General features: G+C 48.1%; 8 protein-coding genes and 1 long non-coding RNA gene across 16 annotated transcripts in view; 4 read left to right on the top strand and 5 right to left on the bottom strand.

The window, feature by feature from the left end:
- Window positions 1–14993, bottom strand: part of LOC130523361 (uncharacterized) — a 15736-nt gene extending 743 nt beyond the window's left edge. Inside the window, exons 1-2 of the long non-coding RNA XR_008949874.1 lie at window positions 14809–14993; window positions 14594–14671 (exon numbers count right to left, since the gene is read on the bottom strand). This is a non-coding gene — a long non-coding RNA (uncharacterized LOC130523361). The remainder of the gene's footprint in view (window positions 1–14593; window positions 14672–14808) is intronic.
- A 19732-nt stretch (window positions 14994–34725) lies between these two features.
- Window positions 34726–96876, bottom strand: efnb3b (ephrin-B3b). Its single transcript, XM_057026953.1, has 5 exons — window positions 95667–96876; window positions 65937–66226; window positions 45172–45264; window positions 42325–42387; window positions 34726–39067 (listed from the first exon to the last, which is right to left on the bottom strand). Exons 1-5 carry the CDS (start codon window positions 95813–95815, stop codon window positions 38634–38636), a joined length of 1029 nt encoding a protein of 342 aa, XP_056882933.1. The 5' UTR covers window positions 95816–96876; the 3' UTR covers window positions 34726–38633.
- Window positions 96877–103186: 6310 nt separating this feature from the next.
- On the bottom strand, window positions 103187–110926 carry wrap53 (WD repeat containing, antisense to TP53). Of its 2 annotated transcripts, none has more exons than XM_057028668.1 (11): window positions 110694–110926; window positions 109931–110345; window positions 109659–109839; window positions 108809–108904; window positions 108554–108662; window positions 107853–107941; window positions 106210–106433; window positions 104643–104854; window positions 103971–104074; window positions 103762–103905; window positions 103187–103684 (listed from the first exon to the last, which is right to left on the bottom strand). In XM_057028668.1, the coding sequence occupies exons 2-11, from the start codon at window positions 110202–110204 to the stop codon at window positions 103480–103482; spliced, it is 1638 nt and encodes a 545-aa protein (XP_056884648.1). In that variant the 5' UTR covers window positions 110205–110345; window positions 110694–110926; the 3' UTR covers window positions 103187–103479. The 2 variants fall into 2 exon arrangements, with proteins under 2 accessions (XP_056884648.1, XP_056884649.1); XM_057028669.1 differs by having other exon boundaries at window positions 110638–110883.
- A 323-nt stretch (window positions 110927–111249) lies between these two features.
- Window positions 111250–129110, bottom strand: gigyf1a (GRB10 interacting GYF protein 1a). 2 transcript variants are annotated; one of them, XM_057028666.1, is made up of 26 exons: window positions 128823–129110; window positions 125753–126361; window positions 125608–125671; window positions 123825–123954; window positions 123618–123713; window positions 123337–123454; window positions 122793–122901; window positions 122468–122667; window positions 121966–122192; window positions 121772–121883; window positions 121440–121628; window positions 120380–120546; window positions 120131–120296; window positions 119819–120042; window positions 119395–119498; window positions 119200–119300; window positions 119050–119123; window positions 118781–118918; window positions 118473–118688; window positions 118164–118384; window positions 117928–118085; window positions 117671–117837; window positions 117455–117499; window positions 117180–117324; window positions 113412–116478; window positions 111250–113307 (listed from the first exon to the last, which is right to left on the bottom strand). In XM_057028666.1, exons 3-25 carry the CDS (start codon window positions 125640–125642, stop codon window positions 116411–116413), a joined length of 3210 nt encoding a protein of 1069 aa, XP_056884646.1. In that variant the 5' UTR covers window positions 125643–125671; window positions 125753–126361; window positions 128823–129110; the 3' UTR covers window positions 111250–113307; window positions 113412–116410. The 2 variants fall into 2 exon arrangements, with proteins under 2 accessions (XP_056884646.1, XP_056884647.1); XM_057028667.1 differs by having other exon boundaries at window positions 117455–117501; window positions 117676–117837; window positions 128823–129109.
- A 60-nt stretch (window positions 129111–129170) lies between these two features.
- LOC130523396 (endonuclease domain-containing 1 protein-like) lies at window positions 129171–131610 on the top strand. The gene is made up of 2 exons (XM_057028670.1): window positions 129171–130468; window positions 130763–131610. The coding sequence occupies exons 1-2, from the start codon at window positions 130172–130174 to the stop codon at window positions 131375–131377; spliced, it is 912 nt and encodes a 303-aa protein (XP_056884650.1). The 5' UTR covers window positions 129171–130171; the 3' UTR covers window positions 131378–131610.
- A 370-nt stretch (window positions 131611–131980) lies between these two features.
- LOC130523398 (endonuclease domain-containing 1 protein-like) lies at window positions 131981–133257 on the top strand. The gene is made up of 2 exons (XM_057028673.1): window positions 131981–132446; window positions 132525–133257. The coding sequence occupies exons 1-2, from the start codon at window positions 132153–132155 to the stop codon at window positions 133104–133106; spliced, it is 876 nt and encodes a 291-aa protein (XP_056884653.1). The 5' UTR covers window positions 131981–132152; the 3' UTR covers window positions 133107–133257.
- A 139-nt stretch (window positions 133258–133396) lies between these two features.
- LOC130523397 (endonuclease domain-containing 1 protein-like) lies at window positions 133397–134782 on the top strand. The gene is made up of 2 exons (XM_057028672.1): window positions 133397–133910; window positions 134092–134782. Exons 1-2 carry the CDS (start codon window positions 133584–133586, stop codon window positions 134662–134664), a joined length of 900 nt encoding a protein of 299 aa, XP_056884652.1. The 5' UTR covers window positions 133397–133583; the 3' UTR covers window positions 134665–134782.
- On the bottom strand, window positions 134660–141300 carry ufsp1 (UFM1-specific peptidase 1 (non-functional)). Of its 6 annotated transcripts, none has more exons than XM_057028677.1 (4): window positions 141142–141300; window positions 140035–140350; window positions 137614–138586; window positions 134660–135898 (listed from the first exon to the last, which is right to left on the bottom strand). In XM_057028677.1, exon 4 carries the CDS (start codon window positions 135847–135849, stop codon window positions 135115–135117), a length of 735 nt encoding a protein of 244 aa, XP_056884657.1. In that variant the 5' UTR covers window positions 135850–135898; window positions 137614–138586; window positions 140035–140350; window positions 141142–141300; the 3' UTR covers window positions 134660–135114. The 6 variants fall into 6 exon arrangements, with proteins under 6 accessions (XP_056884657.1, XP_056884654.1, XP_056884658.1 ...); XM_057028674.1 differs by having other exon boundaries at window positions 134660–137496; window positions 137622–138586; XM_057028678.1 differs by having other exon boundaries at window positions 137622–138586.
- epoa (erythropoietin a) overlaps window positions 141145–141305 on the top strand; it is a 6066-nt gene continuing 5905 nt past the window's right edge. The window contains exon 1 of the mRNA XM_057028680.1: window positions 141145–141264. Within this exon, the coding sequence (XP_056884660.1) occupies window positions 141186–141264 (79 nt within the window). The 5' untranslated portion in view covers window positions 141145–141185. The remainder of the gene's footprint in view (window positions 141265–141305) is intronic.

Here is a 141305-nt window from a genome sequence, read left to right as displayed (position 1 = left end):
CCACAAGCTTTATGAGAACAAAACGCGCTTTAAAACTGGGCCACGTTGCTTCCAGTTCTTAAAAAAATAAAGATCTTAACTCCAGGAAATGTTGTTTTTTCTTTGACACATAATCTGATGTCCAAACTGCACTCCCTTTCACACATTTGTACGACTATTTGCACCCATTAGTGAGGCATATGTTGAAGTCTGTCAGTCACTTTAACTGCCAAGACCTTATTATTCCAATGCAGAAGGGAATTTTTCCCCCCATTTTTAGAAGCAATAAAAACAGGGGGGCGGGCATCTAAGAAGGGGAAGACTTTTCAGGCACAATGCATGCTTCCCACATGAGGGAAAGGCTGACGCGGGGCACATGCTGAGCAGGTACATAGCAGATGAGGTAGAGGCACAAAGACACCCTGAGACACGCAGAGGGCCGTAAAAGGGAGGAAGAAAGAGGGCGAAGCACAATGATGGTCCAAAAAGAGGGAGAAACAAAGAGAGGGAAAAGAGGGGGCAGAGGGGAATGTAGCTGTGGCTTAAAGAATTCCCGGAGCGAGCATTATATATTGAAAGGTGGATAAAGTGCAGAATTGCATCCTCTCTTTGTGGTGTTTCCAGCAGAATGAACACAGTGTCACCGCTCTGAAAGCTCTTCACGGTGTTATCAGGATTACACTGCTCGGCAGTGTCAAGCTAAACACATGTTAGCCTGTAGAGTACAGAGAAAAATACTATTCAAACATTAGATTTACTTTCCTGCCATTCAACAACAGCTAAAAAAGAGCAATATCCACTGTGTGCTGCGTGAAATCAGCTTGTTATGATAGCACAGCTCATAATCGCGCACTTTAAAAGTTGAGCTGAGGATAAATCGCTGCCGTTCTGCTCACATTTGATTGAATTAATTGGGCTTATTGATCAACAGGAGCCGGAGTTGCAACCTTTTTGGTTTTTAATCATTACAGCAACTGTCTTTTCGGAGATATCAATAGCATGAATGCTAGCTTTTGGGCGTCTCTAAATGCCATCGACCGTTTTTCCTCGAGGGAAATGAAACGTGTTTGCGGAACGCTACTTATAACGTTGCGGTGCTTTAGCACAAACACCAGACTGGAATCTTTTTAATTGACGGTAGGTGGAAACCAAAAAAGGAATCACCTGGAAATGGACACATCTATTAGCTAACAGGCCTTCACGCTACTGCGTGCACTATTTTTCTATTTGTTGTGCACATACTTAGGTTACCATAATCTGTACTCCAAACAAAGTTCAAGGCAACTAGTAAAGTTTAGTATGCCAACTCCTTTAGTATTTATAAATGAACTCATTTTCAAATATTACTTCCTCATATCATTGCAAACTTTAGCTTATTGTGTTGAACTGGTTGGTTTGGTTCATTTGTCTGAGCGTTGGAGATTTACCTGATTGTAATTTGCTAAATTCTGGTTACTTTTTGAGTCGCACTATATTAGAATATACTCACAATACTGTGTGCAGCGAACAGTGAGCTAGCGTGACTCGATAAGTCCCAAAAATGCTTCAATTTTGAAATCAATTGTAACAGAAAGCATAGCTGAAACATAGCATGAGGAGCCTGTGCGTCACTGAAGAAAGAAATTTAAACACAATGTAACACAGTGATCAGAATTCTTTTTTACTTAACTTGTGTTATATTTTATAAATGGTTACCTTTGTGCATTTTCCTCTGTCCAAAATCACCCTCTACATCCTAAATAGTGCACTAACTAGGGAGTATGCCATTGTGTTATTGATTAGTGGGAACAGTAGCACTTTAACAAATAAATATCCTATTTATTTATTGGCAAAGAAATGACACCCACTGGATTTACACTTTATCGGTGAGCTCACTAAACAGTCTACGCAACCCTGCTCCCCGTCTAGTGAGTAGGGAACAGGAAGTGAGTTTGTGATTCAGGACACACAGCACAGCATTTATAATGCATCAGCCCTGCAGACATCTCTCTCTTATATGTTGTCTGTGTCATATGTGTCAGTAGCACTTCAACAGTACACAGGAAATGGCTGATAGCATCGCGTGTGTGACGTCAGAAACACATACAGTGGCAAACCTGGGAAAGGAACATGGAAGGCAGCATGGAAGCTCGTGGCAGCACGTGATTTTCCGGAGCCAAACTCAATGTCTGAGCGTTGCTCGCACGTCTTGGCTGAGTTGGCAGATCAGGGTGGCGTGATGGCAGCTATGTATGTCATCCATCATCACTGGGAAAGGGTCTGAAACTCCCAGATTTTGCTCATTCCCGTCATGAAAAGGGCCATATATTAGCAGGTGTTAGCGAGGTTACCGGGGGTATAAAGGAGGAGTCACGAGGAAGAAACAAGCATTGTTTCAGATATGTAGCATACAGCATAGTAGCAAAACAACGGCATTAGACCTCAAAATTGAAGATGGACGGATATTTATGGGCTATAATGCGTCATCACACCCCAAACAACAAGCAGACGGGCTGATAGAACAGGGAAATATTGGAGTGACAGGGACAGGAACTCAAAGGAACACATATTCAGAGACGGAAGATTATGTTCTAAGACAGACGCACGCAAACGCGCACGGCACACCGCGCAAGTAATAAATGCTGTGACAAACGCAGCCGTCGTGGGACGGAGCTACACACACACTTCGCTAGCGTTAGGCTGACTTATGAAATCCCAACTGTGGCTCAACGCCGCAATATTGTCTGAAAATGTCAAGGCTCCGATGCGAGTCCCATCGGGATAAAATGTCCTGTCAACACACACGAGGCTCAATCCGCTCTCGTGGAGGCATATGGCTCTCATTTATCACGTTGCGCGGCGAGACAAATTGTTTTTCCCCCTAAACCCTGTGCGGCACAACGGGAACAGCGAAGATGGGGTAAAGTAGAAATGTCACGAGGAGAGACAGGGGGACGCCGAGCGGGACGAGATTATGTGGAGACTAATGAGCTTTATTTTGGTGCGCGCTGCAGGTGCACAAAAGGTTCAAAGACAATTATTAAAGAAAACCAACCGCTAAACTAAGTATCCAAACAAATAAGTTGCGTCTGAGCCTTAAGGAACAAAACAAATTTGATTCTAATCTCCTAAAGCTCAACAGAGCATAATGGGTTTGTGGTTGTATAATTAACCTCTGTTATTTCCAAAAAAGCTCAAATACACAAACAGGAAATCTTACTTTCTATTATGCTTCCAAACCTGGCTTTGAGACATAATATTCTGGTCTCGGTGTGCCCATAAACTTGTGTTCCAAAGCAATTTCCTGCTGAGATTAGCCCCGCGCTCCTATCTCAACGTGCTGGAAGTTGGATGTTAGACGGGAGAGAGCGAGCTGCCTTTTAAGGTGCGCTGGAAAGTTTAACAGTGTTAGGAATAAAAAATATAGAGAGACTTTTTAAGGTGTCACGGGATATTTTCAGGGTTCCGGAAAACTGCATGAACTTTGCAGAATAAGGCTTTAAACTGTTGTTTTTTGACTTCTGGAGAAGTATTTATCATTTTAGGATAAAATCTGGCAGCAACAGTGACATATAAACATTTAATATACATATATATATTTATTTTTTAACTCAGTGACAGTTAAGGGTGAACACCCGGTGGAATCGTACATCCCCAATATTTTATGAAACAATTTTCCCCTCTCGTGATTCTTTCCAGCTGCCGTGCCTCGACGTCTGACAGCTTTATTTGCTGCTAACCTAATAAACACAGGAAGCCTGGAATAAAATGCAACCTAAACAACAAAAACAGGAACCGGTCGCGTCGCTGCGGCTACTGGCAGCCGTGTCGGTCCACGCTGGGTTCCAGATCGCGGATTACTCGCAGTGTCTGGGTGGATGTGATTTGATGGCGGTGCGGTTTGGGCCCATGGCGAAAATTATGAACATTAAATGTGATAATTGCTACCCAATTATTATCCTAAAGAGGATTTGTTTTTTCCTTACCGCGTGTAGCCAAAAGTATGGCATTAAACACCAGAAAAAGACATGTAATTGGACCTTAAATACCAGGCACATTCATTGTCAGAGGGAAAAAACCCACAAAAATGTAAAAAAAAACAATCCAAAAAGCCTAAAAATAACATATAAAAACATTCGTTTGCAGACACAATCAAAGCACGATTTATTCTGCTGGTCGTACTGAACTATTAGGATGAAAATCTAAAAAGGGCTTAAATTACAGTCAGCAGCAACAGGAAACCTGGGGTGTGAATCAGGCGCTACCGAACACGTGCAGCACCAGTACCGGCTTTACCTGGAACACCCGACACGTGCTGAGAGCAATAAATGCACCATATGTGCACGTCTAAGTTTAATGACAGTCGCCTGGATTTTTCTACTGTGTCACACTAATTAGACTAAAGTGGTCTGTAGCGAGGTAAACGATCCCATGTGGCACTCTTGTTTTGAATGGAACAGCATCGCACCCACGCTTTTGGCACAAACACACACACACAGACACACACACACACACAGAATCAAGAAAGCAGTCACGTGATTGTGTACATGTGTCTTAAACTGTCATTCAAGATAAAGATGAGCCCATGAGCGTGCACGCGCTCTTTGCTAACGAGCGCGTGGCGATTCCAGCGTGAGTGGAACCTGGGCTTCCTGTTCGGGAGGTTTTATAGGATGTCGGAGCAGGGAGGTGAGGCGCGGTGGATGTCTGAGGCCAGGCTCATAAGGCTCACCGCGGCGCTGCCACCGTCGCCACCGGCCCGTAACCTGGAAATTTTATCCCTGTGCGGCGGCCGCAGGACCGCGCCCTCTCCTGTGCCTGTGTTTATAGAAGGCCACTAGGCACTTTCATCCCCCAAAAAAGCCTCCATCTCCTGAGGTGCAGTCTTACAATGTGACTCCAACCTTGTGAAAACCTGTGGTGTGGTGTGGTGGTGGTGGGGGGGTGGGGGGGCACCAGGGACTCTGAAATGGCCCTGGCACTTTTATTTGCCCTCAAATTGATTCAAGCTGTTTTTCCGAAGATTCCTTACGGAGCAGATGTGAGCTACTGCCGTTCATTAGCAGAGGCCATATTAGTTAAGCTTCAGGTTAAAGCGTAAGGATATTAATTTTAGGGTCCTTTTCAGAGGGGTCTTAACCTCCCCCCACCTCCCCCACTCGTCCGTCTATTTCATTCTTCCCTTTCTCCTGACCCGTCCCTGTTGGCAGTTTCACTTCACTTGACCCCTGACCCCAACCCCGCCAATAGCGGGGTCCTCCTGGTCAAACGCCGTCTGTGAAAACAGTGGTCAGATAAGCTGACAGGAGCGCTCCAATAATCAGAAGAAAGCCTTCTCCAAACCACAGCGGGGGTGCAGAGACCCCACAGCCCCCTCCCAAGGTGGACGGCACGGCCAGATAAGCCTGGTGAAGTATCGCCACGGCGACAAAACTGATTCAATTTTAAGGAAACGCCGCGGTGCGATAAGATGAACAAACCGCCGCACATTACGACTGTGTTTATATTCAAGACACTGATAACGAGATGGTGCTGAAGGGAAGATAAGCTAGCGCTGGCGAACATGTGCCTCCGAGCCTGTACGCATGATGACAGGACAGTGGAGCGCGGCGGGAAGAGCTCGTAGCCACTTACCTGACAAAAGAAACCTCATTGCCAAGTTTATTCAGCATCTTCACCTTGGTTTCACGCGGAATGTTAGCCACACCGGGTATCAAATCTTCCACTGAGGAGAATTGTCCCCTATGGCTCCTGATGTATCCCATAATTTACTGTGAAGATTAGCGTACAACCACTGCTCTTTTGTGGTGGGATAAGGCAAACAGCTGTTTGTCTTTGCACCCATTTTCAACGAGGATGAGGCAGAATTATGCGTAAAGAGACGCCAAGTTTGACTTTGCTAACTCCTTGAAATGTAATATAGTTTATTCACTATTACTAACTATGCATTCCCGCCGTCTTTTCCCACCGTTTCTCTTGATTTTCTGCATTTTCTCTAAAGAATTACAATGAAAACACATCTGCGAGGCTGTCTTAGTTACCAGGAACGCTATTGCCTTTCAGGTTTATAAACTTGTCGGCATTTTGTGTCATCCATAAAAAAATGTGCTGCTCTATCACTCTGGCTGAGGAGATCCTTTTAAAACCCCTGACAAAGAGGAAGAGAAAACAAGGGGGGTGGGGGTGGGGGTGGGGGCAAACAACAGAAAAGGAGACATAAAGGGGGGGAAGGAGGAGAATGCTGTAAAATGGAGAGGATAACGAAGGAGTGCGTCGCTCAGAGGGAGCCTTAATGATGTCGACGTGATAAGTCTAAAACGAGGTGAAAATTGAAACGAGTGCCGCCGCCGCCACCGCCGCGGTGATCGGCGGAGGGAGAGAATAGAGAGCCGGGGCGGCCGTCGCTGCATTCATTTACTTAGATTAGCTGAGAGAGAAAATAGAAGTGAGGTGACAAAGGAGAGTGAAGGACAGATAGTCTGAATGGGAAATGAAAAAGAAGAGTGACAAGTAGGGGACACGGGGGAGACTGGTACAGAGGCACAGATGGTCCAACTAGAACCAGGACAAATGCACAGTATTATGGTTCTAACAATGGTTTAACCCCTGTCATCATCACTGGTAGCCAGGCTCCATGACAAAAACTACAATGCTGTGGCAACAATCGGTACTCGCGCTTTACACCGGTGCAAGTAAAGATTCCGTGGGGGAAATAGTTCACCTTTGTTGCCTGACAGCCTGGGATAAACTGCAATCTTTATCGCGGCTAACGTTGTGGAAGCAGAAGCTGCATAGCTGAAGGTTCGCACTCTCGAGGTCGGTAATTCCGTCAGAAAGGAATAAAGACCTGAACCGTGAACTCGAATGAAAATCTTGGCCTTTTTTGGACATCACAAGACTACTCATCTGCTTTGCTTTAGCACTTTGCTACCAGAACACACAAATAAATGGTGTTGTCGACAGATTTCCCACCTTTAATCAGTGTAAACAGTCACCCATGGTTATCTCCTGATGTGCACTGGGATGAAATGTCACAGAGCTAATTTTTGTTAAAAGAAAATATTGGTAGCTCTCAAAATACGCAGTGAAAATCTGAAATGCTAATATGAGTTAGGTGCAAATTCTTTGAGGACACATAAATCACAGTGTATTCCGTAGCCGGTGAGCAGGCTAATCCCAGCAAATGTCACCAAATCCCCAGGAATCGCACATGCTTGTGCAGAGGGTTTATTGTGCAAAGGTTTTAACGTCTCAAAAGGTTCTAAAGCAACTGGTCCGGTTTTAGACTATCCTCGAAGTCTTTCCGACTAACGGTAGCGTTGAATGACGCCAATTTCTTCTCCAATGAACGAAAGAAAGAAGAGTGGGAGTCCAAGCTAAAGTCAAGTGAACAAATAATGCGCATCGATTTGTTGCCTCTACTTTTGCTCTTTGGGGACTGAGTGACATTTTAAAGGCACATTTTATTATTTGCAAGGGGGCGGGGCCTCTCGCTTGGCGGGGGTGCTGACAGCCCGTTGACAGCTGAACAGAACACACTGAAATACGGCGAACGGCCTGGGTGCACTCCGGTGTTTTCTGTGTCTGCTGAGCTGTCGGAGTGTGTGTGAGGTGTCAGATAAGATACGGACGCAGAGTGCAAGGGGGCGCCGCCCCTGAGGTGCGCGTCGCTCTTGCATAAGAACCGGGCTTTTGTGTGTTTATGTACACCCTAAATATTGCAAATGGCCGGCGTGTCTCTGGACGCGCTCTGTCATTATTAAACACGTGTGTTTGTGTGTGTATCAGACATATTATATTAGCCGCTAGGCTTCATGTGTCTGTGTGCTTGAGTGCATGCGCGTGTCTACGCATATTTGAGCGCCTTCTCCGAGAATAATTCATGGCACCGAGCGAGTGAAATGCTGCGGCCGTCCACGGGCGTCCTGGAGTTCCGCCAACGCGGAGGGGCCGGCATTAATAATTAAAACCACTTTTGCGGGGAGGATCTCGATGGCGTCTGTTGCCGGCTGCACTTTTCAAGGGCAGGTTCGGGACAATCGCGGGAGGGAAAGTTTGCACGGGGAAAAAAAACCCACGCCAACTGTTCAGACCCGATTGTTATTATTACGCCTTCATTGGCGACCCCAGGCATTCAGCAGGTGACATTTATTTCAAAGAGGTGGCACGTGGGTGTGCTCAGGAGCAAGGACCTACATTCAAAAGCAGGGCGACAAACTAAATAATTGAATGACAGCGACGCGGCGACCTTATCTCTCGGCGTCCTTTGGTGGGAATCCACCGAGTGCATGTGTAATCCTCAGAAGTAGTCCTCCAGAAATCCTGCTGCGCTAAGGAACGGATCAAAACAAATAAACAAACATAGCTGCTTACCAGCATGGCCGCAGTCCAAGCCAAAGGAATCGTCCCTAAGCCCAAACGGCTGGCCAGGCACCAGCTCTGGGCCAACCCGCAGTTTATTGGAAGCACTAATGTCTAGCAAGGGAAATCAGCTTTTGCCTACGACAAGTTCAGAATCCCGCACACACACGTTACTGCACGCCGCCGATGCATCGGAATTATCTTTTGATTTGCGGCGGATCAAATTTGGAACATAGCGTCCTGCCTGATGGCAAGGAAGTTTATTTTGCATTAAAAACCTCAAAGAAGGCCCACACAAATTATTAATTACACCGCAAATATTAAAAGTGACTCAGATCTGGGCAGTAAATCAACTGTGACCTTAGTCCTATCTGAAATTATTTAAGTAAGTAGGTCAAAGACTTGTTTAAGCCATGTTTCAGCCTGGAAAGCAGAGCAGCCACATTCAGTTTGCCAACCAGTCTAAGCGAGCTCACTGTGGTCTGGAGATGTTGAGACGATAAAGCCCTGTGGAGCTACAGCAGCCAGGGCTAACAGCTAAAAACGTCAAGGTTCAGAAATGCAGATCGCATAGAATTACGGATATCCTGATCACACTTCTCTGCCCCCGAGTCCTTCGTTATCGAGTATCCGCCGATACAGAGTCCAAATCCGATACTTTAGCAATGCACATGCAAGTTAGCCTTTAAAGTTGATTATTATTGATGTTGTTGTGCATCACGATGAAGCCATACTTATATTACATAGAGGTTTACTTGCTTAAAGCTACTAGAGCACTTGAAAAACGTAGGCAACTGTATAGTTCTGTGTCCACTCTCCACAGATGTGTAGTGCTTCTAACACGGACACAACACAACGTTCCCTTTCTGATACATTTCTGATCTTTTCCACCCGATTCTTTAAAAATAAAGTGACTGACCCCCAATTTTGGATCAACTGATCAGATTAGGGACATCTTTACTGCATCGTTACAAAAATGTTGCATTCAACACATGGGCCATGTCCAGTGAACCTAAGAATCACAGACCACAACTACAGGCATCAGCCGCTAGCATTTAACATGAAGTGTGTCTCTTCATCCACCCAACAACAAGAGAACCCCAACATCCTCTTAACAATTTTAGGTCTGTAGACATGGAGCACAGCTCGAGGGCATGCACAGAACCCCCCCAGTTCAACTGGTGTACAAATGCAGGAGTTAACTGCCTTTCAATCAATTATCTCGGTGTATTGGCTTCAGTCTAGCTTCAGTCAAGCTAACATGTTTAGATCCACTGTTAAAGTCCAGTTTAGTCGGACTACCATGAACATCCATCCATTTTCTACCCTTTATCCATTAGCGGGGGTCACAAGGGGGTTACGTTTCAGCTCCCTCAGGTGAGAGACAGGGGACACCCTGGACAGGTCGCCAGCTGTCAGGGCTAACATACAGAAACCAACAAACACTCACACCTAAGGTCAATGTAAGTTTGCCAATTCACCTTTTCCTCTAATAAAATAGCCGTCGCGTACAATAAATGACACACAACTGTTGACAAAGCAGCTGTCAGATTCAATAAAATATACAAGTGCATTCCAAAGATAGTATGTAACCACGACGACAGTTTTTAATACTTTTACAATAGAAATGGGTAAAATACAAACACACATTCTGTGGATCCCTGAGTAATTGAGACAAATTGAGTTCATTCTGATTCATGACTGCTTTAGAAAAATATTGCTTTTAATATTAACCATATTTTTTTTTAAAAAGCCAGCAGCCTGTCAACCTCTCGACACCAGCGTTTCTGGGATGTGCATATCTGGGGAGGAAACACACAAGAAAACAAATATGCCAACATGTCAGTGCTCAGAGGGGTGTGTTGGAGAGGCTGAAGATGAAGTCCTGTTTGCATACACACACACACACACACACACACACACATGCAGCCCCGCCACCTCCACCATCTCCCTGTTCTCGTGGGTGTCGGAGTGAGAAATTAAATTTTTCTGATGAGGAAGTTTTTTTTCCTCTGCCCCCATTTCCATCCTCCCTCACTCTCCTCCCATCCATTCTTTAATTCATTTGCTTATTTATGAACTATTAATTTATGTACTAGCAGAGAAATTAATGCCACTCACAATTGGCGATCAGTGGCAGGTGACTGGCGCTAGCTTCACAGACACGAACATGGAAAAACGGGAAGTCACTCCAGGAGACAACACGGCAGGTGTTGTAAAACACTTAACCTACGCTGATCCGATTCATTCTGCTCAAAGCTACGACAAAAACAACAAAAAACGCTGCGCAACTGCTTGGTATTAACATAAAAACCAAATATTTCCTGACTCTCTTCTACCCTGAAGCTACTAAAACAATTCTGCCTTTCATAATTAAAACTTTAAACAACTCCTAACCATTTCTTCCCAGGAATAAAAATCGTTACACAGTGACTAGAGGACAAATGCTAGAACTTTAGAGGTCAAAGGTCCCTCTACCCAATGGTAGAAATACATGGTCATATAGATTCTTCCCCTGCTCTACACCCACAAGCTGCACTTAAATTTCCCACGCCCACGCATCACAGCATGCTACGTGTTTGTCCCATCGGGCACCCAGACGGCCAGTTGCTAATTCAGTCGGTCAATTAGGTGCGGCAGTCCATCAGGCGGTCGGCGTGGGCGAAAATAAAATGTGCAGCCTTGTCATCCGGCCCCACGGGGGCAGCGGAACACGACACGACCGATGCCGCCTCATTAGCAGGTTAACTGGCACGTGTGGGTGGTCAATGACTGTGTTTATGTGGAGGCAGAGCGGTGGGGCGGGGCTAGGAGTGAGCGACAGCGGCGTGGGCGGTGGGCCGCGCTCCGGCGGGCTATAAAGAACCCCAGCGACGGCTGACGGGTGTGTTAACGCGGCAGCGGCGTCTACAAGGTTTTCAGTGGCAAAAAGGGCCGTGGGTGGACAAGCTGTTTGTCGAACACTCTGCTTCCATTTAGTTGGGACAAGGAGATCACAGGGCAGCAAATTGAACACGAGGACTGAGCGCTGACACCTTCTGTGTCACGCCGGGGTCAAAGGTCAGGCTCAACGGCTGCAGATACTGTGTAATCAGAACCCCCACTGGTCAGGAGTTCCAGCTCGTCTCCTTTGCATTTAAATCCTCCCCAATTTTACAGCCTTGTTTCAAACAGGGTGTTGTCGTCGACTCACAAAAGCAGCCTTGTTTTAAAGAACAAAAAGGAAAGCCGAGACCTGACAAACGCACCTCCAACCCGGAGCCAAGGTGCCGGCAGAAGCAGCGGAGTCGTGCTTTAAATTACCGTTCTAAATCATCTGCGGTTTGCTGGGTTACAGATTTAACCTGCAGCCAAGCCTCTACGTTATTGTTTAAACATCACGCTTTGGATCACTTCTAGGAGAATTAACAATGAGCCCTTGTCGTGTTGGAGCACAAAGCCGCTTTTATCACCGTCAAACATCATTTATCCTCTTTTTAAAGCTGTAGCTCGCCTGATGTTTTTTTTTTAATTGTTTCAATCGTTGCCATTACTGCACTACAGAAGACAAATTGGATGATAAAACACTCTCCACAGCTCACAATTTATGTCAAAGTACCCTTGAGCACAACAGGTACCCTAACATACACTGGGCACCTCCGGCTGTACTGGTGGAATCATCCAACTTATCCCGGCAAATATATTCACTATAAATTAACTAAAAGCAAAACTACAACAGCAGTGTGGGTTTTTGACATTGTTATATGTAGTAAATTCTGTCCGCTACACTGTCAACAGTAACCCCCCACCATTATTGGCAGACATGGCAGGGAAGAATAACTAATGAGCACCCATGTATAAGACAGATGGAGCGAGCGGACACATTATATTCCATAAGCCCCCACCTCATTCTCTGAGTTGGGCTGGGCCAGACTGGGCTAGTTTCTGCTTCCAGGATTCCAGGCTTGGCATCGCCGCACTGCTTCAAACTTCTGTGCATGTGTCTGCGAGCGTGCGTGTGCAAGGGGAGCCTCAGGGAGGGGCTGGCTAAGTCAGTTATCGATCCACACTGGCCCCTGAAGGCTTGGGATCAAATGAGACGGACACAGGGAGGGGAGGGGGGGGTGAGGCTCTTGAAAGTTTGTCAAGCTTCCCGGACACACGCGCGCGTGAGCGATCTGTCGGTCTGTTGTTCTGTTTGCTAGCTGTGTGTGCGCGTGCCTACACCCACCGTGACAGAAGATTCGTATCTCCGGGGCGTCCGTCAGCCCAGGTGACGGATGGGTTCAGTTCGGCCCCCCCTCCCCTCCCCTCCCACCCCAACCCAACCCCTCCGTCCACAGATGGACTTTTCAAAGTCGCCAAAGTCCACAGGGAGAAAGCTTCGCCGGAGCAGGCCTCCGAGGAAAGCTGGGTGTCTGGACGGGAGCCTCGGAGCTACAGAGCATAATTAGGACCCAGAGAGGGATCGATTTCAGAAACAAACAAACACGAGGATGTATATCATAACGCGCCTTTGTGTCACAGACTGGCCGTAAATGAAATCACGCTATCGTTTAAGCAAAGACGTCCCAATTGCAGGGGACGACTGAGCTTTCTCTCGACTACAGAAGAAAAGGCTGACAATAACCTCCAAAGAACAGCAAATTGCAGCTATTTGAAGGAGCTGCCCCGCATGCAGCAGCGAGCCAGGGCGTGCGCCATTAATACAGCACAATCACTGTTCCCACATCTGTTGCCAGGGTTAATCAATGGCTATACAGTGATGGCGAATAGACTGCTGATTCCATATGCCCGGCAAAAGAATAGACAATCATCGACTAATCAGAACTTGATGGAGGCCACACGGGGTGGGGAACAGCTGCTGAGCGCACTAAGCCGGTCTGTAATCACATTATATATTATTGATCTGCTAAACTGAGGATTATGGGTTCTGATATTTCTGCTGGGAGCGAGAACAGTCGCAGCGTTCAAGGTCAGCGGCGCTGCGATGGGACTGGACCAGTGAGATTATCAATATGCAGGCAAAGCTCTAATCCATGCGTCCATTCTCTGTTGCCCACGTCCCAGTAAGGGTGGGTGGGGGTACAGTAGTGGGGCCCCTGGCGTTGCAACTGTAGCAGACTGTCCATACTGCACTGCAGAGATATTGACGTCTTAATACAATAAAAAGCAAAATAAACATTATTATCCTGATCATTATAATTATCTTCAGCCCAGAGGCTCCAGATGAATAATTCATAGGGTGCTTAATTAAATGGGAAGTCTGGCTTGGGAGTGTGAGCGCCTGAATTCGTGAATATGTGAATCCGCGTTGCTTAGCGCCTTTTGGACTGATAAAATCCTTCTAGGACTGGCTGTAAAAAGAAAAGACATGTAAGATAGTTCAGATATGGATTGACTATTTTAAATTTTTCTTGAATCTAATCATTCCCCAGTGTAATGAGGCTGGATTTGAGAAAGAATTCTACGCAACCGAATGACCACACTCACATGATTGATGATGAATAATAACACAAATAAAACTCACCATCAGTGCACAATTCACGAGACCTTAATTCACACAGGGACGCACACAAACGTGCGTGTAATCAGGCCTAACGCGATGCCTTTAATGAAGAAAATAGTAAAGTCAAGGCCGTGGTTAAGCAGCCGTTATTGTGTATCACTTACTGCGATTATGGGATCAAACACTGAATAAGAGGATCTAATCTGCTATTGTTATCACTCTTGGAAGATAAGGTCACAGATCCAGTCACTCTAGATGTGCATTCGGATCTTCACGCACGCTTGGACGTGCATGCAGGACCATAGCAGGGATGCACATAAAGACCTCCCACACAAATACCATATGTTTCCCAGCAATAACATGAACACTGTGGTAATTAAAAACCTCCATGAATCCAGCACTGACTTTTCATTGCACATTAATGACGGCTCTTGATCAGAATTGCATGACCCCTGACCCCTGCAGCCTGTGCAGGGTCATGTCTGGACCTACTGGCTGGTGCTGGAGCATCTGGGAGCTTCGCAGAAAGACGTTTAAAACACATTATTTATGTAGCGTGTATATAGGCTGTCACAGAATAGCCATACAGTACATTTCTTGGATGAAAGCTGAGCACTACCGTACAAAAGTATACGTTTGAAGCGCCGCACGGTGACGACATACGCCACAATGCAAATAAGTGCGCGAAACAATGCGAAAAATACACCTAGACACGCCGTCATAAAGGCTGTCGGTCAAACAATAGTTAATAAACCAATGTCAACAAACATGTGTTGGTTTGTTTACCTTTCAGACGCGTCGTCTCTCACAGAGCTCGTTGTGCTGCCGCAGCTAGCCGCTTAGCTAATGCTAGCTCGGATCTTCCTGATTAAAAATGATTAAAAATATATTAATAATCTTAATCGACAAGCTCTTGGTTCATTTCGGTAACTTTCACTTTAGCTTCTATTTCCATTTCCTTCGATGTTATGTCAGTATTATTTTTGCGAACATTAAGTCACCTTATGCTGTTGTCGCAGCCTTGTTCCCTGATTTTAAAGTTCCCGTACACGAAAGATTCTTTTGTTTGCTGGGCTTAAACAAAAAATACCCCAAGCTCTTAATAGCACATTTGTACATGATGAAGACAAAACTATACATGTAGTACTTCAATTATGTAATGCGGTGTTGTCAAAGTTGGGTCAAAACCCAGCATGGATTTATGGACATAAAATATTAATAATGGAAGTCATACATGGTGTGTGTGTGTGTGTGTGTGTGTGTGTGTGTGTGTGTGTGTGTGTGTGTGTGTGTGTGTGTACATATATATGATTCAGTTTACCACAGCTCTGCACATAAGTCTTTATTATAGTGAAGAGAAGGAACACTTCCTCTTATATAAACAGGCATGCAAACTTCCCTTTGTGCATGTGAAAAACAAATGTGTGGAGGGATTACTGTCAACTGTCAACCGCTATTGAACACTGAGTGATAAGGTGTTGAGTTTCAACTGCAAGGCAACATTGAAGCGCTGTGACTGTGTTTGATTGTGACTATTGTGGCCAGACGGGCCCGCACGCCAAGGCCGGGTGTGTTGTTTTAACCCTGAAGTGTTTACATGGAAAAAAAAAAATCACGTGTCGGCTGCTACCTGAAAGCTCTTGAAATTGTTTCCAACACTTTCTGATAATCACATGGAGAGAATACATCATTTCGAGGGCAATTTCACCAGTAGTGGGGGACCAAGGACGTCCTCTTATCCTGTTTTTTTTACTGTGCTGCCCTCTTTGTTGTCGTCATTCACTGTCGTGTCTCTGACAGTAATATGAGCACTAAATATTGTTTTGGCTTTTAACACTTTCCAGAAGTGACTAATGTTATTACTTTCTGTCAATAACATACTGTAGATCTCTGCTGTTAAATTGAACGTTTTGTTCTGTTGAAAACAGTTTCAACCTGTGACAGAAAGATCTACTGTGTATTTTTACTTTATAAATGAAACATGCAGACATTTTACCCTCATCACGGACCTTATTATAGCATTTGTCTGCAAAATGGTCTGCTTTGAAACAAGATTTAATTCGGTTTCAGCAGAAAGATGACGATTACCAGCTTAACATTTACTCAGTTTATACCTTTTCTACCCATAATGCACATTTTTTTTATTATGCTCACATACTATTGATGTAATTGAATATTAGCTTTACTAAGTGGAGGTGGATGAGCTTTATAGTCAGGGTATTTTTAGTCTGCCATGGTCTGATCGGCTAATGGTGTATGTACAGGCCGAGCAAGTAGACAAAAAAGCTTCATTGGATACCTAATGGTGGCTGTTTAATCAAATTCTTTTTCACTCTTCCTAATTCCTTGTGTTTTATTTCCACGAGTAATGCTTTGCAAGAGGAAATACTTCATTCTGAGCAGTGAGAACCCGATGGCGGAGGGAACCAGATGTATATTTTTTTGAGGTTGGGTGTGTATGGGGCCCCTGAGGCTCAAGGAATAAGACTTGGATAAGACAATGGTGTTTGCTACTGGCACTACAGGCACACCGCGGGCGGGCCCTGATGAGCAGACCCACACAAACACCAATGAACCATGTGCACAAAGGGAAACACACACTCCAGCTGGGACGGTACCCCGTGACAGGCTCTGAGACTCACAGATGCCCAGGTGGTGCAGGAAACCCTGGAGCTATGCCCAGCCTGGCAGAGAAGAGAGCGCTAACACACTTAAAAGAAATCAGCCAGCACACACACACACACACACACACACACACACACACACACCCTCACACATACAAACACAAGGATGCACACATATACATTTGTGATGGCTTATGTAGACATGAAACACTCCTGAACCCATGAACTGGCCCACATACACAAAAGCACATCCTTGCTCATTCCCCACCTTCTTGCAATTAACACTGCTTCTGTAGCTTGAGGCACAAAGGAAATGAGGTTTTGCTGTGTGTGTGTGTGTGTGTGTGTGTGTGTGTGTGTGTGTGTGCGCGCTACTGCTATATGCTACATATTGGCACCAAAATATTCATTCTTCTAGCAAGATAGTACAATTTTGTGAAGTGGGCCAGACTGACTCTTTTGGAAAGTCCTGACAACTTCATTGGATGGTTTGGGGGTTAAGACATGGTTTTAAGGTCGAGGGGAAAATTGGTTTTAGGTCAGTGTTAGGGTTCGGGGGCTAGTTGGGATGGTTTGGTTTAGGGTAGAGAGCTGGGTTAAGTACTGTATCTTCCTTATGAATGTCCCACAAAGACACAAATGTAGGTGTAGGTGTGTGTGTGTGTGGTGTGTGTGTGTGTGTGTGAGTGTGAGAGTGGGTGTGTGTGTGACAGAGAGAGACAGAGTTGTGAGGATTAAAGAAGTGGTTTGAGGGCTATGGTTGGCAAAAGAAGTACAATGCACGACATGGAGGTATGCACTTAGGCTAAGCTAATGGCTGCGCATGAGAGGTTGCATGTGTCAGTACATGCATGTGCACCCCTCCGTGTGCCTGCATACGTGCGCCTGCATTAAGCTGTTCCCGCCTGTCCCTCCTGTGTGAGTATCATGTTCCGAGGCTGCAGTTCATCCCCGTCTCTCTGATTGTGTTGTTGTGCAGTCATGGCTAATTACCTTGATAGTCTGTTGACAGCGCTGAGACAATTAAACAGCCAAATGGAAAACAGGAGGGGGAACTTGTCTGAAAGGTCCTCTCGGAGAGGCGAACCAAAGTGCAATTCATCTCCAACATGTGTTTGTAATAGGTAATCGTTCGCAGGCAGAAGGGATGGCGTTTGTTCAGCAAACTGTGGGACACCCGCTCAGATGCCTCGGCTTCACAGGCAGCCGATTACGGATTTGTTTGCCCAGACGTCTCACGTGCATACATTCTGAGCTCGCAGAGGGGGTGGTTTATTCAACACAGCCATGAACTGTCATATCAAGACTAATGCTAACCATTACATTATCCTGTCCACCAGAAGATAAGGTGTGCAATTGGGCACCAGTGCTGTTTGGGCTTTTCTTTGGTAGCCAAGCAATTTGGGTTCATATAATATTATTATTGGGTAAATTTCAGTTTTTCATTTCACATTAAATTTATTACTGATCATATTTTTAATGTCATAAAACTATCTAAAACAGCATTATTCACAATGGCTATTGTCCAAGGTTAATTTCTTCATTTTCTTGACCTCTTTATCCCTGTCAGCATCAAGGGGAGGGTGCACATCTGGGTGAAGCATTTTTGGGTGAGCATTTTTGGGTTCGGGTTGCTCAAGGGTACCTCAGTAGAGCTCTTATGGTGTTTAGGTGGTAGTGGAAGGTGTCAGAACACCTTTGGGGTTTTATCCGCACCATGAAGCACATGAATACAATTTTGATTGCAATGGCCACTACATAGATAAAGTTTATTGAGATGGACTGAACCAAGCCACCATCTGTTAACAATTATTACCCCTTACAAACATGTACCTATGCAATTAAAGATAATAAAATCTCTCTTCTCTCGCCAACATAGTTTTCTTTTCAAGTATTTCACCTGCCAATAATTCCAGACTTCTGGAGCTGAGTTTTTAATCCGCAAAATTAGCCAGCAGGAAACGTCATCAGATGCTGATGATTTGTCTGCTCTGGGCTACTGTAGAACTCTAGTAGCGCAATTAGCAATTTCATGGTTTACATTTATGGACAGCGTAGATGCACCTTAGCTCTCTTAGAAAAACATCATTTGGCAACATTGTCAACAAAAGGTGACCGTAATCCAGTTTTAGAAAAAATCTTTCCGGGCATGATTATTTCCCCAACTTATCTTTAAACATGAATTTACAAAGCACCTCCAGCTGCACTCGAACCTTTGCATAATCAGATTTAGAAGCCGAGTATGTCTGAAATATGAAAAAAACCCATAAATTTGCCATCTGCAGACTCCTTACATAAGCTTGATCAGCCCGCCTGTCTTACAGAAACCTGCATATATAAAGCCCGTCTGTCCCATAGGTGATAGCGGCGTCTATTATGTACACGTGTTACATACAAATGGAATTTGCATATACATGATTAGGGAACTAAAATGGTTAGGGGTTCGTCTGCCTGGCAGTGGGGGGCAGGGCAGAGGGGAGGTTTAAAGATGCATTGAGGGATTTCTAACAAGGATTCTTTTTAAAGAATTTCTCCTTAGATGGCATACATTTGATATATAGACTGACATCAGCTCTAAATGATACAATCCGTGCTGGGGACATCGCTGCCTCGCCAAGGATAATGGCTGCCTATGGAAAACAGTCCCTCCACAACTTACCGCCCCCAGCACTATACATCTGAATCGATTTCCCGCTACAGCTTTAAGATACCCCAAGACAACTTGCAGCTCAAAAACAGTTTTAGTGCTGAGACAGCAGTCGGGGGTAAGGGTTCGACACTGCAGACAGATTCCAGATTGGGGCTCTGGGAGGTGAGGGGGAACGGTGAATGGGTGATGAAACTATAGTTGGCAGGACTGTTGGTAAAACGTAAGGCCAAGCCTGGAGCATGTGTGTGTGTGTGCGGGTGTGGGTGGGTGTGTGTTGGCAGGAGATCTGCTGGCACCACCCATGTCTGACACTATGGTTAGTCCCCTCTGGATAACCTTCACGCCCCAACTGACCTTCTTCCCCTTTTCTTCCTGTCTTCTTCTTGGGGAGGAGGCCCCAACGACCTCATCCCACCCCCTCTTCTCCTCCTCACGTCCGAGCTGCACTGCTGCCGCGACACCCAGAATGTCACCATCCAACACTTTATAGCCACAACTGGCATTTAAATGGAGAATTAATTTGCGAAATATATAACTCAGCAGTAAAATAATGAAATACTCTGCACAGAAAGTAAAATTTTATGACTGGTTTAACGGGCTGTTTTCAGCCAGCTCTGGTCAGAGAGGAAGCACAAGCATATTGGCAATTCCAATAAATGAGAAGTAATAAAAAAACATGGAACAAATGAAGATAATAGTTGTAATATCTTCCTAAGTACTCACCCATCCCGCTTTTCTGTCTCTGCATGGTGCTTGTCTGTTAGAAAGTTTCAGGAGAATGAAGAGAGCAATTCGTAAGTAAACATAAAGTCACCATCACTGCCTCAAAATTAAAGACATTCTTAAAAAAACTAACTTTAAAAATGCAGTTAGTGCCTAGGTGCTTTTATCATACTATCTTTGGGAGGTATAGCAATGTATGCATGTTGGAAATTGGAGGAACTAGATTTACAAAACATGGAAAATATATAGTTTAAGAAACGTTCAGACTGGAGAATGCAAAGGATACTTTGCCTTTCCCCATCGAGCCTCCCTCGCCTCAGCCATCTGTGTTCCACACATTGACTGGAAGATCATATAGACTATATATAGTGGGTTCTTCATCTGTTTCCCAGTGTTCCGCCTGCTTCCCAGAGTATTTTATTTACCACTGGAAGCCTGAACCTGAGGTTTAAAGAGACAGGCAGATGGTTCTGGGAAAGCTCAGCTCCAGGCTACAGGAGAACGCTCTGTTCCTATAGCCTGTCTAGTGTCGGTGAGGTGGGGGGTTGAGGCGTGTAGCAACAATAAAGAGCTGGATGTGGTGGTGTTGGTGAATGAGGCTCGAAAACCGCTGAAACTTCACACATCTGTGCAAAGGCTAACCCAAAATGTACCATGAAGGCACATTCTTTCTTCCCTCTCTTCTGTCCGGAGTTGCTCCGCCCACCCCCATCACTGGGAGCACTTAACGCCAAATCTAATCTTCCCCTCCCCTCCAGGTGCCCCCATCCTTCCCCACCTCCCTCTGTGCCTCTCTGTGGCAGATGGGCACTGTGTGTGACAGCAGGGTCATTGGGTCACATCCACATGGGGTAGGGCTCTGCTATTGTGTGTGTGTGTGCGTGTGTGTGTGTGTGTCTGTAATTTGACCTTCTGCGTGCACACGTAATTGTGAGCGATTTTGTGTATGGTGGGATCAACACACATGACTATTGAAGTGTGTTTTTTCTGCGCTGCATGCGTACACGTGTCGTCGCACTGTGGTATCTGTGTGTGCATCTGTGTGTGTGTGATTGCGTGTCCTTGTATTTTGTACACAACAAGCACTACGATACTCTTTCTACTAGCGGTGAGGACATATTTGCAAGTCATTTTAGCTGGGCTCCACAACTTCAAAGGACTGTTTGAGACCTAAGAGACCTGTTTAAGATAAGACCGGCTTTTAAAGCTCGGGGTTGGAATCAGGTGTCGTCAGGGTTACGTTAAGGGATGGTTAAGGTTGGGGTTGGGAGCTGGGTCTTGTCTCAGCAAGTCCCACAAAGACAGAAATCTAAGGATGTATGTGAGTGAATGTGCGTGTGGGGGCAATGCGAGGTCCAGTTCAGCTTCACAGGGAAATAGAGGGTCAGGGTCTATATCCTTAAGCACCGTCCTTCAGCCTACACACACACACACACACACACACGACCTCCCATGCCTTCAGTCTCCATGTGCCACAGTCACGCATGTTTTCATGAGTGTCTGAGCAAGTGTGTGTGGGTGAAGCAGACACAGGGTGCAAGGCTGATATTTATATGCGACGGTGCACATGTGACAGAGCTGATGTGTGTGTTATTGTGTGTGAGACAGAAGCCTGAGGGCACGCTCATCAACGGAGAAACATTGATTTGCATAATGAAATCCCCTCTATGGCACAACCAGGGAGGACAAAATAAAACACGGCCCTCAACAAACCCTACATAAACCTCGGTGAATGCAACAAAAGTGCTCACAAATACACCTGCACTTATCCTTTAGGCCCCCGATTGTACCTCCAGCCCGGTGAGAGGCTTTGAAATTTCGTTACTATAGGTACGGATGCTCTCGTGTGTGCGAGTGCGTGTCCCTTCTTTTCTGGTAGACACTTGTTTGGCTCAGCGTGACAATATAAACAGCACTACACCGCTCTGCGATTGTTCTGCTCTTCACAACTGTATGTGAATAGCCTTTGTGGTGCGCGGGAGCGTGTGCGTCGATTTGATTACTTCTATTATCAAGATGGGCACCTGAATGAGGAGCATATCTGACCTTTTATGGCTCTTTCAGAAACGATTTCAGCGTGAATAGAATCATAAGCACATATAAACCAATGCACCACAGAGGAAATTACACTCCCTGGTTCAACGAGTGTACATAGTAATTAACAGGTATCTCCTAAACAGTATTTAAAGCATTAATAAGCGGGTTTCATCAGTGGGTGTGGCAACAATTCATTTATTTTTCACTTCAACTTTATTAATAAAGCATCTGATCCAGTGGTTTCTATAAACACAGAACCCCCGAACAAGCAAGAGCGGGAAGGAAAAACCCCCATTTAATGGGAACAAATCTGGAGCAGGACCAGGCTCCATGGGCAGGACCCGCCCAATGAAGATCCATTCAGTATTTTAGAATAATTAAGCTTGCCGACAATGCATTCACCCTTTTATCATTTAGTTACTTGTAAAACACAAAAGAAGGGATTCCTTTTTTGTTGTGCTTTGTTTGCATGCTTCAATGGGCGCAAATGTTTGCAAGTAGTAAGTTAGTCATTACCATTTAGGGAAACTGTTAATAATAAAAAGGAGGTGATTTATTGCACTAATGTCTACTTTAAGCTACAGCAACTTTCACGCAACATTTCGAGCAATTATTTGTGTGTACATACATGTATGAGCATGGTTGTGGCCACAAAGATGGGAGTCTGAATGGGAAAATACACCCCAATAGGGTCAGCTGCAGGGGGGTTAGCCACTGCCCCAACCCCCCACCCCCCCGCTGGGAGATGCACTGGAAAGTGGGCGAAACATCAGTGATCAGTGGCTCCAGCTGACCAAGAAGCCACTGGACAGGCAATATGCCTAATAGGTCCAAGATCACCTGCTCGTTAAACGGATCTAATGTAAAGATCTGTAACTGCATCAGACCATTTTGATTATCTACGCTCACGTCCATGAGATCAGGTTGAGGGGAAAAATTGAGCCAGATGAAGATTACTGTGCAGAGCTTCACGTGAACCCCAGTCAGGGCTGTCTGCGCGTGACTGAGCGAGGGTGCTTACATACACCACGCCGCTACCGATGTACCTGTCAGACCAGATGATAAAGGCGACCTGGGACCTTCACATGCGTGGGAGGAATCCTCCATCATCCCTTTCCTCTGATTGCAGGTACGCCCATCAAGTGCAGTGAAGGGGAACCGGTGATGGTTGATGGAGGAAGGGAGGGCACAGAGGAAGAGCTAACAATGGCCAGGAAGATGTGGGAAACCGGTTAGTGTAGCTGCTTCGCTATATTATCGCTAGCTGCTTCGCTGTATTATTATTAGGACTGAAAAGGAGACATGAATGTCAAATTTACCTGGACAAAACTCGAGATGCTAAACAGACGTATTGGAACATTTACCGTCTTACTGCAGTTTTTACGCTACATCTGCCAGACTAATTACTGAAATGTAACATTAACTTTTTGATTAGGATATGCTCTTAACAGAATTCCATTTTATTCACATAGTTTTCACGAGGACACAAAACTCCTGCGGCGCTCGAGAGTTCCACTGGTACCCCTCACACCTTCAAAAGAGGAGAATGGCAGCTGCTGTGTGGAATTGTGAAGGGTGAGGAGGGGGGAAGGAACCGGAGAATGAGTGTAAAGGAGAAATCAGGGAATGTTGAGGGGGGGATGCCACGAAAGCACGGGGGAAGAAAAGCATCCTTTAGCTATTATGGAGGAAACCTAAAGGGAGCTGGACCGTGTGTGTGTGTGTGTGTGGGGGGGGGGGGTGTTGGAGCTATACAGAGACCACCTGTTCCACCAGGAGAGGAGGAAGAAAAAGAAAAGAAAAACAAAAACACAGATCGAGCATGTCGGCAAATAAGGGCAGAAGCGGTGGAGGATTTCACAGGTCTCAGGGATGTTATTCTTCTTTCTGCTTGTTTAGCTGCCGCTGGTCTGCTAGGGGAGGCTTTCCATAGGTCCTCTGACGGCATGTTGCAGCTCCAGATTGGGAATCTAAACCAGGCTGCACAGCAGGAGGAAGAGAGGGGATTCTAGTGAAGACAAACAGCTTAGTCCTTTAATTACAGGTACACTTTAGTAAATATCTGGAGTTCTTGGTCTTTGATCAGACAGACAGACAGACAGACAGACAGACAGACAGACAGACAGACAGACAGACAGACAGACAGGCAGGCAGGCAGGCAGGCAGGCAGGCAGGCAGGCAGGCAGGCAGGCAGACAGGCAGGCAGGCAGGCAGACAGACAGATACTGTATGTAAGTTTGGTTCTGAAGGTAAGATGCAGGTGATTCCCACTTGTAAATATTGTATTTTAGAATTCTGAAAGCTATTTACAAACTACAAAAATCGCACACTCCAATTAGTGCTCATTCTGTGGCCCAATCAAGCCGATCCCGAGGCCCCTGAGCAGGAATTCAGAAACCACAACGAGACGGTGTCCAAACCAAAATCAAGTGAATGCGAGAAAAAAAATGTGGCCTCAATTATTTCATCAAGGTCGACAAGTTCACACATCATGGTGGCGGTGGGGGGGGAAGAAAAGCGTCCAATCAAGCATTTCTGGAAAGTGAGGCAACGATTGCAGCGGTTTAGTGTACATAAATCCTCCCGTGAACGGCACAAGCTTTTCAAACTCTCTCGTGTATTCCAGAGACCTCCATTAAATGAAAACTAAATGGAACTGGGCTTGTAGCTGTTTAATTCATTGCAACTAGACAGGAGGCATCTGATCTTTGAGAGGAAGCACAGAGCTTCTTATAAGAAAAGCTAACTCGATTTAGCCGTTTTCATGGCCCCGCTCCTGGGTCCCTCTGCAGACAGAGAGGACGGCCTGCTCTTGAGAGTGTGCATGTAACACGCGTGCAGCCATGTGCTGTAAAGCTTGTGTGTCTGTGTAATTATGAAACCGCTCAGCAATTTAGTGACTGCATAATGCGCTCATGTTTTTGCATAATGTGTTTAATAGCACAACAACGGTGTGTGCCACGTGGAACTTTTGCCATGCTGCCTCTGCCTCCAGCACTTGATGTGCATTAAGACTTCAGGGTATAATGTGCTTTGTGTGAATAGAAGGCATTCAGAGCCGCAGATATGGATGGATCGGGACTACTAACAGCATGTATAAAGTCTGTTTTTTGCGTCACAATGAAGCACAGCTATCTGATTTGTTGTGTATTCCAGAGTATTTTTATTTGCCCCACCCCCCAAAAAAATCCCTCATTCCCATTTAGAGACACCAAAGTCTCTTTTTTAACCCTCATCTCATCTCATTTAAGCTGTTCCCCGAGCCCACAGATAAGAAAAACTCCCCCAGCAGCTAAACCCGCACCACTTCACTAAACTCCACTCCTGCTATTACCGACCACTTACCTCGCGCGCTAGCTTCAAAATCAATACTTTGAATGCGTTTGTGCGTACTGGTGTGGCGGCAGTAGTGGTGGTGTTGGGGGAAGGGGCATCTCAAAGCAAAACACCCTATTATTGAGCACCTCACCACCACTATCTCTCTCTCAGCTCCCATCACCCCCGCTCTCTTCCGCCCCTGCTGCTATTCAAACGCGTGTGCTCGTACCCACGTCTCTGAAACAAAGGGCGGCGAACTCCTTTGTCTGCAGCCAGCTGCGTGTTCACTGGAACCGTTTGAGCACACATGTGAAGACAACACACACACTTATCCAGATGCTTCTAATGAGGACTTCGCAAATGTGCGCGTCACCACCCACACTGATGTCACTGATACAGCAATGAGCCAGAGCCCCCCCCCTTAGTTGTGGTTTGGTGATGATGGTTTGCCTTCCATTAGTTGTGTTTAACCTCGCCCTGATATAACCCCTTTTTCTTACCATAGTTTTCAATTGGAGTCCACAAAAAATACACCAAATTTCCATCTAAGGAGGGCAAAGTCCCAAAAAGTTACATTCTTTTTATAGCCAGGGTCCCCAGCAGGTAAGGAAAATGTTTATCTAAACACACACACACACACACACACACTAATTCTGGGCCTTCAGTTCAAGGGAAACCCAAGGAAATCCAGCATTTAAAAGCAGTGAAGACAAAACCAAACCCCCTCTGCACTCCTCTCCCTCTCCGGCTTTCTCCCTTGCTTCTCCCCTCTTGCTCTCACCCCTCCCTTCCCTCATCATATGCATGTGTCCACATACTTTATGATTTTCCTTCGCATCAGCTTCCTTATGCCTCCATATTGGCCCTAACCAGATTCTCTTGCGCGTGCGCTCTATTCCTCTCTCTCCTGCCCTCTCGCCGGCCGGTTCGCTAACCAACACGGCTCAGTGCCTCCCTGGACACACACCATTCTCCGCGCTCATTGTTCACCCTGACAGCTTTTGTCGCACACAGAGAATAATCAAAAAAAAGTGACCTCTCCCTCCCTCCAACTCCCAAATTTACTCCCGCCTCCCTTTCTCTCCATCTTCACCAGCCTTCACCCCATCTTCCTCCCCCCTTTGCCACCGGCCCTCGCCGCCGCCGATCCACGCACATTCCACAGGCGTAGAGGTCAAAGGGTGCAGCTGCCTCAATAAAGCAGTGGAGGGGATGGGGTGGGGAGAAAAAAGGGGGAGGTGGGTGACTCATTTACTTTCGTCTCTCTCTGCAGTGGACAGAAAGCGAGCTTGGGCGTCAGGGGCTGCGTTCGGGGTTGGCAAGCGGGAGAATCAGATGGGTGGTCGGCTTGTTATTTGTGGTGTTTTTTGCCACATTAATGGCAGTGGCGGTTGTTATGGGCTGCTGCAGGTGTCAACACACGGCTGGTTACAGCTATTTACCAAAGCAGATCCCCGGCCGTTCCTCCTTCCCGCCGTACGAGGACCAACGTGCTGGATGTGCTGGATCGGTTCATGCAATTAGGCTTTTCCCTTCAGGAGGGAACCGATAGAGATTCACACAAAAAACCCCAACAACCCCTCTCATGCTGAATACGGGAACAGCAGGAACAGGAATCAGGAATGAATCCATAATTATCCAGGAGAATTCCAGTAATTTGCTGTTACAGTAAGATTTGCAACAGAGGCTTGGGTGGCCTTTCTGGAGAGGCACCATGTAATTCAGCCATGGGGCCTTTTTCTTTCATTTTAAACATCCCACAGAAAGGATGGTACATGTGTAAATAGTAAAATTAATCTAGTCTCTGGGCTCAGTCTGTCGCACACACACACACACACACACACACACACTGAATGACTGGGCCCCAGTCCTACTGTTGGCTGCCTGCTTTTATGGAGCAACCTCGGCATACAATCAAGGTGCCTTTAGGACCAATTTTGCCATTTTGATGGTGCAATTAGCACGGCTACATCAGTGGATTGCTTTAAAAGGGTTGGACTGTCAGGCTTAATTAAAAGCATGTGTTTGGGGTGGAACATAACTAAACTAGGGCCCCCTCCCATTCTTTATAAAAGGCATTTGAGCTGGCAATTAGATTTGATGCATTTTCCATTGCTTACTGGTGTAAATAAGTAAATAAGTGCAAGAAGAAAACGTGGTTTTAGGTTCAAGATTTTACACCATGTAGAGGGACTTTCTTGTTAATCAGTCAAACTGTTAATATTTTGGTTTGTTTGATATTCAGAAACACTGACTTTTAGTCTCCTGTTTGCAAGAAAATGTTTTAGGTACTACTCACACGTGAAAAACAGGTTTTTGGAGAGGTTGTTTAAATAGATGAAATATAACATTCAACAAAAATCTTATCAGCTTTGGAGACTTTGGAGACCTAACCTGTCCCTCTTCTTTCCAATATAAACATGTTCTGGGACAGAAGAGAAAGATAAGGGAGTTTAAATAACATGAAGTGGTAGAAGAAAGGCAGGATTCCCAGGGCCAAGGCCTTTTTTATGTGGAGTCTGCATGTTTTCCCCGTGTCTCTGCTTCTCTCCGGGTGCTTGGCTTCCTCTTACATTCCAAAGACATACATTTGAGACATAGGCAAATTGGCATCTTATCCAGTCACCTGGAATTGTCCTGCTACTGGCCGACTTTATTTTTTGGTTGACAACTGGGACTCCAGAAACCAGAAACCCTCCAGCTTCCAGCCTAGTCCACTACAGACTATTGCCCCACCATTAAGGGAGCAAGTTGAGCAGCAGAGACACATATAGCAGAAAAGCTACAACACCAAAACAACAAAAAACCATTCAATTTGACTTATTTTGTTGTAAAAATGTAAGAGCGATTGCCCTCTATGGGTTGAAACCTGCTACTACAACCAAATTCTATGGCTGGGATGGCTGCTGATGTTTCGGAGGCTGATTTCAACACGGACCACCACTGTTTGCCACCCCGCTCCTTTAAAAACCAGCACCTGTCGACAATCTGTGGCGAGTAGGTTGGATTGAGAGAGTTGCTGGGGTAACAGCTGGTGCCCCATGCCGCCGTTTCAGGAGCCCCGCCCATAATCAAGGCATTTTTTTAAATTTCCAGCATAGAAGCACATCAGCCGCAGCCCAAGAGAGTAGTTAAACTAAAAGGAAGCACATTCTTTCTGTCTGTAGTGGTTTGGAAATGGCATGCTAACCTTCTCACCTGCACTGGCGCGGTGATTGATTTAGGTAATACAAAAAACACGATAGGATCCTGCCAAAGACCATCCCTGTGGATCACACTCACTGTCTGGAGAGCCAAAAGTTTGCGAATCTGCTTCCTACCTGTAAAAGGCTAATGCTAGAGCACAAGTGGTGTGAAATCCATCCTGATGGATTGTCAAGCGTCTTTAGAGGGCCTAAAGCTCCAATAAATTGAACGGCATGGCGCTAACCGGGTTTACTTTGGCGTGATCAAACTTTGAGCCTCGACCGAGAAAAAGTGAAATCAGATTCCCTTTGAACGGGAGTTGCTTTGAACTTCGGCCGACGTTTAGAGAAAGGTTTCATGGCGCAATTTGATCGCGTAAATGTATGCAGGTAGAAATCCACCTGCCTGTGGTTAGTCTTAGTCTCTAAACTTTGAACTCAACATGAAACCCTTCCCAGTTCACCAGGCAGCCGCTTATTCTGTTAAGAAGATGCTTCCTCTGGGGGAGGGGTGGGGGGTAGTTTCAAGACTTGGAACAGGTGTAACAGTTGGTATGATGAAAACGGTCTCTATCTTACGTATTACAAAAAAGTGTTTCATTAATTAGGTCGGCATTACAACACGAAAACTTCAGAACAAGTGCAGCAGATGCTGATCGTAAGGTCACACTCCAGGTTCCGTCTCCAGAGATTCGAATCCAAAATCGCCAAGATTGCCTGGCGAGCCGCTATCTGCATATTTTTTGCGCTTCAGCGAGTCGTACCGCGAGTGGGGACTTCTCATTCCGGTCCACGAAATGTATGCAAATCAAGTTGTGGCACAAACAAACCCGAGAAGACGAGCGCCGCTCATCCGAAAAGCCCCCCCCCCCTTCATCAGCAGACGAGCGAACCTCAAGCTTCAGCTGTTAAGACTAATCCAGCGAGTCTGGCACACTAAAACCCCTCGCCTAACCGTGGCCCTTTTTTTTGTTTAAATCTGGTCTCAGAACCTTTTCCAATGCTTCTATATCAGTCCAAAGCGAAGGTTTAGAATCTTAGAGGAAGCCTTGAGGTGAAACCAGTCTACTTAACTTTGAAACATGACACCTATAAGTGCTCAATATTCAGCCTTATTTTTATTTAAGGCTGGCCACCTCTTTAAGCGCCCCACAAAAGTCACGTAAAAGGCTGAAAGAAGTACATCTTCTGCGCAATCGGATGAAACCACTTCACGTCAATTTGTGAATGCTCACGCACGTCTGCCCACGGTCTTCCTTAATGATTGGTAAATCTTCGGAAACATCCACAGTCCCCTCGCCCCCGGACCACCCCGATGCAACACAGCTCCTTTGTCCAAAAGCATTCCTCCGGCGCTACCATGAACTTGACATCTCGGTGGATTTGTTTTAATAAAGTGTTGGCTGATACAATAGGTCTCCGCTTCGGTCCCAACGCTCGCAACACACCCAAATATCTGCTTGTTTTGTTTGGCCGGATTGGAATTGCTCTGAAAATCCAGTTTATGTCGAGCGTACATTGGTTTGTTGATCTACGCTGTGTGTCTTTGTCTGGAATGCACTGGAGTACAATATCCCGCCGTGCTTGAGTTGGTGTATTGTTCCTGTCAGTGTGAGAAACCGACGTCTGGAAACGTGCCTTAGAGGAGTCAACCCTAAAGGTGACTGAAGGGATAATCTATTTGTTTTATTCGCTAAATCCTTCAAAGTCCAATGAAACTTGATAGCCTGCAACAGGACTGGAACCTGAGTTACATTTGGAGCCTTCTGTGTTGCAGGAACCATCACTGGTGTTTATTTAAGTTGGGGCACAAATCCTACTTCAGTTTGTTCTGTTTTGGGAATGTCTGGTGCCTGTTTTTTCTTAGATGAAATGACTTTAGATGGCAATTGAGCCCTCTTATCTTTCCACCAATCGCCATAGCAGTGTCATCTCATGTCAAAGGTCAACCTGTAGTGTCAGTATCTTACTTGAGAATCTTTTTCTTTCAGGTTGCACAACATGTTGCTCAGTATAGCCAATGTACAGGCTAGTTTAAAAAAAGGGGTAAACACTTACAGAGGAGGTAAGTTCCAGCAACAGTTTAAGGGCAAAGCAATGGCAGAAGGTTCGGTATGCTAAAGTAGTACTTCAGAGGTCCTTACAGTCCAGCGAATCGCCCTCTTCACCTGTATTTCATCTGAAGAATGCAAGTGTACAGGAAATACAAGAAAATGCATTGAATGAAGGTCGCCAAGTTATATTATGACTGTTCAACACTAGAAAATGCACATCATTTATTTGTATGTGTCTGTTGAACTCTTTCTGTCCTTGCACTGCGTCCAGTCCCCTTTTCATCTTTTACCCGACTGGCCATCAGCAGGTGGGTCCCTTCACATGAGCTTGGTACTGCTCAGAGGGTTCTTCCTGTTAAAAGGAGATTTTTGTCGCTCATTTTGGAGCCAGGGCCTGGGTTTTTGTGAAGGGCCCTGAGGCAATCCTGACTGTAAAAGATGCTACATGCATTAGAACTTGGGTTAAGGGTTAGAAATCTGTGCACGTGGCAAGGTGGTGCATAATGAGGAGAGGATGTAACAGTAAGCTGCACAAGAGGAACTAAGTCTGGCTAGCAATAACAACATAGGCAACAGACTACAAGCTAGTTGGAATTTGATATCAAAGATAGGCCAGCTAATACTATTAACACTTACCAGAGCCACATGCAACCAGACTGAGAGCTCGTGGCTATTTGTGATGGCCCAGTTATGACTGGACGATGAGCGCTCAGGGGATCGGTTAGCAAACGGCGTCCCTTCCCTACAGAACAGAATGTTTTTGGCAGCAGAGAAAGACGGGCACATTATGACAGTGTCAGACAGATTATTGAGAGGCAAAGCTCTAGAACAGAACACAATAACTTCGTCCCACGGCATCGGTCGTACGCACGCGTAATTGCTCGCCCGCACGTGTGCGCGAGCGCTAGGGGAGTCGTCCGTCCGACAAGCAGATGCGTTATGGAACTTTTGTTCATTTCTAAACATGAGAGCTGCAATATTACATCCTCTGAGGAATACTAACAAGTTAATCAGAAAAAAATTAACGCTGCCGTGTCCCCAAGTCAAATCATAACGTACGACTCCCCCCCACACACACACACCTTCATTCATCTCTCTGACTCAGATCACAGCTGCACTTGTCATCATGCCTGTTATTAACAGCAACTTTTTTTCTCTTCCTCGCATGCTGAGAACAGAAAGGTGCAGCGAGGGAAAGATTGGTGAAGGTGGGGAGAGACAGCGGGAGGGGGAAAAAGAAATGAAGACAAAAAAGGAGTCAGAGCCAGGTGGTGAAAAGAGGACAGAGATTGGGTTGGAAGGCAAAAAAGAAAAAAATAGATGCAATCTTGAAGGAAAGCGGGGGGCGAAATCTTGGTAAACCTACATTTTCCTCGGATAATTCCTCCGTAGTCCTGGTTTAATTACTCCGGGCCGGAACCTTCCTTCTGGCTGCGGGCCGACAGGCCTTTGCATCCAATCAAATAGCTTGCCCTTTTGACCCCTCGTTTCTTTTGTAATCACGACTTGACATTTCAGGTGTCGGGTGCGGGCCGTCGAAGCATTCCACGCCGGAGCCCCCACGGGCCTTTAGAACATCACACTGTGTTAATTCGGCTTCCTCCAGTATGTAGATTCCAGGCTAAGTTTCTCTAGTTCCGAGCAAGCCCCACTTCGCCATCCCTCTCTGCGTATGCTTGACCTTCGCTCATTATTCCCATGGTAACTGCGTCTTGCTGGAGGATTGTTTTGCCGGCGATTCAAGTGGGTGTTTCAGTTGCGCTTCGGCGCCAAAGCTTTTCAAAATCTAATTTAGGGGATTATCTCTCTATTGATTTCACTTAAAACTGATTCTTTTCCTTTTTCCTCCCCTTCTTTCCTTCTGTCGCTGCGATAAAGTATCAGGAAAGGAAGTGGAAAGTGTGCGCGCCCGTCTGTGCCCGCGTCACGTCAAAAGCCTTCCCGCCTCCGCGGAGGTGGAGAGGCGGTTCCCTCGTCTCACCTGGCAAAGCAAGGAGTAGCTCACATGTGTGTGTGTGTGTGTGTGTGTGCTCCATCTTTGAGTGCTGCTCCAACTTCTGGAGCCTATCTGCATCGGCGTGTGTGTTCATGCAACACGCGGGACTATCATCCTCCACGGCATTAATATTCATCCGCGTGTGCATTGAGCAGAACAGATTAGCGAGGAGTAATGATAAGCATGTAATGATAAGGGGACCACAGCCACACCGATCAGTCTGAACAGGCCTCCGTTAAACTCCGCTGGTAAGAGGCATCCAAACTCATTAAGGTTTAACAGCCATTAGATTAGCATTAGTTCCTCTTTGAAGGGAATATTGCTGCCGGGTTCCATGGATTAGCAACAGTGCGAGTGATTCGAGCCGTTTGTTTTGCATCTTGGTTTGCAAGCCATTGTTAGCGATTCGCGTCTCTATTTCTAGTTGAAACATCTGGCCTCGCTCATTAGATCATTTGAAAATATGGCTCAAAGGCTAATTTGTATCATTTGCTTTCAGTCAGTGTGTATCATTTTGATGAGACGTAAAACATGCCCTGTTATGCCAACAACCGCTTTCTTTTGAAACCTGGTTTCTGTGCTATTCATTTATTTTTCTTGAAATTCAAATTACCCGCTATTATTTCATCATATTTTACATGAGAAATTATGACTGTTCCGTACATTTTAAAGGTAGGCATCACCTTCCCTATAGTGCCGTTAAACTCCTGATTTTAGATGTTTGTGGCTAAATTACAGGTGTTTTTCTTTTTTAAATTACAGGGTTTAAAAGCAATTTACTGATATCTATCAAACATAATATTCTTATTCTGACTTTTACTTAGAAAGGTACTTTATAGCTTTTCATAGAACCGTTAAACGAGTGGAAAAATGAACAAAAAAAGGTTTAGCGTCACAGTGGTCTTTAAGGTTTTTGGTGGCAGCTCACAAAGAAACCCTGACGATGTTGAATTTGTAAACAATCAAGCTAATCAGGGCTGAATTCCATTTAATCACTTCCATGTGGTCATTTCTCCATCCCTGGTTTGATTTACCGGGACACTTGGGTTGACACCTGGGCTGTTCCTGCCGTGACCAATTACATCGCCTGCTGCCAAAAAGGCTGACAGCAGGAACCGGTTTAAATTGGGCACGAGTTTAATTAGGAAAATGTCTCATTTCCCAACCTGACTCGGGGTAAATAACCTGCTTTGTTTTCCTTGTTTTGTGCCCAGTGGGACCACAGTTTAAAACCTGCTCCTTGAGGTATTTAAACCGGAGAGATAACATTATTGCAGAGGAAATGCTGAGCTGAAGATAAACAGTTGATTACTAAGTGTGTTCCCTGGAATATTATACAGATTTTACAAATGTGTAAACTGTACTCCAGGTATGAGGTAAAGTGAGAAATTAACACAAGGAAAATGATACTTTACTGCTATATATCTCAAGCATTTTAGCTTTGAGCTGCAAGAATTTACCAGAAAGGGAATGAAAAAAATACCAAGTCTTGTAGAGTTCTGGAGATAAAGATGGGCAGGTTTGACCACTTAAATAGAAATCAAACAGCTATTGATACAATTCCGGTCATGGAAGCACATCTGTCACCTCTGGATTGGCTTCCAAAAGTTCGCCAGTAGGTTTTTAGGTTTTTTTTGCGCATGGTCACAGTTAGTGGCGGGTTGTCATGGCGGAGGCAGTGACAAACGTCAGCGAGCATCAGTGCACATGGGTGCACTTGTTTGTGCAGTAGGAGGTCAGTGAATGTGTGTGTTTGCACGGCAACTCATGCGCCGCAGATCAAAAGGGTAAAAAGCAGTGCCTGGTCATCTGAGCGAGGGCCACCCTGGTTGGAGGCAGACACGCATGCACAAGCGCGTGTAATGGAAGTAAGCGAAAGGTGCTAACAGTTACAAAAGAAATTGGAGCGATGGGGGGGAATCAAATGGGCTCCCTCGTGTGTGTGTGTTGCCGAGCAACCCTTGTGATGAAGCTGGGGTTGATCACGTGCTGGTGACATCAGGTAGCGTGTGTGTCGAGAGCATTACCAACAAAGGCTGTGGAAGAATCCCTGCTGTGATGACCCTAAACCCGGGATAAGCACAGGACTTTTGTTAAAGGGGTCTCGCACACACAAACACACAACCTTGCACTTCTATCCTTGTGAGGACTTTTGTAGACACTATGCATTATCCAGGTCCTAATCCTAACCCTTACCAAAACCCAATTCTAACCTTTAAACCTTATCTTAACCCTTAATCAATGTTGTGAAGACCAGCCAAAATAACCTCAATTCAAACAAATGACCTTTGACCCTCAAACAGTAATGAATCACACTGGACCCCAAAAAAGTGGTGCTTAAACATTTTTATTTTTTTATTCAACCTTTTTTTTCCAAACCAGGAATGTACTAGTTTTTCCTCTCTTTAGAGGTGTGTTGGGGGGGAGGGGAAAAGGCTAAGGAGGGGGAGGGTCAGGGGTGATGAGTAGACAAGGCAGAGGAGGAGGAGGAGGAGGAGGAGGAGAGGACACACACAAAAAAATCCTTCTCACACCGAGGCGTCCCAAATACAAAGTCTCAACGCAGAAACGCATGACAGCCATCTTGCCTGGCTCGGCGGCCTCCACCCGCTGTCTATTGGCACAAGGAAACGCACACTCACATGTACACACACATACACACTTACACCAACAGAGTGGTGAGGGAGCTCGGTGATGGCTGCTCGGTTCCTTTGCCCTGGTCCGTACAAACTTTTTCTTTTCAACAACAACTGTGTCGGCAGGTTTCTACAAAAGCACGTTTTTGAGTCGACTAGTCAAACACAAACAGTGAGAGCCAAAGACACAACTTTGAAATAACATTGACATGAAAATCAACCATAGGTATTTTCCTCTTTTTTTTTTCTTTTTTTTTCTTCAAAATGAACCTTCAGTCCGAGTGATATTCGACATTCGGCAGAAAAATCGAAGGAGGGTGAGAGTAGGACCTAGCTTTGCTAAAAACAGGGCAGTGGCTGCTTCTGAAGTCCGAGAAGGTGAGTCGTCCCCCCCTCAAGGTGGCGGCCATTGTTGAGCGGAACGCTCTGAGGAGTTCCAGAATTCGTCGAAGAGAAAGAAACAGACAATTCTTTTGGCTTGGAGGGTATTTCAGGTATTCTGAGCATGTTTAAATAGACACAGACTTTAACATCGTACATAAAAAACAAGAGTTGGTAGATGTACAAAAAGAAGTCGAGGTGATTCCCCCCCTCATTTGATCTTTGAAAATCTTCAATACTCGAAACAGTCCAAACTCCTTCAGCATATAAAAATGGACATCGTCGGCGTAGAGTGAAGAAAGTCATATTGAACAAACGCGACACTTCATGAAAACGGCAATGTATGATGTTAGATACCGATACGAAAACACAGCTGAGATGCTTTAAGGTCCAGATTTTAACACTTGCTTCACACAAAAAAACATGGCTACATCACTGGAGGCCTGGCGTGTTTGGAAAAAGAAAACTTCCCAATGCTACCCACATTACATAGAAGCCATAATACATGTTTGAGCAACACAAAACACTGGTTTAAAAGTATGCACATGTGAACGTACCACACCTCTGAACACAGCCTTGTCTTATTACGCTCTATGCTGAGGTGCGGGGGCACTAGCGTGTTTGTGTTAGCTTTGGAGCTAAAGGAGAAAACACAACACACGGGCGCTCCGTTTGTCCCTCGTGTCCGTCAGGTTCGCCGCGAGCACAGAAACACAGTCACATGAAAGCGATCCTCAAAGCCGAGATGCGAAAATGTCGGAGAGCAAGCGAGGCCGGGCGTGTGTGTGTGCGTTGGTAATTATTCGTGACAGAGATTAAAAGGTGTGAAATAGCTGTTTAGAGGTGTGGCCATGCGCGTGTGTATCAGAAGCCCTTTTTTACAGCAATCTCGCAGCAGCACCACCAGAAGAAACGCCCTACTGTACACTGTGTCATGGTGGTGTAACACTCCGAAAGGTGTCACAAGTTTAAGGAAAAGAACGACCACTTGTGTGTTTTTTGTGTTAAAACACGTAGTGAGCAGTGCTTCCTTGACAAAGAATTACTTTTGTACCTGCTGAAATTGACTCGATTCCACTTATTTTTAGAATTGACTGCCTCTTTTATATTGCAAATACTGCTAATAAGCATCATAGCTCGACAATCACCCTTACATTTCACATTTAAGCCTCTACAGCATCTTAAGGCGGACTGAATCTAAACGGGGCTAACCCGCGGTACCTGTGTAGCTAGCTGTGATCTGCGTGCACACTAATGAGCCTGTGTGATGGTTTCAAACGCAAGTCTTTGCAAAAAACGAGCAAAAGTGAAAGGTGCCGTCTTCTGTAATATATGAGTGAGTCACAGTAGGTGTGTGTGTATGTGTGTGTGTGTGTGAGATGAGAACTCCTCTTTCTCTGCTTGAAGTTCGACTGTTCCCAAATCCATTTTTATTGGCTGTTCGTCCATCACCTCTGTTCCAAAGGCTCAGGCCTCCTGTTCAAAGAGAAAGTTTCTCTCCTTTGTCAGCCCCTCTTTCATGTGCTCTCTCCATTCTGGAGATCCTTCATCTCTCGCTCCTGCCGCTCCCATCCTCCCCTCCCTCTCAGCTCCTTTTTCTTTAGTGTGCAATTCCTTCACAGTCTTTTCTTTCCCAGCCTCCCCTCCCTCCCGCATTCAGATGCCGCTTTATTCCTCCTCCCCAGACAGCGCTCTCTCCTTTTCTTCTTCTTTCCCTCCATCTCGTCCACTCTTTCCTCAGCTTCCCCGCCGTCACCCACTTCCCCCCCTCACTTGTTTTCACTTCTGCATTTGAAAATAAAAGCATTTGGATAAAACAAAACCAAAAAAAAAAAAACTTTCGTAGATGGTTCTACCTCAACACTTCCATAAACAAGGTCTAAGCTTCAAAACTACGGCATAGTACAAGGACCTATAAAAATATACACAGCGTTCAGAGACCCTAGAGGGGTGAAAGGGGGGAGGAGAGGGGAAGGGAAGGAAGGGATGAATGAGGGAAGGAAGAGAGGAAGAGAGACACAACCTCTGCTCGCCAAAAAAAAACAGAAAAAAAGAGGGATTAAATTAATATACAACTTAAAGGGAACAATAAACAAGGTCATTCTAAGTTGTGAAAAAATAAAACAGCAGATAAAAAAAATGTCTAGCAACAGAAGTGTAGTTTAACAGAGTTGGTAAAAACAATAAAATAGAAAAAAGAAAAGAAACATCTAGAAATTATTCACTGGATATTCATATATATAATCTATAAGTGTTGATAGCGATAGAAAATCTCACTTTTTTTTTCCATAGTCGCTCACTATTTTGTGTTTTGGTATTTAAGACAAGTCTAAAGAATGCACGCACGCACGCACACACACACTCATATGCACACTTGCTGTACTGAAGCTCACTAACTGCACGCACGTCTAATGTGGAGCAGGAGCGGCGTAGTTCTAATCCGAGTCGAACGCGCACTCGTGTGGTTGCACACCCACGCACGCACGCACGCACGCGCGCACACGTCACATTATTAAAATATACAAGATTCTGAGCATCACCGATTAGTCAGACCTCCTCAGGCCTCGGCCCGCTCACGCGACCGCCCGCGTGGGCTCACTGATTGGGTGAGTCCGGGCCCCCGTAGGGGTTTTTTCCCCAAGAGAAACAAACACGGACAAGCTAGGATCCTACTGCTGAGTTAGTAGCGCGGGCCGGTCTCTGATTGGCTGATGGTGATCTGAGGGGGCGGGGCGGTGAGCTGGGCAGGTAAGGGCCTCTGGGAATCAGAGTTTTTAGCACTACGTGGGTTCAAGGGTAGATTTGTTTTCAGTCATTCTTCTTTCTCTCTTTTTGCTGAGCATCTCAAATCCCAGCGCCAGGTTTTTACTGGCAACATGTGTGGCCACACACACAAACTGGCAACGCAGGGAGGATTCTTCATTCAGCGCTTGCAACTCTGAGTTTACGAGTAGGGAACTCAGAGGCCGTTGCCCGTTTACGAGGGCCTTGTACGATCGTGCCGCACATGCCCTGAATTTACACTTAGTGACCCAATCGGATTGGGGAAGAGACGGGGGTGGCTGAGCTACAAACACGAGTGTGGCTTGGCACGTGGGGCAACAGTGACGGGTTTCCATGAGACGATACTGGTCAGGGTGGGAGCTGGGAGGGAGAGCTTTGCTGCGGGGGGGTGGGGGGTGGTGGGTTTAGAAGGCGGATGTGTCCCGACAACTGGCCGTCTCATACTTTGTAGTAGATGTTTGCTGGGCTCTGGGGCGGCATCTCCTGCACGATGTAGACTGGGTGACCGTAATCTCCGCTCACCTTCTCGTAGTGCGGGCAGTATGCAGAGTCCGACGTCCTCAGTGGGATGATGATGTCACTGGGCTCGGAGCCATTGTTGTTGGAACTGGAAATGCCCCCGCCCCCGCCCCGCTTGGGGCTGGTGAGGGACGACAGAGACAGCGGTGGGTGGTGGGTGTCCGAGTGCTTGGCATGCCGCCGCCTGTAGCACACGACGCAGATCACGGCGGTCACTAGGAGGAGGAAGGCGGAGCCTCCTGCCGCACCGGCGATGAGAGCAATGTTAGAAGGCTGAAGGGGCCCGTTTTCACCTCCCTCTTCTCCCCCATAGCTGTTGGGTCCTCGAGAGTGGGTGGAGTTGCCCGAACCACCTAAAACAAATGAAGGAATAGGAAGTTACCCAGGTGTTGTAGTTTCGGGTTTTATATGTTTTGTTTTCTTGAGCGCTTTGTCCTTTTCAGGGTCACGGGAAGGGTGCACATATGGGTGAAGGCAGGGTACGATCCTGGGTGAGGAGGTTTGGGACCTGGCTCAAGGATACCTTGGCAGTGATCTGAACGTGTTCTGGCACCTACTACCAGAACATCTACCATGTTTTGGCCCCAGTGGGGCTTGAACCTAGAACCCTCCACTTATCGGCCCAGTTCCTTAACAATCTTGACAACTAAAATACCTGAAGGGGATCTTAATGGAGCAGTAACACAGCTTACTCTCAGAATCTGAGCTTTTAAACAATTAACATCCCAAATGTACCTCTGTGATCTGAGTAACGGCGCCGCCCGCTAAAGGCTACAGAGGTTCGACTCAGCGAAATGCCGGCCTTTCCTGCCCCCGGATGCTTTAAGGACTCCGTGGACAGTACAGAGCAATGACTGCGCTCTGCGTGAGTGACAGCGCTGTGTTTCATGTGCTCTCGTGATAGCCTGGAGGAGCCGAGGAGTATCAAGGTGAAACAGTCTATTTCCTGAGCTCGGCGAGTACATTTACTCAACACGGCAGTTGGCCACGTGAAACGGGTGTGTTCTGCTTGCCTCCGACCCTGTCGGCCTGCCTGGTGCCCCTCCTGATGGTCTTTTCCCCCGTCTGTCTGCTTCCTAACCCGTCTGCCCATCAAATGAGTACGTGATGACTTGAAACCTAAGCTCCCCGCTGCCTCGGAGCTCGCCTCTCTCTCTGCGGGAGGCTCAGGTCAGGACTCAGCAGGTGGAATATAGTCTGAATGTGTGTGCCTGTTTACAAAGTGGTGGTGGGGGGTGGCAGGTCCCAGATCTGCCACCGGGATCGTGTGAAGATCTGTGGCTAACTAGTTAAGGCCCGTAATGTTAGCCCCCGCTTTATAGAGCCTTTGGATTGGTCTATCATTATTCCTCGCACACAGCTCTTTCTTTTACCCTCATGTGGGTCTCTCCTGTGTCCTTTCTGCTTCCTCGCCCCTCCCTCGCTCTGTGGTTCTCTCCATCTTTGGGTTATTATAGCCTTAATGACATACATTAGTCTGGACCCAGTGCCTAGCAACACACTTGTGAGCGAATGCGTGGTGAAAAATAGACATGTAGGTGGATGTGTTTCACCCCTACTCAATCGTACTGGACCCTCTGGGAGCAAAGTGCTGAAACCAGTTGTTGCTCTCACGAACCCTCCCTGATTCTCCATCCCGGCTGCCTTTCGCCGCCTCCCCTCATTACGATCCTCCCTCACGTCTGCCCCTCTGCCTTTGCTGATTCTTTGCCCTCCTTCCTCCCTTGTGTGTTTCTCACCACCTTGCAGGCCCTGTGGCTCACTCTTTGCCTTTTATATCATTAGCGAATTTCACTTCGGAGAGCGACTTCCAACAGGTCAACAAAGGGGAGGGTGTGGGGGGAGTGGACGGGTCAAGGTGATCACTGCAGGTCACTGGTGTTTGGAATTTTTAGAAAAGTTCCATTCGGAAAAATATTAGATATAGAATAAAATAATCATTGGCGCACTGCAGAAATATGCTTCAATCCATTCCTTTATTTACTTATAAAATTACCCATAATGCTCCAGGCTTTCCATTTTGGTGCTTCTAAAAATCAACTTAACCTTAACTTATAGGAATCTTTACTGTCCAGGTCCCTACTATGCTACTGGCGCCATAGCAAGCATCACTGGGAAATAATGTCTGGATCTGACTTTTTTTTCTTAACTTTTTGATCCTTTTATGGGCAATGAACAAAAAACCTTACTGATGTATTTCAAAATGATACTATTTTTGGAATAAAAATATTGTATGGGCTTATATTTGGATTTCTGTTCAATATATGTCATAAAACATATTCAAAAGTGGTCAAAAATGTTTTATCTTAAAGGTGCACTCACTAAACATTGCTACTTTATTTTGAGTTAAGAGCAAATATTCAATCATCCCAAATTTTATAGGCTATAATTATGAGGAAAAAATGAAAAAGCCTGACTCATAATTCCTTTGTGCTTCAGTCCAGAGAGAGAGGCGCTCTCTTCACATCGCAGTAATGTATTTGTTCGCATCCCAGGAGGAGATCGGGCTCGACAAACAAATATAATGAGCCCATTTTGAATAACCAACGCCGTTACCAGACGGGATGATTTCATGTTTATTCACATGAGGATAAGAGATTCTGGCAAAACTGGCAAATTAGCGGCGAGTATATGCTAATGCGTCCCTGTGAGGTGTGAAATCCCTCATTACAAGTGTGATGTATATCACAGTGTCCAGCATTGTCCAGATAAATACAATAAAGGCCAACATTGTTTCCAATTCTCACCTAGATGAGATATGGACGAGTGATGGGACCACGTGTGAATATGGCAATTCACACATCTGTACACAGTTATTCACCAAAAAGGAGGAACGCAAAGGAGCTAAGCTGAATTTTGCATTTCCCATTGGGTTTTAACATCTTGTGAGGTGGGGGGGGGGGGGGGGGGGGGGGGGGGTGTCTTCGTTGGTGACATTTACTTGTTGCAGACAGCCACCTAGCCTTCCTTGGTGCCCCCCAGAACTTAGCTCATTTTAGCGCGGGGTTTTAGCATAGTAGGAGTCGAATGCCTCTCTCCGTTTCCCTTTTCTATCCCCCCTCTCCACTTCCAGTTCAATTATTCTTCCCTTTCACCTCTTCCTGAGCCTCCTTCTCCCCACTCTGCTCCATCACTCCCGGACGTCTCCTTTCTTTTCTGTCCTCATCCTTCTCTAATTCTCATTTCTTCCTCTCTAGCCATCGACGGGCCTCCCAAATCCAGGCCATCCGAACTAATGACAATAATAATTCTCTCAAATGTCGCCGCCAGTCTGGCCCTCCTCTCCTGCTGCCCTCTGTCTCACTCTCTGACTTTTTCTTCCTCCCTCTCTTTCCCTCATGCTTCTCCCAGGGTAGCTATTAGCCATGCGTTCCCTGCCTACAGCACCTAGCTTGGAGGGAAAGAGCTAGAGAGAGAGAGAGAGAGAGCGAAACAGAGATGGAATTAAATAGAGAGATCCACAGATGTCACCACTGCACATTCTCCATCTGTTGCCTCCTCCTTCGCTTTCCCTGCTGCTTCCTTTTCATCCTTGAGTCCTTGCTTATTCCCTCCATACATTCCACACATGGACCTACCGGGGATTATCTCCATTTGGTCTGCTGCTTACCTGGGTTTCTGTTAGTGGTGCGTCCCGCTGGCGGATCCTTCTTCGGTGGCAGCCCATATGGGCCTGCGAAAGGGAAAGAAAAAAAAGGGTGGAATATGAACAGAATGACTGGAAACAGCCTCGGAGCTGGAACCGATAATTTGCGAAAAAAAGGGCCGGTAGAGACAGAAATCAAGACAGAAGGGCTTTAATAAAAGGCTTTCCTCCCAGTTACAAGAGATCACATATTGATTGGGTCTCCGTTTTCCCATTCGACGGAGCGGGAAAACTGAAGAGAGGCTGTTTGATGCTAAGTGAATTTACATGAGAGGAGCGGCTCATAATCCGCAGTCGCTAAATCAGGCCATCTGTCGAACAAGACCCCAGTAATGGTGGTGGCGGCATTAAAGCGCGTTTACACATGCAAGCACGCTCACAGCCTTTGGTAGAGCTGCTCTGGTCACATATGAAGGACAATTCACAAAGCAAAACTAGTTTTACTGTTTCTGCTACTGTCAAAAGACTGCAGGAGAACATACTCGTGAAGAAAACCTTGATTTTAAACCGTATTTCCACAGGTAGCTTTGTCAGTTTTGTTCCCCCACCAGATATTTGACAAGAGTGACTTTTCAATCACTAAATATGTCTTTAGTGGATGTAAGTATAGATCTTTGCTAGGCTCATTTTTGCCGGACTTGGACGATAAAGTGTGTGATGGGTCACTGCGGCAGAAGGCGAGAGGAAAATGGATGGGAAACAACAAACACACACTGCAACATGCAGGCGAATGTGTGTGTAGCTATCAACCTATACACACTGACATTTAGACAAGTGCGTGGCTATTGGCTGGAAGCTCCCTCCTGGTAGTCAACTAAACAGAAGTTGGGGGCGGTGCTGTCTGGATCGATAGGAAGTTTAGAGTGTGTGTGCGCGTGTGTGTGTGTGGGAGACAGGGTGCGATCAAGATAGATATAGAATAAAATTAGAGTGGACAGGTGAGTGTGTGTGCGTATGGACGGACGTACAACTGTGAACTCGTGTGTACGCTCCCTCGGAGTGGCGCAGAGCGCCATATCTCATCAGAGATCGCCATGAAGCGGCACGGTGCTTATTTAGACGACAAACAACACGGACGTGACCTTTCAGCCGCAGAGCAGATAAGACAGAAAGACAGAGGGGAAGAGTGAAAATAGGGGAGGTGTGGTGGGGGACTGGGGGAGGGAGAGTTGGCTCGCATGCACAATGAAAGGGAAGTGATGAGGATGGGGAAAAGGGGAATTTGAAAAGGAAGTGAGCAATGTGGCGGTGGGGGGGGAAGAAAAATGTGAATGAAAGAAAATGAGGAAGGAGGAAAAGAAAGGAGAGATGGATCTGAGAGACTGGTGCAGGGGGCACGCGGGGATTTGACCGCACGCGTGAGGGAGGGAGGAGTGTTTCCATCACCTTGTGGCGAAAAACCCAGTGGGGCAAAAACAAGCGCGTGGTGTTATTTTATTGTGCGAGCTGACTGTGCTGATGCGACGCACCGATAGGGCCACTGTGATGCTCTGGCCACCGATACACACAACATAGAAATGGGGGGGGTCAAGTGAAGGACAGGTGCCTATTATGTGCAGGAATGTGCAGGTCAGGGAAAGTGCTGAAATGGCCCCCTTTTCCCTGCCTTTTCTCCTGAAAGGCCTGCATGTGAGGGTCATTACCTGGGACAATTTTTCCAAACAAATTAGACGTGCGTGCACACACGAGTCATTAAAAATCACCGGCTGGAGGCTTTAACGCTGAATGGGCTCATTCTCTTATCGGGCGCTCGCTGGCGGGTCTGCCACGCAGGAAGATGTGTGTGTTCCACGAGCCGGTTTGGGTGCTGGCGCCTAGCGCAATCGCGTCCGCGCACATGCGATCCGATGGCCGCTTCTGTAATGTGCACGCCGCCGGGTTATGTCACCCTGAATACTGGACCGCAGGAAATGAACTGCTCACCAAAACAAAAGAAGTTGATTAAGGGTGCGCTCGCTCAGGCCACTTGTTCTGTGCTATGCCAGAACCAGCGCAGGTTTGTGCATGTGTGAACAACCTTATCGGGCTGGAGCACACCCCTTCCTACCGCGCCGTGCCATGGAAGCTAACCGCGCTTAAGCACAAGAAGGTCACACTAGCCAAACAATTTGGAATTTAGGGGAAAAACATACTTGGGTACAGTTGCATGCTAACGGACCCGGTAACGAAGCTACACGCTGCTGCCACCCTTCGTTTCTACTGTGTGTGCGCGTTGCTCATATGAATCAACAAAACATGCACGGCGATGTTGGAGCGTGGGGGGAAATGTAGGTATTTATCTGATTCCTCATAATCAGATTACTGCTGTCTGAATAATCTGATTACTCCAGAGATCAGATTTTGATAGTTACTTCACTATTCCCATTGATTGAAATAAAAATAATAAACAACACTACTGAGGACATCAATATTATAGCCGTTACCGTGACACTTGTAAGATAATCCGATTATCTGCTTATCTCCTTGTGATTCAACACGAACTCCTCTGCTACGCCACAGCAGCAGAGTGAGGGGCGCACCCGTTGGGCTCATTAAAGATGACCCATCCAACACTTCTTTACCCGTTTCAGCCACTAAACTAGACCCAACGTGTGTAAAGAAGCAAAGAAGTTTTCACACTGTACGACGTGACGGATGGTTGGAAGAGGCTCCGTGTCTCGTGTGGCACCCTGACAAATGCACCGTACCGGTGAGAGGTGATGTGAGATGGCGGGGGAGGGGAGCTGATGTGCGCCAGCGCGTGATGCATGAATGGCTGCATGAGAAAGAGCCCATACGGGAGTGGGGATATTAACACATCAGAAGACTTACTTTGCCCGACTTTCAGCACCACCTTCATGCCTTGGGTGGCGCACACCCCGCCTCTCATGCTATCCAGGCCTTGGCGGGTCCCATCCGATGTAGCTGCAAAAAGACATTTAAATAGTTAGTAATGTCAAACATGCCGAAATCTATTAAACCCACAGAAATTCATTCTTCATCTACAGATGACCCTGACAAAAGCTGCTGTTCTTTCGGTCAGCCGTTCCGAGGAGTCAGCCAGTGACATTTGCCACTGCAGCAATTTAAAAAGTCCAACGAGAAGCTCTGAAATGTCAAGCTAAGAGGCATGCAGAGCTTTTAATACGACATTACTGTGCTGTCTGCTGGAGTTCCTCGACACCGCCGCCACACCCAAGCCACATACCATTGCACCCCTTCCCTTTTGATGCGCTATATTAATGAGGGAAAATTAAAAAAAGAGGTAAGACCCAAAAACCTGATGTTAAAAGAGAAGCCCACTAGTGCTGCCAGAAAACGGTCAAAAACCAAATAGTTCCAGGAGCCAAACCTCTATAAAGAGCCAAAATAAGGACCCAAAATAAGGTCAACTCCTGATATTTGGTGACATCATCACCAATATTCTAGCCATCAAATCTGACTGAACAACATTAAACAAGCCAGCCGAGGTGGTGTCAGATTTCCAGAGCGATCTGACCCACTCTCGAATCAAACAGGCGCCTTCAATTGAAGCTAGAAAAGGAGGCCAAAGGAGGTCAAGCAGTGCTGACAGGGTTAGCAGGCATGAGGGTGGGTGAGCGTGAATCCCTGCAACACTCCGGCGCTTCTTCTTACATAAAGCCTGTCAGCGGATGCATTAAAGATCGGTGGTCTGCAGGTCGCACAGGTGGATGGAGGCGGAGGAGGAGGTGGAACACGCAGAGAACCAGAATGAGCGGGAGAACCTGCTGAGATTATTTTGTCGGATTTTTCCCTTCTCTCCGTTTGAATTTCCACTCCTAAACGGGCGGCGTGCGTGGATTGCAAAGGCCCTCGAGGTAAAGTCGGGATTTGCCATCCTAAAACAGCATTGGCCGTGAAAAAAAGGGGTGGTGGGGGACCCCAGCTGCAATAAAAAAAATGTTCTCATCACTCCCACTCGCTCTTCTGAACAGGTTTTTAGAAGCTGTGATTTGAAAACTAGCTTTAAAGTTGAGGGAAAGCTTGCAAAAACAGAGGGAAAAACATGAAAATACTTCCTCAGGTCCATCCCAACATGCCTCCCAACTCTCCTCACCCCTCCCTGCCATTGCCCCGGGCAAACCCTCACCTTCTCTCCTTAAAAGAAACATAAAAAAATTATTTTCCCCGCTGCCGCTTGGCTTCAGGCTACAGATTAGCCCGTCTGCGGCCGAGCAGAAAGAGAGGGAAGAGGGAGAGAAAGAGGGGTGTGAAAACCAGGCAGCCTCGCTCCCAACACTTCCCGTCTCTCTTTCGCCGAGTGTGAAAGCAGGAGGAGAGAATCGGAGAAGCGGAGGTCAAGGCGAGCGGCAGCACGGGCGGGGAAGGCGGCACACAGTGACAGATGAAGGATATATAAAGAAGCTTTAGATAAAGTGTGAAGTTTGCAGGTTCCTCGGCAGTTTTCCACCCTCTGCCGATGCATTTCCATCATGCTCGGAGGCCTGAGCAATGATATCCAGAGGATATAAATTCAATCTTTGGGTCAGCTCATCGGATTATACATGCAACACATAAACCAGCCGCGCTGGCTTCCAATTCCAGACAAATATTGTAGAGCAAAACAGAAGGAAACCAATCAGCCTTATTTTCTTCATCCGCCTGAACAAATAGATCCCAGTCAGATAGTCTGTCTAAACATAACCTAACTGCCACATAACCACCATCAACGTCAACCTCAAAAACTGGGTTTTGCTCCGACCTTCTGTCCCATCTGGGGACACGTTTCAGGCCGCGGGGTGAACAGAGGGTATAGCGTCCTCCGATTAGGGTGCAGGCAGAGGATAAATACCCTCAAATGGTCCGAGGACTTCTGAGAGTAATAATTCTTGACACATGGAGGAGGACAGGAAGGCACCGGGAGATGAGGGGAGACGAAGAGGAAGACGAGCAAGGACGGGAAGGAGGAGGTGGAGGCCCGTCCGGCGAAGTGAGACAGGCAGACTGATTGCCTGCGACAAGCTGCTGGGTGATATGATGGCGACGGGAGATTATGGGAGATGACCTGAGGCACACAAGAGGGGGGGGGGGGGGGACAGCAGGCGTGGAGACGGGGAGGAAAATGGAGGGGAAAAAAGTTTGAGCCAAGTGAGGAAGGAGTTTAAGTGACATGATATATGGCAGCAAGGTAAAAGACTCTAATGTCTCCATTAGGGGAAAAAGTACTGCGGTAATGGATACAAAGAACAAGCGGGTGGAGAGAAAGACGGCCTGAGAGACGGGGAGACAAATGGAACCAGGAGAGCTCTCATAAATAGAATCTGGCTCTTATTTAACATCACAATCAACAGAATGCAGATACCAAAATGGCGGATATTGTATAGCATCTTATTATGTTCCGTTACATAGTAACTCCCAGAGTTGGTCTCCACCCTGACTTAGAGCCACAGAACAAACAATCGGAGACGTGTGTGACGTCCCGCTGATGGACGATGACGGGGACGCACGGGACGGCAGCGCGCCTTAAATCCCCAAACGCGTGGATCTACTTGGGATGAGATAAGAGGCGAAAGGATGAAGGATGAGTAATTGAGACGATGATCGGCAGTGATGGAGAGGGAACACAAAGCGCCGGAGGACGGCAGCGGAAAGGAAGGGCGCCGCGCCGCCACCCTCAGCCGCCACCCTCAGTCGTTAGGCTGCGGGATTAAGTGGGAAAAACAGTCGACCTCCATCAGGCTGTGGGTGACGGCTCCAAACAGATCACGAACTGGACCAGGGCCTCGTCTGTGAGCCTGAAGCGTTGTTAGCAAGGTTAGCGGGGGTCAAGCGTTGACTCGCGGTGACGTAGACTCGTGGTTATGAGTTCACCGTTGGCAAACGCCATCGCTGGGCCGCAACAGCGTCCCTCTGGCTCAGCCCCCACCCCTCCTGCAGCAGGTTTGGTGGCAACTAAACGCTCGCCGCTGTCCTGAATTTGCGCCTGTGCATTTGTTATTTCCCTCACGTTCCTCCCATCACAAACGCTCCTACCACGCCGCCCGGTGTGGCCGATTTCCGCTTTTTCCTGTCACAGAGAGGCGGAAATATAAATTGGCGTCGCACAATTAAGACAAGTGCGACAAAGGGCTGCTGTAATTTGAACGCTGTCACTAAATCTCCGGTTGTTGACGGTTCCCGGGGCTGCGGGGCTGTAGGTTTGGTTTTATAAGACAAGGAAATGTATTAAATTTGAGGATTATGTTGGATTAGCCGGTTTAAAGTCTATATCCTCCAGCTACAGGTGGGACAATTACCTGAATGTTGCCTTCAAGGCAACATTGGGGGCAAAGTTTCAAACCTTTCGAAACCAGTATTAGCAGAATACATTATGATAGTTGACTACTTAAAATATTATTTGCAGATTAAAGGATCTGAAAGCGGAGACGTTCTTTTTATCCCCAGCTAAAACCAGCTTCGCTATGTGGTTTACGTGGAAGCGAGGACACTTGTGGCGTCTCCGGCACCACGGTGCCCCCGCCAGCCTCATGACAGTCAGGTTAAAGAACGCAACAGATGCCGACGCGATGTCAAAGACGCCGCCCGAGTGCCTGTTTGTGGGCGCGCTGGTGCATGCTAAGGCCGTGTGGCTCGAGTGTGTGAGTGTCTCAGTGCGTCTACAAAGCGTTTCCATCTGTGCAAATCAGCCCAAAACTAACACGTTGCTTCGTAGGAGTCTCTTCAAGATCTTCCGTTTAGTTCCAGTTGTTTGACTTTTGCAGCATGTTTCCCCTCAAAGAACCACAAAAATGGGAGAAAAACAAGCTAGCAGGGCTGCATGTGTGGGAGGGGAGGGGACATGTGGGCGGGTCTTCCGCCGTCTTCCTGTTTAAATTTGTAGCCCTCATCCTCCAAAGGTTCTGGGTGTCGTCCCGATGATGAAGAGCATAAAACCCGATCTCCTCCCCCTTGAGGCGAGGCTGAAGGATTCATTCCTCCTCGCTCCCTCTTTCCCACTTCTTTGTCTCTTAAAGAGAAAAAACTCTTGGATCTCACCAATTGAAATTTCCTGTAACTAAAAACGTCTTCATAAATCTCCTGTGGGGCTTTTATAACCTGGCTATGACACATTAACGAAGCCATCACAAGCCATTACCTCGCGGCAGTGGCGGGGAGGGGGGAGGGGGGGGGGCATTGGCTTGTGTACTGAAACAGAACAGCCTTAATTTCAGCTCCTACCCAAAGCTGGCCGGCTATTACTCTCAATTCCAACTCCAAGTACACAACACGCCATTAATTCCATCAAAGCGTGAGGTTTTTATGAACTTTTCTGCTACCGGTGCAAATCTTTTGTTCTGAGTTTGCAGGCGGGGGCCAGCATGGATGCAGCCAGGGGGGGGGGGCTCCGTCAGTGATGACAACAAGAAGAATGAGGGAATAAATTGATGAGAAGGGAAACATTCTGTCAGCTTCATGTGGCACTAGTTGCTACCAGACAACACTGTTGTTAAAAGTAGCTAAAAGTACAGTATTTAAAGTTATGTTCAAAAGGTGACTGTGAATATCTTAAAGCCTTTAGGGTGTTTAGATTGATGTTAAAGGGACTTATTTTGAATAAATTACTAGTGATATATCACGCTGTATCAACATTTATTTTTCTGATATACCTTTAACTTTGAATATTTGCAGCAGCTACAGCAGTTTAATTTCAGGGCAAATTCAATAAAACCTCTGAAATTTGCCAAGTGTCCTAATAATTTAGGCTGCTGTATTTAATAACAACTTAATAAAAACAACTTTTAGAATCTGCAAATAAATGTGGTTGAGTAATATTTAAACACAATTGCTGTAAATTATTACGTGATAGTGAAATAAAATACTCTGTTTCTATTAAAAATGCACATTTCTTAATATGAAATTCATTCAAATGAAACTCCTAATTCCTTAAATGTCATTCAAACCAGTGTTTTGTGTGTGAGCGACAGCGGGAAGGTGTTTTATCCAGGTTAAACTCACACGATGACCAATAAGATGCCAATAAATCCATGATTCTCCTCCAAATCTGGCTGCTTTCATGCTAGCAAACGGAGCAATCGCGGTGTCCTTGCTTGTAGTCGATCTCTCCGCCGTGACATTTTAATTCTCGACACTTCTTTTCTTTCTGCCCATCCTCTTCCATTAAAATCACCGGCACACGTGCTCTTTATACTCTCCGTGTCCCGCGCTCTTCAAGGGTGGGCGACTCACAATCCCACTGGGTTCAACTCCCGCTAGCTGAAACACATGCAGCTAAATGGGCCAAGCCCCGGCAGCTCCCTCCCGCTCTCTCTCTCCCCGGGCCATCGGGGTCCCGGACAGGAAGGGATGCACCTGATCCCTCTTTCTGACGGTGCACCTGCGCACGAGAGGGCTTGGGGAAACCCTGCCGCCAAAACAATGTTGTTCTGGGATCGCGGCTCTCGTTACCACTCGTCCCTATAAGCCAGCCGAGGTTGACATGAGTCTGACTGACCGTGCGCGACAAATTCCTAAACGTCAAAAGGATTTGTGTATGTGCAAAAAGGTTGTTGTGCTGGTCTGACGCGCAGCATGCTAATGATGGCGGTCTCAACGTGGCAACACGGAACACCCCTTAGCTGCTCACGGCCGCTACAGGAGGAACTTAGAACCGGGGTGGGACTTTAGCCCTGTTCTGATCCGGAAGCCCGAGCGTCCGCTCTGCCATTTGCAAGTGACAAAAACAGATCGTGTTCGCACTTCAGCGCCTGATCCAGATTGGTTGTCATGGTAACAAGGTCGACTTCAGTACACTAGTGACACGGCATGTCGACACAGAAGGAGCAAGTGCAGTCGCTCCCCTCCAGTTTCGCCTGATTGGAGGACTTGGCCCGCAGAGACAATGAACTCCGACTTCATTCCACGGAGTGGTGATCTCCTCGTAGCAACATGCTACACGACTAACAGGCTTGTTGCCAAATGCTGTGCCATTATTAGCGTCTCCGTCTTTTTTGTCGTTCTGCTGTGACGTGAGTGGCATTCCAGATTTCACCGGCATTCTTGGAAAAATCGAATTGGTGCCGTTCATGAAATCAGATTTTCGCCAATCCAGAAATCAGACTTGGGAACGGAGCCAACGACCGTTACACAGAGAGGCGTGGCAGCGGTGGGCGTAAACAAGGTCATTAGTACGCATAAGCGGCGGCAATTCCTTCTGTTCATTTTCATCAATTAAATGTCAGGAAACAAACCGTAATAAGTCGGACTGGCTGGGAAAGGAGCGTAATCCACTCCAAATAAATGTGCCCACCGGAGCAGAGAGACGTGCATAATGGAGGAAGAGAAAGACAGGCGGGCACAAAGCGAGGGAGCGGGAATAAAAAATAACAAAGGGAGCGAGGCCATTAAAGGAGGCCTGTAGTGACTGGGAGGATGGGTCTTGTGTAACGGTGGTAAAGTGCTAGTCATGTAGGACGGTCACGACTGTACAAGTGGGTCAGCGTTCACGTCCCGGGGCAGCGGGGGCATCGTGCACGGTGTTCTAGAGCGATCCGCTACCTTGTTCAGACTCACTATCCCCACAAGCGCACTTCTGAGCTGACCTCCGTGCTGAACGCCGCCTTCAATTGCTGCTTATCAATACTTGATGAGGAGTTATCGGTGGTTTCATAGGATTTTTACGAGGATTAGTAGCCGACTGAGCTGCTTCGGGGCCGCGTTCGGGTCTCTGACTGCGACGTTTGCTCCGTGATATCGTGGAGAGGCTGCTGGTAGGGCCTCGCCTGCTGCCGTGTGGCGTTCAGGGTCGCCGTGCTGCATTACGTATATTAGTCTCTAGATTAGAGTCCTGAAGAAATGGGTGAATGCCAGCCTCCTGGTCCTCCTGTCCTTCACTTTTGTCCCTCTCCCTAACCACTCTTATTCGGAATTTGTTCGTAGAACCAAAACAACAGTTGTCCGCCCTTCCTCCCCACCTGGGTAGGCCGACCAAGGCCACCGCTGTTGTTGATCATTTTACTATCAACGTTTAGCATTTTGATAATACCTCTGCATGGCAAGTGGTCGTCACGGTGATATCCCGAGGCCAGCTGTGCGCGCACATATACGGACACACACCTGCCGCAAAATCAGAGTCAGAACGGGAGGAACAAACACAGATAACAGGCTTCCTCGGACGGGAACGACCGCTCAGGAGACGCATCACTCACTCTGTAGGTGTCCAGAAGTCTCCCTCCACCACCGTCGCCCGGCCTCCTGCATGGCAACGCTGCACATTACACACTTCCACACTAAATAAAAGCCCTCGCTTCTCACATTAGCCTGATTTACGGGCTCAATTTGAGCGAGAATCCTGTGCAGCCGGGGGGAAAAACGGGAGACACCTACACCTAACTGGCGGTCTCCGGCCGCCCTGTAACGCTTTTCCCAACCAAAAAAAAAGAATCCCTCTACGGCAATCTCTCCTGATTTCCCTCGTCTCCAAACATTATTGCCTTTATATTTCTATCCTTTTTTTTTGACAGGCCCCGTCTTTGCGGGGACTTCCTCGGAGGCAGGGCCCCAGCTGCGACATTGGCGTTGTCATTGCAGGATTACAGCGCTGGCACGTACGCGGAGGGGACATGAGGTCCGCGGGGGTGACCCCCGACGCGTGATTGCTGTTCCGCTGTGCAGTACGGAACAATTCTACAGGAAAAAAACAACTTTAAAGAGAGAAAACCTGCCCAAACTTTTCCTCTGGGACATCCAGATGTCAGGAAAATGACATTCAGTCAACTCCGCCGCTGAAGGCGACGTTCGGATGATGCGTTGCAGAAAAATAGAGAATTCTGTTCGCAGCGATGTCAAAGAAAACTAAAGCTGGTCAGCCTAAAATGTTGCCTTTAAAGCTCAAAATTGGTTCACAGAAATACTTCTATTAAATAAAGTAATACATAAAAAGGCTTAAAACATCTCGGATCGTCAGTGCCGCCAACATATTTACAAGTTTTCCAGATCAGATGCCATAAGTGTCGCAGTCTCCAAGGACAAAAAATTGTTTTCATTCAGAACAAGGACGTTAAATCCTTCCCAAAAGACGGGCGTTGAAATATTGCAGGACTGGTTTCTTGCTTTTGGGTTTTCTATGTAGGTTAGGCTACTTTTGGCAAACCAGGAACCGGTGAGATGGGGATAAGTTGCCCGACTGAAGGACGAACGGCTGGTAAAGCGGGAGGCTCGGAACACAAAAAGAGGGAAGTGGGTCAGCGGTCTGAAGGGAGGGACGCGACAGCGATGGGTGACATGCAGCGGGACAGGGAAGGAAGCAAATGGGAAGAGGGTGGCGGCAGCGGTGGGGGGGGGCTTTCTAAATTAAGACAAAAGGGAAGCAGACGGGTGTCGGGGAGGAAGAGGGTGGATGAAAATGTGAGAGAAGGATGAGGAAAGACAGTTCTCGGTAGGGGGGGGGGGCTCATAAATGTCACTCCGTTCTGGGTGATATTAATGGCAAATGTCAAAGACCCTGAACCCGGAGGAGGTGAGGTCGGAACACGCGCGCGCACGTGCACGAGCGCCCCGAAAAACACACAGTCGAGACTTCAGAAAGTGAGCGAGGGGGCCGGCGGAGGAGCCGTATATCTTAAAGACTGTAATTACATGGAAATGTCTGTCTAATTAAGGCCTTTAATGAACACTGTGACTGTATGGATGCTATAAAAAAGCTCTGCGCATGCAACATATAACATTTTAATAATCCTACAGAGGGCAGACGTTCACACATTGAGCCTTTTGTCCTTCCTCATCCAGGGTGATAAAGCTTTAACGCCCTGGAAGCCACAGAAATATGGGGCCTATAGGAAAGACCTTCCATCGGATTTGCTATTAAGGAAAACTTTGTTTGCCTGGATTTAAGTGCAACAATAAAACTAATCTCTAATCGTTAAGCTGCGCCAGCTAAACTTGTGGCCTCTAAATAAATAAATAAATAAATAATGTGTCACTGAAGGCTGAAGTAGCACGAGATTAGTGGAAGGGGCGTGGCCAAGACTGGTGCAGAGGTGGAGGAACACAAACGGAAGGTGGGGTGGATGGGAGGGGTTGCTAAGGGAAACAAGGTGTCTTCTAAATGCAGATCTGAGTAGGTGGAGGGAGATGGTGGGGAGGGTGGTGGAGGGGGTTCAGACTGTAATAACGACAAGCCTCGTCTCGCGCAAAACACATCTACCTGAGGGCACGAGCGCAGCTTTGTAACCTGAACCCGGGAGAGAACGTCGGAATACCTCCGTGATGCGTTCGGATCGCTGCTAACAGAGGCTAATGATGGATGAGCCTCAAAGACTCCTTCTGTAGTAATGCACCTCTAAAATTATGAAGTTTAGCAACACCCTAAGGCCACGCCCACTGTCACATCACCTTCCTGCTATTACCATCATTTCACAGCGTAGGGCCACAACCGACGTCCATTTTAGGACCAAATCGTAGATCCAAAAACACCAGCGATCTATAAAAAAACACAATGCACCTCTTCTTTTACCTCCTTTTCTTTCATTACCCGTTCCTTTATTTGAAACCTGGCTCAGGTTTTAGCGATTAAACGTGGCTGCCAATCCTGCGCTCTTACGCAACCCGGGCTAGCGCGGAGGTCCTTCTGATTCAATGGAAGCTGTCTTAACTGCCCTTGAACCATGACTGTAACAGCCGAGTCTGTGTGTGTGTGTGCGAGTGTGTGTGCGAGAGAGAGAGAGAGAGAGAGAGAGATTGCACTGCGTGTACTTTAGCTTTCGCGGCCACATGCGTTGGAATCCAGAAATGCGCGTTCGCTAATCCTCCTCCCACCGCCCATCACTGTTAGGATAGCAGAACAAAAACACATGCGGGCACGCCTACGTGCGCGCGCAGACATGTACATGGGACTCATCTGGCCGAAATAATGCGTCTTGACATCTGTGCCTGCGTACCGCTCGAGGGGAACGATCAGAGAGAGGAAGTGGATAGAAGAAGGGGAAGAAGTGAAGGGAAAGATGGACAGCAGAAGGAAGGGGGCAATTACAAACCCTTCGGGCACGTGTGTGTGTGTGGGGGTGGGGGGGGGCATATAGCGCTATATGAGTGCAGCAGTCCAACGAAGAGAAGGATGACAGTTGTGTTTGTTTAGCTCCTCGTGATTAAAGCGGGAGCTGGAAGCTGTGTGTTTAGCTGTGCGGCGGTCTGTCGGCGTGTCACCCTCCACGCTCGTGTTTGTCTTCGCTTTGCAGAAGTGCGGACTGGCGAGGAGCCCCGTGCACCGGACTTAAATTCTGCGATGGATCTCATTGGCATGTCAAGATGGCGTCTTTGGGCCGTCGCAGCTGTGTTTTAGTATTCCCCCCCCCCCCCCCCCCCGAAGGGAAATCATCCGTGAGCGTCTGTAGGTTTAAGGACTGGAAAAACCTGTGTGTGCTGCCTGGGGCCCCCTCCCCTGTGCTGTCCTGACATTTGTTTGCGTTCCTGTTTGGGTCGATGGGAGTCGAAAGGCGCCCGTCACTTTCTGGCACCTTCGTTTTCAAGTTTGACGAGCTCGATTAGCCCGATATGATCGCTTACGTTAAGTAAACAGCGTCTGAAAAAATGAGTGGGAAAACAAGCCCGAAGCAGTTTCAACCGAAGGAACACGCAAACACTCTAGGAAGTTCTGTTATTGAAGAAAAGGAAATAAGAAAGACAGAACATGCGGTCGTATCTTCTTAACTGCTTTATCCCTTTGAGGGTCATGTGGAGGGTGGACATGTGGGTGAAGGCAGGGCCCACCCCTGGATGAGTTGCCAGCCCACATGAGAATTTGTTACCTTGCTCAAGGGTACCTTGGCAGTGCTCTGAAGGGTCCTTCCCTGTTTTGTCTGCACTGGGGTTTGAACCGAGAACCCTCTGCTTCTAAGCCCCATTCCCACCCGGCTGAGCTGCCGCCGGTATTATAGAGTTGTTTTGTTAAATATATATTTAAAAATGTCCCACAGGACAGATTTCATTTTCATTAGATCTTTGAGGTGTGAATGGACCCCCCCCCCCCCCCACCATAAAGTTAAAAAGCAGGAAAGATAATATTTCCCTTCACTGCTCCTGCTGGAAAAGACGCGCCGTTTCACCCAAGGGCACTTCAGCGGGGACGATCTTATTCACATTCGGGTGCGATGGCCTCACAGCGAACATTTACGGCGGTAGGTGTTCTCTTTTACGAGTCCTTTTCCGGCAGAATAATAAGAATTTAGGATCACATCTGTGGAACCTGACATAAAAGTTGCAATTTGCAGGAAGGAAAGTGACTATTGTGTAAAAATTGACTGCAGAAAAACATTTGCGTCTCTTCCGTGCTCACATTTATGTAGCTCGCAGGCAGAAATGGAAAGCCCAAGGGTGTGTGTATGTGTGTGTGTGTGTGTGTGTGTCTGTCTGTCTGACAGACAGGCAGGGTGGCATGAACGTCAAATTTACACCTGAGGAAAACTTTTAGCAGGGTCAAAACTGGGGTTCCGGTGCCATTCATATTTTAAGTGTGCCATTGCACCAGCGGCTCCCACAGGATTGCCTCTCAGCTCCCCCGATGGGTAGCAGCTCTTTCAAAAGGCTGTTTTAAAAATGGAATGCCAAGACATGACAGATACTAACATTTCCCACTCAGATGCTAACTGACAAGATCTTATGAGAAGCCTTGATCCGACTGATAAGTGTGATGTGCTCTCCGCGCTGTAAAAACTGCATCTCCGGCGTCTACAAGGAGCTCCAGCTCCAAAAAAAAGGCCGCACAAATCCCATGTAACGCACCAGACCTAAATAAACTGTGACTAATTTCCCGCTAATATTTGGTAGACGTGCGACCTTTGTCCTACTGCCAAACGAAACTTCGATGGCTCTTGCGGGTAATCCGCGCCGTAAATCTGCCCAGCTCCCCTAATCTCTGATTCACCACACCTTTCCTAATCGTGCTTCAGAAATAACAAACCCGGTTTTAGATACGTAGTAGGCTCCCGAGCGCTAACATCTCCCACTGATGTGAAAGAAATATCAGGCTGATTTATTGCTGGGGTACGAAATCCTTTGAAATTGATAACCCAATAATAGAATAGTGCTTTCTTGGCAAGGTTGGGCTCGTAAAAGCGCCTCTTGAATCTTAAAGATTCGGGGACGTTTCTCGGTAAATAAAGGTTAAACCAATAAAACCCGACGTCCGTCGCCCCTGAAACTCGTCTGCCCTTCTGTCCTGAAGCAGCGGCGTCTTGCTGCCGCCGTTTGCCGCGACGCCAACATCAAGCAAGAGAGCAGCGGGTGAATTAGTTCCCTGTTTTCAGTCATTACGACGAACTCTCAGGCTTTATTTACTGGCTTTTCTTCGTCTCGGACTCGTCTGGCACCGCACACGGCTGACAAAGACGCCTGCTTGTAATGAGGCCATGGAGATGTCTCTTATTCTTCGTGCTGTTTAGGTGCGCGTGAAGGGGAGGGAGGAGGTGCAAATCGAGGGAGATTATGGCGGTTCCAAGGCTGTGAATAGGGGCCAGGCCGGGCCCTGGCCTGGGCTGAATTAATTACTCTAATTAGCTCCATAATTGCATATATTAAACCAGTGGTTAGCAGGGCTGGAGCCGGGGTTAGGGCCTGCCAGATCTAAAGCTGGAGCCGGGGGTGGGTGCTGGCACACAAAGGCGTGTTTTATGCACGCACACACACGCACACACACAAACAGGGGTAACCAAGCGGCCCCACCTTCCCCCACCCACTTGATATTGCCTGGAGTGGAGGAACAAGACCAAGTGATCCCATCCACGATGAGGATATGCTGATGGGGATATTCAATTATACCCTGGCCCTCCCTCTCCCCTGGCCTCATCAATATATAATCAAGCGCGCACGGCGGCAGATGTGTGCCACTAATATGGACGATAAGCCCCCTCCTCGGGGAACAGACGGGATTAACGTCGCGCCCACAGGGGACTACTTGAGGTAGCTTCAATCCGAAGCTCTTCAGAGTAACTAATGCTGGCTGCAACGACTCATCTGTGGCCAATGAGGCCTCGGAATCGTTCGGAATATGACATCTCAGCCAGAGTAAAGCAGCAGCCTCTTGAGCCGCCTCTGGTTTTCAGTTCCATCAAGTGGAGAAGCACCACCTCCCTCCATTGCTTTAGAAACCTCCAGATCCTCCATCTGGTGTCCTTAGGAGCCAATGGTGCTCCTCCAGCCTTTACTGTTCTGCCTTTTTCACGTTTTACGACACGTTCTGGTCTCCAAATATACCCCTCTATGCTGACAATGTCATGGTTTATATTTCCAGGAAACTCCAGGCAATCCTTGAATATTCTTCCATCAATGTTTTGCAAATTTTATTGAGCACTTATCTACTAAAAAAAGGCCTAAAACTGCGCTTGTGAAATTTATCTCTCCAACATTGAGGATTAATCAAGAACAAGTAAGCTGGTGGATCACTAATGAATCCCGCCCCTTAATAAATGAGGACTACATGTGCACACACATGTGTATGCGTGCACACAGCGTGCGTGACGGTGATAGGGTTTTTAGGGTAATTAGGGCGTCTAAAATGGTAGTTAAAAAGGATTTACAGCTGATTGTTTGTTCTTGTGTCTTTGAGCCACGGGGCCTCTCTCGCTGAGTGTCAACATTTTCTTCTTCTTCTGTCTCGCTGCCGCGCGGCACACAGATCCTCTTTCATCAGCCCGTTTATAGCTGATCCTTCCTCTGCCTCGCTCGGCCCCCTCTCCTTCTGCCTGCTCAAATTATTCCAGCTCGTCTGTAATTTAGTTTTTTTTCCCCCGTCCCTTTTCCTCCTCCTCTTCCTCTCCATCTTGTGCCGAACAGCTGCCGTCTCCTAGAACGCCGTGATCTCCTCGGGACAGCGCGGGGTCGTGTGTGAGCCAAATAAAAACACAACAGGCGGCAGCATGTCCAGGAAGATATTTAAAATCAGTACACATTTCTTCATCGAGTGGGATAAATCATTTAGTCGGATGACGACAGCATCAAAAATGGCACTCAAGTCAACAAGTGGTCAGATAGTTTAGCACATAAAAGTGTTATAAAGGGATTCTAGTGTCATATCAGGGGAGGTTGTTGGTTAAACTGACAAAACATCTCTGCACTCAACAAATTTTCAACTCTTACAATTGAATATTTTCCCAATTGGGACAGTTTCATGCTAGCTATTGCCGTTACCTCATTGAGCCAAGTGTAGCTAAGCTAAAGAGCATGGCTCATTTAAAACAAGCCAAGATTTTAACTGTCAAATACAATTGTAAATGTGCCTATTTTAGAGCTATCATTCATAGGTGTTTTATTTTTGATACATTTGGGCTTTTTGTGGAGAGAAGGGCAATAAATTCTACATTATATGGCCGATTACCTAAATGAGAGAGACGCCACAAACAGGAAAGGCAGGAACAGATGGCCTATATAACCAATACAATGCTAAGTTTGTTCACATGTGTGTAAGCAAACACACACATCTATCACGTCTGGTGTGCAGGGCTGCACATCTGTATGTGTGTGTGTGTGAGAATGCACTCATTATGTTGATCGGGGGTCATGTTTGCACAAACCTGGACACTAAATCAAAGCTATATTAGAAGGCTAATGTGATGTCCTGGTGGCAGAGGTCAACCCGGAGGTGTTCCCCTCACCACTGATTGCCTGGATACGCCGCCCCTGTGCGAAAGCTCCCGTGGCAGAAGGCGGCGGCACAATGACGCCTTTGTGTGTCAGGCTGCGGTGAGGTTTCTGCGTGGCGGAGCGGGGAGGTTAAATGAATCACACCGCGTTAACCAGGCCCGATCCAATTAGAGAGGGATCCTTCTTGTCCGACCGTTAGGGGGGACGTATTCACACTCCCCCCCCCCCCCCCGCCACCGCAAACCTCAATAACAAACTCTTCTCCTAACCAGACAGACATGCAAACATGCGCACACCAAAGTCCAGCAGGGCAGTCATGCGCACACAAACACACTGATCTCGCAGACAGTAGCGCCGCTCTGATTGCTGACCTAAATCGGCCGGGCGATCTGTCACTTTCTCTTACTCACACTCAGCACACATCTTTTTTTCCCCCCTCCACGTCCTCTCCATCCTCTCCTCGCCCAAATATCCTTTGCTTTCTCCCCGTGTCGCTTTGCATTACTGTACTTCCGCCCCCTTTACCCCCCCCAGGAACCGTCAGCCCTCGTTTGCTGCCATAATACAGGTGACGACTTCCTGCCTCGTATGCTAATGGCTGTTTTTATAGCGATTCCTGAACTGTGCTTAACCGTGTGCCGGTGTCCTTGTGCGTATAATAGAGCGTCGTGGTGGGAAGCTCAAGGGAATCCCACACTTAATCATTTAAAACACTTGAGTTGAATATAATCCGGTTAAATACAGCCATCTTTCCCACTATCCACTCTCTCTTATCCATTGAGAGATGCAGATAAACTTTATCTCTGGAGAGGATATTAGTCAAGAGCCGTTGCACCGAAAACCCCTGCTGGCCTTTTTTTCCCTCTCTCTTCTGTTCTCCACTCTTGCACTTTATTTGAGGCTATTTTCACACATGAGGGTTTAACTAAGCCTGCAACCCCCCCCACAACTCCAAAAAAAAAAAAAAAGAAAGAATTGGATGCGTTTATTGGAGTGTGAGAAATTCACGGCGGGCTGTGGAAGTGCTCTCAGGTCCACCTCGAAATAGCTGAGGGTGAACGCCGCTGCGGTTGTGGCGACATTAACGTGCGTTTTTGAGAGGAAGTGACTGGCTGGTGGCAGCCGCCCCGCAACGTCGCCCTCCTGCCTTTGCTTTGTGCTCTTGCTAACGCTAAGTGATGTTTGTGGAAGCTCCTCTTCGCAAATTAGCAGCTGTCTGGCAGAGGTCGGCGGAATGCTAATATTTGCCGATCATTCTGCCTGATGATGCAGGACGTTTGTTTCCACATGCCCGGGAGTCATCCTGACACCAGAGAGATGCCTTCAAAACAGCTCAGGGAATCGTTTGTTTTAAGGTTAAACATGATTAAACAACGAGAAGGAAGGTTCGCTTTGTTTCTGCGTTTGGCGGCCTGGCAGGCGCTGATGCTCGGTGTCAGAGCGGGAATACAGACGTCATCCGTCTCTGGTGCTCACTCGACTCTTCACGACTGCCTCTCCTGACACCCCCCCCCCACCCCACCGCTCTTCTAGCTCTCTATCGTCTGAATTCTGTCATTTACTTCAGCTTAACCCTGATAAATAAACCAGTGAGCACCTCTGCATTATTGAACACTCAGACGTTGCTGTCTGCACGCACTCAACACACCCTGTTTTGTCTAACAATTAGACCACACACACACACACACGGCCCCACCCGGTCCCACAAATAACCTTTAAGAAGAAAGGGTTGCACGTGACAATAGTGAGACGAAACACAGGTGAAACACAACTTCATTCTCATTGGGCCGCAATTGTGGGCTACCAAACACAAAAGGTGCAAACGCAGATATTTAACCATGTAGGTGTTGAGGCAGCTCCTCTATTATTCATATCCATGGAGGTATTGTGTGATGGCATGCACCGGGCTCTCCGCAAAGCCCCGGGGGGCCCCGCTTCCTAAACACACCTCTGGGACTCATGTGAGTTTTCCACCTGTGTCCTTGCACACAATCATTGGAAAGTGGTCACGCTAAAACTGATGTCAGTGTGTGTGCGTGTGTGTGCGCGTGTGTGAGCGTGTGTGTGTGGATCTATTTTCAGATGATCTGGGGCCTGTTTACCACCACAAACCCACTTGTGGGACGTGTGTGTGTGTGAATGCATACATTTATAGCCGCACTCCTGCGTCTGCCGATGTGACTGTGCATATGTTAGCGTGAGCCCAGTGCACGTGTGTGTGGGTACACGTGCACGAAAAAGAGAGCGCGCGCGTGAGAGGAAAAGACTACACGTAAAAGGTCATACGCGTTAGCCGTGCGCTAGAAAATATTTACCGCTTTTGCACAGTGTGTGTTGCAGTGTAGCCCTGCAGATGAGAGACCATATGGGCACATCGGCTAACGCCCACACACACACACACACACAACACACACACACACACACACACACACACACACCATCATCATCATCAGCTCAATTCTCTTTTCTCGCCTTTCATCCCCTTTCCTACTCTCTTGTCTCCTCCCAGTTGTTCCATCACTTCCATCAGCAAACCTCTAGAGATTCAGACTCGGAGTTTTATGACGGTTGAAAAGTTCAACGTACATCTGCCGCGCTACGAGCTAACTGCTGCTCCGGCTGTATTTGACGTTTTGTTATCGACCTCCGGGTCTGCTTTTATCAGGTTCCCTTTCGGTAACGACGGTTCGCAGCGAGGTCCGAGGGACCTGCGTCGTGGCGGTAACGCGGCTAACATGCTAGCGGGGTTCGTTTGGGTGAACTGCTCCTTTAAAAAAAAAAAAAAAGGTCCTTGAGAGAAGATTCAAATTCTCCTCCAGTTCGATGGTTTTCTGTGAGGGGAGACGCTTCGACGCGACCACAGCGAGATTCTGGGCGAGTGAGCGCGCGGGGAAACCGTGTTACACAAGGCTGAGGCGCCCGCTTTCAAAGGATTCATTAAAGGCAGTGAAAGGCTTAATCTGCGGTTTGGGATGATGGACCGTGTGTGTGTGTGTGTGTGTATGTGAGTGTGTGTGTGAAAGAGTGTTGGGATTTGAATGAAAGGAGAGAGCGAGAGAGAGAGAGAGGCAGAAAGAGAGCCAACAGAGAAATGGAGGCCGGGAAATGGGTTTACCTAAACCCTGACCTCGCGTTATGAATAAAAACATCAATCAATGAGTAGAACTAATCAATTTCCCCAGTCTTTCGCTCCTCTCTGCAGGACGTGGAAGTAAAGAATTACATTTAATGGGATTCGTGTAATCTGATTACAAACTCTGGCATCTGTGCTTCATTAGCGAGAGCAAATGATGGAGGAAACTTTGGAATTTACCCCCCCCGAAATGCCAAAAATTTGGCTTGGGAAGTGCCCGATGATGGCGACGGGAGCGGAGGTGTTGAAATGGTGCATCCTGGGAAGGAAACTGTACACCCAGTGGACATTAAGCTAGTTACTGGTAATCTGTGATGGGTTTAACTTTGAAATTAACCTCAGCTGCCTTCCGGGATCCTGCCGTTTCAGCGTCCTGCTACAACCACACATGATTTCTGTCTGTGTGTGTGTGTATGTGTGTGTGTGTAGAATCAAGTCAAACGACACTAAGGGTTAATTAAATAAGATTTCCCCGAGGGTTGCGCATATATTGGTGCAGAGGAAGCGAACTTACATCCACTCCGACGGCGAGCCCGATCAGCCGCGCCTGGCGCCTGAAACACGGCGGATTAATGGCTAACAATTACAGCGCAACCTCATTAAGTGCAGGCGGAACACAATTTTTCATTTGGAGAACACAAACGGAGACGTGCTGCCCACCGCACGTGAGCCATCTATCAATACGTTATCTACCGACTGCGCTAACGCCACCGTCGCTCTTTTCAAACGCGCGGATGCGAGTGTGGCGGGGAGCCGGGGAGAGAAGGGCCGTGTGACCTTGGGTGGCAGCCAGCTTCGATTGAGCTGGAGCTGTCAATCGATCAGTCTGCTCTGAACCTGGAGATGAAGGTGTTTCTAACTGTGGAGCCGCCAGTGGCCAGGCGGGGGCAAAGAACAGAGGAGCACTTTTGGCCCCGTCTGTTCAGCCCTTTCAGGGGTTCTTGGGAGCGTTTCTCTTCCTAATGGACGTCTCCTAAATCAACTTGGCCACACGGAAAAAGAGTTGGTTGGAAGCTGCACCTGCACATTAAAGGAATCCCGGGATGGAGAGGAACAGAGCTTAATGTCGCCTGTTGTGTTGAACTATAACTCCAAAATCCAGATGCATAGAAGAAAATTTGTTGCTGTTTAGTAAAATAATGAAGACAGTGACGCCGTAATGTGGCTGCAATTAACAGAAGTAGTTTATAAAACAGAACCTGGCGATTTAGGGGAGTGTAGCTGGGAGTGAGAAGCTCCAAATTTCTCCACTTCCTGACCTTGTAATGGAACGGCGACCCGTCTAGGTTGTGTCTTCCCTCGCGTGCTGTTGGGACCGGTTCTATGAAAGGAGGACTGGACTGTGTTTCCAACTCCCAATCCCTCAAACGAGTCGAACAACTCGAGGGATCTCTAAACCTTCTTTTCTGATGCAACGCATCAAAAGTTGATGCGTAAAAGAGACCCGACGTGGGTTCTCAATCCACTCAACTGAGTTTTTACAGTCACTTCTAAATGCAGAAGCCATCTAAATATTTAGCTTGTCTATATTTTGGACCGGGTCTCATTTCCTCAGCTCTGATGAAGTTAAATTTTTAACAAGCAGAAATTAAGAGGTTTTAGAGGCTAATTTAGGTTTATGTACTTCAATATTTAATGCAGCTGCTCAGGTTGGGCCCTCGAACATCCGTCGGTCCGGAAATCTGACGGGTAGTTTTGCAGCCTGGGTTTATCAGGACAGATTGGACGGTGGGATCTCTGGGTACGCTCACACACACCAGAGCTCAGCGCTCCACTTGACGCCATCTCGTGCTCTCGTATCTTATCTGAGAGAAACGCTTGCATGTTGATAATGATGCTCGACGCTGGAGGAATATGCCCAGTGCCTCATCAGTGAGCCTGAGAGGAGGAGGAGGGGGAGGAGGAGGACTGGGAAACGTCTGAAACCGGGCGAAGCCAAAACAGACCGCGGGAAGGCACGAGGGGATCTCCAGACTTCCAAACGATCTCGCATTCTCTTTGTTTTCCTTCCGTCTCCATCTCTGACACAGCTTCCTCCTCTTCCTGGCTCAGCCCACAACGCCCCCCCCCCCCAACCCAAACATAAAAAGAAAGCAAAAAGGAGCATTTGCACACCTGAGTGAACAGAGGTTGCAGGTGCGTGGGAGGAGGACGATGGGAATCGAACAGGGTCTCTTTCTCTTTGTGTATCCGGCTCACTCGTTCACTCCTGAGGTGGTTTTTCCCCACTTGTGTTTGTACTGGAAACTTGTGTATGCGTGAGAGCCAGAAAGTGCGTGTTTGCTAGGCGCAGAGCGCTCGAGGCTCTTGGCCTCGATTTAAAAACAACCCGCAGGTGTCGGTTGACGCGACCTTTGCTTGCAGATTGTTCCGTCCGATAGGAACGCCCGGCTTCCCCGCCTTGATGACCTCACATGGCCTCCGCATGGCTGAAACTCCAAACAAACCCTCTTAATAAACCAAAACATGATGCTGACTCGCCATTCGTGGGGGGTTTGTGACAATAAACAAGCTCGAGGGCCTGGCGCAGGACAAAGTCACGGCAATGACGCACAATCACATTCAAAAGTCCCGCAGAAGTGGCCCAGACATCGAAAATGAAGGGATGCGAACTATTTCTTTTGTAAAGAGCGGACGAAAATGGACAAAAACAAACAAACACGCACTGCGAAAACATCCTGTTACAGAAGGATTTTCTGGTCAATTTTTGCCTTATCCACCTACGGAGCGAATTAAACACAAGTCTCGAAGCTAATTACTCTAAATGCAGCCGCCCAATCAGCCACTATCACCGAAGTAAACAAACGCACTCCAGCACAATCAGAAATCAGCCGAGCAATCACAACAACCCCCCCCCCACACACACACACACACACACACTCCTTTAACTTACCGATGATGTAATAGTCGTGCATGCTCTTGAACTCGTGGCCCCACAGGTTGGGCGAGAACTCCTGGAACTTGATGGTGAAACGCCGCTCGCGCGTGGGCTCGTCGCACGTCAGGACGATGTTAGGCGGCCCGGTCACCTCGCAACGGTCCGCCTGCTCCCTCGACGACACGAGATAGAGCTTATAGAACTCATAATCGGGCGTGGACCTGGCCGTGTCCAGAGGAGGGCAGATCAGGTCCAGCCGGTCCCCGATCTGAGGGTACAGGACATAGCCCTTCTCGTCCCGGAACCTAGGAAGAAGAAGAAGAAACCTTTAGCAAATTATCATTTAGCCATGTCGCTCATCTTTGATCCTGATTCTGATTGGCTGTCTGAACTTCAATTTCAAGCTCGACAACAATCCTGCGTTTGCCAAATGAAGAAAAGGAAACATGAAATGTGAAAAAAGGCAGGAAGCTCAAGGTGCCCGCAGTATTCCCATAGCCTGCTAGCGACTACGGGGAATTCAAAACCAGAAAACACGAGCCGAGCGCCGAGAAGAACCTGTGATGTTGCTACACAAGATAATTTTCCTTTGCGATGCAAATCACTGTGCCAGTCCTGCTTTTCCCCAAACGTCAGTTCTGATGTGAGGAACGAACCGTGTCCATATAGGATGAAACCAGTATCAATAACAACGGATCGGCACCGCCATGCCAAATTGACAGGTATGTGCGGCTAATTAGTTTGCTAATTAGCCATTTTGATGTGAGAGACGTGCGGACTGTTTGTTTATGGCACAGCTGATGGATTGTCAGCCTTCATCATCCGTACCCTCGAGTGAACAATTTGAGCGTATTTAAGAAAACGTGAAACCAAATTGCTGCTTCTCACCGTCATCACAATTTTATGGTTTGGGTTTGATGTTTTATTCAGGATGTTAAACGCAAAGTTTTCAGAAAAAAATCGGGTTTTTTCTGGCGGGATCTCTGAAGCTGCTCGGATATCAGAGATCTTTCCAGGACACATTCTTGACAAATTACCGCCAATAATGCCAAACCGTCAACAGGTTCGCGGCTGCTGATTTAAAATGCTCCGTGAACGCTTAATAACTGTGGGAAAAGTAGTCCGTGCGTGCACCGTAGCGATTTTTATCTTCGGTTAAAAGAAATGTCACTCCTGACAGAACGAAGGAAATAATTCCAAGTCGCTGAAGATAAAAAGAGGCGGAGATTTTGCTGTTTTCCCCCCCTTTAAAACATTCTCACGGAACTTTAAGCGACGCTTTGTTGTTGAAGTGGGAAGAAGCAAACACCTGCAATGTGAACAAGCCCGTTTTCTGTTACCTGCGACTCCGATTTCTGTTGGTGGCTAATCCACATGAGCTGGGGGAGCTGCCGAGCTCCAACGTGTTTAATTATCCTCTCTGATCTGTTGGGCCATTAAAAAATAAACAACGATGCTCTGCAAGCATGAGCGACACAAGAATTAGGTCCGTTTATCCTGATAATGCTACATTACAAACATATTCCACTTTAATTTGTCTAATAAACACTTGCTGTTCTTCATTAAGCGCCTCACTTGAAGCTGATAAAAATTTACCTCAGTTAACTAAACATTTCGTAACGATTTAATCATTTTGGTTTAATACACATTTTTCTTTTTTTCCCCATTACTTCTTTATTTATGCTATTGTGTACTCTATTTACCTCTCAATAACAACCGCTAAATACCAACATTCATTTCAATAATGTCAACCTAAAGGTTGCTAAGCTACCTTGTAGCCCAAGGATTCGTGTGCTAACTTCTCAAACTCTGTCCCAAACAAGATTTGGCAACCCTGAGACAGACTAATGCACAGTTGTAATTTAACCTTGTAATTTAACGCCACAAATTAATCGCTTCCCAGCAAATCCCCCCATTTCTTATTGAATCTGATGTTTTAAAGATGCAGGGAGAAGTGGTATTTCATATACACCTGTATCCATCCCAACACATCCACTCCCTGATGGTGCTGGGAGCCAACAGCGTTGCCACTTGTGGTAAATTGAGTTGAAAGCTCCATCCGTTGGCATGTTTTGCTGGCGGCCGCAACCAGAGGCGGAGCTTGAGAGAGCGGCCAGAAAGGCGTAGCGGCGTCGCTTGAGGCGGGCCCGCTGGGAAGCAACTGTTCTACTTCTCATTACCAAGGTCACTCGGGGTTATCAGGCAATACTTAGTCTGGAGAGGCACTCAGCTTCACTCAGCACACACACACACACACACACACACACACACACACACACACACACACATTTCACCTTCCACTCAGCTTCAAAAAGTGTGCTCTTGCCATTTATAGAGTATGAAATATAAACAAGGTGGTGGTTTCTGAGGCAGCTGCGGCAAAACCTCAACAGAAAAATCTATTCAACGCACACACACACACACACACACACACACACACACACACACAACAGGGTTGCCCAAACACATCCACCCACATGTTGCTGTAAAAACAACCACCTTTAGCTGTTCCACACGCTGCTGTGGAGCTGATGGTAGCCTGAGTCACACCTGAGCCACGTATGGGACGGCGGCGCCACCAGGCAGGTGCAATGGAAGGGAAGAGGATTGGGGGGGGGGGGGGGGGGTAAAATACTGACAAAGAAACGTGACGAGCGGAAAACAAGAGGAAAACATAAAAAAAACAAGAATTTGTAATGAAGAAAAATGTATAGTGAGGAAATTCCAGCACATTCCCATCCTGCACACAGGATCCGATTTTCCGATGGAAGCTGTGTTGCGGGAAGGGGGGGGGGGGTCCAGATTTACCCAGTTAACCTGGGTTAACCTGTTAACCTGTGTTATTGAGCAACGATGGCGTGTGCCTGTGCCGTGAATAAGATAGGATAGGTAGAGCGGGAGGGCTGTGTGTGTGTGTGCGTGTGTGTGCGCGTGTGTGTGTGTGTGTTGGGGGGGGGGGTTATCTGGGAAGAGCGTGATCCTCCAAGAGTCAAAGAGGTGCATTCAGAGCCCGGAGTGTGTAATGTCTGAAATCTACCTCGGGGGGCTGAAAGAGGGGGACGGCGAGTTTTTACAGGACTGGAAACGAGGGAGCGAGAGATCATCTGCGATTTGCACGTCCAAATAAATAAATCCTCCCATTGAGCAGCAGCTCTGAGCAACATCGGTCCCCCCCCCCCCCCCCCGCGCTTCTCTTTCAGGCCATGGTCCCTCTGACTCCCCCCCTCCTTCCCTTTTTCTCAGGCGCTCAACAATAGAGGCATTCATGTGACCACACTTTGAAACATGGTGTGTGCGTGACGTTTTGGGGGGGTGGAGTTGGAGCTGGAGTGGGCCAGAGGTGACACGATAGCTGTGGGGGGGGTCAGCGGGGAAGGGAGCGTGAGGGCCGGAACATCATTTTCTCAACCCGAGAGCTGCCCCGCCACGACCCCCCCTTAGCTTAGTTTAGAAGACTTGAGTGCAGGTCTCCGTGACCTCCGCCCCGCGACCTCTACCCCCCCCCCCCCCCCCCCTTCCGCCGGACAATGCCACTTTCTCTTTTAATTTCAATTTCCAAACAGAGAAAGTGCTAATTTGCTGGCGGTGAGGCTGCGTGTGGGAACAGTTGTGCTCACGGATCTCCAGCGTGGGAACTTTTAACGTTCTAGAAAACCTGATAAGGAAATTCCCTGGAAATATTGGTGGAAAAGTCCCCGTTTTATCTTGTAAACAAGGAAGGACGACAATATCCCCCCCCCCCGTCGCCACCGACCAGAGGGTGACCAAAGATTCCCCCTCGTGCTGAGGACGTCTCCTACACTTATCGGAACGCCAGTCATCAGCTTTCATTCCTTCATACTGTAGCAAAAGGAAAGATTGAGTCAGTCGCAAAGTTATGAGGTCATCGAAAGATTTTTCAAGCCCAAACCATCGGTGGGGGACGTGGAAAGTTCCGAACCCGTGACCTTGCGGGCGCCCTTCGCATTCGCTCTCTTGTCGTCGGCTGTCGTACCCGTGTAGCCGACGGCTCGGACATTTCCAAGATTCCACAGCGGCAACCCGAGACACGTTCCGGGGCCGAGGACGGGCTCGCAGGTGCAGGTGGGGACAAGGCGGAGAGTGTCTGGGCGAACACGAGAACATGGCGGGGGGGGGGGGGGGGGGGGCGGCCTGAGGGGGTCCCGGACGCATCGGCAAAACGAAAGGGAAGAGGACAAGATAGGAGCAAACAAGCTCAAATGTGACCTCAGGAGTATAAAACCAAAGACTGGGCCTGAGCTGGAAGCCGAGGGTGGGGGGGGGGAGCGAAGGAACAATCCATTAGTGAATAATAAACCATGGCGGCGATCTGCGGCCGGAGGGGGGGGGATTTATGGTCGTCCTGCGCATAAACCTGTCTGCACTAATCACATGGTATACACATCGTAATCAGACAGGGCCCCCCGAACCTTCCTGCTTTCTTTCTTTCTTTTTTTATGTACACACGCTGTCAGGTGCACCGTGGGGGGGCTGGGGGATGGGGGGGGGGGGGGGGGCACAGAGTAGAATAAAGCTGCAGGGACAGACTGAGCTGTAACACCTGCGGGCCCTCCGGTAGCTGTCTAAGAGAAATCCGCTGGGTCTCATTTGCAGGAGTGGTGCTTTCCAAGACTCACCACAATGAGCGCACACACACACACACACGCACACACACGCACACACACACACACACACACACACACACACACACCTTTAAAACCCTACAAATCTGCACCATTACTAACTTATCTCCAATAGTCCCTCATTCCCTTTAATGAATTCCCTTTCAGACGAGTCCTGAGACAATAAAATAAAAAAATCCCTAATAATAACGATAATAGAAAAGATCTGAAGAGGTAAAAATCAGCCTCGCTCTACGGACAGACCTTTTTACCTGCTTTAAGAAAATATTATCCCGAGTCTTGGTGCTGGAAAAATTACTTGCTAGCTTTTTTTTTTGCTAGCAATGCAGAGGAGGGAGCGTAGTGACTATCAATTTCCAATGTTCTGCTGCAGCAATCAGTGTCCCTATATGCAGAACGGTGCAGGAATGCCAGCTATATATAATGCAAAACATCTGCTGCAGCATACATCAAACATGAAATCACCCGCATGTGTAATCCCTCCGATGTGTCTGAGGCGTATTTCTTTAAACTGAGCCTTGGTGCCTAACAACAACGTGCTCGACCTGCCGAAAGAATCAGGAGTTCTTGCACTTTAGCGCCCCGTATTCTTTGATCTCGATCTTTGGTCTGCTCTATTATCGAATAAAAAGGACTATTTTTCAATGCTGGCATGAACTGGAAGTCAATTTTGTGAGTTGAGGAAGGCCTGACATCATTAGCCTGCAAGGTCACTCTCTTAAATAGAATCAAACTGATACAATAACCATCCCTTTTATCACTGTTTAGTCACAAATCACTGTGCTAGCTTTGCAGCTTTATCTTTAAAAAAAAGACTTAAAGTACCTCTTGAAGCCCCGCTAAAGCTAACGCCAACACTCCAGATGAATGATGTGATGCAATTAGCTCAATGCCAGTCCTTTCGGAATATTCTCGGATTCAAATTCTCTGAAATTCAGCATCATGGAACTGGGACTCTGCATGCGCGCGCACCCGCAGCCTCTGCCTCCGTCAGTGCAAAGAGCAGACGGAGCCTTTTAAACTATCCATAATCATTATTACTGTCTTCATTAAAGAACCATATACCCTGGAGAAAGCACTCTTTGAGTGTGTGTATGGAGCCGGGCAAGTGATAGAGATACATTTGTAGGAGATGGGGGGGGGGGGGGGGGGGGTGTAATTGAAATTGATGAGCGTTTGAGGCTCTGCAGAAGGTCTGGCCCGGATCGCTCTCCCTGCTTATGGATGAAACCGTGGAGGAGACCCAAGTTCAGCGAGCCCAAAAGCTCCTCTCGTTTTAAAAAACTATTTATGCATTATCATCCATTGAGTCGGGAAAAAAAGGACATAATCTGATTATTTACCAGCATTTTTGTGTTGTAAAGAAGGTTTAATGCGTTCGACCCCACTTGGGGGTGAATTGGTCTAAAAAGCTGCAGAAAGGGAGACTTTTCTCTGAACAGGAAGCGTTTATTTAATATTCTGGTGGAATTCTGAAGATACTTTCCAAACTTACTGGGCAGCAGAATGCAGGAAACCCTAAAGAAACAGACTATTTCACAACAGTTGGTAAAATAGTCTAGGATAACATTGTTCTCAAAGTTGAAAAACCGGCTTTTTGCTATGAAAAGATATTTTCTGACAATTGAAGAGGACAAACTTTTTAAAATGAGGTAAAAGACTTTTCTTGAAGATATAAGTGAGTTTTGAGTGTTTAAACCTGTCTGCTAATAAAAACAGAAAAATTTCCAGTTCCAATAACTGAAAATTCATCTTTCGTAACACCAAATATTTATACTGCCTGGAGGTGAAATCAAATGTCATATTTTCAGAGTCTTATTTTTAAAAATGTATGTGGAATATCAATATTTGCCTCTGAAATGTAGCAGAGCGGCGGCTTCAGTGATCAGAAAATGGAAATGCTCAAGTATTTAATGTTGTACTGAAGCTTAGTGTTTAAATACATGCAAGTTTTATTTAACCGCTGTATTTTCGGCCAAAGAAAAGTTATTCCTGCCGTATTCCGGCAGATAAAAATGCTAATCTGTGCAGCTTCTGGAAATAAACCTGCCAAAAATCCGTGTTGAAAAAGAAACGCGATGAAAGATGCTCCTGAACGCAGCACGAACACGGAGCGGCATCAACCGAAAGCCCTCAGGAATGTCGGTGAGTAACGACAACAGAGGTAACGTTTTCCATATGGCGAGAGAGGGAGGGCGGCGAGGGGGGGAAGGGGGGGGGGGGGGGGGGAGGGGGGGGGGGGGGGGCGAGAGAGGGGGGGCGGCAGGGGGTGGGTGGGTAGGGGATAGAGAGACATTAATGATGTGAACAGAGAGAGAGGGGTGGCAGTCACAACTGTGCTTGGATAGATGGCATCATGGGGATTCTGAAGGTAGCCGCGTCCTTGTCGCCATCTCACACACACACACACACACACACACACACACACACACACCGGAGGTGGCCCAGAATGCTGTAGCGTCGGTGTCACATCCACTGCATATCACACCCAGTAAAGGCACGGAGACATGGGACGCAAGCTTACTGGGTTATTTTTCATTTGCAAAGAGCACGCGCGCACCCACACACACACACACACTCTCACACACTCTCGCCCTTCATCTCCCTTGTTGCTGCACTCCTGCTGTGTTCACCACATTCTCTCTGATACAATGCGGCAGATGAGCGAATCGCATTAAGCTGAAACTTGTAGCTGTGCGGCGAAGACGACCTATCGGTGCAGGAAGGCTTCCCTTTGAACAGACGCGAACAATGCGGCAAAATTCAGGTCAACAGAAACTTTCTCGAGCAACACCCCCCCCCCCCCCCCCCCCGTCTCTGTCGTTGCAGTCGTCGCTCTTCTCTCCTGCGCTTCCATCTCGCCGCTTTTGTTCGTAGCTTCTTCAAACATTTGCTTGAAGAGTTCCGCTCTGTTTTTCCCTCCTTCTCCTGACCGATCTCTCCTATGCGTCGGTGTGACTTCCGCCTCAGAAGTCGGAACGCTAAGATGCTAGCAAGACTAATGAAAGGGGGGGAAAAAGGAAAACAAACTTCCATATCTTATTCAAATCCAATGATCCAGGGGGATACTTTGAGGAACATTTAATGTGAATGTGACTTCTTATTCCGCCGTTTCTATCAATTTATCCGAATCATTGCAGGCTAAAATAGGGTGCATTGTTGTTTTTTTTCCCCCTCCATAACCGTTTTGCCAATCTTCCACTGTGTCCTTTCCTGCTGGCAGTATTTCACGCTTCGGTCTCAAAATAAACATCATAACACGTGCTAACCAGCAGCCATAAAGCCAGCATAATGCTCTTCCTCTGGGGGATCACCAACGCAAAAATCGGTTTGTCGACGCCCGCCCTCGGAGCTACGCTACATGTGCGCTGCCTTTTCTTTCCGCCTTAAATCGTTGTTTTTTCCCCCGCTCCCTCGCCCGTCTCCCTCACCTCTCCTCCCCCGCTTTTCAGCATGTACTCGGGATGATTTGCTGCAGTCTGGATTGGTCCCATTAAGGTGGTCTAGTGGAGGTGAGCGGTGATGGAGCGGTGCGGGTCCTGACAGCTGGTGAATGTGTGTGTGTGTGTGTGTGTGTGTGTGTGTGTGTGTGTGTGTGAGGGGGCAGATTCGTAAATGGATACAATGATCGTGAACCTCTCAACAGAGGCTAAAGGAGACCCTTGAGAGACACAGCTACACACCATGCAGTCCCCTTAAATCTCCCACTGAGGCCTTTAATATGTTTAAATATATCTTTTGATGACACGTGTGGATGACAATCTGTGTCTGCTGTGAAGGAACCTGGGAAATTTTGACTCGTTCCCTTCAACATCGGTGCTAATTGAATTAGCCTGCTCGGGGCTCTGGAGGCATAGAGGTTAAAATGCAAGCGCTGGCTCTCATGCTCTCACTCTTAGACACACACAAGTCCTCCCTGTGGGAGTGGGGGGGTGAGGTGAGGCTCTGACCCGCCAAAGTGTGGGTCACCTCTTTCGCCTTCTGCTCCTTCCAAACCTCCACTGGATGTGCGTTTGACCGCATCCACATGTGCTCAAACAAGCAGTTCGCGCACAAGAGTGTGTGAGTAGAGGTTCAACCTTGCTCTGGAGAGGCCACGGGGTGCAGGGAGTCTGAAACTTTAGCTCCAGGGGACTCAGCCTGAGCTCAGGCAGGCCACAGTGTCAGGAGAGGAGCGGAATCCATAGGAGGTCCCAGAGGGCCATCAAGAATGCGGGACTACTGGGATGAATCTCGCTTTTTAGCAGAGCTGCCGAGTCCGAGAGGATGTTTATTTGTGCACGAACCCGACACGGAATGATAAGACTGGTGACTACGTCCGCACGTACCACTCAAGGACCTAAATGTTCATCGGGACAAAGATTCTGGTGGAAGTTTAAGCCAGGCTCATCAAGAAGCAATGGAAAAGGTGGGTTTTAAACCAGTGACTGATGATGGGTGCACGGTGCTGTTTGGATATGGTGACCACCAAACAAGTTCTCCATGTGGCACAAATGTGTGCAATTCAAGAAGCAACTGTCATCTCCTAAACTAGTACTTCCATCCGTCCGTCTCTGCTCAAAGATATATTCCAGACTGGAATATTGGATTTACGTTCTAAATGGATGTTGGAGCGTTTGTTGCTTTGCTTTGGTTTTATGTGTTGGAGTTCATGATAAAGTTCGATATAAGGGAGTTATTATCCACCAAACAAAGAGTTTCTAAGTATATAAGTCTGGTGATATGTGGGTGTTTACTGCGTGTATCCTGACAGGAGTCCTGTGTATCACTGCTGTTTAATCCACCATTTGAAATGGGAAACTGGCTTCCACTCGCTTTCCCCACAGGGCCGACTCCCTCTCAGTTGCTCCGGCTCCACTGGAACGCATCTTGAAGCGATTTGGGGCTCAGACCCTTCTTGCTGCTGCCTCTCGATTCCCCCCCCCCCCCGTCCTCTTTGGCTTTCGAGCCTCCCGTCTTCCATCCAAACGCCTCCCTTTCTTCTCGGCAGAAGGAAGCTTTAAAAGGCTTATGGGAATGTGCCGGGCTGGCAGTCCCGGCTTGACTCGGGGGTTGCGGAGACCCACGCTAAAGTCAACAGTTAGTATCTGTTGTAGCTGGGATGCTTCATCAAGACGGAAGGGTCGTTGGTTAGCTAGCCTCGTAGACGAGCCGAACGGTGGAGCATTCAAATTCTTATCCTCTCCTCTCACGGTATTGAAGTGTGTCAGGACAGCGCTTCCGCCGCAATGGCCCTTGCACACGAGAGTTTGAGAGGCGGTGTAGGCGTGTGCTCGAGCACGTCCGTGCACGTACCGTCGCCACTTGGATCCCACTTTACTTTGCAAAGAGTGGCTTTTTCAATAGTCGCCCGGGTATTTTCAAGAGGCCTGTCTAATTCATGCAGGTGAAGTGTTTTAAAGTTCTTCAGGCCCTTCCCACCCTCCCCCAGCCCCAGTTTACCTGCGGGGCCCGAGGAACACACAACAGAGCCGGAGGAAATAAAGCCCACCTGTCCTCCTCCCGCCCTCCTCAACACACTTTTATCCTGGCGTCTATCCTTTTGTCCTTCATGTTCCTCCCTTCACCACTGCACTCTTTCTTCCTATCCATTTCTTATCCATCCCTCTCTCCCCCCTCTGTTTTCCCTCCCATCAACCATCGTTCATCCGCTCTCTTTCTGTGACTGCGTTTGAAGCGGAGTGTTTGTCTCCAGGGCTGGATGATTGACAGCAGAGAGAGAGCTAGGCAGCTCTCTGGTGACAGATAAGGACTTGGGCTCTATTACTCACTGTGTCTTTTTCCCTCTCTCACACACACACACACACTCACGAATCTACACATTCTGGGCCTGTGTTGCTCCCAGAGTTCGGCGGGGAGCAGCCAAACCTATTTGCATTAGGAAGTAGTGTGTAAAATAAATAAAGAACCGGATGAATCGAGGAATAAATAGACAGGAGGAACGACTGGGGATGAGTATAACTGATTTGCAGTGCACACGTATACATGTGTGTGTGTGTGTGTGTGTGTGTGTGTGCACTCCTTTTCAACCTCTGGGCTCCCGTGTGGAGAACGCAGCGATGCAACACAAGCAGCCGCTCTCACACACAAATATACATGAAATGATACAACAAAGCCCAAATCATTATGCTAATGAAAAATGAAAGGGGCTAAAAATACCGTTTTATTCTTCCCTTTGTTTCAGGGGAACTCCGGAGAGACTATTGGCTGATGATGAGAGAGTAGTCCTCCCGTTTCTCCGCGAGGGTCTCCCTCTGTAGCCGCCTGAAATCTCGAAGCCTCCATTGAAGGCCTAGACAGAGCTGTGCCCGGGTTGTTGATGTCGGCAGGGGAAAAATGAAGCCCCTGTGCCTGGCTGATTGACAGCTAGCAGTGAGCGTAAGGATAGTGAGAAGAGGAAGCAGCAGGCTTGTAAACAGGTGCAACTTTGGATGACTGATGATGTAAAAAAAAAGGGAAGTTCAAAAATAGAAGAAACATAATGATACAAGTGTGTGAGAAAGAGCGAGTCAGTCCCTGGTGGATTACCCTGGATTTAGCATTAGCATTTATCAAACTGGGATAAGGAGCTCCAGTCCATCCGGGAGGAGACCCCGGGGCAGACCTTGGACACTCTGGAGAGATTACATCTCCTGTATGTATAGGCCTCCCTGCTGAGGCTGCCAGCCCTCTGACCCTGAACCAGATTAGCGTTTGCAGGATGAAGACCAAAATCAAAACATTGGACTTGTGGGAACTCTTTCATTAGAAACACTAGTTTGATTCATACCTTAAACGATAACTAAAGTAGCTAATGGCTTTACTGCAGCTGACCACTAGTGGGTGATTGAGTTGGTGTAGAAAGTTAGCGGGTTTAGAAGTCCATCCAGAGAAGACAGATGAGTGTTAGCAAGTTGACAAAGCCAGTGGTTGGATGCCAGGATGCTGTGGTGGCGCAGCGGGGGAGGCGCGAAAGAAAAAGGCTAAAGCGTGACTAAAGATGTGGCAGATTCAGCATGACGGAGAGGACAGCGAGAAGGGGGCAGCTTGGAGGACAGAGGTTTAGAGTAAGAGGAGGTGACAGAGATAGACGCCGAGCGTGAAAATGGCCTTTGTCATCCACGCTCAAACACACAGTCCAAAGACAAAGGCGGCGTGAGCGCGAGCTGCCTTCTCCAGCCTCTCGTGGATGACAGTAGCCATTTGTCTCCTCATCGGAGAGAGGCGAGAGCAGAGGCAGAAGACGGTTTTGCCACGTCTCCTCCTCTTTGCTCGCCTCACATCTTCCTTTCCAGAGCAAGGATGCGTGCATGCCATGGAAATAAAACACCCTCTGCTCGCGGCTGGTGCGGGGGGGAAGGGGGGGGGGGGGGTGCAAAGCAAAAGGCATCTCCTGTGTTTGAGGTTAGGAGTTAGAGGTCAGGCCCGGGTGCTGATGGTGCGTTCTACCACACAAAGCAGATTAACACGCACACATACACACAGTGCAAGCAGCGGTGGTATGTCAGCCCCCATAACCACCCCCCCTGCACTGAGCCCCCCCCACCCCCCCTCCCCACCCCACCCCACAGTGTTCCTGATCCTCATTGGGCAAGATAACATCATAAGTTGCAGGAAGCACCAATGGGAGGTCAAGGCCTCGATTGTGAGAACGGTCAGCGGTCAAATCACCCTTGGCCACCGGCGCTGATGTCACTGCCGAGTTAGCATTCATAGCTAACAAATTGCTCATCAACGCTGGGCCTCACTGGGCATTGTGGACCGCCTTGTTGTTTGTTCAGTGCATTCCTCCTCATCCCAGACCGTCATGTTTGCTGTTTCGTGGATACTCCTATTTACCAGATACACATTTGTCTTATTTTACTTAGTTAACAGAGGCCAGCTGGAATTTCTGAGTGCGTGTTGATGCTTCCCGGAGCTCTCTCATCTCTGAGATCAGCTCTTGCCTCTCTCCAAACTTCTCCAATAAAAGAATCAGAAGGAAAAAAGTAATCTGCACAGTGTTTAACTCTAATATTAAATTCGGATTCTCGTCTAGTCTGATCCCACTCTGGCAGGGAATTTAAGATAAGGCTTTAAAAAAATTGCGTAATGTGCCAAGTTCTTTTTCGTTATCGTTATCAGATTTGAAATCTCATTGGGTGATCGTACCACCGGAGATCAACACTCACGGTTTCCCCACATACATTAAAAATACTGTTTTTGAGTTTAAATTCTGATTATGATGCTAATTACAAGTTTCCAAAACAGCAGATATGCTCAGGCTGCACGTTTCAACCGGCTACCGCGACACAAGAGAAAAGTTAATCATCAGCATATTAAGAAGCTGAACTCAGCTTTTGTTTGGCCTTTTCAGCAGGGATCAATCCTTCAATGATTAATTATTATGTTGCATTTACTTTCTGTTAATTAAAGAAAAATGTTTTACAACTGGGTATTAGATGCATAATGGAATTAAATGCTAGGGCTTTATCTTTGAGGACTTAAAGTAATAATTCACCGCATGCGTTTGTTAAAAAAGAAGTTTTAGCACTAACTAGATGATTAAGGACACATCTGACATTTGAGGCTTCAGGATTAGCTGACAAACTTTTGGAGATTGGATCGGCATTACGTTTGTTTGTGCACAGTTTTGGCCCGCGGCACTAGCCTAGCAAACAAACGGTCAAAGTTTGGGTTAGCTGCTTTCTCGCTTATTTTATTAGAAATGTCTGTCTCAGCGGCGTCCTCAAATCTTCTGCCATCTGGCAACACAGCCAGAACATTTCTACCAATTTCCACTCGAAAATCGACTCCAAAGTGCCTGCATCTTGAAGCAATATTGGTCGTGGGCCGCAGTCAAGAGGAATGACTGGACCCATTTTGGAAAGTAAGCAAAACGAGTTGATTTTTATTGGACGCTCTTTGAAATAATCTTCCTGAACTTTAAGAGCTTGATTACAGACAAATATGACTTCAGAGGGAATGGTTTCTTCCCGGTTCTTCGAATGTAAATGCAGGCAGAAGAACAACAGATCGATTTAGCCGTCTTCCCGGGCGCTGTTGTTACACGTGTGAGGTCCTCCTTGTAATCTGGCATCGGCGGGCAGCTCTGGCAGCATGTTTTGACGTGATAAACGCCCCCCGACCTACTGCAGTCTGTCATTAGGCCCAACGACTGCCATGCCTGTTAACTCGTCGCCTGTGCCTGGCCAAGCACGCATCAGCAAACGTGCAAACCCACGCGTGCAGTTTCAACGTGGAAATTGCACGCCGACACACGGACGCGCAGCAGGCGTCCGGGTAAAGAGCCGGCGATCCTCTTCCGACATTCTTATCAGCGCGACGCGTTACGCCTTAACCGTGCGTACTGTACAGTCATTAATCATGATTCTCGTTAATTATCTACACACCCGGCTGGCTAATTAACACGTCAGCTCGAGCGAAACTAATGCTCCATGCTAGCTCACCTCCCACTCACAACCAACAGCCCCTATCCCACACACGCACGCCCCACGACGACTCCAACCTGGCTTCGCCAGAACTTCAGCTCCTGTCGGAAGGACGTGTTCGGTTGAGAAAATCTTTTAAGGCAGCGGCGGATTAAAGGAGCATTCCGCGATATACCGCCGGCCCGCAACACTTAATGTTTTCGGACGGAACTTACATGCTTGGCGGAGCCGTATACGTCGACATAAATTCGAGGTTTATCTCGTTCCTGAAGGCGCCTGCCTTCCTCTTCCAGGCGAGTGCCTGATTAAAGTAAACCGGAGTTGACTTTGAGCGATTGCATCAATGCCGTGGCGACAGCGGGCGAGTTAAAAAGATGACTTTCACTCATAAGGGTGAATTAAAACAAAGAGGCTTCTTTGTGTTTATTAAAAGCCGTTTTGATAGTCTGACTTCAGAGGGAAGCGCTGAATAAAAACATGAATCGCTAGTGTGGCTTTTAGCCTTGCGTCATTAGCAATTGCACCGCTGTTGCGTAGCGTCTTCTGGGGAGCTATAGGAGGAATTACTCCCTTCGTGTAGGTGGTTCACGCACCTCTGCATCAGTCTGGACGGCTGATTTGTTGGCTGAATGAGAAATATTAAGGCTGCCGGAGGGGAATCCTTGTGTCGAGACGAGGAATTTCAGTGTTTCCGTAAAGCCTTTATGCTACTCAGAATATTGGTTGTTTGACAAGAACGTGAACATTTTATTACTGTGATTCAGGAGTCTTGGATTGCTCTGGACATTAAATTAAAAGCAGATTTGTGCTGATGCATATTTATGATATGGGTTTTCATTATGCCGCGCAACTGTTGCTAATAGGTTTTATTGGCACATTTCCGTTAACACTGAACTAAGTGTCTCTTTACAATCAAACCCAGACGCACCGAAGGCCTTTTTCTGTCAACATTCTGCAGTGTCTGTAACAGAATGTCAATAAAGCTTGAGAAGAAGAAGACGGACGTGGCGATATGAAGTGTGAAAGCCTGCACCAATTAAACTGGAATGATTTAAAACGTCTCTGTTTGGCCCGGTGAAGTCTGGGGTGCCGCATCCCGCCGGCATGTCTGACCGCTCCGCCTGGTTCATAAGTCATTCTGGGTTTTCTTGGTATTTACTCCCTCTAATCTCCCATGAGGCCTTTGGCTAAAGTGAGATATGTGCCTGAGGGTAAAAAGGGAGAGTAATTCACACTCAGAATTATAATGTTTCCATGAATGGATCCACTGAATTATTTACAGGTTTCAATGGTTTAACGCTGCTCAATCTACCCCCCCCCACCCACCCATGACCACACGCAGCTGAGATGCTAGCGGGATTATGTAAAGATGGCTGACAGGTGCAACAGTGCAACTATTCCACCCTCGGTGGGCAAGATTCCGTCACAATGTCCAACTTCACCTCAACCAAACTCTGTTTTCTTCATTCCTACGAGTAAGTGAGGGGAAGGGTGGGTGTGGGGGGGTCGTTCTCCTGACATTAACAAGATTGCCCGTTAAGAACAGAGGGAGGAGAAGAAGAGAGGTGGAAAATGGAGTGGCTGTAATTGGGAGGTTTTGAAAGGGGGGAAGAAAAGACAGAATTGGGTTTCCAGGGAGAGGAAAACACGTATGTGTGTGTGTGTGCTAAGCATTGAGGACCGCAATACACGTTTCACTGACAAAGTGAGGACATGTGGGAAATCAGGGCATTTTGGCTGCTTCATCATTTCAGAGGGCCACTTGAGGGTTAAGATTTGATTGGAAATGGGTTTACTGGAGGTTTAAGATTAGGATAAGGACTGGGCTATGAGTTGCAATGGCGATAGTATTATGCCCGTGTCCTTTCACCGGTAGCAGTACAAGGATGTGTGTTCGTGTGTGTGTGTGTGAGTGTGTGAGACAGAGAGAGAGAGAGAGAGAGAGAGAGAGAGAGAGAGAGAGAGAGAGAGAGTGAGATGACTAAATATGAGGCGAGAGGAACGACTTCTTAGATTTCACAAAAGGTGCTAAAGGTCAGACACAGCTATCAATCAGGTTCAGACAAAGGACCTGGGTCCCCCCCCCCATCCCCCTGCCATCTTTCTTCAGAGACAAAGGAACACTTCGCAGTAACGGGCCACTGGAGTCCGTCCAGTTCCAGCACCTGCAGTTCGCTGGACCAGTCTGGTGATTATGCTCAAAATAAACACACCAAGGTGAAATACTACTGCACTAAAACAGACGGCCATTAACCCCCCCCCCCCAACTAAAAGCATCTCTGCCTGCACTTGTGATGCTAACGTATGGAAAACACACTGAAATAACTGTGTATTACTGTGACGTAGGGAGAAGTAGCAGAGCATCTGAACTATAATTAGCAACAGTCCTCCGTCGCAGCTCTGGCATCAACATAAACATCGACCCCCCCCCCCAAATTCAGCCTTTTTCAATTTCCCTTTCAACAACTCCTGTAACTCTTCCGTCTCGTAACGTTAATCCACGTGGTGGGGGGGTATCTGGACCAGGGGAGCCGCCCTGAACGGGTCGGCCGCGTCGCTTCTGCGTGCTTGAGTCGGTGTAATCCCTCGCCGTGGGACGCCGGCCTTCTTCTCCCTGCCAGAGGAGGCGAGAGCGGCGCTGCCAGATTCACCGGGCAACTGGTGCTGCCAACTGTGAACACACACCCGTGGCCGCGGTGACATCATACACTGGCATGTATGTAGGACACATGAACCGCGCGCGTGTGTGTGTGTGTGTGTGTGTGTGTGTGTGTGCTTGGCAGGTTTATTCTGGTCTATAGGTCTGGAAGAAATGCCGGAGGATTAAGGGAGGGAGCCCACAGAGAGAGAGATGGAGGAGCGACAGGAGGGATGGAGGGATAGAGATGAAGGAGGAGAGGCGGAATGAGAGGGGGCGAGAGCGAAGGTGGAGGCGAGGGAGGGAGGAAAGTCAGGGCTGTGAAACAGTTAACTCATACAGCTGGGTGGATTATCGCGACCCCCCCCGCTCCAATCTCTCCATTGTGTGCCACGCTGGAGCTCTATGGAAGAGACAGCATAGGGGGAGGGATTTAAAGAACCCCCCCCACTCTCTTTTCCAGCTAAATTAATAATATGGAGCTCTCAATCCCTCTCGGTCTGTTTTATCCCTTTGTTCCCCCCTTTCTACGCTTTATCTTTGCATTCCTTGATTCTATTACTCACTCGGATTTGTGTGTGTGTGTTCTCGCATTCTACTAGCACAGTGAGGACATTCTGGGAGTGCGCGTGTGTGTTTGGGGTCACAGGTTTGCTCGTCTGAATTTTTTTCCCCCCGCGCTGGCGAGAAAGAAAAAGAAAAGAGAGGGATGGAAGCAACAAACAGACGGTGGGGGGGGGGCGAGGACGTGAGGTCTGGACAGAGACAGCGGGTGAGAGCAGGTGAGAGCCCAACAGAACAGAGTCGCACGGAGACGCTTCATCTTCTCCTCCCTTCTACCCCCCCCACCCCCCCGTTCCACCCTCCTCTACTCCACGCTTGAACCAGGAGTTCAAGCCGTGAGCCCGAGCAGCGTGCGCTCGCAGCAAATTAGGAATTTTATCAAAGAATTATTCATTCTCAGGCGCGAACGGCTAATGAGAGACACGTGTATTACCCGCACGCAAATTACCTGCCGAGTCTCTTTTGTTGAACGAGGGAGGATTTCGAAAGGGGGGTGCGGCAGAGATGTATCTCAGGCGTCCTCTGACCTCTGACCTTGACCTCCCTGCTGCAGCTGGGGGGGGGGGGGGGCTGTAACTGTTGCCATAGCTGTTAAGCCCCCAAACTGCAGCGTCCAGAGGTGATGTGGCTAATCGCAATAGCAGCCCACAGCCCACGAAGAAGAGTTCAAGCTAAGTTAGCATTAGCCACCACATGAAAGCACAGGAAAAATAGCAGCAATAGCCCGTTACCGTTTCCTTCTAACATTAGTGGCGTCCCTGGGGAGTCACCACGTCACCCATTGCCCAGATGTGGGGGGCTGGTGGGGGAGGGGGGGGTGTGTTACAGACATGGAGGAGAACATGCAAACGCCACACAGCAAGACCGCGATTCGAACCCCCACGGCGCAACTGCACACCTCTGATCTCATTTGTGAAATATCCCGCGAAGCTTCCAGCAGCATTCCAGCTAAGGTGACTGCAATTAGCACGGCGCTATTGTTAGCTAGCACCAGCTGCAAAACGAAAACCGCAGCGGCGCCTCCATAAATAAACGACTATCGGTGGGAAAACAGGCTAACGGTGCTTTCAACTGGGAATGAAGAGACAAGTCTCCACTTAGCTTGGCTTCGCTAACCCATCCTTGAGAAGCCCGATACACCACTACATGTCCCCCCCCCCCCATCTCTGCTGGTGGCCTTTAATCAGAGCATCAATCAAAGTGCGACATGTGTGAAAGGCTGAGGCCTAATCCAATATAAGATACGCGAGATAATACAGCTGTTAAAACCCGTCGGGCCGTCGGCGAGATAACAACCCCGTCCCCCACGTTACCCCCCCCCCCCCTTCCTTTCATTTGTCATCGTTGTCAAGTCTTGACGGAGCGAATTAACGTCGCTTCAATCCCAGCGTCTCTTCATCGATCTGCTGGAATTCTGCTGCGTCTCTGCAGGGGAATCTGTTCCTTCATTGAATCGTTTTCGGGGTAAATCCGAGCCACGAAAGCAGGGAAACAAACGCCGTGTCAACGGTTTTAAACACGTTCATGTTTATTGTTTCAAATTTGAATCAATAAACATAAATGTGGTTAAAAACCACTCAAGCTTGGACTGGGAGGCTGAGACTAATCTGTACAGAAAAGCAATAACCACCATAAAAACAGAGGACGTTAATACCGAGCTGACATTAAACACAACTTTAATTAAAAGTTGCTATGGAAACGGCAGAAACCTTTAATCTTGATTTGCCTGATGCGCCGCCGACTGCACGATGTCGGATTAAAGCGGCCAGATTATTTATAGGATTAGGGCAGACTAATCAATTCCTGAGAGTTAAAAAATCCTGGAAATGTCGCTGGAAAAGGAGCTCTGCGGGATAAACGTTGTTTTTTTTGTTTTTCCAAGGTCGGTGACCTTTGACCCCTGAGAGCCTGGCTGCTAAATGTTGCCTCTCCTGCAAATGTGCCAAACAGCTTGTAGCTGCCTCTTATCTGTGCTGCCCAACAGCGCCGCCACGACGGCGAATGCCACCAGACGTAGCCCCCGCAGGCGTTGACAGAGGCCCCTCCTCCTGCAGTCACCCTCTATTAATCCCCCCCCCCCACACACACACACACACACACACCTCGCCAACTATCTCTCCATCTGTTTATCTGAAACGTCTGTCGGCGCTCTGGCTAACTGTCACTCGTCGCCTGCTTCAACCCGTTCGCCCACCTGTAATCCAGTTTGACCTCTTTTTGTCTCAACTTCACTCTTCTTTTCCTCTTTTTCTGCCCCCCCCCAACACACACACACACACATACACGCACACACCCTGATAATATGCCAGTTCCCTCAGGATGAGTCTTAAACACATCATATCTACTTAAGATAGAAATACATCTTAATAACACAATAGAACGAGATGAAAATAGAAATATCTTCACTACGGATGATGATTGGGGCCCAAATAGGTTTTATAACAAGAAAGTAATTAATTACTAAAGTAATTTCAGAATCATAATAAAAGTATTTTATCAAGTTATAAAAGTACGTTTTCTCACATTAGGACATTTTTAGTCCAGTGTCGATAAACGGCGTGGAGAGAGCAGCAAAGTGGCGTCAACATAAGGAAACAAGTGCTATCGCTGTTGACCGGGTTTGTCCGAACACACACACACACACACACACACACACACACACACACACACACACACACACACACACACACTCACACACACACACCTGTCTCTGTTGCAGGTGAGCAGGAACACACGGGTGGGACGGCGAGATAGAGCGAGAGGCGCTTTGGACGGACAGAAACGGGGCTTACGGAGGACGGGGGGGGGGGGGGGGGGGGGGGGGACGGGTGGAACGCTGGAGATAAACTAAGCTCCAGTCAGCAAAGCAAAAAAATGGCGGAAGAAAAGATGCACTTTGTTGCGAGGGGACGGAGGGACAAGTGGACTCTGCGAAAGGCAGAGACGGGTTTGGCTGTGGAGGGCGAGGAAGCGGAGGGTGGGAGGTGAAGAGAGGGGCGGGGGGGCGGGGGGGGTTCATAATCCCCCTGCAGACAGCTTTGTTGAGTGATTGACAGCCCAGCGCGCCACATTAGCGCACACGGGGCCGTCGTGACTGGAGGGATTATCTCTCCACTGGTGTACCCCCCCACCCCCTCATCAGCACCTCATCAGCCCTGCCGTCACCCTGGTCCCTGCTGAGGTCAAGTGGTCCGGGCCACTTTCTGCTCCCCTTCCCAGAGGTCCGGTTCCGTTACCGTGTTGCTTAGCAAACAACGGCAAGTGCAAACCCACGTGGGGAAATACCTGCGAGCTCATGCACTCGAAAAGTCGCTCTTAAGGGTTCGGAAGCACTTGAGCAAAATCTTTTTTTTTTTAGCTCCGATTATCGAGTGGGCCGAGCGCTAACGTTCCCGATCAAACGGAGCTGACGGGGAAAAATACTGATGAATTCCAGCACTTGAACGCAACGCTGACACAGTTCAGCTGCTATATTAAGGCCCGAAGGCATTAAGATGATACCGGGCAATTAAGCAACTGCCAGAACACACACGCCAGGGACGGGAAGCGCCGCGGTCCTCAGCTGTGCGCACACGCCGCGTATACGTGCGGCCCACCCAAGACTCCGGCTCCAGATGGGCTGGACCCAAATGGGAGCGCCGTAGAACTGGGAGGCGATATGAATTTGGATGGCAGCTGCATTCGAGCCCGCAAACATGCCGAGCGCTGTCAGGGAAGCGTCCCGTCCTTCCAGGAAGCCGCTTGGGCGGTTGCGGAGGCCGAGGTGCCGAGGTGCACAGACGAGTCCTCGTCATAGTGCTCTCGTAGCGCGGTATGCTAGCACCTTCTCACCCTGTTGCTCAACAAAACACAACCGCATTTCTGGAGAAGTGGGCACAAGATCCAAATCAGGGCACGTTTTGGTACGCTGACTCCAACCATGACACCCCCCCCCCCCAACACATCCTCCATCAGCAGGAAACTGAAGCACAACCATCAAGAGTGGTGCTTTTGTCACCACTCTCCTGTCCGTTCTGCACCAGCATTCTCCAGTTTTTTGGAGGAAAGAGTGACGGAAGGAAGATGAAAGGAGGGAAGAAAGGAGGGAAGAAAGGAGGGAAGAAAGGAGGCCCTCCATCTGTTCCCCCCCCCCCCCCCGGCATCCCGAGACCTGAGGTACAGCTGCCTCCAATGACGAACAAGACCCACAAAAGAACTCTGGACAGGAAGTTAGCGTGAAGTCAGCCTAGTGACAAAACGGCGCTCTGATTTCCAGGCTGTGCACGGACGCGGGGGTGTGCACGTGCACGCCCCGGCCACCGTTCGCAGTCACATCCTAATTGCTTTCACGCCGCAGCGACGGCCAATCATGATTATTCATCTGGTCTCCGCTACAGAGGACCTATTTACTGCCGCGCTGTGATGAGCGAGGAGGGAAAAAAACAGGCTTCAACATCAAATAAAATAAAAAAAAAGAATCCCACCCACAAAGAAGCCAAAGACAAAAGCGACCGACTTCGGGGGGGGGGGGGGAATAATAATTAACAAAAGAGGGAATAAATTTTACTGTCTGCCAACGAGCTGTAACGTGATAACTACTTCGATGTGTGGAAGGAGAAATTCGGGACTGGTGGTGAGCCAAAGCAGCGAGGGTGGGGTGGGGTGGGGGGGGGGACAAAAGGAACGACGGGGGGATTAGAGCGGAGAAGTGGACGGGTTTTCACAGACGAGAGGGGCAAGGGTGCGTGCGGAGAAAGCCGGGCCGCCGAGTGCGGGTGAGCACCGGGGAGGGAGGTGTGTGGGTGGGTGTTTGGGGGGGGGGGGGGGGGGGGGGGCTGTTGTTCACAGGGAACGGAGGGAGGAGGGCAAGAGTGGAGAAGGAAGAGTGAGGGATGTATGCATGAACACAAAGGTGAGACAAAAAGAGGAATTAAAACTAATACAGGGGCTTAGTGTCTTTTCTCCCGGAGGTATCGGGTGGCGGCGTGCCGGGTCTTCTACGACCCATTTCAACACCCGACTTTACAACGCGGATCTCGTTACCAGGCCCTCGTGGGCTTGCATGCCAGTTGCACTGCAGGAAAGAAAGAAAAGGTGTCGAATTGTTTGCTAGGCTCTAAATTGTCGCGTCAGGATGAAACACTTGTTGGGGGCAAAAATGCCCATTTCCTCGACTGCTGACTTGAGCCCAGAAGAGAGAGAAAAACAAGAGAACTGTTGATATTTTAATGCTCCAGTCCAGCATGACGCAACCACGTGCTAATATTTGCTATGATTAGCTCACATTAGCCCACTCACACAATTATATAAGTATTTATTGAGGATAACACCATGAGTTGCCCGAAAGCTAATTCTGTTCCACTTCATGAGCTGTAGCTTTTCTGAAATATCTGTCATCGTAGCAATGAGTATGCTAGCACATATTATCATAGTCGGGTATTGATTGGCTTGATAAGAGGAACATAAATAATAAAAGGCTGCAGTTTACGCCCAGGATGTGGCGCGTTGCATTGCAGCGGGGCAGATTTTTAAACTTCGGTAGAAACCGAGGCTAAATATATTATGCAAAGACATGAGAGCGCTGTTCATCTTTTCATCTAAAACCCGGCACAGAAAGAGAAAAAGAGCCTATTTCCCCTGTTGAATCCTTCCCTTGAGAGAATAATATCCCGAGGTTCATGTAGAGACTGAAATTAATATAGGTTCTGCTCTCCCCCCCCCCCCTTAACATCAGTAAAACGTTCAATCCGGAGCTTGAGACAAGCTTCCCGACTGAGAAATGTTTCAATCACAAAAAACAATTTCAGCGAAAAACAGGCAGCGTATGCTAGCTTTCATCCCCGCGTGTGATCCCTACTAAATGAGAGGACGGCAATACCGAAGCCTCCTGCGCCGAAAAGCTGAGAATTAATCTAACGTTTCATCTTAATCTCGCATTTTTAACGTCATTCCGACTTAAAGCGTATTAAAGGCAGAGCCCTGGAAATGGAGCATGAGTTTCCCTGCAGAGCTAGCCAAACGTTTCCCCCACAGACAGCGAGAGTAATGGGCTAATGCCAAAGCCAGATGGACTACAGACACCGCACGGTCTTTTACCTCCTAATTAGAACTCTACCTCTGTGCACACGCACACACAGGAACCCAGAGAGAAAAAAGCGTGAAGCCTTGAAAAACAATCAAGGCACTGGGAGTTAATTTTTCTTTTTAAATGTGCGTTTTTTTTCCCCAGGACAAGTTTAAAGACTGGCTTCAGGAGAGGACCGGGTTCCGCACCAAAGCCTCTTAGCGCGAAGATCATCGCTGGCCTATTGTAAGTAAATGGTCAAAGATTATCTCAAGGCTTAGATGCTTTCAAGTAACAGGCCGCTACAGCTCCTTAACCAGGGACCGAACCGCTACAGCTCAGCCGGGAGGATCCAACCAACCTCCTCACAAAGAAAACCCATCTGTAGCTTTGTACGCTAGCGCCCAGCTAGCCAAATGCAGGAGTGAGGTAACGTCCCCAAAGAAAAGGACACCTGTTACTACTCCAGCACACAGCTGCCGACTACTCCACCAACATTTCTCGGCCCGTTCCAAAGTCGGATGATGGATCCTGGCCGCTGAAAAGCAGACTGAAAAGCTTGCAAATGTTCCCGTGTGCTTGTGAGGATGAGGAAGAAGAGCCGGGAATTCATTTTCCAGCACAAGTGTGCAGCGACTGTGATCCGCCTCCTCGATTTCGATGCATTATCATCCTTTTATTCACACGCAGGAGCATCAAAAGGGGTAGGATAAGTCGGAAAAAGAAGCAAAAGAAATATTGTTGCACCACTAAATGGAAATGGAAACACTTCATCCCGGAATGAGATGAACTTTTTATATTGATCCCACGGTGGAGACGTCTTTAAGCCTCCGACTTAGCTTTTGGCGAACTGAGTCGATTAGCAGTCCGTGGCGCTACGAGGCGTTTGGCATGATTTCTATCTATCCGAGTCCTGTGTATGGTTTGTTTAAACAGTGTGTGTGTGTGTGTGTGTGTGTGTGTGTGTGTGTGATTGCAGCACCTTATCATATGAACTGTAGAAAGGAAACTGCTGCCATTCTCCTAATCGCTCCATGCTAAGTCGATCAAAGAGCTCATTCTGGCCCAAAAGTCGACGAATTCCTTCAAAGCTTTACCAGGTTTCATGCTAGACTTCACAGGGATAAATATTATGGGACGTGTCAGTAATGAGGAATGAGGAGCGGGCTGGGAAGCATGCTAGCAGGAAGCACCTAGTCGCGCCGTTGACCCGTCGCTCATCTGTCACTCTCCCCGCTCCCACCTGTCCGTCTCCGACCCCGCTCGTATTTCCTTCGCCGAATTTCACGCTCCCTCCCCTGACCCCGCCGCCTCTTTGCCGCCTCGTCTGCTCTTTGTCTCGCCCCGACGACACCCGCTTTCCCCTCTGTTCCTGCCCCTTTCGCTGATGCCACTGAGATGTTTGCAGGTCGGGCGGGGGGGGGGGGGGGGGGGACTTGACAAGGCACAGCTGCCTCTCCGGAGAAGCGTCTCGTTTGTCTCTCCTGCGCCGGCAGGCGATCCGTCTTTAACAGACGCTAACAAATTCATTCCAGGCCAGCGTCCAATCAGCAGGAATGATGATGAGTTCTGCTCTTAAAGAAGGTGACGGGGCTGAAAGTACGACTACAGAAGCACTAGCATACACACAACCGAGCGTAGACCTGCACACACACCTAAAGGGGTCTTCAAAGAGTTGCAGCACATTTTTGGCTGCTCTCGGATCAGCATCAGACCCCTGTGGTGGGGTCACCAAGGCCACGTTCATCGGTCTCCAAATGGACCAGGCGGAGAACCAAAACGAGGAAGTGAACCAACGTCCAGCGACGCCCCTGAAGCCTCGGACTTCTCTGTTCCACCGTCAGAGGCCGAAGTCTCTGCTTGACAGTATTTTGAAACACAATTTCGAGTGGGAGTGAAGAAAAAAAAATTCCCGGTTGCTTTTTTTGGAAAGCGGGTCAGACTGTTGAGTGATTATTCAAAATAACTCGCGTTGTTTTGCCAGATTTTTCTGGCTCTTTGGGAAAACGAGGCCTTCCAACTCGGTTACGGATCAAAACGCGGCCAAGGGCAGCGGCATCTGAACCGGCCCGAGAACGTGGGTCTTTACACGCGTTTCATTGTTCAGCTGTGGGCAGATGTGGCGGGGGCGGGGGCTGCCCCCCCCCCCCCCATCACCCGCTAGCATCCACACATACAAATATGAAATGAGACCAGAGCCGACTCCCCCCTGCTGCTTTCTCATTTACCCGGAATGATGCCACAGAGGCTCCTGAGAAACCAGTGAGGAGAACCGGTGGGAATGTGCAGCGTGCCGCCCCGGTGCTACAAGACTGGGGGGGGGGGGGGGGGGTGATGAGCTGTGTGACAGAAGTTGCCTCTTTGTAGTAGACCCCCTCTGGCCTCCGTGCACGCTTTCATCGCGGGCTTCTGATCCCTCCAGTCAGTTCTGTGTCAGCCTGGAGTGGGGGGGAGTGGGGTGGGGGGGGGATTGACCTGGTCCAGTCCAAATGCTGCCAGGATCCTGATCCTGCTTAGGCTGGATGTGCTGTGAAGCAAGCTAATGAGAACCTGGAGTATGCATGTGTGAATATGTGTGTGTCGGCTGGGTACGGGGCTCCGGGTCCCCCCCCCCCGTACATGTGACCCCTCAGACCTACAGCCCCGGATTAGCGTCAGCACCGGCGCCGTCGTGATGGCGGCCGCTTTCGTGCGTGTGCATGTTTCTGTGGTAGAAAGTTTGCGTGCTCCGTGCCCGTGTTCCGGCGTTCCGAAGCGGCTCAGCCAAGCACACGCTTTTAATCTCCTCCATCCCAGTCATCAGCACTTTTAACAATTACCAAAATCCCAAAGTCACTTCTAAAGCCCCCAGGGACGGGGGGGGGGGGGGGGGGGCTAAATGAGTTCTTTAGCTAACCCCGGCATGTTTACGGCGACGCTTTCGCAGCTCTTATGATGTTGATGAATGAGCGCCGGCGCTGCCAAATAAACTTAGAAACGAGTGATGGAATAATGAATGAATCCTGAGAGCAGCGGCGCTTCCTGTCGCCTGCCAATTCCCATCACCTCCCCTGCGTGTGCCCGCGAGCACATCTGCCCTCCTCGCGCTTACACACGCAACAAAGGAGACGCATTAGGACCACACACACGTGCACATGTCGGACATGAGCGGGAGGGGAGGTCGAGGCCCCCCCGGAGGATCATTTATGCACATCTGCTAACGTCCGCATGTCCAATATTCCCGCAGAAAAGCCTGAGGAGAGAGAATTCCGCCTTCTCCGTCTGCTTCCCCCGGCCTTTTTCCGTTCCGCAAGATCAGCTGAAACCTCTCTTCCGCGGCTCCCGTTCCCCTCAGCTCGTAAACACACACACACACACACACACAAACACACACACACACACACACACACCAAGGGAACGGGAGGTGGGAGGAGAACAAGCTGCTTTTACAGGCAGCTCGAGCGGGAAGGTTCATATTCTTTCTTCCTCTTTTCCGCAGTGTGCGCTCCTGCTTTTACTCCCCCTCAAACCAAAAAACAAAAAAAAACAACAACCACCCAGTGGATACTTGCTAATCATTTAGCCTAAGGAAGCGTGTAGGTTCACCCAACCACAGCTGACTTATCCGGGCAGGCCAGAGGAGCCTGGCGTGCATTATTCATGAGCGGGAGACCTGCGGGTGGATTTACAGGAGGTGAAACCGGGTGTGGAGTTTCTGACGGACCAGCGGTCGATAAGTGAGCTTTGGAATGCTGCTCCTTAGACGCGACACTCTTTTTGACCCACTAACACTTATTCCTCGCCCTCTCCAAGAATATTTCTAGTCGTGGAGTGGATTTTTTTTTCCTCTGCACTTGAAACAGTTAGCCTAGTTAGCTACTCTTTTATGCGGCACCAATTAGCCAGCGATTAATTAATTATTGAGAAACAGGAAGGGGGTATTAAATTTTAATGCAGATCTTAGGGGGAATAGTTGTATTACAAGTCACCAGGAGCGCCGCGCGGGAAGACGCCCACCCTCAGCCGGCGTTTACAATAATCTACAGCCGTTTACTCGGAGAAGAAAGGCGGGAAAAGAGGAATGTGATCAGAAGGGGGCGACTGCTCAACCCTGATGAGACAAAAGGGGGCGAAACCGCAAAATGTGGCGATGAGAAAGAGTCGCCAGTGCTGCCGAGCGGCGAGGCGAGATTCGATCTTTCATTAAGTGTCCGTGTAGGGCCAATAACAGGGATGCTGCTGTAATAAGGAGAAGTTATGTCTAAAGGGGAACGCTTTCCAAGGTGATCGTTCCGGTTCAATTCCCTCTTCCTCCAGCAGAACCTGTATTGGCACTTGAGATTTAACCTTTATTGATTTACTTTGGATTAGGATGGCGTGTACCACCACTTTGCAACCACCTCCACTCTCCAGCAACTTTGTCTCCATTTTGTCTTCCGGGCTGTCGTAATATCACCTGATGGAGAAGTCAATAAAAGGCTGGACGCGGCACTCGGGACTCGGGAAGGTTTTGATAACATAATTTGCGCGGCTCCTGCGGGGACCCGTCAAGATCGCGATGATTGACTTGACAGCCGTCACTTTGTGATTTCAGGACATTTCTGCATTTCTTTTTAAAATTTTTCCCGTGGGCGAACAAGGAGCCTCACTTTGGAAAAGCGACTCTGCCCCGTGTGGTCACACGTTTAACCACAAAATGACCACTGGAGACGGCGTCTGAACCTGTGGCCGGGACGGCCACACCTGCACGTGCAGAATCAAAGGGGGTGAGCAAATTTTTTTTAATCGGTAGCTGGTTGGGACACGTGTCTCCAATTTGCCGCGTCTGGTCCTCAAGTGAGGAACCAGGAGGTGCCGGAGCAGGGAGGAGCTACAGAGGACCGGATGAGCGACAGCGGGAACACAAAGAGAAAATGGAGGCAGAGAAGGTGGAAGGGGGGGGGGGGGGTACCTGCAGGTGGTGCGGACAAGACGTGAACCGTGCACGCTTTCTTTATTCCAGAAGTAGATTCTGGGTGCGTGTGAGCGCTCGGCACGTTCCGGCCCGCGGCCAAACTCACCCCGAGGCATCCGATACCAAAGTTGTGGTCTTGTCGCACAGATACCGAGGAGGCGTGAGTGTGCCAGAGCGCTTAAAAGGGCCGAAAAAATAAACACGAGGAATGACTAAGCAGATTAACGGTGAATGGCGAGCTTCGTTGAGTAAGCCTCGGCGTACAAAGGGCTTTGTATTTTACACATATGAGCTAGCAAAGCTGAAACAAATATGGACCCAGGCCCCCTCTAATTGGCCGTTCCCCACACCCCGACCCTCGACCAACACTAAATTCTATTAGGAGACAGTAGTCTAGAGTCACCTGGAAGGCCTCAAAAGCCCGAGCTGTTAGCTGCTCAGCGTCCGTTCCGTTACTCCCCCGCCAGGCGAATCCGCCCACTGCTGACAAAAAGCCCTCATTAAGGGCTTCGTGCCTGGCTCCACAGCAGGAGGCCACACACAAAATCGCACCAGTAAAGGAGGGGAGAAACTGGGGAGGCCACAGCCTGCAGCACAAGGGCGTCCCAAACGGCCTCTGGCAGGGGTGTGAGCTAGACTTTGGGCGCATTTGTAGTCCTTTCATGAAGTAAAGTAAGTAGTCGAGCTCACGCGGATCCCCCGGGAGTCTGCATTTTCCATTTATGAGGCTGAAGAACCACACCGGCCCCAGTTCATCCCCAGACAAGAAGTCAGGATTTGTACCTCTCCTGTCACCCTCCACCCGGCCACCCATCCCCAGGTGTCCTTTCACACGCCAGTTAAAATTGGCGGAGGTGTGAGGGAAGCGATGTCGGTCGTTAAGGCCAGACAGCGGCAAGGTGTTTAAAATGACAATTCCTCGGCTAATGCCCGACACCTTCCTCTGGAGGGAAGAGGGGAAAATGCAAATGAGAGCGACGGCGGAGCTCGGGATGGCGACAGGGAGGGAGGGAGGGCGGCGGATGCGTACGGGAGGCCTGCAGGCCCCGGGTCTGGACTTTAATCAAGGTCACCCAGCAACAGCAATTCCAGAATCACTCACACGCACGCACACGCACAGGTCTTTATTATCCCCCGCACACTCGCTCCTGTGCGATTCAGTTCACCAGTAAGGCGAGCTGCGGCTCCACCGGCTCCAAATTCGGAACAGCTGTGGAACTTCAAGTGCCCACATTTATCGAGTGACACTGTTTATATTAGAGCCATATTAGATTATCAACAGGGGTGTTGGAGGGCTGCGACTTCGGAGGGAAAAGTAGGAAGAAGTGGCCGAATAGTAGTAAAAATAAGGAATCCTCTCAGGAGGGCTGTGGCGGGCCTGCACATTGAGGTAAGATTACCAACGCCAATGTGCTTTCCGCACCACGTTACAGGAAGATCAACTGTTTAAAGTTGAATAATAAGCAACATATAAGTCAAACCTGCAGTTTTAAAGCATGGAGAAAGGTCCTTACCGTTCGTTTAACGAATTCCAGTAGATTGGCTCCAAGTTACTGGCTGCGGTTCCCAGTAAATCCAGTAAGAACATCAGCAGGATCCCAAATCCATTCCTACTCCCTCGACACGCCATTTCAACCCTGACCCCCAGCATGTGTAGCCCCATTCGAAAGAGACGAGAAACACTTTCGGGGCTTTAAAACGGAAAGAAAAGGAGGAATCGAAGCAAACGCGCAGCTGCAGAGCGACTCTGGCGCACAGGAGGTGTTCTGATTCAGGTAGAGCCAGTCAGAGTGTGAAGTGAAAAGGTGCAGAACACCTCATGGATCCACAGTCCGTCGAAATCTGCCAAATCACAGACGTGAATTTGAAAAGAAATCTCGCTCAATCCGTGCGTCTGGATCTCCAACGGCGGGTTGGTTTTTTTTCTCCCTTTGCGCGTCCGCGATCCGACTATTTTAGTGCCAATCCCATGACTTTGGCCTTTAATGTGTCATTAGTGCTCGTTCCTCCCAAAGCAGCGGTCCTCAGCTCGGATCCAACTCCACGGGAATCGAATTGAGAGCTTACCCAGGAGCTATTTCTGCCGCCTCTCCGTGCGCCCTAATTGTCTCTTTCCGAACAATGTTCCCTTGTTCTCTGCGCCGACTCGGGGTGATTTCTCTCCCATTACCTTGTTTTCTCGCAAGAGGATGTATCTCCCATCAAATCGGACTGGACAGGGAGGGGGGGACCGAAGCTGTAGCCTTTAAAACGGAAAAACTGTCCAGAGCTCCATCTTCAGAAAGACGCGACGCTCCGTGAGCAAATACGATCCCCCGACTCCTTTTAACGAAACACACAGGTGGTAAATCCTCAAATCCCTCAACGGCGGATTTGTTGGTGATTTAGAAAGGAGGAAACGTGAATCCCAGTCGACAGTAAGTCCGAGAAAAAAAAGGAGAATTCAAAAGTCAAAACATATGAAAACTACACAGCGGAGCGCGGCGGGCGCATCCGAGCCGCGCAAACGTGAAACTTGTTCAGTGGTTAGAGAACAGAGCCTGCGAGCTGTGCGCGTCGCCCCCCCTCGGAAACAGACGCCGGTCCGCCGCGGCGCATCGCTCGGAGAGACGGGACGTGGGTCGTTTAGCTCAGTCGTCTGTCTGCCTCCAAAAATCCCGGAGCTTTGACTTGCCCGGACGCTCGCAGCGCATTGACAGACCGACTGGCTCGTTGGAGAGGAGGAGGAGGAGGAGGAGGAGGAGGAGGAGGAGGAGGAGGGGAAAGGGGGAGGAGGGGGTGGGGGGGACGTGGATGAATGGAAGAAAAAAAAAGCCCCATCCTCCGACTGGCAGGCGGAGCGCGCCGTCGGAGCGCAGTTCTTCCAGGCTGTTTCGGGAGGGGGGGCGGAATCGAGTCTCCCCTTTTCAGCACCTCCTCTCCCCTACTTCTCCCTTGGGATTGAGCCGCCCCCCCACCCCGACTCGGACCTTTGGACTTCCTGGTGCTTTATTCTGTCTCCTTACAAACGCAGCCCCCCCCCCAATAAAAAAGCTTGCCTTCTTCGCCGTCAATATGAAAGAGCACGGGCGCCTCCGGTGTCCAGAGCGGGTATTGCACCGGCATCGGGCCTGAATATTGATCAAATCCAGGTATGATCACGTAAAATTCTGTAATTTGTAAAGATTCTTTAAATGCAAAATACGTCATTATTTACTATAGAACGTGACCTACAGCCGCACTCTTGCGGGGAAGTTTAATTACGAAAGGAGGGAAGAAAAGTAAAGAAATAATCCCACTCTGAATGAACCCAACTCTGGAGCCAAGCACAACCAGAAACTCCCGACACCTTTTCTCTGATGTGGAGGTTAGACTCCCCTCCCTCACCCCCCTCCACCCTCCTACTGACAGAACAGGGGAGGATTCCCAGGATCCAGCACCGACGCTTCAAAGCGCACCGGTTCAAAATTTGATGGGGTGCAGGGACGCGTCGGTGACAGGGCCCACACACACACCGGTGTTTACACAGGCTCCGATCTGCCAAAGACCCCTGACACGTCGCCTCAGCAGACGGAAAATGGGAGCCGGAGGGGCCAAAACTGTGGCTGCACTGCCCCCGTGCGGCCGTCGAGGGAACGGAACAGGCTGAGCCCCCGATTCATGACGCCAAACTCCTGCGATGTCAGGTGGTTGTCGTCGATTTGACATCGTAAACGACCCTATTTATTTGGAAAAATCACGCCTGTAAACTCTGGAAAGGTCTTCGTCTGCATAAATCTAAATGTTTCTGGAAAGGACCATGATTGAGTTGCTGAAATTGATTCAGGTTGATGATTTCAACAGAGACGAAATGCAAATATTCGAGTTTGACGGCCTGGTTTGGGCCCTGCCCGCGTTATGAAATAAAACGAGAAAAGGTCTTTAATATGATGCACCATGCACGACCCCCTGCTGTCCCCTCACAGCGGGGGTGGGGGGGGGGGGGGGGGGAAATAAGTCAGGAAAGATGAACAAACAGTCGAGGAAACCTCTGATCTGCTGCTGGACCTTCTAGGAGATCGGTGCCGCCTCTGCACTGGCTGTGTGTCTGTAATTATGGGATAGGAGAGCCAAGCGAGAAGACAAAATGCAGAAGGAGGCGGAGCCTGACCTCCTGAACCCGGGTCGACAGCTAAACGTGCGGCGGCGGAGGCGGACAGACCGGTTCAGAGGTGGAGCTGGCATGAAAAACAAAACCGTCTCCTCAGTCTCGGAACGTATCGGAGTGGAAAAACTGGCTTCTTTCGGATTGATGACTCGGCTGAGGTGCGTTTCGGGGGCCCCCGCGCACCGCCGGGCCCCTGCGTTGATGCTTAGCATTCACGCTAGCGTCCTTTATTGTGCCGACCTTCACGCCAGCGTCAGCAATAACAGGAAGTGCGCGGCAATCATCAGCAAGGGTTGAGGGCGGGACACATGCTCGGCGGCCTCGGACAGGAAAACATGCACCCTGGTGGGAATTCCATTCCCACCGAGGGTGGCGCGCCCCCCTGTTGCTTGATAGATGGCAGCTGCACGTCTTTATCCTTCTGCGGCCATCCGTCCACCTCCACACACACATCTGAAGGTGATGGCGAGCCAGCGGCGCGGGCCGACGGCAGCTGGGGGGGCTCTCAGCATCATGTGACGTGTCGCCCGCACATGTGGATGAAACAGTTCTTCTACCAGACAGTTCGTCTGTCTCACACACATACTCACATTTGCATGCTTGTGGAGACCGCGTGTAGCACCTAGCTATCTGTTCTCCTAGCAATGCGAGGACACTCCGGCTGTTCCTCACATCGTCCGAGGGTTTAGACTTGGGATGAGTTTAAGGTTGATGTTAGAGGGTTAGTTGGGATGTTCGGGGTTGGAGAATGTATAAAATATAGGAGTCCTCGCAAACATAGAAATCCAAATTTGTGATGTGTGTGGCCACTTTTTACAGTTGAACCAAGGATGCCAGCTGGTCTCCCAGCATGCCTCGGTGCAGCTCTAATATTAAAAGCTCATTTAAATGCTAACCACACCCCAGACTAAAACTAGTCGCCCTGAATTCTAAGCAGATGTTTTATGTTTCCAAAGAGGGGCGGGCAGAAGCGGCGCCGCAGCCGAGGCCCTGTTGTTGTTTTTGCCGCGTCACACTCGTCTTTAGCGTCGGCTTCAACCCGCGGTGGCCTCCTAAAAGTGGTATTTCCATCACCTCAGGTCATCTTCTCTGTGCGTTGGGAAGGAAAGAACTGAAAGTCCTCTTAAAAGACAAGTTTGCGGATCGCAGAGTGTAAAATGGGCCGATTTTTTTCCGGACGTCTCAGGTCGCGAATTGAAAGTGAACTGCTGTTTGCTAGCAGCTGCGCGGGTTCAAAGCACGTTTGCTGTTCATCTGCAGGCCTGAGCCTCTAATCTGACCGATGATGGCAGATCAATCTCTGTAATTGGTGAAGCCTAAACAGATTAAAAGCGTTGCTGATGAGTCCCAGCTCGTCCGTAGTTTGGGACGGAGTGTATCCACCATGTAGGTGGCCTAATCTCAATTTTTATTTACATTTGGGAACCGGAATCCCTAAATTCCAACCCTGAAACAGCCCGTTAGACACTCGTGTCTCATCCTTGCCCCCCCCCAGCTACTCAACATCTGGCCGTGGCCCTTTAGCCCAGATCACTGATCCTGCGGCACCTCCAGCCCTCCCAGCTACGCTGCAAAAGTTCCCCTCCGGCCATTTTTAGAGGCAGCGAAGGTGTCGAGGACCCCGCCGTTCCACCTTTCCCTGGGGCGCCATTATCCAAGCGGAGACTTGGCCCGGGCGTCCGGCGCCCCGCTAAACCGCCGAGATCAGACCTTCAGCGCAGAGGGAGACGAGGCTCTCCGGCTTAGCTCATTTCAAAGCGCCCGGCCTTGCGACTGCCTGCTAGCGGGATCGCCAAAGGAAAAATGTGATGAAAGGGTGACGGCTGTGGATGCACGTGCGCGAGAGCCCTCCACCTTAAAGGGGTACGAAGGCGTCGGAGACAGGAATACCAGGAGCCGTCGTCTCTACCTGCCAGGAGCCTCAAAATACAATTTTATGACAAATGTTTTCTCTGTATTTATATTCCCAGCTCTATATGTGGCGAAACATCTGGAGCGAATAGCGAGGGATCACACTCCGCATGGAAATGAGACCCCGGGTGCTGCGAGTTTTCCCCGACTTCAGAGGATGTGCAGGGATACAGGTGCCAATTACTCTCCCCGTCTAATGTAAGCCAGAGAACAAGGACGCGTCAATCACCGCCGCCGCGCCCGGGATGGAAATTGGAGGCATTCAGAAGAAGTCGGGCTATTTTGGGAGCACATGAAATGGGATTCGGGAAAGAAAGACTTGCAGCTTGAGACTTTTTTGGGGGAAAATTCCTCCTGTAATCTAAACTTCAGATGTGTATAATAAAGGAAAACATAGCGAGGTGAAAATTACCCGCTGCACGGGCCCGCTAGCACTAAAATGAATCCCTGAAAAGATCCAGCGAATGCCTGGCATTATCCGCCTTTGGCATTAGCGGCCTCTTAGCGACCAATTCAGGCAGAAGCACTAGCCGCCTAGCTTACCGACAGGACTAAAACAGAACACGGAACACATGATTTGCTTCATTCTTTTTGCTAATGCTAAAAAAAGATATCTGGTGAAGGGTTTCCAACTACCATATTTTTTTCGAGAACATGCAAGTATGAAATTATGTAGAAAATAGAAAGTATCGCCCTTACGCTCCCTTTGTGTTGGGCTACATCACTGGGGACGTACCATAAAGTCAGAATTTAACGTCAAAACGAAAAGGATACTCGTGTAACGAGTACGATACCTATCAATTTTCCTCTGACTGAACTACACTCAGGCCAAAATATTCCTTCCTCAAGAAGGTTTTGGTCACTGCTTATCAATGTAATGCTAATGTAAAGGTGTCAAGCGCTATTTTTCGTGAGCAGTTTGTCCGATCGCATAAAAAAACATGGAAAAACTTCACGTCCGCCAACTGAACCCAAAGCTCCGTTTCCAGGAAGCTAACTCAGCATCTGAACCCTCACATGATTCACGTCGAAGTGTTCCGAGGAAAAGATAACGTGTCATGCTCGCATGCCAGTGATGTTTGCGCGGCGCAGCATGCTAGCATGACAAAGCTAAATTTCACAGAAATTCGGAGCGATTGTACCCACAGTAAGTCGTGTTTATTGAGGCTAAATTGTGCCGAATCGATTGAAAAGTCTTCTTCCGACTACCATTGATGCTCAAACAATTTCCGATGCTAGCTATTAGCTCAATTCCGATCAGGTGGAGAAACATGGGCAGCTGTACACATTTAAATGACAAAAACCGAAGCCGTTAAGTGAAAAACTTTACTCTCCCGGCGTGTCAGAGCCAGGGTCTCGGCGCTAAGAGCCTGCCAAACACGTCCCGGAGTCTTTCTGGGAGATAAAGGAGGCGTCCCTTTGACATTTTCATAAATGCCATGTATGACAACCTCTAAAAGCTGCCGCAAATCTCTTCTCTCCGCTTCACGCTGTGAAAAAGCTTTGTTTTTTTTCCTCCTCTTTTCAAAAGGCAGCCGGAGTGACAAACGGCGGCGCGGTTCAGACGGACGCGCTCCCTCCTCTTCTCCGCCATGCTAATTCAGCAGGGGTCGCGCCGCGGAGTGCTCGCCTGAGTGCTCCGCCGAGGGTTTACAGATCCAACAGACAGGCGGCCATTTGAATAATTGTTTTCAAACGTCTTCCTTAATATCAAGAACCCATTACTTACTATTTTGCACACTCTGGCGGCGAGCGGGGTTGTTAGGGTTTGAGTCTGGGTAATGGCGGGCACTTATGCGGCGCCACGGATGCGACGCAAATGGAGGCTCGGGAAGACGAGACGGCGAACGCTCAATGCAGATTGGCTTGTTAACCTGCGCCACGTTCACCTGGGACGAGGATAACGGCTCCAGCGTCCCCTGCGATGGTGGTCGAAGCGCGCACGTGACACGAGGGGGTTTAGCACAAACAGCCCGGTAACATTTCACACAGGCCTGAGGGTGATTCCTCGAACGTCGGGCCTCAGCATCAAAGGAGGGATTAAAAACAAAGTGGGAATGATAGCTTCCTGTCAAGACGGTCCTTTCCAAACAAAGCTAACCGAGACGTGAACTTCGTACCTCCTAGCATCGTCTTCGTACCATCGCGGACGCGACCCCGGTTGAGAAGATGAGACGCCGACTTCAAAGACACAACCGCTTGAGCTCGGACTTCTTTAAATATAGATCAAAGCAATTTTTTTCTGTAAAACAAAAAAAGGTTAACAACAAACTATTCAGACAGAACATCGGCCAAATGGGACGTAGAGAAGTTGAAAGAATCGAAAGAATCGTCTGATCATTTTCGGGCGCTCAAACTAAAATTGCTAACAAATAGCCATCCTAGCATGTAGATATTCTATTCAAGCTAAGATAAAGACACTACTATTTCCATGAATTACAACATGTATACTTCTAATGCTACTAGAATTTATATACACACACACACACACTCAGATTAACACACCAGACAAACCATGCTCACTCATGAATACCACTGGATCATTCATCAAACTTGTGTGACAGATTATTTTCCCTTCCTCTCATCTTGCCATCTAGTTCACTCTCTCACGGTGAGCAAGTCACTTAGCAACAGGCACAACATTGCAGCCACACGTCTGTGTGTGTGTGTGTGTGTGTGTGTGTGTAGCCGACACTGAATGTAGTCGGGTGACAACTTTCACCCTTAAACATACGCGAACTCCTGTTAGCTTAAGATTTGAGTTTCATCCTTCGATGTTTTCGAGCGTTTGATCTTAACAGAAGGAATACTTTCATTAACCTGTTGGTTCTGGCAGGTTTGCTGCCTTTTTTAAATTTAGATTTGTTTAATTCAAGGAGACCTGCCCTAAAAGACCGAAATAACAGAGCGCTAGTGCACCAGAGAGGAGCTGATAAGGGAAGGAACGAACGCAGTCACAGTTTACACAGTTACCAAAGTAAAGAGGGGAAACAACAGTCAAGAAACGTCAGGTTTTATTGTCAATCGGAAGCTTTACAATAACACAAAAACATCAAAAGGGTTTACAAAAATATTCATCTGTGTGCACGGACGACGCGACACAGTTTAAAAAGGTACAAAAAAGATTTGAAACAATTGGCACTTACGTCAGTGATAGTTAGCAAGCTCAAGGACGCGCACGTGTCATAAAGTAGCCTGCTTGTTCACGCTAACGAGATTAAAAGGTTTACAAACAGACAAAATAACGGCTTTGACTTGGAACCCTCTTTACTTTAACGACGGGACCAAAATCAACCGGCGCTTTGATCTCCGGTCCCCTCGTGGGCGGGGCCCACCGGCCCGGCCCACCACACGCGCAGGGTGTTGTCTTCCCGCCTCTCCCGCGGCACGGCCGCGGCTTCGCTGTCCGGGCCCGAGTCGTCCTCGCTGTCGCCGGGCGATGGGAACTTCCGCTGGCCGCTGGAGGTCGCCAGCAGCGGCATGAAGGGATGAACACTGTCGGGAGAGCAGGAGAACCGGGTTTGGGCCGCTGACTCTCAGGAGGGGAGCAGATCCAAGGTGCGCTCCCTTACCTGACGCCGTTGGTGCAGTCCCAGTGGGCCTGGAACCTGAGCTGTGGTTGCAGGAGCTCCTCGCTCGCCTCGGGAGGGAGCGTCTGCGTGTCCCACACCGACACCACCCCTTCCGTGTCCCCGCTTATCAGGTATCTGCCCGAGCTGCACGGAGACCGCCCCCTCAGTTCCGATAGTCAGCGGGTTCACGGGAAACAAGGACAACTTACGCGTCCAGGTCGAAGTAGATGCGCTGGTTGGTGGCGACGTTCCTCTTCATAGTGAACAGGACGTTGTCCGGTTCCCTCAGGTCCCAGCAGAGAATCTCCGAATCCTAAAGTCCGAGAAGAGGCTCGATCAGGCACCTGCCAGAAACCACGCAGCCATTTCCTGCGCTGCGTTAGCTGGTTGCTCTGCTCCGTTAGCATTAGCTGCTCCCTGAAACCGCTGCCAGGTTAAACACACTGACTTCTAAACTTGTGATCCACAGCCTGACAGACTGCTGTTGCTATGGGTTTGATACTTAGCTGTTGCCATGGAGACGTTTCCTATCCAAATAAATACGCTTTTTTAGTGGGCGTTTTCTCAAAATGTGAGTATTTCTCAAAGTTTGCGCCAGAAATCTCCACTTCTAGAGCTCCCAAAAGGACCAAACGTCCCTCTTTCACATCTTTAGAATTTGCTTGTTTAGTTTCTTATGTCATTGCAGAACATGGAACGTTTTATTTTGTGGTGAAAATGAGTTTTATATTGACAAACTCTTAAAAGCCTGTAAACAAAAAAAAAGGGTTTTATTGATGTCTGGAATCAACCGTTTCCACCTGCTTCACACAGCAAATCTGTCATTAACCCCACGTCTCTTCTGTGTGTGTGTGTGTGTGTGTGTGTGTGTGTGTGTTGACCTTGCGTCCGCCGGTATACAGGTAGTTGCCGTCGGGGGAGAAGAGCAGATGGGTGAGGCCCCCGTGGTGGCGGGTGGGCAGCAGGGCCAGCAGGGTGCCGTCCTGGCAGGCGTAGAGGCCGGTGCAGCGGGAGTAGGAGCCGCAGGCGTAAACGGACTGGCAGGGGCTGAAGCCCAGGCAGGAGATGATGCCGCCCTGGCCCTGCTTCTTCACTGTGGCAGAGAGCAGAGGGGGGGGGTCTGTCGGCTGGGTAACCAGGCGCTTCAGCGTCTCCTAATGCCGTCGCCTGGACCTGCACAGGCTCCTCAGGTTCTCGTTAAATGCGGTTAAAACCAGAACTAAACGCGTTTCCAGTGACAGATTTTCCAAATCTTTCGACGCCGCGACGCTAAGAAAATGAAAATAAACAGTTGTCAACAACCTCTGTTGACGGGACGGCTTTTACAAACATTCCAGACTCCGAAAACGACAGAGAGCACAAAGACGGCGGTCTTTTGTTCCCCCACCAGCGCCACAGACGCCAGCTCCCATTGTTCTCGTCTCAAAGTCGCCGCTCCACCCTTGAACAGCGGCGAGCGGCTCCTCCTCTCAAAAACACGCCGTCGGAGTCTCAAAATATAAACAGTAGCCGATTGGTGAGGCGCAATCAGGAAATCTGATCATTCGACGTGCGTTTGCTTCAAAACTCACTTGGATGCCCCCCCCCCCACAATACAACTCTGCTCACTTGTTTGAGTCCAAAGGTCATGAATAACATTTCCTGAAGACAATCAGTTCATCATTAATTTAGCACCTTAACACAATATTTAATTAAAGCCACTAATTATTTTAAAGCACATTAGTCTGTTGTTTCCAAGCTTCCATCACCCCCCCTCAGCCTTAATAAACAGAGCTAATTAATGTTTGACCTGCTTATAATGACGTTTGCTCAGCGTCTGTGACCCGTCGTCACATACCCGGATGATGCACGTGCATCCCTCCAGGAATCTCCCTCTCTCCAGGTTTCATCAAAGGCTGTTTGAGCGGCAAAAAAACCCAAACTGGTATTTTAACGGAACAAGATCAGGTTCGTCTCCCAATTTAAAAGGAGCGAACCAAACTAAAACATTATCATTTATTTCACAAGACCGCGGGGAACCGCAGCATGAGGATGAAAGAGCGGCGGGTCGCCCACCCCCGGGCTCGGAGACACGCCGCCTTTTAAGCTTTTCCTCATTCTAAACTGATCTGAGCTGGACAGGAGAGAGAGAGCGCGCGGCCGGTTAATGAGCCTGATGGGTGGAACGTTCCACGCTTAAAAGAGCGTCTTCTCACTTTTCTAAGATGTTACAGCGATTGACTTGGCGGCGGTTTGAAGCATTTTTCCTCGTTAGGAACGGAAGAAAAAAACACTTTCAAAAACAAACCAGTTATTTATACAGAAACGGGAAAACTTCGACTTCAATGCGCCGAGTTTCTGAGAGTTTAACCCAAAAGAAAAACTGGCTAATTCTCTGCTGCGCTGCGTCGGTCGTTTGGGCTCCCGACCCCACGACCTTCTGAACACCAGCCCGTAAACGAGACTAACCTGTGGTGGGCCTTTCCTCGCAGTCTCTCCCGGGCCGCTCGGTGTGGAAAACACGCACGGTCTTGTCGAAGCCGCAGTACAGCTGCGACCCGTCGGGCGTGAAGCACAGGGAGAGGGCGGCCGTCAGCTCGTCCAGGTGGTTGTAGGGTCGGAAACTGGCGCGGACCTCCCCGTAAAAGGCGTCCCACAGGTGGATGGGGTTGTCCCGGCTGCTGCTGGCGAGGCTGCATCGGTGCACAGTGAATAGCCATGAAAAGGTGCTCGTTTAAGGTTTTTTTCCCCTGCCGACGCCTCATCGAGAGCTCCAGCCGCTGCAACCACTTCCTGTTTGTAGTTTTGACTTGGAAGCGCCAAAACAAACACAGCGGCGCATCTTTGTTCATTCAAGTCAGGGCTGCAGACTGAGCTCTGCCTTTTTAACTCTAATTACCGGGAACCGAACAAATGGCGAGACATCACTGTGGGTCAATTAGACAAAGGAAATTAGCCCCCGCCTCGGCTGCTGTGTTGTGCTGTAACCCCTCGGAGGTGCGGCTTTATTCCGGGGCAGGAAAACGCCTAATTGGAATGCTAGGCTGCTGCTAGCTTGGAGCGATGCCTGGAACTAAGTGCAGCTTAGCTGAGCCACAACGGGGACCCTTATTCCCTCTCGATGAGCGAGGTGGGGGTGGGGGCGGGGGCATCGGGAGCATGTGGCTTTTGGCAGATGGAGAGTAGAAGCAGCGCGGCGGAGAGAATCGAGACAAAATGGGAAACATGAAGGGGGGGGGAAAGCCTTTCGACTGACTACGACGACTGCTTCATGCTTCAGCCTCAGCCATTATTCATCATCTCCCTGCTCATCGACCACCTCGCCACTTCCCCGCTGGAGCTCCTTTCTGATGTCAGCGGTGATCTGAAGATTCCATCATCGACCCGGGGATGGGCGGCTCCCCGCATCGCTTTGGCAGATGCCCCCGGGCCTCTCAAGTCTGCTCACTGTGGCGTCTGTTTTTGATGACTGCGCTGTTTACGCTGCTCATTTGGGGGCTTTTTTTCTTTCACTCCGAGCACCAGCGAAGGCTGCCTGAGCGGACGTGGAGCGGCGCCAGCTCCGGGCCTTGATCAGCCTGATCCGTCTGAGGGTGGGAGCTGGAAGTGGAGGATGATGGGAGCCAGGGGAGGAGGTGAACACCGCTGGCAATCTGACCTCAGCTCGTTAAAACGGCTCTGTGGTCGATGGTGATGGTCGGCTGTTGGCTCAAAGACGCGCTGCTGTCACCCTAAACCGACGCAAACACCCTAAAAGAAAGAGTGAGACAGGAGGGGGGGGGGCATGACACCCTCTAGGTGTTGGTGGGAGCAGTGACAGAGCCAAACCAGCAGGGCAGCAGCATCGTTGGGACTTTCAAAGTAGCGGCAATATTCCATTTATTCCCGACTCCCAAACGTTTCCGTGGCACTACTCGCTCGTAGATGGAGTATTGCGCAACATATAAGCATGGAAACGCTGCGCTGTGTGAAATTAAAATTTTTCGTGCGCGAACTACAATACAGGCCGCGGCGACGGGGGCTGACGCCTAGCTTATGATTGACCGCACGCGTAGCTAATGGGAGGTTTGCGCGGGGATTCCGTCGGCTGGCGACCAGAGAGGCGGACTTACAAACATGTTTCTGGCTCCAGAGAGGTCATCTTGGGGTACCAGCAGTAGTCGTAGATGGTGTCGCCCTCCGCCATCCTCAGCGCCGGACTCTGTCGCGGAGGGAGAAGAGACGGGAGGATCACGAACTAGACCCATCAGTGGCAAACGGGCCGACAGAAGACGACATCAGAGGCTTTTCCCTCGAGTACAATTCAATATTACAACCCCGGTAATCAAACTTTAATCCTCCACGCTGATCACAAAAGGTCTTGGAGCTCTGTAATGGAGGAAAATGGATTACATTTTAATTATTTTTGCTCAGTGATCCCAATCTACTCGGGTGCAATAAAATCCAAGACTCCATATTTCCGAAACCCTCCGTGCCGCTTTATTCTATTAAATCCACTGTAATTCCTTTCCTCGCGTTGTTCGCTGGCGCAGATTGAAATGTTTTCGCTCCGGGTTTTATAATAGGACAACGCTCGGGCAGAGAGGACGACATTCTGACGGCCTGTGTGCATAAAGGTCAGCGAACAGGTCGATGACCTTTACTGCAAATACTCCATGTTTTAGAGTTCGGTGCTTGACAAAAATAGAACCTCTCCCAAGAATGAACATGTTAGGACCAGACCTTAGTTGCCGTTCCTCTGTATTCTGTTGTTTGCGTTTGCGTGGGCTAATTTTATGTTTTTGTCACCGACGCGACAGTGATGTGCATCTACCATCTCAGGTAACGAGTCCCAGTTGTAGCTGTAGATCTGGGGGGGGAGGTTGTACAGGCGGAGCACATTGTCGGCGCTGTTGGTCAGGATACAGGAACCATCGGGGGCCCTGGTTGAGAAAACAGGAGGAAAATAATGCAAACAAAACTGTTAAAAACTACAAGTGAGCTTTGACAGGCAAACATGTTTTAAACTCATAATGACGACGCAGTAAACTGAGATTTTAGACTAAATGGTTGTGTTAGGAGAGATTACCATTTGCAGCCTTTGAGGTAATTCTCTGGGAGCCTCGAGTACTCGGTCCAGGAGCCCGTAAGCATCTGGGGATTCTGGGTAAAATCCAGGCTGGCACTGAAATCAAGAGAAAGACGAGGTCAAATCTGGAGGGAAGGAGTTCCAAAGATAGTAGTGAAAAGGTAGAACTCCCTCTCTGACCACTGTTTCCAGGCTGAACCGGACGTGTGGTTAGACCCTGCTGCAAATTTATCGGATTCATCCGAATATCATCTGGTGATCTTCAGACGCGGTGAAAAAAAGAATATTTATCAACCCAGTTGTGGAGTTTATAGAAAAGAAGTTGATTCCTTTTCCAAAACGCATCGACAAGAGTCCATCAAGAGTCACCGTCTACATACGGGTGATGGTAATGTTGGACCAGTTCAACTGTGATACTCCAATACCAGAATGGAGCTTTTTAGGATGTGCAGAGACCGCCAAATAGAATCCTCTTTACCTCCATCTCTACCTCTCTCTGCCATTCATTCTGCCCTTCCTCTCTGCAGCTCAAGCTCCATCAGGTTGGACGGGGACATTTGGGGGACACAGAATGGTATTAGAGGGTGAGGAGTGGTCCCCAGTGTCCTCCAAATGCAATCCTTAGTGACTAAGGCCCCAAAACACAGATATATACCTAATAAAATCTGAATGTCGGGACGGCAGATTAGCTAATTGTTCATCTTTCATCAAACACCAACTCTAAAGACACAGCAGAGACAACACAGGACAGCTAAGGAAGAACTCTTAAAAAGGTCCTTTTGTCTGAACATAATCTGCTCAGGGGCGACAGGTTGATCATCATTACGCCTGAAATGTGGCGGCCACCTACTGCTGCCCTTCAGCGGGGCTGTCTGAAGACCCGTCGCTGTTGTGTTGGTCCCCTGGATTCAGCTGTCCATCGTCTGAAGGGGTCCCGCACCCATCTCCATTTTCACAGGATTCTTGTACGCCTTCAGCGACAGACACCACATCTCGTCCTGCCTCCGCCTCACATTGCAGCTGCTCCGTCCCTTAAACAGAGACATACATTCGAACTCAACAACCAATAACCACCCGACTTACGCCGCGCATCTCCTGTTTTATTTGAACAATTGCACGTACTTTGCCCAAATGATGAGATGTCCTCTTGCAGACAAGAGCCGGTCTGTTCCGGTGTTTCTCCACACGTCTCGGCCCTCTCCTCAAATGGCTCTTGCTCCTGGTCCTCGTCACTCATTTTCGGCCGCTTTGCAGATGGAGGCAGCCCTTCCTCCGACTTCTCTCCCACCCCGGAGCTGTCCTCCCCAGGTAAAAGTGCCTGTTGAGGCGGCTCATTATCTGCCCCTTCATCCTGCCCCCCGCCTCCTCCATCGCCACCTCCAGCCGTGTCAGACATGTCGATGTTGATCAAGCCACAGTTTGTTCCTAACTTGCTTGTCAGACGTGGGTGAGGTAGGTGCTACTGGGGTAATGCTTCTTCCTGCGGTGGGACTGTTTGACTCTGCTGGGGGTCGAGGACATCACAGCACCCAGTAGCCTTAAAAAGATGCAAAGGCGGCGTATGAAATGCAGTGGGCTCCAGCAAGGACAGAAAACCAACATAGATAACACAAAAAACGCACGACGAGGATAAAAGTCGAGGTGCCTGTAGCCAGTCCTGGTTTGCAGAACCACCGCTACTAACTAGCGTCATCTTTAAATTCGAGCGAACTACAAGAACATGACAAATTTGGATATGCTTTGGTGCGTTTTCGTGGAGCATGCGTTCGATTAGTAGTTTAAATCACGGAGACAAAGTCAAAATGCTTCGATTTTCTGTACAAAATTACCTTCGTTACGCCACGACAGCTTTAGCATTAGCCGATGCTAAGTTGACGGTACCTACCTGCGATGTGATTTGCAGGTTTTTTCCCCCCTGTTCAAGTGTCAAATCGGAACTAGTTTCTAATGATTAGAAACGAGCGATTTTTATTATCTTTAGAACTTGTGTTTCATGTATACTAGTTCGTCACTTATCACACAAGTTGTAAACACTGTAGGCGGCCATGTGCTTCCAAGTATCGCGAGATGTTCTGCGCGATTTCCGGAGTCAACCGTTGCTGCCCCATAATAACCTCACTGCGTTCTTCCTTTGTATATGCAATTAGGGACATATTAAGTTCGCTTCTTTGTGAAATTTGTGTGATATTGATATCGAATAAAAGTAGACATGTAATTGAGTATATTCAAGAGCAAATATGTAACTTGACGAAACTATTAACTTTAACCTCGTGTGTTCAAAATCTTAGCATAGATGCCATAGAGCAAAATGTGTTTGTGAAAGTAAGGAGGTAGTGCGCATGCGCACAACCACAAAGCCCTTGCATGGTGGCAAACACACCAGTACACACACACACACACACACACAAACATGCAGAAGAAACCAAAGAATCGATGCTAAATGCCGTTTATTTAGTATTTATTTTGTTCTTCAAACAAAAGCAAAACTATTTACACATCTTTCTGTTGTTCTTTTCATTACAGGTTGCTGTTATTTTAACAACATTCTGGATTATTAAGCAAAGAGGAGCCGAGCTGACTGGGACAGAACAGCACACTAATCATATAGCAGGACTATCGGACCGAGGCGGGACTTGTCAAACATCTGGGGCTTTTTGGTTCCACCTTTTCAATTTATCTGCTCATAAAAGCATAGTCATGCAGTAAAAGAAAAAAAATCCTACTTTTAGTTTCTCTAAGATGGACAACCAAGTTGCATCAAATAATACTTTTGCTTCTTCTTCTTTTTTATTAAAAAAATGTCATTCACGAGAGATAGCAAGTTTACACTTTTCGTTCGTTACAATATTCCTTTAAGTAACCATTTAGCATCATATCAATTTAACAGTCCTGACATAAGGCTGCCTGCTGTAGCAATTTAATTAGCACTACAGCTATCGGGCCACCCAAACCTCTCCTAATCAACATGCACGAGTATTAAGCCAAAGATAAAGTTACAGATCTACTAAATTGCCATTTCACTTTAAAAACTGCAACATTTAGTCACCGAGGATGCACACAAATTGCTGACTAAAAGCACTAATCTCTGAAATCCAGTTAGTTCACGAACCTTTATTAAGATGCTCGATCTGCACCAGTTTTCTCTCAGGTAAACTGACCCATGGGTTGCTGATCTAATCAAAGGGTGACCAGGCCAGGAAATACGGGCTGGGTTCTGTCCCTGTTCTCAAAGTTAAAGGACAAGGCCGAAAAACCGGGTCGTGGAAATTGGAACCTGGAAACTAATACGGCAAGTATCAAGCAGTTTGCATAACATTTAATCCCCTGGAGTGTAAAAAAAAGTGCACCAAAAAGCCAAGATTCTTAACAAAACCCGAGATGAATCCAAGGGGTTTGGTTTTAGTCTCACCAAATTTGGTTCACCCCAAAGTATCGGGGGGGGGGGGGGCGTATCTTAAAGCTAGTCCTGTTCATGTGGCACAATCAGCTCAGCTCCCACCAGTACAGACGTCAGCCATTTTTGTTAGCCTGCACCTTTAGCATTAATCTAAAACAGGAAATCCGAACAAATCCACTCGTTTTTAAGGAAACCAAAAGGGCAACAAAAGCCAACCACCAGAAAAGAAAATTAGAATTGGATAATCAAAGAAAACCTGCCGCTCTATTACGTAGCTAACAAGTCAATTTCGTGGTGGGGCACCCGTCGGCTTTAATCCAGAACTGTCCGTTCTGGTCGCTAACAAAACGTTTTTTTTCTTACGAGGCGATTCCCGACTCAAATCCTTGGAGAACAATTTCAGTTAGCAGTTCGGTACGGAACTGTACATTTTTAAGGCATGTTGAACAGAGAAATAAAGGAAAACCCGCTATGAGGAAAACAAAAAAGGTTTACATTATTTACAAAGCTCAGCGTTTACTGATGAGCACTGATGCTTGCATCGGGGGGGGGGGGGGGTCGATATCGACTTAGCCCTGTTTGCAGACGTAGAGCCGATCTGAGTATAAGCTGCTTTCGGTGGCGTGTATGTAGTGTGTCTGCAACTCCTTTGGACTTTAGAATGTATGCGTGTTGAGCCGTGTGTCTGCGGGTTATGTTTCAGTCTTTTTCTGTACAATTCGTTCAGTTCCTCCAGTTCAACAGTTACAGGGATTTCCTGTGTAACTGGGCCACATCTGCCAAAAGCCGGCCGAGCTCCGCGCTGGGCGTCTCCCCATCCTTGGAGTTTGGGGCTCGGGCCGGGCGATGACACCTGAGCAGCTGGTGGCCCTTCGTCCTTTTCCGGACCTTCCGGCGTGGATGGGCTGTGCGGCCGGGTGAGCTGTAACTTTATCTGGCAACTGTCCAGCTGATAATGCCGACGGCCTGCCCAGTCTGAGGTCAACACAGTTTCTTAGGGTTCAAGCTCAGAAAGGGCATATTTAGGATCAACGGGCTCATGGGGTTGGCTGTCGATGAGATCCTCCTTGCAGAGGGCAGCAAATAAAGTACAGCCAGACTCCTGAGGGGGCAAAAAAAGGTCAAAATCATCACTCCACCGTCAAGAGATTAGCTAGCTAAATCTATGGATTGACGCTACTGGTGAACGAAGCAAAGACGTCTTACCAACACCGAGGATTGTTCGTTTTTTGGATGAGTCAATGCGGCTCTCAACGCGGCCACATCAGGTGGCGATGCGGCAGCTCTACCAACCATCTTGATTCTCGCACCGTTCCTCTGAGATTCCCAGCTGCGACTTTACCAGTACCGGCCAGTCCCTTTAGCCCAACGTCCAATGCCTCAGTCCATCTCTATTTCCTGTCCTGATCACTTCAGGGGTACTGGAAAAGCGCAGGAATCCAGTCACTCGCCATTCAAAAAAAAAAGAAAAAAAGAAAAAGTTCTCTTGAACATTTACTCTAGTCACTGTCAATTTTCCTTCATCCATTTGCGAATCTTTTTTTTCTTTACTTGGAAAGGTGATACAAAAATATGGTTATGTACAGGAGGAGGGAGAAGGCTTCGCTTCTCCAGTCTCTCAGTTCGGTTTGGGAATTTTTTTTTTTTTTGCCGACTTCCGAGTCGGAGCCATCCTCCTGTTGAAAATTGTGCTCCCATCCCCAAAATGGTACCTCACAGCTTGAATGAACAAAAGTGCATAGGTGAGTGGGTGAGGGGCAGGGTGCGAGCGCTCAAGAGTGTCAGGGGGGAGGCTAGACGACCCCCCCGACCACCTCCCGCTCTCGGTTCTCTCGAGGGTTCTGCAGCCCTGCAACTCCGTTCTCCGCAAAAAAAAAAACAAAAACAAAAAACAGAGATCCCACTCGTTCGCTTGATCAAGTCCCAGGATCTACAAACGCGCGCGAGTCCGGCTCCAGGATCTCCTGTGTTTGCGACTCATCCTCGAACCGACATCTCTTGGTGTCCAATATGGCAGAAGCGCGCTTGCAGACCCCACCCGTCTCACGTGGGAACAAAAAAACAAAAAATAATAATCATAAAAATAAAAAAATAACTGCACCCACAAATATCCATGTGGCTTGTAAACAACCAAAGCTCCAGTATGGAATCGAAAGAGTCCTTTCTTTTAAATTCTTAGTCACTATTTGTACGACCAGAATTGTAGAGGCAGTGTGTTCAACTGTTTCCATCCCAGGATTTTTTTTTCTTCTTCTCCACTGTGTAAATAAAAAAATGTCCTTGCTCTTTGACTTTTTTTTTTTTTTTTGTGTATTTTGTTTCCATTTTTGAAATCTTCTGAGGAAAAAAAATATCTGGTATCAGCATGGATTTCTTGTCTTTTTTTTGGAATACATTCAATATTTTCTTAAGAAATACACACACTTCACATGGCAATAATGAACCAAAACTGAAAAACAAAAAGAAAAAAAAAATAAACACACACACAACAAAAATAGCAGCCCCAAGTGCTCATTCTCTTAGTCCAAATACTTTTTAAACTTTGTATATAATGTATATATTCATATATATTTTTCATTAAAAAAGAAAACTCGTCATTATCAAATTGCAACAATGAAGAAGTAACACAATATGCTAACATTTCATGCACCGCTCTGTGCACGTGCACATTAAGATGCTGTAATTGTTTTGTTTTTTTTCAGAGTCAGAAACTCGACACCTTTCATTCACAAGTTCGAGAGCTGACAAAAGGCAACGTGATCACACCCCAGGAAAACAGACTTGGATTAACCTTTTGATGGATCACCCCTAGACCGAACGAGAAATATATACGATATAAACAGGCATACTTTACACTCGCTGTGCTCAGCACTGACACGGGTCACACTCGCTCTAAAAAAAGAGTTAATGTCTCAATGGCCGTGCACCCTATCCGAGTTCTTAGGCACAAATGTGCAGTCTTACACACGCAGGAAGAAAAAAGAAAGAAAAAAAAAAGCACAAAATGAGTACCTGTAATCTGAACTCATTTGTAGGAACAGTAAATGTACACACACACACACACACACACACTGATTCACGCACTCATGTCCCTCATGATTCGCTGCCTGCGAGTCCGCGAGGGGCCGCAGACGGCTCCCCACCTGGAGAAGCAAAGGGGAATTCACCTGGTGGTGAAGGATGCAAAGCTAACAATGAACAGACGCGTTTCCATGCCGATCTGGGGATGAGGAGCTGGTGAGAGGAAGGATGTGTTGTGCAATTGCCCTCTCTCTCTTATTAACTGTCAACAGATGCCTGCTTAAAGGGACGCACACACACACACACACACACTAACCATGAAAATACAAAATTATAAACTGGGGGGGAGGAGGAAAAAAATAAAAAATGGCCTCTTGTGTCATACATCTTGGTAAGCAACGTAAGAAAAAATAAAACATTGTGCACTAGCATATTACTAACGCTCACATTCATACACATTCACAAAAATATTCACTTCTATATCTACCCCACCTGTTTAGATTTTTTTGTCTTTTTCTCATGAACTTTTTTAGGCAAGTGCAAATCTTCAAGTTTGTTTTTTTTTTTTAAATCCATTTTTTTCCCAATAGCTTTAACTTTTTTTTTTTTTATAGAAATGTAAAAAAAATGCTAAACAAGAGAAATATCAACAGTGTTTGTCTTTTGAGAAAGGATTTGCTCTCTGATAAGGTTTCAACTGAAGGTCCCCCGACCGTCCTCACACACATGCACGCACACACACACTCACACACAATGCCCCCCTCCCCCGACCGATTCTCCCGTTCCAGTTTCCGTGGGCAAGCACTCAGACACACGCAAACTATTCAAATCCTGTCTCAATAAAGTGCATTAGTTCAGTGTAAGGTGCTTAATCTTTTGAGTGCCAGAGGATACCCATCTTCCTTTAAACTCACCCCAACTCAGTCCACTCTCCCCAGCTCAAGTGATAAACTGGTGCAGCAGGGAGCCCTTTTTTTCATGCCGCAGGGAAGGAAAGAGTGGGAGGTGGAGAATTGGGTACTTCCACCCTGCGCCACCCTCCCAGTCGTCCCGCTCCGCTCCTGCCCGCTCACCCACCCACCCTCCCCCCTACGGTTCCCCTAGCAGTGCACATTCGTCATCAGGTTTTGTCTGATTAAAAGACAGAAGGCCTCAGGTAGCTATTGCTGCTGCGCTGCGTCACATCAGTAATCCTCCACCATCTCCATCTCGTTCAGGCTCAGACAGTCGCCCACGTTGTGGAATGAGTACCCTGTGGGGGGGGGGGGGGGGGGGGGGAACGACACATAGGAAGAAGAGAATGAATAGAGGAGTGAGAGGAGCCTTTGGAGGCTGAGCTATTGTGTGAAAGAGGACATAATTCAGGAAAAGCTGTCCATTTAGGCCAGGTTTGACCTTCTTTACAAATGTGACTTGTCACAGACTTGTTTTATTCACCATTATCTACCTCATCATTTTTGAATTGTCCCATCTCATTTCATGCACCAACTGTCTGAGAGGTGTCAAACGTAGAGTTTTCCCACGTGAGGGTAAAAACTGGCTCGTGAGACAAATACCGAACGTATTCCCTGCAGTTTCTTATCTAGCCACCAGATGGCGCACTTTCTATAAAAAGTGGAACCCTTATCATGCATGTCTGTCTAAAAGTACAACACAGACAGGGAAATGTATGTACATTACAAATGATTTCTAGTTCATGGGTCAAGCTGTTGTGATCATTATGGGAAATTATTGTATCTTTATCACATTTATAAAGCCATCCGTTATATTTTTCCAGAGTAAATAAACAGTTTCTTCTCTCAGAAAACTGCACCTCTTCTTATTTATTATGTGTAACTGTAACCTGATACTGTGTGCAGGTGTTGTATTCCTTACAAGGTTATGCTATAAACAGCTGGCCACATTTATACAGGCCCACAAGTCAACAATTAAACACTGGCGAGGTGCACATACCTAAAATGCTGGGGTCAGAGTGCAGCATCAAGGGCTGTTTCTTCTTCATCTTCCCCCCCTGGTTTTCGTAGTTACTAGCCTTGCCCATGTGGTTGGCGTGAAACATGGACTGCAGGGTGCTTGGATTCATACCTCGCATTGAGTCCTGGAGATGAAAGCATTGAGAGAAAAGCAAAAGATCAGAGAAATGCCTGGACAGTCAGAGAGGAGGAGAAGGAAATTCTTTTTTTAAAATCCGTCATCACCACAATCGCTGCATAAATATCTGGATGTACCTGCAGAGGGAAGTTCATGTTCAATCCGGCCACTTCCTTTGATAACTAGGAGAAGGAAGATGTAAGACAAACTGAATGATGACTACAATGAACTCACTCCTGATCTATTTATAGCAAAAGCATGATTCTAATATCATTAATAATAATATAATAAAGTTTTATTTGGATTTAAATGCCTAACGTATGGTGCAATTACCTCAACAAACTCAGGCCTACCTGCTGCTGCTGCTGTCTCTGTTGGTTGGCTTTCTGTTTGGCACGTCGCTCCAGAAACTGTTTGGCGAACTCTTTGGCTTCCACTGTGTCCCCTAAGTAGGACCGGATAAAGTCCAGAACTGCATAGGGAGACTCCACCTCCTTCAGGTAGGCCACAATTGTAGCAACTTTCCGAAGGAGGGGCACGAGAAAAGGTCAGCGGTATGAAACGAGGCATCGCTGGGCGTGATGTCAACGCCTCACTGGAAGCAGCCTACCATCCAGAGAGGAGGAGGAGTTGTTGGCAGAGGTGTTGAGCGTATGCAGCATCTGTTCACACCAGGTGGTGAAGCCGTCCTGAGGCTTCATGCCCTGCAGCAGCTTCAGCAGCTTCTCCTCCTCGTCCGTCCGCTTACGCCTCATCATGTACTGTTCGCTGTAAACAGGGTTCGGTTGATATTTACTTTTTTTTTTTTTAAAAAGGAAACCAAACGCAATGACTTGGCATTCGTACCTCAGAGAGGGGCTGCTACGGCTGTTCTTCAAGCCCATGTTGTTGTTGGCGTTGCCACGGAGGCTTGCCTGGTTCTTCACAGCCTCGTCCCACATGCCGATGCTGCTGGAGGAGCCTCCGCCGACTCCTTTCCCATCCATGCCCCCAGGCCCGGCCCACATGCCGACACCATCGCTCCACTGGCTCCCCAGAGAGGAACTCCCCATCGACAAGCCCGAGTGCTGGGGGGGGGGAAAAAGAGGGGGGATCTACGTGACGTGTGGGTTTGTGTGGTCGTGGCCGCTGACGTGGTTGAGGAGGGCAACTCACGCGGTCCCGCTGCTGCTGGGCTCTCTGCTGCTGCTGCTGCTTCAGGAGCCTTTCGGCTTCCTGCTGCATTTCCAGCAGAGCCAGTGCCGGCGGCTTTCCCGTTTTGGTGAGCCCGGAGGAGGGAGCCCCGGACCAGCCTGAGCTCCCCGCCCCAGGACCCTGCTGCTGGGGTGCCTGCTGCAGCAACTTTATGATCAGTTCCTGCTGCTGACGACACTAGGGGAGCCACGGCAAATTAGCGTTATTGGCATCATTTGTTTTTTTGAGCTTCAAAACAAACGGGGGAAATACAAGCGGCTCTTTCCTACCTGCTTGCGTCTGAAGAGCTCTTCCTCCTCTCTCCTTTTCTGCTCTTCCTGCTGCCTCCTCTTCTCCTCCCTCCTCTTACGTTGCTCCTCTTCCTCGCGCTTCGCCCTGAGTTCAGCATCTCGCCTGTCTTGCTGGAGCTGAGGTGCGCACGGCAGGTGGGGGGAGGGGGAATCAATCTAGTTTCAATGCTACAATCCAATCGCTGCATTTGAGGCAGCTAAAAATGATGCTTACGTTTATTTACCATAGACACGAGCACCGTACTCACCTTTTGAAGCTGTTCCATAGTTGGACCCTGAGTAGAAGGATTCATTGTTATATCCCAAAGACTGGCTTCACCGCCTGCAAGGGAACACCACCGGGGCGTTACACAACACTCGGACACTGATAACGTACGCCGTGGCGGTCTCTGACGCACCTGACGACTGTGAAGCTGAGGTATGCATGTCCCACATGGACCCTGTATCTGGCACTGACATCGACCTATTCATCGAAGGCATCATACCCGACTCACTGCACCTTTACCGCAGGGAAAGAGGCAAAAACGGGCATTTAAGAGCCGGGTTTAAATGGAAAAATGAGATTGCAATTAATGCGCGTGCTGTAGCTCTACCTGTTGATGAGCTGAAATATCTGCTGTTGCTGGAGCTGCTGATAAAGAGCTGCGGCTGCTGCCAGCTCCTGCTGTTTTTTCAGGCGCTCCTGGTCCAGGTTACCCTGAAACAAAGAGTTGCAGGCATTCAAATTTCGCCCGTGCTTTGTAACAGGTCAGACACTGTCTTTGGTAAGATAGATTTAAGAAAAACACAGACATTTGCATTTATTCTACAGCAGAGATGCTACAATAGACAAATAAATAGTGGATTAGCATTAGCAGCTGCTCCATTGTTAAAATAGAATCTGCCTCACTTTTCAAATATCAACATTTAAAATAAAACATTTTCTATAACCTGTCTGACCTATTTATACAGCTTTTATCCCCCCCCCAACACACACACACACACACACACACACACACAGGCCGAGCTCTGACTCACAGTCCCAGAGGGCCCCCGGGTGGACTGCGGGCGCTGCGTTGGTGGTGGCTGCCTCACCAGCAGGGGTGGCGGAGAGGGCCCCGGGGCGAAGGGCACGCGGCCCCACATCTTGATGACGTCGCCCAGGGGTTGGAAGCCCTCATCGCAGCCACGCTTCACCAGCAGGGTCATGGTGAAGTAGCCGGCCTGGAACCACTCGCACATCTCCACTGTGGTGAAGGGACCTGGGGCACCATCAGACGGGGATTATTTAGTTGCTCGGGTAACGTGAACGTCTCCAGCTACGTAATAAAGGCCGTCGTGTGAGATTACCCTGGATTTCTCCCTGTGGGTCCTTGTAAAACCATTTCATGGCAGCCTCGTGCGACAGCGGCAGGGCAGCTGCCGTGTTCCTGCTCTCCTGCTGCTGCAGCGCCTGGGTGAAGCACTCCTCCTCCAAAGAGGTGTCCTGCAGTGACGCCACCATCTTCTCTGCCTCCTACGTGCAATTATAACACATATTATCCAAGAACTCATTTCTGATCCTCCCCACGCCTCAGAGTGCCTCAACGCTGTTCCTACCTGCTGCAGGTGCTTCATGCCCTCGTCGTCCTCGGTGTCTCCCCCAGACGGGGGGAGGAGAGGGACGACGGAGGAAGGGGGTGGAGGTGGCAAACTGGCGGAGGGAGTGGAAGTAGTAGCTGGGCTGGGACTCGTTTGGGCCTTTGAGCAGCCTCCAGAACCCCCATCTTTAAAAAAAATCAAATCAAAAACAGATTAAACAAATCCCAACGATTTTGGTTTTCTCTTAAGATTATTTTGATTATTTTGTTAGATCCCCTGACTGGCTTAATCAGCCAGCACAGTCAGTAAACAAGATATTATATGACTGGAGCTAAACACATATTGTATCAGACCAAAATATCCACACAGATGAGTTTCTCGGCGTCCGGAGACTTGGACAGATGAGCAATGTGGAAGCTCTGAAGACCGTTTCATAATCTCAGGTTTTAAATTAAAAAAGGAAGGTAAAAGGAGGGATATTTATATGAATGCATAAACATACTGAGCTCAAAGGTGGAAGATTAGCCAACTCTGCACACAAGGTTCAGAAAGGAAGGAAATCCCTTCATCCTACACGACAATATTTCAATATTTAACGCAAAATATAGCAGAATTTGCAGAAATGTTTTTGTGTGGAAGATGAACAAAGGTCTGGGGAAAACTGCACGAAGGGAAGCTAATCTGCGTGGCAATGCCCCTCCCGTCGTCCACCTGCCCCCCTGCTGTCGATAAACAATGAAGGCTGCCCACGGCTGCGTCTTCGTCAGCATATAACACTCAAACTCGCTTTTGACCCTGCAAACGATGGCGAGCAGCTCCCAGGTGGCTTCTATGGTCTGTTCTGCTAATTCTGACAAAGTTCTGTAGAAGGGAAGCGGAAGAATACTTGCAACAACCACCTGTACTCCTACAACTTGATGAAAAGTCCCGCATGATGTCGTAAAGTTTAATTCCTTGTCTTGTCTTTTTTTAATGACAAAGTTCGGAGGAATTCCACAAAACGAAAACTGGAAGCAACACGAAACAGACTTTGAAGGGTCCTACTTTTGTACCACACATGTCCAGGAACGAGGGATACCTTCACTGGGTGCGCTGCAGGCTTGGACAGGGAGGCTGTTGTTCTTCTGGGAGTTTTCCAGGGCTAGAGCAGCCTTGATGGGTCGGGGCTCCATCAGCGGAGGGGTGCTGTGGACTGGAGGTGAAGGGGACGAGGATGCTGGCTTTGTCTCGCTGTCCCCGGTGGCGGGAGCGGCGGCTTCTTTGTTCTCTGTCAGAAGAAGGTTTAAAAAATGAAGTCCTACAAGAAGTATACAAAAGTTCCTTTGGGCCGAAACGAACACTTCAGGATGAAAAGCTCTTTCTTTACACTTTTCCATTAAATTACTGGAAATTCGAAGACATTCTGCTCACCCTTGTCTTTATCTCCTTCTGCACTGCTCCTCTCTTCAGCGATCTCCTCCTCTTCCTCTTCTATCCCCTTAAACTCCAACTCCTCCTCCAGGATTGTCTCTTTGCCGCCCTTCTGTTAAAAACAAGGAATTAAAGCGCTCGTGCGCGCTCCCGAAGCCCGATGACACCCAAAGTTGATGGCCACATCGACGCACCTTCATAGGCATGAAAGCACCAGTTGAGTCAAAAGTGCCCATCTCGCCGTCTTCCTCGTCGGTGCACCACTCCGGCAGGCCGTCCCTTTCGTCCTCTAGTCCATCGCTGCCTGCGCGTCGCCGCCCGCCGCCGTGACCTTCAGAGTCCCGGAAGTCAAAGTCGAACTTCCTGCGGCGGCTCTCACCTGGACCAGCATGGTCTCGCCAGCCTGCTGAGCGAGGACCATCTGACAAGGAAGAAGACCACCATGTTTAGACAATTGTAGCAGCACTACACGTCACCACAGAAAGACCTGCAGCTCCCACAGTCGGAGCTGGTTTCTAACGACATTAAGGACAGATCACTGTTGGTTCACATTCTGCTCAAAGTCAAACATTAGCTACAGATGACTCACAGCCTTGCTCCCGATTCAAAATAAATCTGGAGCTGTACGCAAGACTTAGTTTAAATCATCCTTGTTCCCCAAATAACCTGCTGCAGACACAAAAACTACCGTCGTACCGTCCCTGCGGGGTCCAGAGAGTCTCCAGCTGTTGGCGGAGTCCCCGTCGTCCTCGTCCTGCTCCTCTCGGAGGGTGCGCCAGTTGTCGCTGTCAGCCCTTGTGTACTCCTTTCTCCCTGGAACGACAGGACCGGCGGACTCCTCGAAGCCGGGGCGCCCTACCTCCCGCCGTAGTGGCTTCTCGAAACGACGCTCGCCCCTGGGGGGAAGGAGGGATAATGCTTCAGATCCACCAAGAATGTTAGACCCAAGTATAGTTCCAGCAGTGAAGCAGTTTCAATACTTTACTTCAGCTTGCCCTAGTGGATGCTGGGGCTTACTTACCGGTCATCCCAGCTCTGGCTGCGATGTATCTCTCGCACACTGCGGCCAAAACCCCCCTCTGCCTCCTCAATACTTCTTTGGTAGAATCCACCTTCGCCACGACCCCGTCCTTTTACAGAGACAGAAGCTTTGTGTGTTAACTATTAAAAAGAAACATTGAAATGCCAGCAAAGCTCATCACAATTAGAGCACGTCTGCTACTGGTCTGTATCCCCTTTAAACTGGTCGCAACAGTTTCCTCAGTGGACTGCCTCTGTTTACACTGGCCGTATTCTTTAAGTGGGTTTGTGCGCAAGGTAAATTCAGCAGAGCCACTGGTTTAAGGCAGGTGTGGCCAAACAAAAGGAGGGTTACTTGAACAGGCCAAGAGGAAGTGTGCTGAATCAAGATGCAGGGAAACAGGGGGAATAAACACTCGAGCAGCTGGCCTGGATAACCTCTGCTGCCTTTAGCCATAACATCCATTGTATTATCAGCTAAGTGTTCTGGCCAGAGTTTCTGTCGCGTTAGCTTTAGCACAAGTGTCTCAGTCGACGTGTCTTACCTCGACCGCCTCGTGTGGCCCCTCTTCCTCTAGCCACCCCGGCGGGCGCAGCCCCGCCCACTCCCTTTCCCATGAGCCTCAGCACCGCCGCGCTGTTCACAGACATAGAGAAATTCCTCTGGAGAGCAAAGGTAGAGAATGGAGAGCGCAAAAGGGCAGGAATGTGAGGAACGCGTTTTGTTAACAGACAGAACGTGTTTTTGGAACACAGGTCCTGTCCTGCGCGGGTGAAACGCGCATGCAGGTATCCTGATGCCCCGGAGAACGTGTTCTCGACAGACCTGCTCTTCCTCGGTGAGAGGCACGAGTGCCAGTGGCTGCATGGGCTCATCTTGCAGAATAGCAGCAAACTCCTTATCCTGCATGTCCTCTGGGACCTAAATATAGACGAGGGAAAGAGTCAGAACAGAAGAGTTAGAAGAGAAGAGTTAGAAGAGAAGTTTGGTGGGTCAACTTTCTGATCCTTTCGGAAGGCTTGTCAGTCTTACCTTGTTGTCTTTGATATAAAGTGCTAACATCTCCTCTCGGCCGTAGCGGTACTCGGCCAGCTTGTACTTTGGCATGGCGGGGGAAGGAGGGGGGGACGTCACACTCCCCCCACTGGACAGTGCACGGAGCCTGGACGAAGACAAGAGCGCGTGGGAAACATTCAGCGGTGTGCAGCTTAAACAATTCTCAAATCCGCAGCAAATTAAAAGGCGACTTACAGAGAACCGACGAGGAATTTCTGAACGATATACACTCTTGGAAACAAATTAGGACCCTTCCTGTGATTCTGAAAACGTCACATCTACCCGTCTGGTGGCACGGCACCCCCAAATGCTTCTGCGCTCTGGGTAAGCGATACGGACACAAAGCTCCGCGATCTCAAGATTTCGGTTTAAAAAGCCATTACCGCCAGGCCGGATTCCAAGGCCCGCTCCAACAATGGCTCTATTCACATGCTCAACAAAGTGTGTCATTGACTCGCGGCCCCACATCAAAACCATATGCAGCTCAGACGTGGAGAGGTGGGAGCGCGACGCGAGAGGTATGGGAGCGCCGCGTTGGTGAGCTGCTCGTGGCGCATCAAAGAGGGTAAAAATAAATAGAGCAGCGACTAATATGCATAACAAGGAGCACGGTGGAATCGCGCCAGTGGGAGGGATACAAAGAAATAGCTTTGTAATACGGTATCCGTCTTGGCAAAACGTTCCCTCCTTAATAGGCCAGGGGATGAAATCTCAAATATTTTCCAGAGGTAGTAATAATCCTTTGTGATCGCGTCGCAGAGCAAACCCCGGCCCTGACGCCTGCCGCAGGAACAAATAAAGGGCGGGAGCTTTCAGGAGGTCTGGACCTGACACGGGCACGGGGACGCAAAGAGGAAAGCAGCTGCGGTTGTGGAAAAACGGAAAAATTCGGAGAGCCTGGCGTCCCACCAAGAATGCACACAGCAGTCACAGGCCATTAGAGGGGGAGTACTCCCAAACTGGAGACTTACACCCCCCCCTAAATTGTAACAAAAACATGCTCTGACAAGGTACCAGTGGAACAATACCTTCTGGACGTCTCTCCTTCCATTTACAATACATTCCTCTGTGGAACCAAGGCGTTTCAGGTAAGGGCTCAATGTTTACCGAGGACTATTTACACTATATAATACTTTAGACGTGATGATCCGACCCTTAAGAGTGCATCGACTCCCTTCCTCTTTATTTCCATCCCCCCGCCCACCTCTCCTCCATAACCACACAGAAATACCCCTATATGAGCCTGGTCCTGCTCAAGGTTTCTTCCTGTTCAAGGGCTTCCATTGTCACCATTGCTCATTTGAGGACTCAAGCTCTGAAGCTTGTTTCACGCTGGCCAGGAAACCCATTTTAACATGCGTCCTATTGACATTTAAGGACAATGCGAACAGGGGAAAAAATGGCATTTAGACCCGATTCTGTATAGACGCGACCCGGCAGACCCGGGTGCACCTGCGGCCCCGTGTCATCGAATCGTGCTTGGGGTTAAGGAACAAACCAGCCAGCAACGGAGCAGAAGACATGCATAACCATTTCCGGTGCGCTTCTTACAAAATTATCCGCGTCGTTACGCAGACATGCTACATTAGATAGCATTAGCATCCCAATCCTCGGGGGATCTGCTTGCTGTGTAAACATCACCAAATTCAACTGGGTACACCCAACAACAATGACATTCATTTTGTTCCCTCTTCACCACCATACAGAACATTTGATAATCCTATAATAATAATAGAGACAGAAAAACCTGAGAAATTACCATTCTGGGCCGAAGTTAAGAGTCTCAGCAGTCATATTCCTCACGTCCACACGGAACTGAGTATCTACGCGGAGATAAACAGAAACACGTCAACATAAAAAAAGAGAAAACTGCGCTAAAAAGTGGGAAAAAAGAACCACCTTACCCTGTCCAGGTGATCGGAGCAGGCTGGACTGGGCCTAAAGCTGGCTTGGATTTAGTTAGGCTTAGGTGACTAGAAGGCTGAGTGGTGCTTAAGCTGTGGTCGCGGAGCTCCCCAAACACACAGATGAGAAGAGAATAGCTGCCAGTTTCAGGTGTTTGAGGATTACCAGGTTATCAGGTCCTAACCGAGCCAATAATCGGAGAATGGAAGCTCCTGCTACTCACAGCCGCGGGAAAGGGAAAAAAAGGTTGTTCAACGTAAAAAAAGAAACAAAAAAAAACGTCGGGAATCAACGGTGGAAAGTAAAACTCTCGCTAGTGACGTTTCTCTTTTTTCTTTTTTTAAACAGCAGTTAGATCTCACATTAGGGATAAAAATAGGAGCCGATTTGTCAAGACAACAACAAAAAAAAAAAAGGTAACTGGGGAACAAAACAACAGCCAATGAAAAACAGGCTGCTGGAACAGCTGCCAAGAGCAGATGCGACTCGTCCTCCTCTGTCTCTTCTCCCTCTCGCTTCTCCGTGTTCCTCTTCCCCCGGCTGAAATGTGGACTGGCGGAGACACTTCAGGTGACTCCTTGATTTGCGAGCCTCCTCCTGTCACACGCCTGGGGGGGGGGGGAGAGCAGAGGACTGGTTAGGAAAGACAGAAAATGAGGTTTGGTCCGATCCATGTCCAGCGCGCTGCATCCGCGGGATGCGAGATGCTCAAGGTCCTACTGGGCTGAGAAAATGTCCCGAAATTTCCGAGTCGGGGTTGAATATCAAACACCGGAGTCCGTTATTTCCACGGCAACAATGACCGCCTCCCGTAAACGCCACTGCACACTCATATCATTGTATAGAGGCCCTGCCTGACCGTAAAAAAAGGACAGCGCGGACCAAACAATCAGGATTTGATGGGATGCTTTGGAATCTGGAACATAGCGATTTACAGTTTACGCTGTTTTTAGTCACCCTGGGTGCACGCGCTTCAAGTGCAACTGAAGAATTGCCTCCATTTTGACCAAAACAATGAGTAAAACATCAATTTAAACGTCAGTGTTCGGCGGCCTGCTGCGAGTCATGAATCTATAGACGCCTCTTCCTGTGATATCGCCGCATCGGCTGCTTGAGACGACGCAGCTGGCTGCTGAGATGTCGTAGCAACTAAGCCCATTTCCAGGCCCTTGAATCTCCATATTTAGTGCATCTGCCATGAACTCAAAGTCTGAGACTTGGAGAGTGAGCACGCCATCACCTCCTGACCCTCACCTGCGTCGCTCTGGCGGCCATCTGACTGGATAACAACCAGCGACCTTTTTAAATTCTATATGGCGCTGTAGCGTTCACCTACAGGTAGTAAATGAGTAACTCCACAAGTCTATATGGCACCATTACATCATTTTAACCAAGTGTAAGCCGACTGGAGCTCGGACTTGGAAGGAAAAAAAGATCCTCCGTTGATCTTTCAGGTTCGACCACGACGATTTCTTGGCGGACGGCGCTGTGAAGAGTCAGAAAAGCTCGGCCAGCAACCGCGGTATGCTTGTAATAGTAGCGTTAGCGACGGGGTGGTTGCACCGACAGACGTTCAGTCTCTGGGGGATAATAACAGTCCTCATTATGTTTGCATGTTTACATGCAAATTGTGGCAAAAATGCACGCATACACAGCTCCAAGACGACTTCCAGTCGGGGTTATGCCGCTCATGATGTGCACGTACGCCTGGTCATCCAAGTGAAGCCAGAGAGGACGGCTATTAGCACTCCAGTAGACTTCTCATGGTTTAAAACTGGGAATTTCTTACTTGCCCAAGTACAGACTAGAGAATTCTTATGGAATTTTCCTCTTTTGTGACAGTACAAGGAGCTTCAAATCTAACTACGGGGTGCATCCTCTCAAAGTATCGGCGCCCGCGGTGGCGCAGAGAAAGTTTGCATGATTGAAATGAAGCAGAATCCTCGGAACAAGCTTGTTACTGATACAAATACCCCAAAACTCAGTGCCATCACCCAGATGTGGCATCCCAATAGGCACGGGAGTATTCCACCCATTTGATCAAGTCTATAAACCTGGACATACAATCTGAAGGGCTACATGGATCCGTGCACGACCGAATTAGAAAGAAAAGCTGCTGAAAAGGTTGAAATGTTGCAACTCTTCAGATGAACGAGCGGAACTAAAAATCACGCCGAGCAGCTCGTTAATTAGCTGACTTTCAATAATCGCACCTTGGAAACGGTCCACGGGATAAAAACAAAAAAGGCAGCGAAATCAAAGCGTGGGGAGGAAAAATCTGAAATTTGGAGGGAGTGCACGAAGTCTTTCTTACAAACTTTGAACTGGGCAACCAGGCGCAAGGTCACACACAAACACCGTTTCCTTCCATTCCTGCAACGCTGGAATTGTTGCAAATTACGGCGCATCTAAATGTGGCCTATTCAAATTCAGACAATGGAAACGAAGCTGTGCAACCCGGAAATATACATCCAACCATATATATCTCTTTTAACTTGCACTGATCAACGCCGGATTGTTTGTGTGCTAAATGGGGGCTAGCGTTCACGCGAAATAGATCCAGGGTGATATTAGCCGCTTGCGTTAGCGTACACACAGCTACATTACTGCCCGTCGGTTGGGCTTGTTATCGAATAAAATGGAATGATAACCACCGCAGAATTTTCCTCGCAATAATCATAGCTGCATAACAAGACTTTGGTTAGCTCGCTCGCCTTCGCTAAGGTATGTGCAGCGAGAGCAGGCCTAGCTAGTCGGCTCAAATGACACCCGATATGATGGCGGAGGGGGGCGGAGTGTTACAATCCGACTCCCCCGGCCTGCTTCGCTAATGTGCGGGGCGACCACCTCCGCTCCGCCGTCGAGCTAGCGCTAGCATGCCGCGGTCGCAGCAAACACGCACACAACCGACTCCAACGATAAATTCCCTTTGAAAAGAACCCGACACACGCTCCATTCCAGCGGGCCTTCACCCCGAACCCTTCCCCGCTGCACGAGCCGAGGTTAGCGCGCTAGCCTCGCGTTAGCCAGCCTGCTAAAAGAAAGCTGCAAAGAGGAACCATGACTTACCTTTCACTGTTTCGAGCGACTGGACTGCTCGTCTGCACGGCGCCTCTACAGCCAATATATCGCATGCATTGGTCTCTTTAAACACTGTAAACGTACTCATTCGACAGAATCGTACTCGAGAAAGTCGCGCTCTGCGTTTTATTTGTTTTCCCTCGCCTCCAACGGTCGCAGTTGCGTATCAGTATGTGTCTACTGGCTCCTGATCGCTGCTCTTGTTGTTTGTGTTTCGGAAACATGGCCGTCCGTGCGACACCACGTGACTGGACACTGACAAGCGGCGGACCAATGTCGGTGCTGGGCAAACACACCCCTATTTACCAGGCTGGATGCTGGTGTGTGCCGCACTTAGATGCAAAAGTTGTTTTGTTTTTAAAAAAAATCTGAATTGAAATCGGAAACGCGCGAGGCTCGTTTGATTTTCTGGGGGAAAAAAAGTAGCCCGTCGCGTCGCGGCAAAGTTAGGGAATGATCTGGAAGTTGCAGCCGCACTGATAGTGCGGGTTATTGATTGACATTATCGTGATTTGTTTATTCAGGTTTTATTTATGAAGACGAATTGAAAAGAGGAGCAGAACATGTGGCCGGAAAGACGCATTGATCGATGGACGGCAGAGGGCGCTGTTGCCCAACAGAGTCTCCATAAAGTCGTGCAGATGTGCGTGTGCATCCGTGCACGAAATGGTTTTTATGGCTCATGAAATGTACATCGCCTGCATGTATCACGTCTACAATACAATATATATTTTGTAATTTTACAATCTGAAAGCCTTTGTAAATGCTCTGAAATTTAATCCTTCAAAAAAACAACAACTTAGAAGTGTGTTGTACCTCATTACAACAGTCTAGTGCAGCACTTTTAACTCGTTTTAAAAGTGAGATCATAAGAATCTTTTATTTATAAAGTACATTTTAAAGCCAGGATTTCAAGGTGCTTGACAAACCTGGATTAACTTATGAACATCATTTGGAGACCACTGTGACACCTACGAACTCTCCATTCTCTTTGTTATTTTCAGTTTTTTGCTCTATTTGGGCGATGCTAATGTTGTTGTCAGCGTTGTTGCCTCACAGCAAGAGGGAGTTCAGATCCACCGAAGGTCATATGTTTGTATGTTTATTGAAACATAGCTTAGCTCAAAAGGTCACGTCTATATAAGAGAGTAGAGGCAGTTGTACTGAGAGTGTAGACGCAGAAGATAAGCAGATATATTTTGCATAGTGGCGCGCTACCCAGCAGCCATTGCACATTAGTGGACAGCAACACCGAGAGAGGACGATATGATGGACGTCTCTCTGTGTGGAGTAGAACATGCCAAATCCATGATGAAATTCTTATTTCCCATCATGAGATGATGCGTCCGCTCTCCTCCTACGTCTGGATCCTCTGCCTGCTGATGATGTCACGCCGGGGGGACACCAGCGTGGCGAGCACCTTCCGAGACTGCAGCCATTTTTTCTACATGCAGACACCCCCTGTGGGGATGACGGGGAGCAGCCTCAGGAGGATCTGCCAGAGATATGCAAACGAGGCGCGCTACGCCACGCTGTACGATGGCGCCCGCAGACTCCCCCTCTACTCGGCCTACATCTTCAAGAAGAGCGATGGGAAGAGGAGGATGGACACACCCTGGATGTATGAGCCACAGGTAGAAAGTAGGAATAGCACATGTTCTTAACTAGTTGGCATGGAAACCCAAGTGTGACACAGAAAATGCTCAAATCCAATCAGCTCCAGTTCTGACAGACAGACAGGCAGACAGACAGGCAGGCAGAAAGGCAGGCAGACATACAAACAAGCAGACAGAAAGACAGACAGACAAACAGGCAGACAGAAAGACAGACAAACAGGCAGGCAGGCAGACAGACTGACGGACAGACAGATAGACAGACAGACAGACAGACAGACAGGCCGACGCTAACACAAGCTTGCTTTGTCCCAGTTGGTCTCTAAAGACGCCAGCGGCAGCATGCGGGCGATCCCCCTGACCGACGACACCCCCCCTCTGATCCAGGATGGCCAGGCCGTGCTGGAGGACTACACAGACGCCGTGGGTTACAGACGCGCCCCTCTGAACCCCGACCTCCACCAATCGGATCCAGACGACAAGTCGTCCACCTACACCCTGACCAACGTGGTCCCACTAAAGGAAGATTTCCTCGTGGCGTCCTGGAGCCCATACCAGGACCTCATTCGCCGCCGCCTAAACAACTTCTGCCACGGCCCCGCATTCGTGGTGACCGGGGTGACAGATTCGGGGATGTCCATCCAGCGGGACAACCTAGACCGCCTGGCGATCCCCAGGCATGTCTGGCTGGCGTACTGCTGCCCGCGGTTTGACCACAATTCCCCATACGAGGTGAGGTTCATGTTTCCCAGCTATGGGGGCTACGCTCCGAACGAGGGGACGGAACACAGCGTGGCCGAGCTTCCTCTAAAGATGCTGGAGAGTTTCCTGAAGAGCCACAAGGATGCGGACGGTGATGTGACCATTTTCTCCCAAGGCTGCGTGTCAGAAAGCAGCTTTAAGAAGAAGAGAGAGGTGAATACTGTCTGATGGACACACTCCAAAGATGGGTTAATAGTCCAGATTTTGATATTTCAAAAGGAAAATCAGGTCATAATGAAGAAAACCAATGATCACCATTGATGTGTTCATTTTACTATGAACTAGGCCCCAAAATACATTCCTGAGAAACTTGTTCTCCAGTTCTTTTTGTGTTTTCTGGTTGTGGCACAACAGCAGTGAACCCAATAAAACTTTTGTCAAATATATTTGGCATTACGCAAGAGACACTCGTTGTGATGTATCTTTTATCTGGCGTGAATAAGTGAGGCAAACGGGCCTTTAGGGGAAAAAAACTGATAGGGATATTATGCAAATCTGAGCACACGGGGGACAGCTGTCGGGCATTGTTACCCCTCTATGCACATGATCCACATCCACCCACTCCAGCTTGCTTTGAATACTATCCTCTCCTAATCAGCACCTCAGCCTCTGACCTTGTTGCAAATTTTCAACAATAAATGAGTAATAAATGAGAAGAACGCAAAATGGATGTCATCTTTCTGTTAGCGGCTCTAACAGCTGCCACCCGTCGAACCATTTGAGTCTGGTGTGGGACATCTTTAGACGTCGGTAGCCTCTATCCAACTGTGGGTGGATCTGCCAACTACTTTACATAGGGGAGGGCAAAATTTAGGTTCACTGCCTTTGCTTGGTAGACAGATCCAGACACACATTTTAATGACGTGTATCTCCAAGATACAGACTTTTGTGGATATTTTCTTCAGGTTTTGAGCTCTATATTGGCACACCAAAAGTCCTCCTTATGGCAGTTTGGGCCTCGATTGGCTTCCTCCTCGTCAACGTATTGACATTAGCCGTGAAGGGCAGAGTGGAGAAAGAGTTGTCCTCCGAGTGCCGCGAATTCCTATATAACAGAATACTGCCGATGGGGTACGAGAACAAAGACCTCCATTTCATTTGCCAGAGTTACAACCAGAAGGCTCGCTATGTGACGCTCTACAACACCGTGGAGCGCATCCCCGTCTACTCTGCATACGTCTTCAAAAGGTCTGAGGGGGAGCGATGTATCGACATACCGTGGATGTATGAGCCTCAGGTAAAGAAACTGTGATGCTAAGATGCTACTGAACTGAAATTTTGAGCTTTTCTTCATACCCTCTGTCTGCCTCCACAGCTGTCTACATATTCTGACACGGCCGACATGCAGCCGTTCCCTCAAGATTACATACACATGAATTTTGACGACATGCAAGCCACTCTGGACGACTACAACAACGCCATCATGTACGAGCGGGGCGCTCTTAATCCAGAGGTGCATCAGCACGACCACGACGACAAGAGCGCGACCTACACCCTCACCAACGTGGTACCGGTGGTGTCGGGCTTCGTGAGTACCGTCTGGAGGAAGCAGGAGGACGCCCTCCGCAAACGGCTGAACAACTACTGCCTCGGAAAAGCTTACATCGTGACGGGGGTCACGACCTCAGGGAAATACATTAATTGGAGAAACATGAAGCGCGTCGCCGTGCCCTCGTACCTGTGGTCGGCTTACTGCTGCATGGACTACGACCACAGCATACCTTACAGTGAGCGCTACATGTTCCCGGCTTTCGCGCATTATGCGCTCAACTCGAAGAGCAGCGAGGTGGTGGAGGTGTCCATCCAGCAGCTGAAGGAGTTCCTGAAGAAGAAAATGTTTGTAGACAGCAACTTCCAGATCTTTGCAGGTGACTGTGTGTCTGACAAGTATAGTTAAGGACAGCTGCATGTCCAGAAGTGCCTGTACCGAAAGTTAAAAATAGTCATAATTAGACATTTTTCCGACCTAACTGCTCATCAGCAATGTCTGGAAAAATAATGGATCTACCTTAATTCGCTTGAATAAACCTTTGCAAACAATTATTAAATGGTCTTCATCACCTTTTGTGCCCCATAATGAAGAATACGTTTATTCCAGAGTAATCTAAAGATGTCTTTTCCATAAGAGGTCATGAAATTGTCATCTTATCATCGGTACTAAAGCGCTCTACTACAGCTGATAACATTCACTGCTATCAAAGTCCAACTGATGCTTTGAATATGGAAAGGAGCTGACAATGGGAAACAGTTCGCTCCCAGCGCTGATCAGAAGAAACAGTCTTCTCTCCGCGACAGATGCTGTGATAGACTGGTGCCCGGCTGTAGCGCGGTAGTCAAGGACGTCATAAAACCCAAGAGAAGAAACCCTTTTTTTATGATTAAACCTACATCGGGGATGTGTGCCTTAGCCTTTCTGGCCTTCGTCTCCCTCGTGAGCTGCGCGCTGCTGCAGGGGGTCCAGGCGAGAGTGGTGGAGGAATTCAGCCACGCCGACAGTTGCAAGGACTCTCTGTACATGGGCACTCCTCCTCGAGGCTTCATCAGCAGCTCTCTCAGGAAGATCTGTCAGCGGTACGGGAATACACCCCGCTATGTGACTCTGTACGACGCTAGCAAACACATCCCTGTCTACTCTGGCTACACGTTCAAGAAGTCAGATGGGGAGATGAGGGTGGACGTTCCATGGATGTTTGAGCCCCAGGTGAGTTTCCACTAGCTGTATTTAAGTGCAAATATCATCTTTAACAGTCGCGCTTTCATAATCACACGATTTTTGGCTATATTGTTTTAGTTTTATATCGTGTATGACGTGTTCTAAGACACGTCAGAATAGCGCTTTAATAGCAAATCCCAACCGTGAGTCTTTATTTCCACCCTTTCAGCTGGCTTCACCCAAAAGCAGCAGCAATATGGAGCCTTTCCTGACAACTCTAAACCCGCACATGAACATTGATGACACTCAAGCCGTACTAGAGGACTACGCCAACACCGTTCAGTATGAGCGTGGGCAGTTAAACCCTGCCGTGCACCAGGCCGACCAGCTGGACAAGGTTGCCACCTACACCTTGACCAACGTGGTCCCCCAGAGCAAGGAGTTCAAAACGGGCTCCTGGGCGAAATACCTGGACCTCATCCGCAGACGTTTAAACAACTACTGCCAGGGCACAGCCTACGTGGTGACCGGGGTCACGACCTCGGGGCACACCATCCATCGCAAAAATGTTGACCGAATTACGGTACCCGAGTATCTTTGGTCGGCTTACTGTTGTACAAAGTTTGACCAAAATGCACCATATTTTGAGCGATACAAGTTCCCGACATTCGCAGCTTACGGTTTAAATAATCGTGCCAATAATCACGTGGTGGAAGTTAGTCTCCAGAACCTTGAGGCTTTTATCAAGGAGAGGATGGAAGTTGACAACCTTCAGATCTTCTATGATAACTGCATGATTTGATTGCCATTGGTCAATTTATTAATAATTTAAAAAAAATGTCAAAGAAAACTGAAAACTAAGATGTGTCCTTGATTCAAATGATCCAATTAAATGTCAAAAATAAAATGTAAGAACTGGCTTTTTTAAAATATTTCTTGTGTGTTGAAACTTGCGATTGTAGGCAGTCATGGGTCTAAATTTACAAAAATCCACTGTCTAAAAAATAACACAAATTTTAAAATTTGCAATGCTGGAGCCTATTCTTGCCACTTTAAATATTCCAATTGAGCTTTTTTTATTAGAGCTTTTGTCTTTGCCTATTAAACACAAGGGAGACCCAAGTTTGAATATTTTATATTTACGGTCATTATCACTTTCTTCCGCTAGGTGGCAGTGTTTCATATGTCCCACTGCGTAACACATCCAAATAAGTTCATCAACGTAGTTTTTCATTCTCTGTGCTTGGTTTTCTTATCTTCTGGCTGTCTGGGGCATGCAAAGGTTATAAAATGAATCCTGATTCAGAGAGGATACTCTTTTCCATGCCACCCATCCACGCCTCTGTAGCTCCGTCTGTTCCAGTTCACAGCCGTAATAGTGAGGGTCCGCCACTAATAAATAGCTCCCCGTGTCCCCAGAACACACTCCTAATATTCCCTTGGAAGAGTTGTCCCTGTCCCCTCCCATCATGACCGGTGATCCGTGCTTCTCAAAATGCTGGTAGAGGTCTTCCACCGCAACGCGCTCCAGATCTGCGCCTCCGCCTCTGACATGGACCAACTTACAGGGAACGTCGAAGACGCAGTCGAGCACCAGCGACGCTTCCACTGTCCCTATCCACTCCTTGGAGTTTAGGAACGACTCCGGTTTATCGCCCATTTTGACCAAGGCTTGTTGGATTTCGGGTAGGCTTGGTATTCGCTGGTTAACGTTCCGGTTATGGCAAAGCCAGGAAGCCATAGTCTGGACGGTGCGGTAGCCACAACCCCAGCCTCGGTCATCCTGTCCATCGCAACCATAGTGGAAGTAGAGATAGTCTCCGTTCACCAGAGAGCACTTCAAAGGCGCACATACGGGATTTATAAGCCCGATGTGGACATTTTTAGACAATGCTCTTATCATGCATCCGCATTTGCAGTCTTCGGATGCACTTGTTCCCCAGTCAATCGTCTCCTCAGACTCCACTACCAGAGACTTTTGATCCATTATTCAAGATTCATGTATTCCGACGTCAGGTCAATCAAAAATCTTTCCGCTAAAAAAACAAACAGCGACATAAGATTTACGTGTGTTATAGTTCTCCTTATACAGACGTTCTGCTTAAAATACTCAGGGTTTATTAAAACAAATCCCACAGTTGCCGGTTGCAACTTCTATAATGGTCCGGCGATCCTTAAACCGAATTTCAGTTCCGCTTTCACTTCGTTTCCATTTTTAACGGGAAATTCAAGATATGGACCGCAAACGTGTTAAACAGGAAAACACAAATATCTGGCAATAGACAGATTATTAGCACTTATTATTAACACTTTAAACCTATAAAGCGTTTAACTAGCAGCAGAACACTAAGAGAAAAAGACGCAATGGCTAAATAAATAAATGAATATCCTGTGAAAGAATTAATATAATAGTGGGTTTGAATCAGCACTGCAAAACAGCACGGCTTTTGTCCTAAAAGCCATCCCTCTAATTGCTAAACAGTGACTACAGCAACTTTTTGGCTGACTGTTTGCACCTACGTCACAAGTTGATTGCTTTTTTTCAAATCTGGCAATCAAGCATGGAGAGGCAAGATAACACAATGTTGTCCAAATCATTTTGCACCTTACTGGATGCCAGTGTGTACGCAAGTTCCTGTTGTCCGAGGATATCTCCACACCAAAACAGATCAGTCAGTCACAGGATCAACAAAGGTGACGGGGACAAAAGAATGGCGGTGGCTTTCCCGACCTCGTAAGTCCACGTGCACTTATCTATGAAACCCAGCACCACGTGTGGGTGTCAGCCTACTCAAACGCACGGAGAACTTCCACCAAAGCAGTTAAGGAAGTACGGTACAAACTATAATATTGCGCTAAAATAGGCACCATTGTATGTTACAGCTCCTGTCCCATGAGAGGAAACATGACAGGACAATGTGTAGCTCTCTGGTACGCGGTAGTGTTTCAAGTGGTCCATAGATTCAGGACGTGGCAGTACAGCGACGACTTGGCCCAAAGGGGGGTTTATGAATGGAATAGCTGAAAGTAAAGAGTTCCCCTCCTGCTGTGTTGTAGAGGGTTGTATATTTAAGAATATCCGACACATTACTTCCACTGAAGTTGAGGTTCGATGAAGATAATAATAAATAGGATTTTTTTTTAGCCATTGGCCCACATCTAGGAGAGCATTGGCTGTTCTGTATTTCCACTATTTAAAACAAAGCAAATACAGCAAATTAGTTGGCTAAATATCTAAAAAATAAAAAAATTACATCTTGCTAAGAGTTGTATGTCAAAGAATGCGATAGGCTACATCATACAAGTGGCTCTTGGTCACCACATACAGCACAATTTGATCTGCTAAAATAATCAATAAATAATGAGTACTCCAAATGTTTCTTTTATATTTTGTGACGAACGAAGTAATCAAATATTCTCGTTTTTTGAAACTGTCCTTTTCCAAATCGTCATATTAACTGTTTGAATTTTATGCAATTTTATCATTTACTCATGTCCATTTTAACCTTAAGATTATAGTGGATCCACAGACGCAAAAAAAATCATCATACTGGACTTAAAATTGAGGTTTTTCCCATTGTGATCAGACCAACTTCTGGAAATAATTTGATATATACATTTGACAGTGCGCTCCCTGTGGACAGATACAGAACTGCAGTTAGTGCATTTCATGAATTTAGCTCTAAGAATGACACGCCGGATTTGAGGTAATTTATTCTTCTTGCTTTTGCATTGAAATATATCATATTACCTGAATACCTCTGTGGGTCCAGGTCCTCTCTTCTCAGACTTCTTTGTTGATTGTGGGGGTGGATCTTGGGCCTGTGAGGCGTTTGCACCCTCTATGCTAACCAGCATTGGTTCTGGATCTCTGGACGTGGGGTCTCCACAGGACTCCTCTTTGTCGCTGGATGTGTAGCCTTTGCTTTGACCTATTGCAATCAGAAGGGGTTGATGAGTGTGTTTTGAAGGTCTAATGGTGATACAGGACACGTTGGATAAGCATTACTTTATATGGAGGCTCATGGAGAGAGGAAGTCATTATGTGCACATGTCGACCAAGAGGCCAGGACAAAAGCGTGCGCCCTGGAAACAAAAGGTCGATTGGATAACAGGAGGTGTGAGATTCGGGCAGCTCGGACCCAAATATACTGCTTTAAAGCAACTCACGTGCCATGAATTGAGCGCTCCGGCCTTGACTTTAATACTGTATTAGCAACTTTATTTTTAGCTTCAAGTAGAAAGTCTTAAAAAGATTGGATATTTTGCTATGCTTTGGCTTTACGTTTACAGACAGCTTTTCAACCATTGTAGATTAAATTTGCTGCTGAGAAGCCAGAAAAATAGCTTTCATTCAAGAGGTTTTGCAGCATTTGTGTCACCATGAGTCATCAAAAAACATTAAAATCTTGCCACTGGAAACTTCACTTAAACTTAAACTTAAAAAAGCTTCTCTAATCACTACCTACACTCAGCCCCAATAACATAAAGACCAGAGAAGAAATCCAGCCCAGAACCCATGACTGCATAATCATGGGATCGATCCAGTGACGTGACAATGCCCGCGAGACGAAAATGCTAACATCGGACGTCATCAGTGTCTCCTGTCTCGGCTCCTGCCTTGTCTGCGGCATCCCTCGTGGTCAGTCCTCCCTATTCTTTTATGTCAGCTTCCTGTCTTCTGTCGCGCCACAGGAGTAGACCTTGCTGGCCGGGGGCCAGACCTGGACGAGGAAAGCAAAACACACACACACACACACACAAATATAGCAACGGCGCATTACTTTGTTTATGAGCAAAAAGGGGAGGGACAGGGAAAAGTGTATTTGTGTTCATCCCCAATTTTGCACCCCCACCCCCCCCATACCTCTGTCCCATCCAAGGAGTCAGTGAGACTGGACTCCCCTGCCCCCGCACTCCCTGCACAGCCCTCGCCTGCCCCCCCACCGACACCCCACCCCAGCCCCTGGTCACTATGGTCGCGGAGCATGGCTCGCAGCACGTACCTCGTCTCGCTCGCCACCCGCGCCGTGTTTCATTGGCTCAGACATAAGCAAACAGCCCTTTGAGCACACAGTGTGATAATCTGTAAACACTGTTTTAAGTTTACAACAGCGGTGACCATGAAATACTGGAAAAAGAGGCAGACTTGGTAGATACAGAATTTGCAGTGTAAACTTCCAAATGGCGCCAATTGGGAAGTCTGACATACGACACCAATAACCTGGTTACTTTAATGCAATGGCCCTCTTGGATGTGACGTTTGGGGATTAAAACAATAGCATGTATGGTTTATAAGGAAATGCTTTCAACATATAAGAGAGGCTTCAGTATTCGCGCCTATTTGTATAGGTTTCACCCTCCCACTGTTCGGTCTTTGTGTGTGTGCACACACGTGTGCAGCTGTTCCATACGTGCATCATCCGCATGCTTATGAAAAAGCAAACACGCATACGTGTTCTGTAACCGTTTATCAGCGTAAGTTTCCAGGTATTTGTGCCAGTGAATTTACGGTATCTATGTCAGCTGATAAGTGAGCGCTGAACCCTAGAAATGCCGATGCAGATGCAGGCGCACTTCCTGTCTGATGGAGGAGCCGCTGGCAGCCCCCTGGAAAGCACTTTGAGCTCCAGAAAGAGCTTTAAGGACTTCCTGGAAAGGTCAATATTTCCTTTGTTTTGGCTCAAAAGTTAGTTTTGTAGGGGGGTGGGGTGGGGGTGGGGGGTTACGGTGAGGACAGAGGATATCAACACGTGCACAGGATGGAATTAATATATAAGTTCCCCTTCCGTCCTATTATTGTACTTAAACACGTGGGTATAGTGAGACTTGTATGCTGAGTGATGAGATGTTCCGGCAGCTACTGGATTTGTTTGAACTCTTTCCCACATCGATCACCATACTGAAAGAAAACCATTCAAGCAAGGGCGACGATTGAGCTGGGAATGGGAAGGATTCTTCAAATAGCCTATTCATCCAGTGGTGGACATTTGTTTAGATGTCACAGAGAAATTCGAACAATTTCCATCTAGACAACTGCAAAATCATCCTGATTTTGGGTTAATATGCGCTTTCAGTTTAGCAACATTTGCCCAGGTTGGAGCAGCAATTACAGCTGTGGACATGGCAAAACACATCTGGCACATCCGGCTGCCATTGGCGGTGGGCTCACCAGTGAAAGATTTTCAGATCCTTTCAGCTTTTTCACACTTCTGCCAGGTAGGGGTGTAGTGAGCGGGTGGTCAGGGGTTGATGAGCCAAAAGGTCCAATCTTGTTTCTCACAAAGCATCCCTTGGGTCCTCCAGGTGGGATTTTAGGGGGCTACCATCTGGACTCTCCATAAAACCCAGATGGTTGACCTTCCCGAAGCTTGGAAGGATCTCTGGAGCTCAGCCACAGTGCCCGTCGGGGGTTAGTTTTACACCAGAAAGTGCACCGACACTTTCCGGGTCGGCCCATGATGAACATCTCTCTTGATTGACTTGACCTGAACATGGCAGACAAGAGAGGAGACACCTTCAATGAATAACAGAATGTAATAACACACGGTCCAAAAACATTACATTGATCAAAGAATCTTAACGGACTTTTACACAGCCTATAGAACACCCACCATCCTGATTTAGGAGGAAGCTGTGAATGGTATGAATAGATGCACAATATGCAGAGAACTCAGCCAACAATATGGTTCAAATTCCTGGTTCAGACTCTTTTTGGATGGAGTTTGCAGGCGTCCAATAGGCTGTCGGGAGACTTATGAGTGTGGCTGAATGAACGGTGTTTTCTTTTCCACATCGATCCTTATTACAATGATTATAAATGCATGTAGAAACTGAGGTTGACCAAATAAATGCAAGGCATCCTCAGGACTTGTCTGTGTGTCTGTGTGTGTATTCCCCAAAAACAACAGGATGCCACCAAGCAGCACAATTAACCTCACTGTGGCCATCAGACATGACAGTTTAGAAAACAGTGATTCTGACAATCAGCACGGTGGCTTATTTGAAATTTCCTCCCAAGTAAATATTTACACCAGCACTTTCTATAATGTTTGGAAACGGATGTCTCCAAGCTGTTTCAATTTACTTTTTTTTTTTTGCCCCAACCCACATGTTTCTTTCTTAAAATCCTTTTATTTTGACAACAATGAAAGAACGCATTTTGAGGGGCTTTAAGGAAGGACGTAGCCCCGATTGTCATCGCAGAAACAATGCGTATTTATTTTTAATTTATTAATTCGAAAAAAATCAAACGGGATGGGTTTTTAGAAACACCTACCGGATAAGTGTAGCAGATCCACAAAAGACCTTCGTTTCCAATTAATGGCCAATAGACGGACCTCTGGGCCAAACCGGGACGACTCTGAGAGAGGCTATGCGGACACCGCTATGGAGTTTCCCAGTGAGTTATGGACAAGCCTTCATGGTTTTTCCCCACTCTAC

The sequence above is a fragment of the Takifugu flavidus genome, chromosome 3 (genome assembly GCF_003711565.1).
Source record: "Takifugu flavidus isolate HTHZ2018 chromosome 3, ASM371156v2, whole genome shotgun sequence".
NCBI classification, from domain to species: domain Eukaryota; kingdom Metazoa; phylum Chordata; class Actinopteri; order Tetraodontiformes; family Tetraodontidae; genus Takifugu; species Takifugu flavidus.
The sequence above is the reverse complement of the archived record's forward strand: the minus strand, read 5'-3'. Positions and strand labels throughout refer to the sequence as shown.

Bases quoted from the DNA above. Each gene is read 5' to 3' on its own strand.
- wrap53 (XM_057028668.1), bottom strand. From the start codon at position 110,204: ATGTCTGACACGGCTGGAGGTGGCGATGGAGGAGGCGGGGGGCAGGAT. The intron at 108,663-108,808 runs GTAATCTCTCCT...TTTCTCAACCAG, and splicing joins TACCTCAAAGGCTGCAAATG to GGCCCCCGATGGTTCCTGTA. The intron at 107,942-108,553 runs GTAGATGCACAT...CCTCCGCGACAG, and splicing joins GGGACTCGTTACCTGAGATG to AGTCCGGCGCTGAGGATGGC.
- efnb3b (XM_057026953.1), bottom strand. From the start codon at position 95,815: ATGGGGCTACACATGCTGGGGGTCAGGGTTGAAATGGCGTGTCGAGGG. The intron at 66,227-95,666 runs GTAAGGACCTTT...TCTTCTTCCTAG, and splicing joins TGGAATTCGTTAAACGAACG to GTTCCGGGACGAGAAGGGCT. The intron at 39,068-42,324 runs GTAAGCAGCAGA...CATTTGTTTTAG, and splicing joins CACCACTAACAGAAACCCAG to GTGGTTCGGGCAACTCCACC.
- ufsp1 (XM_057028677.1), bottom strand. From the start codon at position 135,849: ATGGATCAAAAGTCTCTGGTAGTGGAGTCTGAGGAGACGATTGACTGG.
- LOC130523398 (XM_057028673.1), top strand. From the start codon at position 132,153: ATGGCAGTTTGGGCCTCGATTGGCTTCCTCCTCGTCAACGTATTGACA. The intron at 132,447-132,524 runs GTAAAGAAACTG...CTGCCTCCACAG, and splicing joins CGTGGATGTATGAGCCTCAG to CTGTCTACATATTCTGACAC.
- gigyf1a (XM_057028666.1), bottom strand. From the start codon at position 125,642: ATGACTGCTGAGACTCTTAACTTCGGCCCAGAATG. The intron at 122,902-123,336 runs GTAAGACACGTC...TCTCTGTAAAAG, and splicing joins GGCCACACGAGGCGGTCGAG to GACGGGGTCGTGGCGAAGGT. The intron at 118,689-118,780 runs GTAGGAAAGAGC...TGGCTCCCCTAG, and splicing joins AGCTCTTCAGACGCAAGCAG to TGTCGTCAGCAGCAGGAACT.
- LOC130523397 (XM_057028672.1), top strand. From the start codon at position 133,584: ATGATTAAACCTACATCGGGGATGTGTGCCTTAGCCTTTCTGGCCTTC. The intron at 133,911-134,091 runs GTGAGTTTCCAC...CCACCCTTTCAG, and splicing joins CATGGATGTTTGAGCCCCAG to CTGGCTTCACCCAAAAGCAG.
- LOC130523396 (XM_057028670.1), top strand. From the start codon at position 130,172: ATGATGCGTCCGCTCTCCTCCTACGTCTGGATCCTCTGCCTGCTGATG. The intron at 130,469-130,762 runs GTAGAAAGTAGG...GCTTTGTCCCAG, and splicing joins CCTGGATGTATGAGCCACAG to TTGGTCTCTAAAGACGCCAG.